Source organism: Pagrus pagrus (genome assembly GCF_965226575.1).
Source record: "Pagrus pagrus genome assembly, chromosome: 15".
Lineage (NCBI taxonomy): Eukaryota > Metazoa > Chordata > Actinopteri > Spariformes > Sparidae > Pagrus > Pagrus pagrus.
In genome coordinates, this window is record NC_140199.1 from 4,644,269 (window position 1) to 4,788,447 (window position 144,179).

Genomic DNA, 144,179 nt, shown 5'->3' on the forward strand with positions numbered 1-144,179 from the left:
TCATTTTCTTTATCTCTCTCTCTCTCTCTCTCCCACACACACACACACACACACACACACACACACATGCAAAAGCACCCTCCACTCAGTCATCAGTGAGCGATAAGATAATGACAGGAGATGGACGAAGGGAGGCATCCTGCTGAGAGAAGAGATGAAGAAAAAACACAGGAGTGTGTGTGTGTGTGTGTGTATCAGCGGGGGGTTGTGGGCTAAAGAAAACAGAAGTGGTTTTCACACATTAGCCAGCAGCATGCAACGCACACACAAGGAAAACACAGGAGGTTTTCACACGTTAAGCAGTCGAGTGGAAAACCCGACCAAAAAAGCTAGTTTAAAGGGATATTCTGCCACATAAAAGAGAAGTCTTAGTAGATAATAATGCTAGTTTTTTTTCCTAAACAGACCCCAATAAGCGGAAAAAATTGTGATGGACTTTTGCCCTAGTTCATCTACACAACAATAACAGAGTGCAACTATGATTAAACCCCCCGACAAATAATTGCATAGGCCCGTGTCTGTGTTTACAGGCGGAAAATGGGTTCAATCTTTAATTACCTGTGCTGTTTTTAAAAGGGATCTGAAATCTCAACAAAAACAAAATGCTTCACCCCCCACTGGAAAACCAAAACACACCTTTCACCTTTAAATTGATTGACGGAGAGCTTGAGATCAGACCTGTGGGTGTGTGTGACAGCTGAGGGGCAGCTCGGCAGGATTTCAAAGCCGTCTCACCACCGCTGTTAAGATTGAATTTAGCTGCTTGTTATTTATTGATGAAGGCAAAATATCTTCCTAGAGGTAAAGAGTGTCCAGGTCTTCACATGAACCTCTTTGTCTCCGGGCTATTTGGAATGGTGGGATTCATAAATACTGACTTGCACTTATCCGCAGTGATCTTCAGTGTCAGCTGAATGCCTGAAAAGCAAATGTGCTTACCATCAGCTGCAGTAGAGCGCACTCTCAGTAAGCATGGCATTGTTTTTGGCTTGAACAGTGTACTGCACCGATGCCCTAAAAGCATGTTTACCACTGGAGAGTGACAAAGCACCGTGCAAAATCAGAAGTTATGATTCTAATAAAATATTAGACATTTTTTGGGAACATTTCTAAAGAAGTCAGCGCCCCCGTCAACTCCCTTATGTAATTAATGGAGCACCGGTAACTCTGATACATCATGGCATTTCATTGTTGCTTCCCACCTAAGATGGCATTTGTGCTTTCTTTGATTAATTAATGAACCACATGTACCCTGTGGTGTTTGTGTCCCCTGCTAAGGAGATAGAGCGGGGTGTGACAGGCAGTAAAAGACCCCGTGTGGAATCGAATCAGGCTTTCTGATGTCGTGGAGGCCTGTAACGATTAGTGGCAGCATGACATGAATGATTTTTCTGCACTAGAAGACAAAGAAGCAGGTATCATAAAAAATGTATTTGCCAGCTTTTATCACATCTTCTCTTTTTGATATGCCAACAAAAATCTTCTTTTAATGCAAGACATTTCTGTGCGTTTCCACGTTGCTGTTTTCATACACTAACTGGAAAAATAAAATGCTTCACCAAATTTGTTCAGTACATCATGTTCCATTATGTTATTGATTAAAATGTTGTGTTAGCGGTGTAATGGTCAGCTTTCGAAGGTAGCTCTAAAGGTTACCAAGGGAGCTCCTCACCATCCTCATTGCTGTAGTTATCTTTGGTTGTAGCAACTTTAGCTGTCTAAAGTTAGCTCAGTTAGCCTTGCCGCTAAGTGGCAACTATTAGCTGAAAAGTTGCCTGAATACCTGGACCTCAACATCAGCTTACAGGGGTAGTAACCATGGCCAACGCAGCTCAACTCTACTGGGCGCAGCAGCCTCCCAGTGAACGAGGCTGGACAAGGATTTATTTTGAAACCAGACCAAGACCAAGACTGTTTTGCTGAGTTTTACTTTGTTAACGTCAAGTTGCATGAAGTGTGTATGACCGTGAGTAAACAGGGTTGTTTATTTATTAGAGCTTATGAAAAAAAAGAGAGAACTAGCTGCTAGCAGGCTGGGGCTAGCTGGTTAGCATGCTAACTGAAGTAGATATCACTGCAACACAGTACAAAAACGTCTTTCACACAACGTCAAGGCTTTTGTTTCTTCAGTCTGTTGACAAAGTTCATTTTTATATGTCCTGTGGTGATATTCTGGCCATATCTCACACATGAATATACAAAATAGATTGGCAGTTTCCAAGGAGATGTGAAGTATCAGCAGGAATAAGCACTTCAGGAAGAATTAGGAGCTGGTTACTGTGAGGCGCTCAATTTGGAAAGAATTTCCATCTAGTTAAGTGAAATGTTTTTGGTTCCCCATTGACGCACACTAGAAAAATCCCCTGCAGAATGCCTGTATCTTTTTTAACTAAGTGAAGCTTTGTTAGAGTGGTGGAACAGTTGAAGAAAAACTGAGGAGTTTAAACTAAACAGCTTGCATGTTGTTTAAAGAGTGAAATACTTTGGTTCCCCATTGACTGTGACTACCCAAATGCAAATAGGGCACAGCTGCCAATTTCTCGGGCACAACAGCATGAAAACATTCAAGATGTCTTGAAGGAAAGTGTGGTTGTAGCGTGAGTGTGGGGGTGTGTGGGGGGGTGTCATCATGGTTAGGGATCGTTTGCAGGGACTTCTAAAAATGCCTCCAACCCATTCTTTAGCTGTAGTGTGTACCAGCAAGCCCCTGTCAATATTTTCTAATTGGAATGAATTGAGGTAGAAAGTGGTAAAGGGCATGCTGTGTTTGTGTGCGTGAGAGGAGGCGAAAAAAAGCCAAAGACAGTTAAAACTGAGAGAAGGCTGGAAGATGACAAGGAGCGAGATAGAGAAAAAGAGAAAGTTGCACGGAACGATACTTATACTGTGAAATCCAATCGTCAATATTTTGTCAGAAGCTAAATCTGCAGTGTCTGGTGAGTGTGGGTGAATGACATTTTGTATGATGTGGTGTGCTTTTGCTCACACTGTGTGCCGCCGGGTGTGTGTTGGGAGGGTGTTTATTATGTATGCCTCCTCTCTTCTACTTTAGATGTAAGAAAGCCAACGCGGATCAGGAAGTATTTTCATTCCTGTAAGAGATTTATGTCTTCACACATAACATTGTGTCATTTTGAACTATGAGATGTGTGGTTAAATGTTTAAAGTGCTGCCATTGTAAAATACTTTGATCTGTGTATGTGTGGCCTGCTCAGATACATATGTAAATTATAGGGCTACTCCCCGCTGTTTGGATCAGAAACTATTGGCCTGGTTACCATCATTGTCTAACTGGCCATGACACGCTGTCAGAGATAAGAAGAGGATAGGAAAACAGTTAGAAAAGAGATTGAAATGTAAAGGGTGGAGCAACAAAAACGATGCAGAGCCAGAGACAAGTGGATCCAAAGTACTGTGTAGGGATTTGTGCAGAACCTACTCCCTGAAAACCACTGGACCTGGCGTGACTTGACTCTCTTCACTTTCTACTCCCCTCTGCTTTCTAGTTCTGCTTCTTTACAGGTTCTGGTGCAAGATTTTGTCTAGCAGACTGGACCTCAGATCAGTGGAAGTCAGTTTGAAGTCAAATGTTCCACACAACCTTCTATCATTATGTTTACAACCCATTTGTCACAATACGCAGTCCTTATAAACGTTTGATGTGCATTCAGCCGGCATACAACAACCCTGAGCTCGGCATCGCTGTTGCTACACTTCTGCCTGCTTTCAGAAAAGTAACTCCCTCCACCTCCCTAGCCTCCTCCTGCATTAGCATTTATTATTCATTTATTAGCATGTTTCTTTAATATGTATTCATGTTCACCATTGCTGTGTACCTCAGGGTCTGCTGGCCGGGGGGTTGTGAATGAATCGGACAGTCTGTGTCAAGCATTGCTCTGATTTGGTTGCATCACATGAGAAGACCCATGCATGTTGTTGTTGCAATAAATGGTTAAAATCTTTATGAGCGTCCTGACTGATAAAACATAGAAACGTGCAGGTCATGCAGAACGAATGTCAGAAATGGAACACAGCTTCATTAAATGTGGGATATTTGTTATTATAAGGGTGTTGCACTTTGGCGGACAGGCAGCTGTCCTCATTAGTGAGTTTTTCTCGGTTTGTCAGGACCAGGGAATTTTATGAAGCTGCCTGTTGAGGGAACGATGTTGGACATAATGGTGCAGTAAGCAATGGAAGTTCTGCTTTTCCCAATTAAGGCCCAATTTATTCAGATATTAACTTTGGTTAACTGCTAACTGTACGCTGGTTAAGAACAGCCTCTCTGTCAGCTTAAAATGATATTGAGGCAGCGGTGATCACCAGTCAATGTCTGGTCAAAATCTAACAAGAAGTTAGCCGTGTTAGATTAGATTATGTGTTAATTAAAAGGGGACTTTGTAAGGTTTGACCAGAATTGTACTTTAATGATCAAAAACTGAACTAACATTCTCAACAGACAGTGAAAAATAAGAGAGATGGGTGATGAGAATCAAGGTTGGCTGTGTTTCACAAGCTGTTAGTGTAGTGAATGAACAAAATAAGTTTACAAAATGTCAAGAAAGGAAATACAAAATAAATCTTCAGTTCACAGTAAGATGGCAAAATATTCTGGCTCTACAAGCCATTTGTGTCAGCTGCTGATGCCAGACTCCCTCTCGCCTCTCCCGTCCCCGCCTGCCTATTTTCTTGTCGATTAATTTATAGTCGTGGTCAGAGCCGCTGTAAATCACCTCCATACTGTATCCCCCGTCCTCCATCAGTCCAGGAGGCAGTGGTCGGTCCCAATTGAGCCGAGTCCCGCTGTGAATCAAAGTCTCGTTCGAGGCAAACTTTAGAGCCACGAGCCAATTACCAAACAGTAGCTAGCTATAGCCAAGGATAGCTAGCACCGAGCAGCACTTATCGTTACTCTGTTGATACGCTGCCCTCTATGTTTTTGGAGCTGCCTTTGAATTCTGCCCATATTTTACAAATTACACCTTTAAAGTCTGTCCATTATGAAGTCACAAGTTCACAAGTTTCTGTCCCCTAATGTCTTTATGTCTGGCTTTATTTCTGTAGACTGTGTTTTTATTCCATTTTTCTTTTTAGTTGCTGTCTTTTTGTACCAAACCTTTCAACTGTTTTCATTTGCATTATAATAAAAATTATTTATTTCATGTCTTAACCAGCGTTTCATTAGCAGTGGTGTGTATTGGGTCCGGCCGCCACTGTGACATCCTCCTTCTTTTCATTTTTTTTTTTTTTTTCCCCTTTCTCTTGGCTTGAAAGTCCACCTCCCCTCCCCTCCCCTCCCCTCCCCGGCCTCCCCGTGTTTACTGCATCTCCAGTGCACCAAAACAAGTTGCCTGTCCTTTCTTTTAACTTCTTACTCCCTCTTTTTCTATTGGAGGGTAAAAGTCTCTCCTCTTTCCGACTCCATCCGTTGCATTCTCTCTCAAATGTATCCATTGAAAGCCTTCATCCCACTTGCTCTCGCAACTGCTGCTGCAGACACCGATACATAAAGAGGAGGCTAATGCACAGACTTAGGGCTCTGATTAAATGAGTCTAGAGTGTAGGAGGCGAGCTAATGTTTAGCATTATCTGGCCGATTAAAGCATAGCAAACAAGTGATTGCTATGCAGCTCTGCTCCTCACTGCTAACTCATACACAAGGCTGCTCTCTGTTCTCTCTCTCTCTCCACATCTCTCCATCTCTAGATCTCTCTTTAATTCTCCATCTCTGCTCCTTCGGCCTTACTAATTCTCTCAATCCTCTCTCCCTGTGTCACTCTGACTCGCTTTCCCTCACGCTACCCTAGAAGAAGAAAGTCATCCCTCCGTACTTCTTTGAATTTGCTCAGGCCGTTAACCCGAATAGGAATAATAAAGTATAAAAATATGGACGGATCTCTTATTTTATTTACCCTCCTGTGTCTCTGTCTACCTCCAAATAAAAAAAACTCCATCCCTCTGTCATTCTCTGTAACTCTTAAGTCGGTCCCAGCTCTCTCAATTTCCACAGCTCAGTTACCGTGCCGACAGCCCAAATTCAATTATTGCAGACTGTGTGATAATCCCAGGCCACTGATTGGTCACTACAGCCCTCCTTTAAGTGAACACAGCAGGGTGGGGTGGGGGCACAAGGAGGCAGAAAGGGTTAATACACAGAAAATGTAAGTGTGGCAGAATGTAAAATATGACATAGAAGGAGGGAACTTAAGAGGTTAAAGGAATAAAAAGAAACATGTGCCCCACTCTTTTTATCCCCTTAAAGCCCCTGCTATCCTTCAGACCCAAGCTAAAACAAACAACCGTGCCCTTAAAAGCCCACTCCATAATCCCTGTGTAATCACTCAGGCAGCCTCACCACACATAACCAAAACATGAGCATGAAGACAGAGATCTATGTCTGTGTTTTTGTTTAAAATGAATTTGCCGTAATCCACATCAAAGACCCAAAAGCTCGAACACAGTATATCACGCTGAACATTACTTGAAAAATGTCATTTGGAAGATTGTTTCTATCTGCAATGTTAAATCAAAGGAGATCTGGATCAGAGCGTTTAAACTATGATGACAAATTTATAAAAACGTTTTTTCCGAATGGGGTTTAAAGATTATTCGACATCAGTCTGCAGACTGGGGCTGCGTCATGAGTATCCTCCAGGAGCTGGGCACTTTTTACATGAGAGAAAACACCAAACTCTCAGGATTTTATCGGCAACACAAAATGTGAAAGTGACAGCTGTTACGGTGTCTGGAGAATAGACTGTTTTCTCACCCTATATCCTGTGGGCTTTATATAGAGCACGTGTAGGCGAGTGAGAGGTGAGCAAGGAAGAAATAGCATCATGGCAATAAACCACAATGATGCTGCTATAATACAGAGAGGAAGAAGTCTTTTGCCAGTTTCTTTTGAAAGAAAGTCAAATAAGATGCTTCTAATTTCTAGTATTCTCCAGAGGAAAAGCCTCAAATGACAATAACAACATCGAGCGTTTTGCGTGGAACAGTTTTCTCACTTGAATGTTGAAATGACATTTTTTTCAGTGACAGGATCTTGATATTCAGCCCAGTCAGCAGGATACAATGTTGGCAGTAAACGTTTCTGCAAACCATCGACACATTTATATTTGTTGGTGTCCATGTGCCATATCAACATCTCTACATACATGGTTGTTTGTTTTATAAGCAGCTCATCTGAATATTGCCTTGCATATTGATCTTGTTTCCTAGTAGCCAATCGCTTTTATGCAAATAAAGCGCACCAATTACTGACGAAGCCATTTCTGCAGGTGGATACCTCCACTCTCAGGCCATGATGAGGAACAGCTCTGTTCAGGATCAGGAGGCCAAGAGGCTTTTCAACTAGCACATTAACTGACGATACAAATCCTCAGCTTGGTGACAATATTGCACATGTAACCAATCCATTTATTGAATTCCAATCAGTGTTCAGCGTTGATAGGTTACAAAGATCAACGTTAACACTGAAGCTGTTCTGAAAACCAAATAACACGCTTACAGCATCAGATTGTAAATAACACTCAGGTCTCTGTCGTACAGTCAGTGGAGCATATTCATGTACGTACGCTTTGTGTGTTTGTTCCCCTCATGTCCAATCGCCCAGTCGATGGCTTAAATACCTTTAGTCATGAGCTGAATCAGCCTCACGCGCGAACACACAAACAAACACACACACGCGAGCATCAACTGTAATTATGTGAACACACAAATGCACCCTTGCTAACACACAAAATTAAAAAAGCACAACAAAATATTGCAAACAAATCTGCTTCCAGACAAACACACACAAGCAGGCACGCATTCGTTGCTCTACTGATCTGCCTCACGTACACACACACACACACACACGGATGTCTAAAATAGTGCAGTATGCAGCCCGGCCCGTGTGTCTGCAGTCAGAGGTGTTAATACTTTATAACCGAGCGGTGACATCATCAAGGCGAAGAGGGAAAGCTCTCTCTCATTCTGTTCTCTGCAGGCTCTCGCAGTCTATTTGTTTAAATTGATTTTTAGCTGGTGTTCCTGTTGTTTTCAATAAACCCTGGTGTCTGTGTGTGTACGTATGTATACGGTTGTGTGTGTGCGCATCCTGTGTGTGGCCCGGCTCACGGTGAATATTCCCTTATCGCTCGGGGGGTTTGTGGGTCAGTGTGCTCGACGACAGAATCGTCTTCCCACTCCAGACCTCTGAGAAGTGCAGCCTCAGCTGAACGTTTATAACATGAGACTGCAGGCTCTCTCTCTGTGTGTGTAGCCACCGCACACAGTATTACTGCACCGCTCACCAATCTGCACTGCTTCAGTTTCAAATGCTCTTCCTGACATACATAAATGTAAACACCATAACAGCTGAGAGACAGAGATCGCTTAAAGGTTTAAAGAGGTCAAAAGGTCACAATTCTCCCCTTTAAGAATTTACTCTGCTTTCTCTTCTTTACCAGCAAGGACGGCGTAAGGTTGGTAGTGTTTTCACCTTGTTGGTCTGTGTGTTTGTGTCATCACGGTAAAATGCGGCCCTGGAGTTACCTATTGTAGTGGGAACTGCCAGAGTTTATATTTCTGTCTGTTGGTGGCGAGATATTGTCGACACAATATCATGACAACAAGATGAAGTCAAGAAACTATACACGTGTAGAGTCGAGATCAAAGTTAATGCCAAATTTGAAAATGGGTGTGGTCCGACCTATAAGTACTAACTACTCGTGAAATAATTTGACTATCAGAATAAATGTTTATATTTTCATGTTGTGACAATGCTGTGTTTATGGTATAGTTAGGTTTAGGCACAAAAACCACTCCGTCTTGTTAAAAACACCGGGTTTAGTCACCACAAACACAGCTGGAAATCATCCTGAGATCTTTTTTAAATTATCCGGCGGTGTCCAAATGTTAAAACGTCGTTCTCTCATCAAATAATTCTGTTGTTCCACACCGACAAACGTTGAAACGCAGACAAACGTTGAAACGCAGTCTCGAATGTACTGTATCAGTGGTCTGCAGAAATGCTAACTGCCAACATTTTATTCTGGTGACTGGGCCGGTGCTGTAGACTTAAAGAAGTCAGAACATGACCATGTTGACAACCATCGACGCTGGTGTAATCCCATGGCAAGATGGTCTTCTCCGCTAAAAAAGCATCTTGCCATTGAGTTATTCAGCACAGTGCTCGCCGCTCTGTGGACACCAAAGATATTCAGGCCCAAAGGCATCCAAAGCATGTCGTTTTCAACATAATGATCCTCTAAACAAGTCATGTCTGTATCTAATTTTTCGTTTACCCATGACCCGACAACCCTCAATTCATATTTTACATTACTTCATGTTGACAGCTCGGCAGTTAGCAAAGAGTAAACAAGCCCATGTTGAAGCAACAGCGAAGGCAGCAGTAAAACTGTATGAGAAAGGCACAATTCACATCTTTTTACAACTGTGTGTTATGATCAGGTGAACATGCGTCTTGGAAAATGAATGCTGATGAAATTATTTTGTTGTTTGATGGATAGGGATCAGAGAATAAGGTCCATGATTAAGACCGCCAGAGGTATGTTTTAAAGTCACATGAGATGAGTCTGAATGAAATCATCCATCAGACCATACACATGATTTGTCGTATAAATCATGACTCATGGAGGACAACTTAACTCAGCTTACTGCATGCTTGTGTCTTGATTATAGTAACAAACTACTTGTTTATTTATAACAAGATGTACCAACCTCTCACCGGTGGTGAACTGGTGTGGTCCAGTCAAATTGATATCTCCATCTCATCTTTCCATCACCCCAATTATTTAACCCCAATCTGCTCCAACTGAAAGGGAGCTCTTGGCACTGCAGTGATGCACCGTAAGCAGCCAAAATAAAGCAATCGTCTTGAATGTTATTACTTGGATTTAATGCCGAATTTCTTAGGGGAAAAATAAACTTGGAGTGTTTTGATTTTTCTTTTAACTGAAAAAAAAAACCCACACAAAAAAAACACCGGCACAAACCTTACCAGAGAAAATAAGTCTATAACTAAACTGAAGAGGTAATGCTTCTGACCCAGTCATTTTCAGGGGTGAAAAAATGAGTGCAACGGTTTTATCCTCGCTCAGCACCAGAGAGAGAAAGGTGTGTGCGCATATAAGCTTTATAAAATCATAAAAAGTCCTCTGTCTTTGAAGAGGAGAAACAAATCAATTCCTCTTTTAGTTCTTAGCATCGCCCTGCTGTCCCTTCCACCTGCAGACTTAGACAGAGAATTAAAAAACACAAAGTAAACAAAGATATGAGGGAAAAGTTAGTGTGCATTAAGAATATTAAATACATGCAAAGTCATTTAATGAAACTAATTTTAATCTGTCTGCATACCAGACACCCTGAAATAAAGAGACCGTGCGCAAAAAAAGGGGCAGCGGTTGTTTACATGTTCATTCATTATGGCCAAAAATACCCTCTAATTACATTTGACAACCTGCCCTTTATCTTAATCTAATTATGTCATTTTGCATCCAAAGTAATAAAGGCCTGCTGAATGCCATAATGAAAATGTGTATTATCATCTAGCGTTCTCCACCGAATGAAAGCCCCCGCTGTCCTTCTTGCAAATGAGCGCTATATCAAGAGCTTTTCAAACCTGCCATTACTGCTCAAAATACACACTGAAATGTACAGAAATTATTGCTTTGAGCTTTCAGTCATTAAATAAATTAACGTCAGACATCAGGAAAAAAAAGAAAAGGCTTCCTGAAATTTCAATGCGGCACAATAGTGAGCTGCAGTTGGGACCACATGATGAGTTCTGTAGGGGGTACCGGCTCCCAAGCATCTCTGCTTCTTTGTACTCCAACTGCTGCACAACAGTTTCCTTCAAGATCAAAAAGAAAAGTTCTGTCTCATCTTCAAAATTGTGTCATTCCTAAACTGTTTACTAGTCAAGCAGTCATCTGCATATCCATGAGTGGGTTTTGTTCACACTTTAAAAAGCCAGACCTCTAGACAGGACCTCTGAGGGGCTGCTGGCAACCACTTGAGTCCAGCTGTTGGTTTTAAGGAAATGTCTCCACAAGTCCTTCAAATTAAATGACAAAACAACACAATCTCATCAATCTGAGAACAAATACGATTTTTCACTTTCAAACTACCTGTGGTGCACTGGCGACTGGTGATATGCCAATCCTTCCACATCAATTTTGTGGAGGGCAGATTCAGAGCGAGGAGTTCTCTGTCAAAGTGACAAAAATTAAGACGTGAAGCCGCTGTAGTTTGATGAGGCAACACTACTTGGTTAGGATCAGGAAAGATCATGGTTTGGATTAAAATAAGTGTGTTAAATGCTGTTGTGGTGTCAAATAAGTTAAAATGTTACATCTGTGAACTCAATTGAAACAATTCAACGTTGAGTTTGGGTTTCACACAGGACATAAAAAGCGGTCTCCTGGGTAAAAGTCCCTGAACATCTCCACCTCGACCCTCCCACAGAGTTTCTAGCCATTTAGACTACATCACCTGACACATCCTGCCCCTATTGTTAATGATGTGACAACACTGTGGTTTGGGTTTGGTTAAATTCGGCTCATCCCACTGAGGCAGGACCTTCCTGTGCGGAGTTTGCATGTTCTCCCCGTGCTTGCGTGGGTTTTCTCCGGGTACTCCGACCATCAAAACACACACACTAGGTCGATTCTCCAGTCAGACCAGTTGACCAAAGGCAAGGCTAAGATCTGTAATTGGTCCCTGGGTGTGCATTCTTCTTCCATTAAGTTTTAGGTTTGGGGAGGGACCATGGTTTGGGTTATGAGTTTTTTCATTACGGTTAGTCCTCTATCCTCGTGGCTGCACTGATAATGATGTGGTTAGGGTTATGGAAAAACGTTTGAATGTCGTATTGAAACAGGAAATGAACGGCAGTTTACTGTGTTAAAGTTCAACCACCCATCAACCCTGGCCTTCTACCAATTATTAACATCATCATCGTGTTTTAGCTTATAAGGGAATAAGTTTTCCAACAAATACAATTCTGGATGGAGGATTTTTAAAACATGAATAATACACAACTCCGGGGGGAAACTGCATTTTAAAACTCCCACATACGAAGGAGTGGGAGGACTTTCACAAATGTGGGTATTGTTGTGTGAAAATCTGCAAAAAAAAAACAAACTTAAAAGTTTGGTGTTTGGTAATTTTTTTATTTTTTTTTAAATATGAAATGTGAGTAAAATCTGTGTCAGCCTTCAGGTTGGCTTGATCCAAATAGATTGATAAGCTTCTTTCGATAAAGAAGCCTTGTAATCTTCTTGGAGTGTTGTCATATGGCAGCAGGCATTAAAGGAACATTAACACAATAATCCATCACATGACAGCTTTACATGTCTCCTCAAAGATGCATTTATTCAGCGGATGAGTCACTCTGACTCAAAAAAAAAAATAAATCTATAAAACCAACACATCAATAAATAAAAAAGTGTTGCTTTACTTTACAGCTGTTTCACCTGACTGAAATGATGATGCGATTTTCTTTTCCCAACAGTTTTTTTTTTTCCTCCTCTTCCATCATTGGCTGGGAGATATTTTTAAATGGGACTTGTATTCAGCCAATCGCCTCTCAGAAAGACGGGGTCTTCCACGGCTGCCCCTCCCTCCTCTCCTCTCATTGGCTGCCTGTGGGATTCTGAATCCGCTCAGGCAGCGGTTGGACTCTGCCTCTCAGCCAATGAGGAGAGAGCAACTGTTGCATCCTTTTTACCTCCCTCCTGCGGGGCTCCTTCTGCTGCAGCCTCCCTCAGTCTGGGCTCTGATCTGAGACGGTGCACAGTGGAGAAAATCATGGGGACGCAAAGTGACCCCAACACCTCCTCATCTTACACCAACACCAGCGTATGTTACAAAGAACATCAGGAACATCTGCATGCATTTAAATAAATATATTTTTCACTCTTTGCTATAATATTCAGTCAGATCTGTGGATGTCAGAGCGGGTGTTAGGAGATCTCATTGCATCAGATGGTTGTATTCTTCCTCTGTGGTGCCACAGCTCATCCCCACAGTCCCATGACAGGCTATTCAAATAGTATCCGATTAAAAAATATATGATCAGTATGGCGAGAATGAATATATATAGAGAGAGGAGAGAAAGTGAGAGGAGTTACTCTAGTTTCCAACGCCCTCCATCGGCAGCGACATCTCTCTCTCCCTCCCTCCCCCCTCTCTCTCTCCCTCCCCCCCCTCCCTCTCTCGCTGCTGCTGCCGCGCTCCCGTTCAGCTCCCTCCTCACTCCGCTTCCGAGGCTCTTGGAGGGAGGACGGATAAACGCCGCTGACTGTACCGGATTTTCATACCCGAAGGAGGGAGAGGGATGCTACGGTGATTTCCCCTCTTTTTCTCTCCTGACACCCACCTCCTCACCACTCCTCCTCTTCCATCACTTCGATCTCGGAACCTTTAACCAAGACGCACCACTGCTCTGTCTATCTTTTGTTTTTTTTTATTTTTTGTAATCTTTGGTTTGGTTATCTTTCGCCTCTGCGCTCCAGCGGATAAAACATTAAGCAGAGAGAACATTTTGGGTTCGAGGAGAACCGGCTCGGCTCTGCCTTGGGTTTTTTTTTTTTTCTTCTCCCTCTCCTCTCTCTCTCTCTTCTCCAAGCGCACAAACAGCAAGAACTGGGTTTTCAATCAGTGGATGTGTGTGTTGGACATCTGATACAAGAAGCAAATACTAGTTGAGAGAAGTGATCGTTTCTCTGCTGGCTTGTATGTATTGGGGGGACATTTCCTTGGAGAGACGGGCTGCGCACGGAGTCTCTCACTTCCAAGGTAAGGACCGCTTAAGTTAAAGGACTGACTGGGATTTTTTTCCCCCCCGACACAGTCCCATTCATCTCTTTCCCCCCCTCCAGTCTGTCTCTCGCTGCCTCTGCAGAGGCTTTAATGAGCGTAAAACAGGCGAGAGAGAAGTGAAATGCTTTCTGCTCTCGGGATGCTGCGGGGGGGGAGATTCTGGATGAATTCGGGGGGTTTGCCGCACGAACACTGCACATACATGTTAGAAAAGGTCACAGTGAGAGGATGTCGGACTTCGTTGTGTTTGAGCACATCGGGTGTGAGATGAGGAAACCCCACAGAGCCGTTGCGCATTAGCGATGGGAAGACTTGGGTGTATGAGATGAGCTGGAACAGAGCGGACTTTCTTCGCTCCTCGGAACCGCTGGATGACGGTTGGACTTGTGCGGTTTCCACTGTGCGTTTTTTTTTCTATCACATTTCCAGCGCAGTGTGTGTGTGTGTGTGTCAGTGTGTGTCTGCATATTTGCGCTCGTTTGGTCTGTGCGTGTGTGCGCGTATGTGTGCGTGTGTGTATATCTGTGTGTGTCTGGCCACGTATAGTTGGGGGCTAATCTCGGCGAAGGCTCGCTCCTTCGCTGTGCCTCCCGGCGCCTCCGCGTAACGGCGACGCACAACTTTTCTTTGGATCACCGTAACACAGGCTTCGTGTGTGTGTGTGTGTGTGTGTGTGTGTGTGTGTGTGTGTGTGTGTGTGTGTGCGTATGTGTGTGTGTTTCACAGTCAAATGACATCATTGACAACAATTAATTCCCCTACTAAAAGAGGAACAGTCGTCACTTTCTGGAGGCCTATTACTTTCCCCCCCCCTATCAGCTGATCAGTCAGTAAAGTGTGTTTCTGAAGCCGCAAGCTCTTTATTTTCCCTTTCTCATTCCCACTTATGCTTCTCTTCGCAGGCTTCATTATCCTCTTTGTAGAATTAAGATCTCGTAATGTGAAACCCTCCAGAGTCCGAGCGGTTTCTTAGTATTCAGACCATTTGAATACTTCAGCCGGCGCTGCGTCCTTGCCCTTTCCGTGTGCGCCAGCGCCGGTGAAACTGCATAAAAATTGCATACAGATCACCCGCCCGTAGGCTCACTCAGGCTCATTCTGCACTCAATTAGGTCCGTGCGTTTGGCTTATCGCCCCTGTAGGGCCACATTAGATCATTTATTTAATTGTTGCGCAGACATCTATTGAAAATCTGCTCAAAACGCGTTCCAGGCTGGTTGGGTCTCTGGAGTGTGCTGGTCTTGGGGTGAATAATTACGGATGGATGGAGTGCTGAGCTGCTGCTGCTGCTGCTGCTGCCGAGTCGTTTTCAACGGAGAGTAAAGTGAGTTATCGGTGTATAATTTGGGCAGCTGCAATTCCGCTGCGTTTTCAATGGGGGAGCACAGAGAGAGAGAGAGAGAGAGGGAGAGAGCTGAAGGGCTGTGCAGTCTTTGGTATTCATGGCACAGCTCGAGATTGCTGCTCTCAAGCAAGCAATAATCTCTCTCCCTCTTCCCTTCTTCTGTCTCCCACACTGTTGCGCTATGAAATGTCTCCCCTCTCTCTCCTCTACCTCTCCCTCTTCATCTTCCTCCTCTTTCTCTCTCTCTTTCCAGCTCCTCTTCCTCTCCTTCATCTCTCCTGGCCCTACACTCCCTGACTCTCTCTCTCTCTCTCTCTCTCTCTCTGTACTCTTCAGTCTTGTGGGAGCCATTGAGAAAAATCATTTGCTGTTGTTGGGTTTTTATTCGACAGGGGGTTCTTACCAGCCCCGGCTAGGCTGTGGTTTGCAGGGCTGTTTCTTGCAGTGCCTTTATAAAAAAAGAAAAAAAAAAGGTCTGCAGTCAACAATGGAGAGAAATATGCACACAGAGGTCCTTGAGAGGCACTGTAGCTCCAGTTTGTTAAATGGGAGAGAAAAAAAAGAGTTTGCAACTTCTTCTGTTTTATCCTCACAGGCGAGAGGCTTTGTTGTCTCCCCTCTAGTTTCCAGTGATGTTGTGGTTTTCCTCCACATTTCCTTATTATGTGGTTGCTTTGCAGACAACGCTTCACTGTTTATTTCTGCCCCTTGCATTTTTGCTAATTAGCCTACCGAGCAGTCAGCAACGCAGAGAAGAAAAGCAGAAATTCCCCCTCCTTTTTTTCGGTTGTGCAAGTTTACATTGTGGTTCAGTGGCCACTTAAAAGACACATCACAGGAAAAGAATGCCCCCCCTTTATTTTCCGAGCGTTGAGTCGCTGCTTCTCGTAGTCGCTCTACGACCGAGCCCAACATCAGAGCCTTCTCATCCTGTGGCTCTGGAAAAGAGGGTTTTTTTTTAAAGAGCACCACAGTGTCCCTTGATTTGTTCTTTTGGTTGATTTAATTTGCTAATTAATTCTTCTCAGCTAAAGCAGTTGAGTCACATAGTAATTCAGTTTGGATAGAGGAGAGGATCAAAAGGCAGGAAAGACGATGAGGGCAGAGACGACAGGACAGGGCGAAGAAGAAGAGCATGACTCCTATCAGAGGATGAGGAGGAGGCGGGGGAGGAGAGGAGGGCAGCGTGACTTCTATCAGCACTGTATTTCGTCTCCTGTCTTTCACGAGAGCCGCTGAAAGGAGACCTGCAGCCAGAAAAACTGCTCGTCTTCACTTGAGCTATCTCAGGAGCGAACACGGCTCCTTTTTCAAGGGGAAAGTGTGGTTTCATGTCTGGGAGAGCGATTGTATACCTTATAGAAGCAGGACAGAAACACAGGATCCCCCCCCCCCCGTACCGGTACATCTTTGTGCTATTTAGGGTGAGCGGTATACAGAAACCAGGCTTGGATGACAGATGAAAGCGGGGTGGGTGAGGTATCAGATATTTTCACTGATGTGCAGCCAAGAAATCGCACAGAAACTGACACAGAAGTGTCGTCTGATTTGTTGGAATCACTCATCGAAGCGGTTTTTGGGGAGCTGGCGTTGGAAATGTTCTGCTTCACGGCAGAATGTGTTTATATAGTTTTGTAGAGACGTAATTAAAAACGTGCCTTCCTTCAGGAATGTTTGAAAAGACACAGCTGGGCCAGTGAAAAAAGTTAAGATCAAGATTACAGTGCTTTATGTTTGTGGGGGGACTTGAAAGTTGATGATGAATCCGGTTATTAGAATCCCATATTGAGTTCAGTTAAAGTGCCTTTTTCTCATTTCCTGTCTGATCTGGGGATGTTTCTCAGTGTTTCATCATTTAGAAAAGGAACTTATTTCTTCACTTTGCAGACAAAACAAACACAGATGCAGACGAGGGTTGTTGTTTAAGAGTTTATCAAACACGGCGTATATGCTTATGTCGTGTGTTTGACCCAGAAGTCGGACTGTGACCGGCCGTGAGCCACTTTCAAAGACGATGTGCTCTCAGTTGTGTTGATTTGCCCCTCATTTTTTTTTTTTTAGAAATGTGCAGCAGGACTGAATTTTGAAGAAAAAAACCTCGCCTACTGGAATGAGTTTAAAGACAACTGACTCCAAACACTGCTGACGTAGCTCAGCGGGGAGGCAGTAAGATAGAGGGATTAATTTATTACACTGTAATCATTATATTTATATTTAATTAGGCGCCAGCTGCTGATTCTCACAACTTGTGGCCCCGTAAACCAGTTCTTTTTGAAACTGTGATAGAGAAGGGACAAGTTGAGGATGAAGAGGAGTCGAAACACACAAAAGGGGGGAGACAGAGGGAGAGGTAAAGAGGGGGGATGAATGACAGAGGTACCAGACCTTTTCTAGGTGACGACAGAGGGAGCTGTTGGGCTTCGCTGCAGCCACGACAGCTCTGCTCTGCTCTGCCTTTTTTTTTTTTCCCTTCTTTCTCTCTAATTCTTTCCAAATCTCTCTCCCTTCTCTCCCCCCCTTCTCTCCCCCCCTTCTCTCCCCTCTTTTCTAAGAGGGCCAGTCAGGGAGATGGAGAGGTAGTTAGGCTCCCCAGGGACGCCGGATTCAATCTGTACGGGGCCAAACACACACACACACACACACACAAGTCGAGTCTGTCTGGATAAGCATGTCCATCGTGACTGGCTTCTGTTACCTTCAGATTCACATTACCTCCCAGAGAGAGGGAGAGGGGGGTCGAGAGGGAGAACGGCAGTAAAGAAAAGGGGGGTGTTGAGGGAAAATTGAGTTGGTTCCTTCCTTTTCGCCTCTGCACTACTTTGTTTTGCTCTCCCTGGGTCCTCAGGTTCGATAGAAGGTAATCAGTTTAACAGGCGACTTTCTTTTCTTTCCAACGTTGATCTTCAGCTCTTCATCTTCATCCCCCCCACCCCCACGCCAATGCTCTTCTCCAAACATAATGGGAAGCCAGGTAGATGTTACACTGATTTATAATTTCCTGTAGCCGTATATACGATAGGATTATAACTCTAATCTCCGGCCTCAACCAGATTAAATGACGGAGTCGGTAATTAGTGTTTCTGACCTCTAATCTCTTTACTTGCCCTCAAGAGGAAAAAAAAAAAAGACAGTGGCTGATTTGTCTGCATTTAACGAGGGGCGAGGGGGAGACAGAGATTGAGACAGCACAGGTGGTTCACTGTTGTTGACACAGTTTCCTCACAGTTTAACGTCCAGGGTTTAGTTTCCTCGGCCTCTAAGTATCCAGTCTGTATGTTTTCTTTTTCCCGTGCTCATGTGGTTTCACTTAGTAGTCCATTGCTTTACATTCTAGTGGCACGCCCGTGAACTGGAGAAGCTAGATCACCCACAGGTCCAAAACAGGAAAAAAAAGGTTTTAATAAGTTGATAAATTCAGCCAATGTCTTGGTCTTTTAGTCCAAATTTTGCCTAGACAGACATTAAAAGTCATTCTTTCATCATTCAGAAGCTCAAAACTGTGTCATCTTCATATTTCAAGCCGAGTTAGAGTTAGAGTATGTCAGACAACATGTTGTCTAATGTGGGTAATCGTATGCAGCTTCAAAGTGAATGATTTCCTATCTGTGTTTTCAGTGTTTTTGACAGTTTTCCACCCTGCATTTAACTAAATGCATGCTGGGATTTTAATCCACTCCTCGTAACCCTGAAAAGGACAAAAACAGAATAAATTACACATCAAACTGAAGTCAGTAAAGCTGAAAAATGCTTTTCATCTTCGGGCGCAGAAACAAACCGGTAACAGTGTTGTTCATGAATATGTCCCGCGCTCGCGTTTGTTTGATGAGGAAAGTCACATCGAAGTCATTTAAGTGAGCGCGACCGTGTGCTGGATGGATGCACAGACGGACTGGGAGACAGAAACAGCACCGCAAACGGGCTAACAGCAAGGACACCACTTAAAGCAATCGACAGAACAACAGAAATTAAAAAAGCACAGAAACACTTCAGCATCAATTCACCACCTCTCATCATGGGAACACAATGCCAGACGCTGCCGCAGTCCAAATGAGTTGGCTTTTTAATATTAAAAACTTTGTCAGGAGTAGCTGCTCTTCAGTTAGCGCGTGACCTTTTCTCCCCATCCATGAGAGAGAGAGGAGATTTACTGCCAGACGATAAGGCCGCGGTGTAATTGTGATAACGGAGGATGCCGGATCAATGTTAATTCAAGATTAATGGGCGATTTCATCGATCTCACTATTGATGATCAGAATGTGGTGTTGACAGGGGTATTGATCGGATTAGAATGAGAATTGATTACTCCAGATAGAGAGCCGAGCACCTGGTGTTTTTGTGTGTATGTGCATGTGTGTGTCCCTTTGCATTTCTCTACTGCAAATGCAACCCCATATGTAGTAGCAAATGCAAAGCCAATGTGATTTTTGCTGGTGTACTCTGTAGATTTGTGTGTGTGTGTGTGTGTGTGTGTGTGTGTGTGTGTGTGTGTGTGTGTGTGTTAGGGAGAGCATATCTGTGTAATCCAGTGTAATTTGTTTTCCCTGACAGTCGTTAGGTGCAGTCAGGTGGTTTGTGGTCTCATGACACCGGTCACATGAGAGAAAAGAAAAGCAAGGTTGTTTTTTTTACAACCAATTTTAACTGCATTCTTTACGTCGGCCGGCAGAACTCAGCAGGGAGAGACGCTGCAAAAACAACGGAGGAGAAACGGGATGAAGGGCGAGAACAAAGTTCATCTCGTGAATGAATTCAGGAGGTTTTCTCAGTCTGCATTCTTTCATCAGTTTGGTATAAAAACTGCTCCAGATTGGGGTCGGTGGATCTTTTTTTTGGGGGGAGTTTTGTCAATGCCGATTAATAATTCACAGCTGAAAGGGTTTTCTGGTTTGACAGATTTCGTATGAAGTACAGTACGAGCCATGCGAGACAGAAAGGAAGGAGGAAAGAGAGGCGAGTTTGAGCGTGCGGGTCAAGGAGAGATTTAATGAGTCGTTTGCTTCTCATTATTCTGAATAATAATTAACGGTGCGTGCGTGTGTGTGTGTGTGTGTGTGTGTTCATTCTCTCGTTGGAGCCACCACTGAAGCGGTCATTCACAGCTGTCTCACCTCTTTCTACTCTCCTCGCTATCCTTTCCCCATTTTCTGCAACCAATGATGACATTTATTATTGATCAAAAAGAACCCAGGCTGATGTCCTCAAAACGACTTCAAAAATATATTGATTATCAATCTTTTTCGATTTATCCTCTTCATCATTCAACTAACTATCAACTAACCTCTTTCACCTACTCCTTCCTTCCCTCTCCGTCACCCCCGTCCTCCTGTCTCTCCCTCCATCATTTTCTCTCCACCGAGCTTGCCAGTAGGTGAATCTCACACTCACACACACACACAGGTTTGAGCGTGTGTTTGCAGGCGGTGTGTTGATGATTACCATAATTAACACGGTTATGTTAATTGTAGCAAGTTAATTTTGCTGATGGAACACATTTGTAAAGGTGAACTCTATGGACAGACGGCTACTGCCTCGGGGTACAATGTGTGTTGTTTGTGTTTATGTTTGCGCGGTGTGTAGACACGCATGCATTTGTGTGTGTGTGTTTTATCCATGTTAGCAGCTGACAGGTCGGCTCCAAAAAAAGGCGTGCATCACCTGGAAACAGGATTTATTTTGCAGGGCACGTGCTGACACAGACACACACAGTGATGTCGAAACCAGAGGCCCCAGCAACCTGTCATGAGGTCGAAAAGAAAGAAACGACCACACACACACACGCGCACACACGCACACACGCACACACACATAAACAGCCTTAGTGGTCAGCCAAAACAGCAAATGCTGCATAGAGCTTATCTGATTATGAGCGGGGTTGGATAGAGGACTCTGCATGAAGAGACAAGCAGATAAACAGACTGATAGATAGTTTAACTAAAAAAAAAAAAAAAAAAAACGGCATCCTGGTGGCTCCACGGTCTGAAAACCATGTAACTGTGACCTCCGTCTGGCCAGGAACATTCATCATAAGTCCCCTCCCTGCACATTCTCCCCTTTTGTTTCTGCCACAGTTCAGACTAACGAGAAAGTGAGAAATTAAATTGACGACGTGGCGCACAGTGGACGGAAATAGCTGCATAATGAACATCCCTAACATATAGCTCGGAGGCAGAATGCTCCACAAATTGCTATGATGTGTGGTGTCCGATGTCATGGTGAGGGGCGGGGAGGGGGGAGTTCTGGGGCCTATTTATTAAAACTATCTCACTGGAAATAAGTGGCCTCATCTCCATTTTTAAAGTCTCTGGTTTGTTTTTTTCTAACTTCATTATTTATGGGGTTGAGTTTCCTCGCTCCCAAATAAAAAAGCCTTCGGTGTTTTCTGTCGTCGCCTCCGAGGAGACAGACGAGTAATGGTGCTAACATTTGAGCTGATTTACCGGTAAAAATCACTTTGTGGGTTGTATTATTTTGAGAAATGTGGCAAAAATTGAGTCATGGCAACCAATTTTTCAAGCAGCACAATGTTTTGTTTGTCCTGTCTGCTGTTGTATGGTTGTGGTTCTTTCAGTCTGCCTGAGAGCAGAAGCAGCTCATTCTTGTCGGTGCATTGTAGTATGCTAGGAGTGGGCGCTAAGGTAATGGGATTTGTACTCATGATTTACCTGTGTTTAAAGCAAATGAAAGTCATCAGGCACAGGTGATCAGAACTAGTCTTTGCCCCTTTGTGGACAGCTATGAGACGATCAGATCCGAACCATGAGTTAAAAAATGGAACGAAATTCAGCCGATCTTACTGTGCATATCAGTTTCACTTGGATAAATATGAGGAGAGGCTTCTTAGTCGCACATATTTTAATGTTTCAAAGTCTGTATGTGCATTTCGAACATTAACCAGTCAGTCTGCTGGCAAGGCCTGCTCTTGATGTCAAAGTAACGCTTTGATCACACTGGGACTTATCTAGTAGTTCTCATCCTCTCCTGTCTCTTCCTCTCTCGTCCTCTCTTTCCATCCCTTCTCTCCTCTTTCCTCCCTCTCCTCTCATCACTCCTCCCTCCTACTATTTTCTCCGCCTGTCCTCTTCAGTATGGCTCACCTCGCGTCGCCGTCTCCCCCTCCTCTCTTCTTCTGTTTATCCCGACTGAGCTGTGGATGAATGGAGCAGTTTCTCACCTGAGAAAGGATCCAAAAATAAACCCGAACACTGCCGATATGTAACATAGTTTACAACAGCTCTCTATATCATCACTTCGTATGATGTTTGCTAAATTAAGCATCAAAGAGGAATGCATGGATGATGTATGTTTTCTAATGTGACCACAAAAAAAAACTGAGCTTTGATTCAGCTCTGTGGATATGAAAGTGTGCTGAAATTGAGAACTGGTTGCAGTTGAAAGCCGGTTCCAATTAGTCCGATCCATCAGAATAATATACCTACAAGCTTATCAGGTCCTTTTTATGTATGTCGGCATGTTTTTCTCCTCATGCTGGAACAATTCAGCATGAAGGAGTCGTGGCAGAGAGGTAGAACGGTGGCTTCATTGCACAAAGAAAAATGACAACAGTGCAAATTGTGATGTCTGTAAAACGATCATTCCAAGAGTTTAATCAGTAGAAAGATGTTGAAACATCTTTCTACACAACGTGGGCTTAAATTCAAGGAATGACGACGTGTAGGCTGGTTATATACGCACATCTCGTGGGCGTGAGGCTATCAGGAAATAATGTGAATGAAGAAAGGGTACCGAGAATTTTAATGAAGACAATGTCAATCCAGTGTTTGAAAAATGTTAAAAAGCATCCATATTTATACATCATGGCTGTGGTTCTCCATATTTCTAACAGTCTGACCCGATGCAGATCCAAGAGGGATTCAAAATGCCGTCTTCATTAAACTTCTTTGGCCTGGAGTAAAGGCTCATTTTATGCTCACTTAACGCTCAAAGAATATACGTCTATTTAAAACGAGATATAACCCTCACTGCTCGCATACTCCCACGCATCCTTCGCTTTGGCATGGATGCAAAGCAGTACAACCACTAGAGGACGCCGCTCAGAGTCAAATCAGCCATCTAACGTTTAATTCCTGTCCAATCTCCTCCTGTTCTGTGCCCATACAGATGTTTAAAACAGATGTTTTAACTCGCATAACCTCCCCTCAAAAAGGTCTGCCATTTCTAAAACTTCCGCCTCGCTTTAACCATTGGCTACACTTCTGAACTGGCCCTCACAATCATCTGAGGTACTGCTTCGTATTTGTAAGCTTTCAGAAAACATGCAGAAATACGGACAAAATGAACGCAGAGTACGGACAGAAGGCTCTCACCATATCTAACCTCAAGTGTGCAGGTGTTACCCTCTTTTCTTTCACACTTAATGCCGATGCTTCCTAACCGAGCAGCACAGCTGACTGAGTGTAAATATCCTACGTTATAATAACATTTGTGCCACGCAGGAAAACTTATCAGGAATAAAGTAAGAGAATTGATGAAGAATATGACCAGTAAGCACCATCAATCATGGCATCGGGTATTGGTAAAATCGTTTCATTCCCATCCCAATCTCTGAAGCTTATTCATGTTTGTCTTCTGTGTACCTCCACATATTCTGTTGTCAAGGAAGAAGCCTTGAGGTTATGTAACTCCAGTCTTAGTCCCACACTAAACACACAAACAAACACGCTTTGCAGAATCCGATGTGATGGCGCGGTGGCAGATGACGGTCCGACTGCGTGCACATACACAGAGAGATATTGAGATAACAGTGCACTGTGAAACACACACAAAAAAAGCCTATTTTCTTTTCTACAAGACAGAGCATTACTGCAAGGTTGACCTCTTTACCATAATAACCTCGTCCATTTCGCTCCCCTCTGTCTCTTTGTGTTCATGTGTGTTTCTTCATTCTCCGCTGTCCCTCCTCTCTCCCTGTTCTCACTCTCACTAACTCCCACACTCCCTTTTCTGCGTCTTTCCTCCTTTTTTTTTTTTTCCTGTCCTTCTAAATCTTTCTCCTTCCTCTCCCTCTGTCTTTCTCTAGTCGTGCTTCATTGACCGTGACACTTATAATGGTGTAATATGATTGAATATGACTGCTTCTTCTTCGCCGGACAGTATTAATTTCACTTTTTTCCACGCGAGCGGCTTGACTCCAGTATATTTCTGTGCTCCGTCTATGCCTTAATCCCTGACCGTGACTCAGGGACTTAAAGAACAGCCCTTAAAGTGACCTCTCTGGCTTGTTCTTCTATTCTATTTTGTCATCCGTCCTCAAAGGTTTTGTTGGTATATCTGCTTGTTTCTCTCTTCTCTATCTTCCATCTGTGTCTCTTCTTCCAGGCCGTCTCCATTTCTCATTCTCTGTCCATCGTGATCTCAGATACAGTTGCAGCTGTGACTGCATTGACCTTTTCAGTGATAGGAGAGGCAGCGACAGATAACGTCTCCTCGAGGGCTGCTAATTGTTATTTCTGCTATCGAAAGCCTTAGTTATATATAGGAAGAGGTGGAAGGACCGAGTCAGATCATGTCTCTGATAATGACACGTCACACTGCCATTCATCCATGTATAAAGCATAAATGGCAGCTAAGTGTGTTTCTGCAAAACCACTGAGTTAAGCTGAAACAATACTTTTCTTTATGTTGCAACTTCATGTTTGTTTAGGTTGACATTTCTTTTACACCGTACTTATGCTCCGGTTTGGTTCAGGCACAAAAGCCGCTTGGTTAGGGTTAGGAAAACATCGCTGTTTGGCTTAAAATACCTGTTTTAGTCGCCACAATCACGGATGGATATGGTCCAACTTTCTGTGAAAAATAGCTGGTTTTGGTAGCCTCAAAAATGGCTGGAAATGTCCCCAAAATATCCAGTGGTGTGACTCAAAGCAGCGTTGTTGGCTTGTAGTAACCGTCCGCCCAAGCCAGTAACCCAGATCAAGAGTATTCTCCAGGAATAATCTCCAGGAAGTTACATTTTGTTGCTTTAAGTCAGTTTCTCTTAACTTCACCCTCAAGATGATATGTTTATGATGATATGTTAGATCATTTTTAGGTTGTAGTGACTCAAAGTGTTAGGATGACTCCATTAGACGTTGGATGTTTACAATAACCGTGTACTATATGTATTTTTGGTGGACTATAAGAAGGCAGTGGTTATCATTGCAATTTATTTGAAATGTATGCAGATAATCCAGCAGGAGTTATTTTTAAACCCACTGAAGTCGCAGTTGCTTTGAGCCACTTTCATACATTGTATGTGTTTTCAATGTTTATGCGGAGTGACATCAGATTTGTCACGGCCATGTGTATTTTTATTGTGATGTTATGAAAGCAAGTGCCATCAACGCTGTTTATATTCTACTGGCAAGGTTGAACAAACGAGGTCACAGTGTGTACATGTTTGTGTGTGTGTGTGTGTGTGTGTGTGTGTGTGTGTGTGTGTGTGTTTGTGTGTTTTCACATACAAGTGCTACAGCTGACCATGCAAGGTCAATGTAAAGTACGTGTTTTTGTGTGCCCGTGCGCGTGAGCGTCTGCACTGCCAGGACAACAAATAAAAGTCGTTTCAGTCCGTCTGTCCGCGTGCGTCCATCTCACCTAAAGGTTAGATATGCATGGTCGCCCTGAGCTCTGTGAGTGTGTGACTTACTGTAAGCATGCATATCGCCTCGTGCTCTTATCTTGACTAGAACCAGGTGTCTCCACGGCCATAGAAAGACCTGGGACTTCTTCCAGACAGCAAACTGGCTTTTAGTTTTGACTTAAACTTTTAGATGCAGCATTTGAAGTAGGCATTTGTGAAGTGAATCTAAACTGTGGAAGTCCTTATAAGTACACTGTTATAATGGTGCAAAGGTGTGTGTGTGTTGTATGTGCGTGTGTTGTGTGTGCACAGGGCCGGGCGTACAAGGCTAAACACATCACCGCTTGTCTAGACAGCTGTTTTGACCTTTTTATATTAGAAAATAGTCCTGATGTTTTATTCACAGAGCATGCTAATATTTTATTCAACAAGGCAATGCACCAATATTTAAGAGCAGTTTAGAGCAATAAGAGCCGCGTGTCACCGGGTTTCACTCTCAAGATGAAAGGAAATATATCAAAGAAAATATCTTGCTGTGACATTTAGAGGCGAGAAAAAGAGTCATTTTCATTTATGAGGATTTCCATTTTCTGTTTATCCTTCAGATACAGTATTTATCTGATGGTTTTATTCCAAGAGATGTATACTGAGTGTAGAGGAGCAGGTTCAGATGCTTGAGGACACTTGAGGACCGCACAGTGTTGCTGAGTACAGGTATAGATGTATTAAACGGCAAGCCATGATGGGTGCTATTCACAAGAAATTACCTTTTTGAGGGGATGTAATGCGAGTTAGTGAGACGTTTTAAACATTCGTATGGGCACAGAGACGAACAGATGGGAGATATTGTGAAGATGTAAATTTTAAAGACATTTCCTTCAGAAAATGGCAAATGCTTTTCTTGATCCGATTTCAAAATACATGTTTTGATACAAACAAACATTTGGACAATCAAATGTTAAAAAAAAGAGGGGGCAAGTATTTTTTTCCATCGGTTTCAGAGGGTGCATTGGTGCAAGGAACTACTTTTTCAGCTTTGTCGAGTTTGTGATTCATTTTGGGGGTCTTCAGTCAGGGGGAAGTTTGAGAACCAACTGTGCAGTCTTATTGAGGTATGTGATCACAGCTCAGGACGACAAAGGCCTCTCTGTGTCAACCTGGAGAAAGAAGGGAGGGGATTTGGCACCAACAATCATGTGGGGGCTCCAAGACGGGGGTTATTATTAAGTATCCTGCGCGTCCGTGCATTGGTTTGGAGAGGGATGAACAGAGAACAAGGAGGGAGATGAGAATGAAGGGTGAGAGCAGAGGGGGATCGTTTTGCAGGGGAGGATGTTTGGCACAATGACCCTTGTGTCCTCCAGTTTGTCATTGAGTCGAGTGTTTGTCGGCGGTTCGCGGGTGAGGGGGCGGGAGAGGGTGATTCAGGGGGGTAATTAGGGTCATTACACATGCATGGTAGGGGTAATGGTCCGTTACATTGCTGATCAATTTCTACCTCTTACCTCCGTGCCCACTGACTGTTCCCGTCAACTCTCCAAAACTCATTCATCCACACAGTTTTTTAAATGAAAAATCATGTATTAGCAATTACAAAAATGAGAATAATGGCTACTTTCACAGGTCAAAGGTTGTCAAAACATTCGCTGAAAAATGTGAATATTGACAAGCTGCACCCACCAATGTCACATACAGATCAATATCATGTTGAAATGAATCTGTTGGAGCATGTGCGGTAAAGTGAGGCGTTTGGTTTATGAGCACCAGGATCAAAGGTTGAATCCATCGAGAATCCAACCACACTGTGATACACAATCTAGCTTCTTGTTTTCAAGTACAACCATAAGAAAAACAAGGCTCTGACTGTTTACTTCCTAGCTCCTAATTTTATATTCTTATCCGTGTTAAGATGTCCAACACTGAACAGCTGACATGAGAGACGAACACGCTATTAAATATGAATGAAGTTATTGGCTACCCCGAGGCCTTCACTTACAAGGAAATGAAGCATTTGATGATGCACATCGTGCTTTGAAATCAAACCCATTATTGCACTTTATCATTATGAATGAAAAAAAAACTGATTCAAAGCTATTTAACCACTAATGACTGTTAGGTGAACGGATCATGACCTGCCATTGAGGCTGCATGTATGGCCACTAAGGTCTCCATGGGCTAATGTCAATGTAAACGGAGTGTCAGCAACTGGATAAATGGGAAAGGGAGGAGGGGGGTGTACATCCCAGGCTGAAGGGTGGTCTTAAAAGGCTTAGTGGCATCCACTAAGACCCTGTGTTCTGCCCCTTGCCTCCTCAATAGAGCAGAGCTAATCTGGGTCTGCTTAGGGCTGCTTCTTTCGTCTCTTGGGCGACTGTCTCCCTCCCTCTTTCCCTCTCTTCCATCCCAACCTAAGCGACTCACTGTCTCGCTCAAGGACACTGTGACTGGACACACGGTTGTTGATGCACATATATTGCAGTGAAAGAAGTGTTGACCTTTGAGCGAGAGACTCGTCTGTCAAACCACTTGATGAAGCGCTGCTCCCGCAGTACAGAGGTCTCCATCAAGCTCTGTTTTTTCTGACTCTGACATATGCCCGGCTCTCTATGCACCCTTCCCCTCACCGTTATTTTAGCAGTTGGTTGTCACGTTTTAGGAATACACAGACTGTGTCACAATCCACTCTATACTATATATAAATTTTAAAGATCCAATTTGTAAAGAAAAGTTGACTTTTGAGTCTCAGTGCCCGTGCTTTGGGATTGTAGATCAGGTTGGCAGCCATTGCAAAGTGTTAGTATTTAACTAGTTGGGTATTTGCTCCAGTGCTTGATGCTACATCATGTCGTAGTGTTACTATACTACTATACTATACGATACTGAAAGTTCTTGTTTAAAACAAAACCTTGAAAAATATCGATATTAGATACCATGTTCAATCAAGGGGGGAAATTGATAAAACATCGAGGGCACATTTAAGATTTTATTAGCAGATAAATATAACAAGGCTTGTGTACTGCATGTTAATAAAAACAGCATCCAAGGTAATTTACTCGTGGAGGAGTTGGGGATATGTGGGCACTACAGCGGTGCATGTGTCAACTCGCTGTTGGAGATGAGAGTGAGAAAATATAGCTATGACTTGATATATGACAACACTTGGATGTTTTTATTTGTGCCGTAAAAGAACTGACCAAGAAGTCTTCCAACAAAATGAAGCTTTTCCTTCAACTTAACCTTTCGAAATGATACTTTTCTACTTAAATGCACCCATAAGGATACGTTAGTCCAACGAAAATAAGAATTTAGTCTTGTAAATATATGCATCCTCGTCTGTCCATCTCGCTACCTCGTCTTTCTCCCTCCCTCACTGGCTTCAGAGGGTCACGGTGTCAGCTGTTGGACAATGGGACAGCTGTATCCAGATCAGCCATAGAGCCACAAGCCCCCAGGGTGGGATTAAACCAATTAGTTGCTGCCAATCACCATGACATATCATCAGAGAAGGTGGGACAGATGAACGGATAGAGGCTGGCAGTGAGGGAGGACTGGGAGCGTGGATAGATTGAGGAGGGAGTGTGGCTGGACAGGGGGATAAAAGGATAGGGAAAGCAAAAAAAAAAAAGGAGCTCTGCAGGATGCAGAATGGACAATGAAGATTGGAGGGATGGTTCGGGCAGGAAAAGGAAGGGAAAGCAGGGATCAGATGAGTTTTTGGATGGAGGGATGACAGGAAATAAAACTACACCAAGCCAGTTCCTGAACTGATGCGCTGCAGTGAATAATAAGATGCGGCGAGACATTTCGGCATATTACTTCTCATGAAGTCACTCGTATAAAGTACTGAAAATGATTAAAATGTGACGTCAAGCGGAGGTATGGCAAGGAAAAAGATGTATGCGGGAAGAGAAATTGCAAAACGGATGGTTAGAGGAGAGCGATAGAGGTAAAGAGGCAGAAAGAAACGGATCCAGAGATATAAATAAAGACTAGTGCCGTAATAAAGCGTTGCCTCAGCTTGCAACCCCAAGAGACGTTAAAAATGAATAGGTGTGCAAATCAGCCCCCCCCTCCCCCCTCTCTTCCTCCATCATGCCTTTCTGATCATCTCTCTCTTCCTCCCATCTGTTTTGCATTTAAGTTTGTGGGTGTGTGTGCTCTGTAGTCCAAAGAGTTTTGTGGGAATTTGTTTATCATGGCTGGGGACATCAGACGATCCCATCTCCTTCTGACAGCTGAGGGAGGAAAAAGGGCCCCAGTAGAGAATCAATAGGCCTCAGAGAGAATGACATGGGAGGAGGAGGAGGAGGATGTGGGGGACTTTTGAGGGAAGGAAAGCAAGAAATGATGCAAAAAAAGAGAGGAAATGAGGGAAGAAAGCAGGGGAATAGGGATGCAGATGGTTAATAAAGAAACATGCCATTAACTCAAGAGAAAGAAAGAATGTGGCAAGTATGTGGAGGCTGCATCAATGGAGCATAAAGTCAGTTAAATCAAGAAAGACCCAAAGAATGAGAATGAATGATAACTTTATAAAAGAGCATGAAGGAAGATAGATGGAGCAGAGTGAAAAAGGAAGGATGGAAATCTTAAAAAACGCTGCCACATCTGCCATATCCAGACTATTAGGGGAATAATGAGAATGAACAAGCCTTCAATAGCAAAAAAAAAAAAAGCTACTGTTCCTTTAAATGTTTTGAGCTGATTGAGCTAAAAGTGAATACAGAATATGGGAACTGCATTTACAGTAGAGGGACGGGGGAGGAAGGGGAAGTGGGGAGAGAGAGAGAAAAAAGGAAGGAAATGGAGACAAGATGGAGCATGAACATCCAAACAAATTAGGGATGGGGTGGGAAAGTGGAGGATGCGAGCGACACAAAGAGTACAATGGTGCAAAAAGGAGGGAGGATACATAAGGAGAAAAAAAAAATAGATGTTGTAAAAGCAATAAAGGAAACTGTGAGATGAGAGAGGAGGAAAAAAAAATGAACAAAAGGCCAGATGAGAGAGGAAAAAGGAGGAAGCAGGACAAAATAGCACAAATAAGGAGACAGCGAAGGAAAATGAGAAGTGAGGGGATGTTGTTGTATGAATATGAGGCTCAGGAACATCTGGCATGACTCTCGAAAAAAAGTTCTCCAGCCTTTTGAATTTGTATGTTTGAGTGTGTGTGAAAGGAGGGTACGGGGTTTGGGCGATGGTGGGGGGGTTTGTTAGTCTAAAGCAGTGATGCACAAAGACACACAAACCAGGCCTGACACACTCACTTACACACGCCTGGATGGATACAGAAAAGGGAAGATCGAAGGTTTGAGGAAGAGAGGGATGGAGAGAGAGAGAGAGAGAGAAAAAAGATGGAGATGGTAGGAGGGAGGAGGGAGGATTAGGACAGATGGGAGGGGAGGAGGGAGAGAGCGAGACAAGGAGGGGAAGGAGGGAAGGAGTCGGAGGAGAGATTTGTTTTTTGATTGATTTACCTCGCTCTCCAAGGCCACTGAGTCATGTAATCATCAGGAGGTTTTCTGATCTGCGCTCTTTATGGAGGGGATGTGTCATTTTCTTCTGCTCATTCATGTGTCTGCTCCGAAGTATATTTTCTGTCTCTGACATGTAAATAGTACCCAGCATGTCTGGCAGATATTCATAGAAGTAGCCATAAATATTATCATCTTTCATCAGTTTTCTTACACGTTTTTTAAATCTCAGTGAGACTTTTGGATGATTCGTTGTATAACATCTCAGAATAATTGCTTTATGTGTTCTTTAAAATCTAAAGAAACTCGTAACAAGTGTGTTTTCCGCCCGTTTTCTCTCGTAAGGACGCTTTGAATAATTCATGGTGTTTCGTCAGGAACATATTGAAAAATATTCTTCTTTTGTTGCTTTCCTCTTTTCAACTTTTGAATGTGCACTCGTGCAGAGCTGTATATTTTACAATTAATAATTTCACTTTGATTGATAGAAGAAATCTCATATTTTCCATTTGTGAAACTTCTAACAAGGATTATTTCCCTTTCTCGTTCTTTCTTCTCTCCGTTGTGTTTTGTCTCTTTTTTCCCCTCTTTAAAAGTGTATTCTGTCTGCGCTTTCAGATCTTAACAAGCATATTTTCCGCCTGTTTTAACCCTTAAGGAGGCGCTGAATAATTCATCAGGTTGTGCTCCCACTAGTTTTGCTAATGGGTCAGTCACAAAGCCATACATTTGTAAATGAGGGTAATCCACCTTTCTGAGCCCCCCGTGCATGTGTGCCGGGCAGTGTGTGTGTGTGTGTTTAGACTGGTCGGGCTCTCAGGTTTTAAGACAAGGAGCGTTTTGTCCAACAAGAATTTTTGTGTTGTGTGTGTGTGTGTGTGTGTGTGTGTGTGTGTGTGTGTGTGTGTGTGTGTGTGCGTACGTGTGTGTTTTAGCTGTTGAGTGCTGCCAGGATTTGTAGCTGCGCCACCACAATGACCCTTTCATCCGAAGAACCATCTGATTGTGTGTGTGTGTGTGTGTGTGTGTGTGTGTGTGTGTGTGCATGGCCGTTCATGCATCCATGTGTGTGCGTGAGTTATTTCGCAGGCCCTCTTTTCAATGCGACCCAATCTCTTTATCTGTCCAGAACAATAAAAGATGGCAGCCTGAAGGCACAGACACAAACAGACAGACGACAGAGACAGACAGACAGACAGACAGCGGGGAAGATAAGCAGACAGACGGAGACTGAATGAGACGGACAAACAGAGCTGTATGATTCAGGTCACTGGCGTAGCCTCCACACGCACACAATCTTCAATCACAATCTGCCAATACAGTCAAAGCCTCTATACCTGCTTCCCTATCTCACCATTAACACAGGTGCCTTGAACTGTAAACACTCCAGTTAATGGCGGATCGGCTATCAAAGCTTTTCTATCCACCAGATGGACTACACGTCTCGCTGAATCCCCCGAAAACGATCTCCTGTCCAAAGTCTGAGTGTGTACCTCTTACACATGCAACTGACACTCTTATAGCAAAAGCAGAATATGGTAAAATTCCTAGATTACAAACATCAGCAGCATGCTGAGCGGTAAGAAGTGCAAGAGTCAGAGCCACCGCGGAGAAATGAGAGCAAAGCAGTGAAGTAGAAAAGCTTTTCAGCTGCAAGATAAGAGCGTATTAGGGTGAGTACAGGTGGGGAAAGACAGGGGGGGACGTGAAACGCTTTATTAGTTCTTGATGAGACACATTTTCAGCCTACGAGAGAAGTGAAGACCGGAACAAACGTCTGCAGTTGGGAGTGGAAAGGTTGTTTCCAGCTTTGGGGAAGTTCAAAGACCGATCAGACTTAGATTCGATGTTTTAAAAATAATGTATAGGAATATCCCAGCTTCAGTCAACGTTTCCTCTGCAGTCAGCATTTTGTAGGCCTCTTAGTTCATATGAAAAAAACAACAGATGTATAAAAATGGAGACAAAATGGAGAAGGAAGGATACAGGAATGGGAGCAAGGAAGGACAAAGAATAGAAAAAAGGAAGCAAGGCAAAAGGAGAACTAGTAATGGAAATTTTAGTGGTGCAGGCCCGGCATGTTCATGGCAGAAGGGACAATCTTTGCATGAGTGCGAGTTGCCAGTTCCCCAGCTGTGAACAGCTCTGTCGAGACAAACCTAGTCTGACAGCAATCACACACACACTAAATCTACCTGCTTTGAGGGGATGCCATTTCGACTTTTTTTCTCTTTCTTTCTCCCCAGATGTATTTTTTGGCCTCCTCAGACTCCTAATTTGATGAGTTTTCCATGGACGTGGCCCCCAGTTCTCCAGTGTGCATGAGCGTGTGTGTGGTTTTGGCAAAACAGACCCGGGCTATTTCTGGCATTCTTGATTGGTTGGACATGCTAAGTAAAGTCTGGGTTTCAGTCCCCACCACTGTTTCTCAGATTTCACATACGCTCTTGCTTTTTTATTCTTTCCTACTTCTTTCCTTCACTCGTTGACCCTCAGACTCCCCCCTCCCGTTCTCTTCTTTTTTTTCTTACGTCTCTATAAACTACTTTTAGAGTCAGGATACCGTGCAGAGGAGAGAGAAGTGGCATTCTTTTGTTAAATGTTACGACAAAATAACATTTTTTTCAGTGAAAAAACACACACAGACAGGCTTTTGAAGCAGAAATTTGAAATTTACTGCAAGTTTGGCTGTAGAAATCATCACAACCTTGATCGGCTCCACAGTGACTGAAAAGGGCACTTTATACTGCGTCATGTCTGTCTACTAGAAGCTCTGGCAGCTCAACATACAGTATGACATTTGCATTCACTTTGCCATCTCAGGTACTAAGCTGTTTATCAAATGCTAAATCCGTATATAAGCCAAGCAACATCCCTCTTCAGCATTGTCCCCATTTTCATAGTATTGTGGAGAGGTCACGCGGATGTGCATTGCTGTGCACAAGGAATCATCTGTAGTGACAGTCAGACCATCACAGATTAAATATATGTCAGCTTTCAGTGTAAGAGACACACACGTCAAACTGACGCAGATAAACAGAGCAAGCTGCACCTGAACACGCCGCAAAACCACAGCTGACGGCCAACTAGCCTGTGTGCTTGTGTGGGTGGAAAGACCTCTCCATACCATCAGCTGGCAGTCGTCTATATTTGTCAATCAAAACGGGAAACTGTAAGACTTCAGATATACAAACCGTTGTTATGTAAAAGCTGCATTGTTTGCATCACTCTCGCTATTAGTAAATGGCACTGGTGAAGAGGCCAAGGCAAAATAATAAGGAGAAACTGCAACTAAATGTGTGAAATTATGAATACTACAGTGACAGGTTCAAGGGGTTTCCTTTCCTTTCCTTTCCTTTTGTTGTTAATCTTCTCGTTAGGTCTTCTCAAGTGATTTCTCTCAACGGGCTCCGCCACCAATTCTTCACGCTCAATTGGGCAAAAAGTCGCCAACAAAGCCACAGATGTTCACCGACAGTCCCGAATTAGGCCAACAGCCACCTACGTTAGAGCACCAACATCATAAGAGTGCCTCCAACAAAAACCTCTTTATTAACTATAGCTGAACACAAGGTTGATCTATAGAGATGTTTCACGATCGTCCACATAGTTCAAAACTATTTTTTCTTTGAGTGTGGCAGACCTTTCTGGAAGCTGAAGGTTCACTCTGACAGGATCGTCTGGGTGGTCCCAGAGGAGGCAGGGCGATCATTAAGGAGGACAGTGGTTGCTAATAACGTTCACTAGTGGAGGGTGGATGTCAGAGACAACGCAGTAAAGTAGTAAAGAGTTTTGTGTTAAAACAGAGAAGGAGAGGAGCTGTGACTCATTTACATAACACTACAGTCAACTGCCGTACACGGGACAAGTATTTTAATGGTGTGTGTGCCGGACCCACAGGGAGCCACAGCAGGAGGTTAGAGAATACACCACACACACACACACACACACACACACACACACACACACACACACAGTCGGCTAACAAATGAGTTGAGTGTGATGTAAATGGTTAGTCTTTTCACTGCCTCTGTTGTTTGTTCCTCACGCTGCTCCCTCTGCCATTCAACCTTTTCACCCTACATTTTAACCTCTCGAATGTCAGGCCGGCCGCTCTCTGGTGCATTACAATCCACGGGAATGTGTGTCAAAACATGAATGGTCTTTTCTGCCTATTTTAATTCTGTGTTTGCTTACTAAAGCCTGTTGTGACACATCAGGAAAGGACACTTCCTGGTGTATCACAACACGCAGAGATGCTGATTTGAATGGAAGTAGACTGTTTGTTCCACTTAGCCTCGGTTTTGACCAAACAAATGCGGAAAAGGACAACCACTGCGATCCAGCGGGGCACAACTCGATGCTGCATTTAACAATGAAGCCTTTTTCTAATAAATACCACTTCCACTAGCTGTAGATTGAAAACCCTCTAACGTCTGTCTTCTGTCTTCAGTAGAGGGTACAACTGGCATCAATTTTCAAGTCAAATGACTCCACAGTAGTCACAGGTTGTTTTCTTGCTCCAGCTCCCATTGGCAGTGACTGAAACATGACACCCGGGTGGACACGCTAATCCACACCCCCTTTCCAAGCACATGTTGACGTTCCGGACGTTGGCATGTAAATTAATCTGTCTCTGTTCATCTCTTGAACATTGTTCAGTCGGTGTCGAGTTTGAAAGAGAGACTCAAGTTAAAGATATAATAACTGCAACATTGTCCTTCGACTGTTCGAAAACAGCATGGACAATCAAAATTGAAAAACAAACTAACCTAGTGGCAAATAGAGAGTGGTTAATCGCCTATTTTTCACTGGTTTGCATGTGTTTAAGAAACCTGCATATACCTCAAGATTTTCTGGGAAAAGTGCTAAATCTATTTGCCGATGATTGCAGATCTGCATCTATGTAAAGACTTTTTCAAATGCATTAGATGATTCAATACCTCACACTTCGGCGTTACGTTTTTCACCCATGTCTGTTTGTGTGTTGGTTTGTCAGCAGGTTTACGCAAAAACTACTTCACAGCTTTCCTCAAAACTTGGATGGACGATGGGTCGCAGCCCAAAATAGACCCCATTAACTTTTGGTGCAGATCCTGATAAAGGGACAGATGCAGGATAATGCATATTGTTAACTTCTCAGAATAATGCATGGACCTTGATGAAAAAAGTCAGGCATATTACGGTGGCTGGTATCTATGAGTGAGTACAAATGGGATTTATTGGGCCTTGGCAGAGGTATGCGCTCTACTGAATGCCATTCTAGTTTCTATCCAAGGACGCTGTATGAACTACGCCTTTGTCTTTCTAAAGAGATTCATAAAAATTATACAAACTAGTGTTGTATGTAGATCTTAAGAGCAGGAGAGAGACAGACACAGATAGGATTATGGGATGGCGAGGTATTGCATATGGATGTCATCATACCCGCCTGTGCTCACAGGTAATGATGCCATCCCTTTATCTCTGTGCGTGTTGAAGTTTCTGTGTGTGTCAGGAAAGTACGACAGAGGCAGACAAAGTAGCCTTGTTCTACACATATAAAACATTTCAAAAGGCCTCTGCACATCCGCCACAGAGGGATCGGAGGAAGCAGGGAGGTGTGTGTCTGAGTGTGTGTGGGTGTATGGGTGGTAGGATGGAAAGTTGGGGGTTTGAGTCACACTGAAAATTCTGCATCGACCGTCCTTGGAGGAGCCACTTCATGTCTCTCTGCCGCTCTTTCCTTTATCTCTGTACATCTATACATGCGTCACACCTGGTGTTGTAAACAAAGCAATGGGTTAACTACGAAGTCCACTTAACCTAAGTCTACCGTTAAGTGCGATGCCATTATTTGTTCCAACCTTGATAGAGTCTTTCCCGAGTCGTTGCATGACATAAGATGAATTTAGGTCAAGACGATTAGAATAACAAGCAGGTTTTTCCTACGGTGGCCCTCGGTGGGTTTGCTTTTTTATTTGACCTGTTTATTTTCCTTCCCCCTCTCTCACACACACACTACACACAGCCAACACAAAAGACCGACACTGGCCATGACCTCCAGTTGTTTGCTATTACAGAGTCCAAGCTGTCCACTTGTCGGATTGATTAAACTGGAGGAGAACTGCCCTCAGCTCTGGACTGCAGTGTAAAAGAAAGAACAGCTTGATGGATTTAAATCACCGCGAGTTGCTACAAAACACTATAATAGTTCAGAAAACAACGGGCAGGTTTCCCAGGAAATTGTGTGGAAATAGGTGAAAGACGGCCGACTCAATTTCTGAAAAGTAAAGTAAAAGCCGACAACACAACAAGTCTCTGTGAATCCAGTCTTCCTCTTCTTGCTCTAACACATTCAGTTCTTGGACTTTTTGCATTTCCTTTATTTCGTTTAACTGCTTTTTTTATAGCATTTGTCTTTTAGTGTGATGATCTTTTGTGCCATCTGTTCGGCTTATTTAGCCACGACCAAACATTATGCTTGGACTTTAAACCAAAAAAATCTCCCTCAGGAACTGTAATGTAACTTTACAATTATGGTTTGAGAATTAAGCCGACGTTTTATTGTGTGGAACCTGCCTGAGATCAGACCATCAAATAAACGATGGACACTTTTGAGTACGAGATTCCTGACTTTTAATGTAATCTTTAAAAATAGTTTGTAATGCTTCCAATGTCTCCTGATTTGTCCTTATCGCCACATCCTAATTAATCTTAATTAGCAAGGCTGACACAAATAACTCAAGCCTCATTTTCACCGTGCACCTCGAAAATGCCTGAACAAGTAGTACTGCCAATGTGCTTTGAACGTCGGCTAGATTGGTTTGACCTCCGGTCATGTCTCTAATCAACCTCCAACACTTTACCTCAATCGATAGCTGGAAGGGCTTCATTTCAAAAGGCCGTATATCCAAACAAGCCATCAGGGATTGTATAGGCCACCGGTAACCTGCTCACAGTGTCACCAGTGTCTCTTAAAGTCTGTTGGCCTTTGCAAATTATCCAGACTGTAGCCAGCTAAAGTCACAACCGGCTACCAAAAGCACAAAAGAGCCTTTGAGCTTCGGTTTAATGACGCACTAAAAATAGGTGGTTTGCCTGAGAATGAGCGAGTGGAGGGGGGGGAACAGGTGTTTACTCTCCTAGTGCGTTCTGTCCTGCTTTCCTTAGCGCAGCCTCTCTGTGCTTATCTACAGCCCGGGACACACCCAGCATCTCTGCTCTCGCTCTCTCTCTCCACCCTCTTTATCTTTCCGCGGATCCCCTGAGGCTGTTTAGAGGGGATCTGTGACAGATTCTGCTGTGTGTGCGTGTAGCACTAGTAGCTCTAGTAGTAATGACAGGCAGATGGGGTTATTCATCACCAGCCAAGTCTCTGCAAGCAAAGCAAACGCCCTCTCTCTTGCTCTCGCTCTCTCTCTCTCGCTCTCCCTCCATCTATTAATCGTTCTATCTCTGTGATGCATCTGAATAATGACAGATCAAAGAAAATCCTCTTTACGTCACTCCTAAGCTCTTTATATTCTTTTTGTTTTCTACCGTCTTACACGACCTTCTGCACTCACAGGCATTTTGTCACAGCACCGCAGCTCTGACCGCTAAATCGTACCATTTGTTACTTAAAACGTTAAAGCTCAATCATTTAAAGATATTTCTGCTGTTTCTCTCATTATAGGTCATTACAGGAGACTTTTATTGGGTGTAAAACTGTAAATTAATTAGTCCATATGTGAAATCCATATTGGAAAAAACATTAAAAACTAATTACAGCCTCTCACTCAAACGCACGCACACATTTAGTACGACCATTCACAGACGCAGCCGTCTTTGCAAATAGGTCAAATCCTTTTGACCGCAGTCATTCAGAAATCTATTTATGCATCCCACCTCGAAGACTACAGCAATGCGCACTTTCTCACACAAACACACACACAAAAACACTCTTAGAAACACCCACACGTTGAAACACACACATACATGCTGCAGGGATGCTTCAGCTCCATTATTTCTCTGAAGTGGCTTTTCAATTCCATGGCGGATGCTTGAGGGACTGTGTGTATGTGTGTGTTCCTCTATACGTGTGTGTGTGTGTGTGTGTGGGGGGGAGGTGCTTCACAAAGACTGTGACATCAACCATTTATAGTGCTGCCATAGTGTTTGACTATAGGCCCGTGTGTGTCTGTGTGTGTGCGTTGCTGTACATTAAAACACTGTCCAGGCTAGTTTGGTGCAGCACACATACGATAATCTCAGAAATAAATAGAGGAAAGAGGAGAGGACGTTTGAGATTGGAAACAATTTCTGATATTTTTGCTCTTATCAGTAAAAAATCAAAAATAGTTCATGTCCCACCTGCGTTCTTGCATTCATGCTATAATCAGCAATCTTTCAGGCTAACCTGACACAAAAAAATTTAAAAACACGCTCACTAATTAACACAAATATGGCCTACCACCTGCTGTGTCACCACATGGGGACACTTTGGGTTTTTCCATTGGCGCTACAGATGGCTAACAGGTAGCGAGGCAGCCAGGCAGGACAGCAAGCAGAGAGAGACTACTTGTAGGGAGAGACGGCGTAACAGGCAGCCAATTAAGAGGGAAATATTTGACACTTGCAGGGTGTTTGGACTCAGCTTGTAGCCTTGTGATGGCAAATCAGAGGAAAACATGGCAAGGCAGGGCGGAATAGAAAGTGGAAGACAGATTGAAGGCAAATGGATTCAAATTTGCAAAGACTCAATTTGTGCACACCTAGGACAGGGCGGAGGAAAACGTAACATTTTGAATCACACTGCTGCGTCAAGGTTTTAGGATACCAGATGCTTCATGTTGGGTAACTAGAAGAAACATAAGTGCACACTGAAATGAGCAAGTTAAAAGCAGGAAAAAAGTCAAATTTATGGAGGCAGAACAGAAGTGGGGAACAACAAAAATGAAAGAAAAATAGCAGCAACTAAAAAAACTACAGTTCATAAAACCAAAGGAGAAGCCAGGAGAAGAGGCAGAGGCAGCTTCAGATTCTCCACTAGTTGTTATTTTCCATTCCAGCAGCAGTTAACAGTCTAATTGATTACGGCGACCCCTATTTTCTAACTGCAGTCTCTTCATTGATCCAGTTACTGCCGCCACCGCTCAGCTCTCTCCAAGTGATTCTCCTCGTCATTATCGCCCTGAGAAGAGGAGCACTTCTCCCCGTGGCCTCAAAAACAACTTTAATGCAAAACCTCAGTCAACTGCTCAAATACCGGCCCAGGCCTTCAAGTCTGGATTCAAAAAGCAAGTGGTAATTTAACCAAAAGTCTTTTTGAAAACTGATACTTAACTTTTCGTGTCATAGGCCTCGTTTCCATCAACATAGTTTAGACTAGTTGTGAAGTATCGCATTAGACAAGGTTGATGGAGACATTTAAATGTTTTTCACTGCTTCAGGTTCACCGACGGTCGTTCAGTTCCATCTTCTTGTTGTACAAATGTTTTTCTGATGGGAGGATTGGTGCCACCTACTGCTCAGTCTTATTAAATCAACTTCTTATAATTACACAACAGCAGCAGAAGAAAAACAAGCAATGATTCACATTTTCTTTGGTCAGTTTTCTCAAAATTTGTATGTATTTGCAACACATTTAGATGGAAACTGGACTACAGTCAACATTATGAAATGAGCTCTGCAAATGAATTGATTGAGGAAGAGAGAAGTTTTCCTCCTCTGGGATTAGGGTAAAATATCAATATGATATCATTATTGTGATATGAGACTAGATTTTTGATTATGACATAAGTGTTGTCTTTTCCTAGTGTTAAAGGCTGCAGTATAGTAAAGTGATGTCATTTTCTTCCCTTGCCTTTACCCACTTAATCAATATATCCACATTATAGCTGATTTTGCCGCCCAGTCAGCATGTATTCAGCGCTTTTGAGGAGATTTAAACTATCCTGATACATGTCCTTTATCACAACATAGCCTCAAACTATCACAATATTATTTTAAGGTCATATTGGCCGGCACTATTTGAGAGACTTTGACATCAAGTGGTCCAAAGTACAGGAAATGACTCACAGTCAGAAATGTAGCACCGCTGACGATATCAATGACTCTTATCGATGGTTTTCTGAGATACCACAATGGAGAATACCCTTTGTTCTTTTGTTCGCTTACAATTTCCAATACAGCAGCTACACACTCCACCAGCAGCAGCCTCATATGTTCTGCTACTTTACCTTGAAATCAATTTCACGTTGGGTTACAGTGTGTGTGACTGTGTGTGTCCTCCAGCAGAGGTCATAACCTCTACCTGCTGACTGTGTGTCCTTTCCTAAATTAAAAGACTGCTGCATCACATTACATACAGGACACACACACACACACACACACACACACGGCAAGCTACACACCCTTAAAGTGCAGATACACACACCCACACAGCACATCGTATTACCTATATAAGGCAAAGCTATCGCAGCTCGCGCAAAGAAACTCAATAGGCTTTTAACATTCATTTAGCCCCGAACAGCAGGGCTGACTTAAGCTATACCAACTAGATCTGATAGCACATACAGAAGCAGGGTGAGGCAACAGAGATGGATCGAGGCTGACTTTACATTACAACCTCCTGATAGCGCAGTGCTGAGAGTGGATGAGAGAGACGTAGAGGTGGGCAGAGAGACAAAGAGAGAGTACAGGACGGCTGAGGAAGGAGAAACGGCTAAATATATAACGAGTAGGTTCAAAAAAAAAAGAGAGAGAGAGAGAGACCTGAAGAGGATAGTTGTGCTGGGGGTGTAGATCAATTCAACACACGATCACAGAGCCAATAAAAGTAACAGTAAACAGTCCGACGAGGTAGATTTTTACTGCATTGTAACGCTGCTTTTCTTAGGCTTCACTGGCTGCAGTGTGGGCAGGTTGGCTAGCTGAATTTTCCCACAGCCTCTCTGTATATCCTCGCCTTCAACAGGTCTACATGATCATTATTGTATCTTGTTGTTTTCAGCCCTGTTTTTTGGCTTACTTTCATTCAATTACACTGATTCCAATATGCTTTTAACTGTCTTTGAGTGTCTCGTTAGCACCCACAACAACTTCCAAGCTGCTTCATGTGGCGTGGACTATTATATGAAAAGATCTGGGAGTCGCGATGAAAATGCTGGCACTTGCTCGCAGCGCTATATTCGACAGCAGTTTGAGAACATGCCAAATTCAATTTAATTTGGAGTTTACTGCCCGCCTCAGGTGTGGAGAGGGGGAGGGAGGGAGGGAGGGAGGCAGCAGGGAAGTGATGATTGGGAAGGAGAGAGGGAGACAGGTAAAAGGTAGAGAGGAGATTGAGAGTAATCGAGGGAGATAAACGGACATCTATAAACGCACCACGGCTGCAGGGAGAGGCTGGATGGTAAAACAAACATCCTCATATTAAAACGGACCCCTCGCTCATTTCTACTCCAGATTAAGACTGAACATAACTCAAAAATGTGGTGTGTGTGTGTGTGTGTGTGTGTGTGTGTGTGTGTGTGTGTGTAGCTTTGGATATCAAATCTATATCAGCTTTTCTTCAAGTAAAAACGAGAGAATTAGACGAGGGGAGATCAAAGTCGGGATGATGGGGAATGTTATATGCTATATATCAGGGCCGATATTGATACTGATTATTAGTAACGTATTAGTTAAACTTCAACTCCACTTATTCAGCTTATTCAGTGTTGATAGGCTATTACTTTTGATATGTGACCAATCAGATGGAGTTGTAGGCGAGAGAACAGGCAGAAAAAAGATAAACAAAATGCTGCATCAGAGTCAAAGTAGGGCATTTTTAAATGATTTTTTGATCAGACACAAAAAGCACAGATATTCGGATATAATATATATTATACAGTGTTGTAAGAAGTACCCAAATCTCATACTTAAGTAAAAGTAAAGGTATCGTGTTAAAATATTACTTTGGGAAAAGTGGAAGTCACCCTATCAATAGTACTTGAGTTAAAGTATTTAAGTATCTGATATTAAATATTCTTAAGTATCAAAAGTAATTTTCTGCTAATAAGTTCATTATACATATATTTACATGTATTTATAAACTATATACTATATAATTATCAGCCAGGTTGATTATCGATTCAGCATTAAACATTGAATATGAGTTACTTTGGGTGTGATGCAGTCTGCAAAGTAAGCAGTAACTGAGGTTTACAAACAAAATGTAGTGGAGTAAAAGTACAATACTAAATACTGTCCTCGATAATCCATCTATCCCTGATATAAATACAGCGCGACTGACAGATACATAAGCCCGGTAGAGGTCAAATGAAGTACGAAGGTTGTGTTTGTTTGCTATGAACCGCAGGATGTAAACACGTTCAGGTTGTGACATTCGGTTGAACGTTCAGAGGCAACATCATCTGTTGGAGGTCAACACTTCACATTTCTCATAATCTCATGATTACTGTAAGTACGGTGACAAGTTAATTTTGCTTCCAGCTGGAACGGGATTGAATCCGGCATCCATCCAGTCACTCACCCACCTCCGTAACCTCTAACTCTCCTTTCATGCTACATATTATTACTATTTATGGAGAATGAAGATCTGAAAGCACCATCCATTTGAGACGGTTTGATTCTCCTTGACATTATGTTGATGGTCAGCTGACATTTTGAGGGATGGCTGACGGGAAGCGTTTTTTTCTCAGTTAGGATCAAAGTACGGAAAACGGCGTGCTGTAATCTATCAGAAACGTCATGAAAATATATTTGCCGTCATCTTCTATGGTGAATTAAACATCTGGATACCCTTTAAATGTTGCCCTTTATCCTTCAGATGGAAACACACCACCGAAACAACACAGTCACAATGTTAAAAATGAAGGACTGTTTTTGTGGCATCAAAATGACAAAGGATACAAATTCCTTCTTGCATTGATAAGAGTTAATACCACTCACTGGCGCCCGGCTTAGCTTCCCATTACTCAGGCATATGGTGGATATTTTTTGCTGATTTATCATTGCCACAGGCTTTCAGCGGATCTTAAAATAAACGGCTAAGACGCTGTGAGCCTCGGAAATCGCCAGATGTACAGTAACTTTCGCATCAAGCTACTTATTAAGTCTCCATGTTTCTCATGGTCACAGCTTAGAAACAGAAATCCATACAGTGTTTTTGTCGCAAGCTCTCCTCCCCTTCCTCTTCCTTTCTCTTCTTTTCTCTCCTCTCCCCAGATGCCTTTTAGAGTTGTCATTGGAGAGTGACCTGCATTATCTATCTCTGAGTCGCCCTCCTCAGCTCTGTCTCTTTCTCCGTCTGAATGGAGATTTAGATAAGAGAGTCTGAGCTGCAAGAGAGCAACCGCTGAATACCAAGAGACAGACCAAAAGGAAAAGAGAGCGTAGGCCAGTGAGGAGCAAGAGAGTCAGGGCCAGATTTACTGAGCCATTTGCACCTTGTTTCAGACTCCTCCTGCGGCAAGAGAGTTTACAGTTATTTATCAAAGCAGAGGACTGGGCTCAAAGTGCAGTTTGAGTGTCATCTCCCTCGCTTCAACTTTCCACTTTTAAACATTTGCATGCGAGGGAGGATCATGCAAATAAGAGGAGGATATCTCGCAACGGTTACTGTGCTTTCAGCTGGATTCAGTGAGGTTAATGCTGCTGTGGTGGTCGGTTCCTTGTGTAAATCTCTCCGCATCCTAAAATGGTGGATGGAGGAGAAAGTACATTCAGTATATTTAGTATGAATTATACATACTAAATATGAATGCCAGTGGCGACAGATCAACGTATCCAAGTGAGCTGCACTGGAAGAGAAAATTGAGAAGCAATAAAACAAAAACCTGATATCTCAAGACTTCATTACACATGAATTTGGGGAATTACTGGAGGTAAACAAGTCACCAGTACTGAGGTGGCGTGTAGTTGGTCTGTAATGATGCAGCCTTTTATTTATTATGCTTAACAAGCTTAATTTCCTTGTTAACTCATCGTAAAACAGTCTTCATTTAAACTTTATGGAAACAAAACGAAACCAGCTTGGTTCGAGCAGCGATCACCAACTTTGATTTGGTCAAAATAAACCCTTAAATCACCGGGTTGGATGTGAAAATATTCTGGCTCGAGACATTTTTCCCCGCTGCCTGTTTTTGTTGCTACTGCTGCTTTCACTCATGCTTCTGCTCAGCAGGTGTGTAATGTGCTACTGGGCTAACTCATTGAGTATCTCAGCCTTTCATCGAGTGGCGACTCGCACTCTACTTTACCAATAAATAGGAAAATAAAATAAACCCAACAACACAGCCATGGTCTCAGCTGGTCGCTGAAAGCAGATATATTCGTCCAATGGCCAAACCAAAATGGGAAGTTGAAAATAAAGAAATTGAGATTTTTTAGCCTGCAGTTTACCCTGTGTGTGTGTGTGTGTGTGTGTGTGTGTGTGTGTGTGTGTGTGTGTGTGTTAAGGAGCTGTTTTCATCTGCCTGATTCTGCATATGACACACACATTCACACAGTCCACCATTTAAAATGTCCCCAAGGTGATCGATGAGGTGGTGATGGAAATGTCATCCGGTGCTAATACATTTATCATCGCTCATCCAGCCTCATGAATTTCTCCCTTTGGTTTTCAATCATTTTTGCTCTTTTACCACGAGACCATTTGAATGTAGTGATTCATAAGACTGCCAGCAGTTTTCTCTGAGGAGGCAGACCGAGCGTGCAGGCATCCAGCACTCTGACTGGACTCGTTAATTAGTGGGCAGGACAATGATAGCCTGTGTTTACATGAACCGCGTGTGATGGGTTGGTAAATAAAGAGCCGGGAGAGGCAGAGATCTTTAATCAGCGATTGTCATAAAGAAAGCGAAATTCCTACATAGTCGATAAATCTTCATCATGATTGATGATTTCTTTGAGAAAGTTTCAAGATAATGGTCAGAGTCTCGCTCTGTAATTTAGATTTAACTGTACAGTTTTTGTTACTGGCTGCAATTTGGTACTCCGAAAACTAAACATAGCCTTTTTCACTGTTGGTTATATACCGTGAAGGTTGGAGAAATAATGTGTCGATTCCTAGAACGTGTCTTCTTCTTGCACCGTTCACCAAAGAGCAAAAAAACGCTCAACACCACAAAAGTGTCTCGCGAATATTTGCGTCAAGACACCACATGTATGACGTATATCAAGAGTGATGCTGCCATACGTATTATCTATAAACCAACATATGATTATTACATACACACAACCTTGTATATATGGAGATATAGGTTAAATTAATATCTACAATGAATTATTCATATTTTTGTACATACAATTCAGTGCACATATGCATAGTTTGTATATTACACATTTATACAAACACCATCAATAATTATATATGTGAGATACAGTATGTGCTGAATTATTTAATTTACATACATAAACATACATACTTGTATGGGCTAGACATATTTCAATACATGAAATTGCTCCAAATTCTGATAGGTTTCATATATGTACATATATTACATTTGTGTAGTAATAGTTACCTGCTACAGTTGCATTTCTAGTATTGATGAATGCTGGAAATAAAAGGTCTGTGCGTAACTTTGGGTGTCCATGCTCTAACGGGGTCCCAGACGGATTTATAAATGAATGTACATGATAATAATGTCACTATAAATAAAGAGTATCGTGGGCTAGAACAGCTTGTGTGCCTCAGTGACTCTTGCTGGAGGACACTGAAGCACAAAGCATGCTTTTCACTTTCCAGGCTTTGAATGTGCATCATGTCCTGCACTTGGAAGTTCTTTCTAGCCATACTCAACCAAGCGGGTGCACACGAATATGAAAATGAAAAAGAGCATCTGTAGGTTTAATATTCCAGAGTTCACGATGACACGTTCTCTCTAAATATGTAAATTAGCTTTTTCACTTCATCTCTCGTCATAAACACGTGATCCGGTGTAAGCAGCGGGCAGCGTTCTGATCTGATTGTAGGATTTTATTTCAAACTCAGACGTGAGGTTGCTCTAAAAAAAAAAAAAAAAAAAAAGACTTCAAAAGTAAAAGATCACACTGCCAAAGTGTCAACATACATTTCTGAGAGATCATTACATATTCGTGTGGGTGTGGATTTGTGTGTGTGTGTAAACTGCTGGCTGGACTGCTATATGAGTAAGAGAGCGTGTCATACAATAACAAACTATCTAAATGAAAATCATGGACAAGTGAGGCGAGTCATAACTGAGCGTGCACGTACATGCATAAGCGAGCAAGCCATGCGGGACTGAATATGTAAAAAGCGTATTTATTTTCTCTCTCTCTCCGCGCTCGCTCTCCTCTCCCTCCTCCTTATCCATCATCTATCTCTTTCCTCGCACCCTATCCCTCCTCCCCACCCTGTCAGTTAAATGACTGCTGCTCGTTTCTCTCTTGTCTCTCTAAGTCAACACGCCAACTAGAATATATCTCTTCCCTCGGTCATGTCGTCAGTGACGCACACCGTCATTATCCGTGTAAGCACTCACCGTCTTTGTGTCTGGGATGCATGGTAAAGTTAGTGTGTGTGGCTTTTGTATACACTCGAGTGTCGTATGTATTTGTTACGCGTTTGCTTGAGAATGCTCCAAAAAACGAGACGTATTTTTGTATGATCCATTACGTGCATTTATGTAAGTATGTAAATGAGTGCTGGCATATGTGTGTATGAGTATACATGTGCATCTTAGTGTGTGTGCTTGTTTGTAGGAGTCAGTCTGAGCCAGCATACAGTGTGTATGTGTTTGTATCTAGAAGGCTGTGCAGGAAAGCGGCTGCCTCCCAGCTTCAGATGTCGCAGTCTTCTTTTCTTTTTCTTTTTTTTTTCCTCTCTGTCCCCTCTCTACGTCTCTCCATCAGCTTTCATCTAAGGCACGAAAAAAAATTTGGTTGCTGGTTCCCTCCGTCTCCTCTTGTTGTTACACAATACACATCGCTGTAGAGGCAAATGGTGACACAGGATGCAGCGATGTCGCTCTGAAGTTGGCATACAGCAGGCAGCAAAAAAACATTTCAGTCATTTTTTTTTAAAAATGTGGCTGATGTTCGTTGTTTTGGGCTGATAACAGAAAGCAAAAAATTTGAGTATCGACATAGCGGCCAATATAGAGATGTTTTTGGCAACTATCCCCTCAAATGTGGGTATCAAACACTTGTGATCAGGACATAACAGAGGCAGGATATTAACAATAAGCTATGTTGTGTAAAATGACATCAGTGCACTGAAACACTAAACTTCATTGGGAATTAAACCACCCACAGGCATCTTTTCTGCATAATATATTCTGTAAAAGGAAAGTTTTTGTATCAGCACATATCTGATACTGGCAAATCTATGATGCCAATATCGGGCCAAGCTATATATTAGTCGGACACTAATTTTTTAATGCAAAAATGTCAAACATTTGCTGTTTTCAGCTTCTTAAATGTGAGGATTTGCTGCTTTCCTTTGTCATTTCTGACAGTGAATAAAGAGTCTTTGGGTTTTGGCCTATTGGTTGGACAAAAGAAGCAATTTGAAGACATCACTTTGGGTTTCTATGAAATTTTGATAATGGATTTTGTCCTTTTGATTCCTAGTCTGTATGATAGTGTGCAGAAATTATGGGTGCGACTTCCAGAGTGTCCTGTCATTTAACCAGAACCAGCGTTTTTCTCCATGGTAACAGGACATCAATCCTTTTCCTTAGAGCGATTGGTACGACATTATCGAGTGAATATGATCAACATTATTATGATTGCGTAGCCCTCTTAGCTAACTGACCAAAACCCTGAAAGTGCCGCCGGTGTTTCTGTTCTTACGGTACATAGGGAATATCACCCATAATCTTTTCCCCAATAACCTCCCAAGTGACCTCCCCAGGGAACTTAGACTGAACAATTCATTGTGAAAATTATCATCATATCATCATAACAAGTCCATCAGAGCTCATCAAATGCTAATCTGCAATTCCACCAGCTTGATGTACCCCCCTTGATATCTAAACCCGCTAGTCCAAATCGTGTTACCACATGCCGCCTCTGACAAGCTCTACCCTGCATGCTGAATGTTTTTTCTTCAAATCCTAAAATGAGAAAGTTTTTAGTTTCTTTATTTTATCTGCACAGTGATGAGGAGGGAAAGCAGAAATTACCACAATCAAATGTGAAGAAAATGAATATACAAGATGCAAATGATGACTAGTTTCTGCAGAGAAGAACCTCGAGGGGCCAATAAAAGCTTCTCATCTTGAAGCAATGAAGACATCTGAGGCGGTGGGAGTGCTGAGGGTGATGTCTTCAGAGTTTTAAATTACTTCGCTGGTTTTTTTAAAACATGGGCAGCGTTTTGTAAATGAGCAACATCGCCTCCTCCGGGGACAGAGCAGAATTAGGAAGAAATCAATGTTGGGAAATATAACCAGCAACAATTTACAAGAACATCAGCAAAAGACAATACAGCTGGCTCACAGACACAGTATGATACTTAAAAATAATTCCCTGTGTGCCATAGACTCAAGACGTGATCACAAAGTCTAGGCAGTAAAATCAGATCACAGGAGCATCACACTGGTTTGTCGCTTTACCATGACACATTATCAACTTGCAGATGAGCTTGTATTACTACTCCAGTGGAGGTGTGTGTAATATTTGAGCTGAATGAATTGTGCCAACTATTCCTGCAGTATGAAGGGTTGTTTCATCAGACACTTTGTAGGAAAAAATCAATTAGTGGCTCTGTAGGAGGGGGCAGTGACAAAAACAATCAAACTCTTCAGATGTTCTCCATCTTGCCTCAGTTGCTCGGCTCAAACTCTGCTTTAAAAGACGTACAGCATCAACATGTCTGCTGGCGACCTTACACCCACGCCTGCTGCTGACACATTCTGCACATTGAGCAGCAGTTGTGCTTTCAAGTGAGTGCAGCTTACTTCAGAAGAGCATTTAAAAATATCTATTACATTTTCTGTGTAGTCACATGTCTTTGTAGTCAATGACGTTGTAATTTAAGTTCTGATGGTAGATTAACTCTCGAGTGTTTTCGTTTTACAACAACTTTATACTTTCATTCTATTACAATGTGGAGGCAAACATTGTACTTTATACTCCACTACATTCATGAAATAACTTTAGTTACTAGTTACTTTGTAGATCACATCAGAACCAAAGAAGAAGAAAAAAAATGATTTTGAAAAAAGGGGAAAATGCTGAATATCGGAGCCGATAATCAGCTGTCCCCAAGTATACAGTATATACATACATGTGCACTTATTGCAAGAAAAGTACTTTGATATTTGTACATTTAACTTCAGGTACTTCAAGTACTATTCATGTGGAAGACTTTCACTTCTTACCAAAGTTATGTTTTAACCCAAAATCTTGAATATTGGGTACTTTTGACACTGATTAATTGATTAGTCGTCTGGTGGTTGATTAGTCAATCATAGTTTACATAATTCATCAAGTAAACACATTAACGTTCAATTCCACTTTGTCCTAGTCACTGAAAATGTAATATTGCTGAGTTTGGACTGTCAGTCGGACAAAACAAGCAATCTGCAGTCCTAATCTATATTTGATCGGGTCAAACAGAAGGAAGTTGAGACATCAGCACTCCTAGCATCTGCCTGGCTTTGACTTTTTATGAATTTCACACTGCCAAGGGGGACAGGGAGCGAATCTGAAAACTTAGGACGATTTAAAGGCTGGGTGACTGTTCACTCACAAGCCGTTGTCGAGCTTAAAAACTGTAGTTATTTGACCTTCGTTGCTATAAGTCGATTTCCTTGTAAAATAATGAAAATTAAGTTTTCAAGGGCAGACAGAAAGTTCTCACTAGCCACTCGAGGTGGAATAAAAAAATCATCTTGACTTCTATCTTTCAGGCTTATCTAACCACACAGAGTTATTTCAGAGAATCTGACAGAGAGGCAGGCTTTTATTTTCAGATGAGGAAGTGGAAAAATACACGAGCTGTCTAGAGCAAATGCTGTAGGAGTAGCGCTATTGTGGGTGCAGGACGTCTGAGCTCGAAGATAAAAAAAATATATATATAGGCCTATAGTTACCAGCCAATCCCCTGTAAAGTAACTGCCCGCCAATTGCACCTGCTTCTCCTGTGTAGCATTTTATTTTAGACTCAGCAATGAGTCAGACGAGGATGTGAGAGTCAGACGAGGATGTGAGAGGAAGAGGAGGAGGAGGAGGAGGAGGTGGTGGGTAGTTAGAGGAGGATGCTCGCCTGCAGATAAAATATATGAAAGGAAATGTGCACCGAAAATAAGTTTAAAGAGTGCAGATGAAGAAGAGGCACATAGTTAAATACAGTAGCTGGTTATTGTACAGACTCTCATAAATTCCTGACCGACTGCTCGGCCCATGCTGACGTTGCCGCTTTTTTTTCCACCACGATTGCTAATGTGACTGTGAACATGGACATCATGCACGGAAATTTAAAGCATACGTTCACCCAAAAATGCAAAAATCCAGTCATTATCTACTCACACCCACGCTGATGGAAAGTCTGGTGAAGTTTTGTTTTCCACAGAACATTTCTGGACCTTCTAAGCAAAACTATGGAGGAACGATAGGGACTCCTTTAAAACAAATGCCCAAGACGATCTGAAAAGACTTTATTTACACCCTTGAAGTGCAGTCAAGCTGGACCTGGATTACATTATACGTCCCCATCGACTTCAGTTGCTGTTTCCATCTGTATGGGAGTGAGTAGATAACGACAACGTTTTCATTTTTGGGTGAACTCATCCTTTAAGCAACTGAAATATGCACCGGTACCTGGTAACGCTAACACTTCACTAGCTTGTATACACTGGTACAACGAAATGTGCTTGTGTGTGTTTGTCTATGTGCCCGTGCACCTGTGAATGCATACTGGCGCATGGATAATACTGACACAGCTGGGATCCACCAGTCCTTGCCAGCCAATATGTGTGTGTGAGAGAGAGAGAGAGAGAGAGAGAGAAAGAGAGAGAGAGAGTGTGTGTGTGTGTGTGTGTGTGTGTGTGTGTGTGTGTGTGTGTGTGTGTGTGTGTGTGTGTGTGTGTGTGTAGCTACCAGCTGCGCCCACTGTGCTGATCCTCAAAGCTGCTATCACATTCTGCTTGCATCATTTCACCGCAGTCATACTGAGAACATCAAACTCGTGAACACATGCTCCCAGTTACAAGCCCATATTCACTCTTACTCTCATGCATATAATCACTTTTGCACATAAACACCCAGTCAGTGACATGAGATATTGTGATTACCTATGGGTGTTTTAAGCCACTTGCTGTCGAACGTATGATTCATAAATGTGATTTTTGTAGCGCGCGGTGTTACAGCGAGCTGCGGTCACCCTTCATCTGTTAAAAGGAGCCACACGAAAAGAAAGATATTCGCATTTTAAAAATAGTTATGTTGGATCAGATGGTGCATATTCAACTGCTGTGGTCAGTTAGTGTTGGAGAGGACAGCCCCTTAATGACAAGTGCCTCTCAGTAACCATCCGTTATTGTCCAAAAGGTCTGCAGAAGCCAAAATGCTTCTTAAACTCTGGGTCAGGAATATCTTCAGGGCAAGTCGGATGTAGCTAAGTTTCCCCGTGTAAAGGTCATCTGTTATACTGCCCTATAAAGCCGGAGAGCAGTAGCTGTGCGAGGGAGTAAAAAATGGCCTCAAACTTTATCTCCAGCCCAGACAAACTAATAGCGCTTGCTGTTTGCCTTTGCAGGGCTGCATAAAACTTGGCTTTCCTCCAGTTTCAGTGGTAATGCTGAGGTTCCAATTGGCCGCTATCATGGGATAAACCCGAGCATCTTGATTTGGAAACTGGATGAAACACCAGATTTTAATCCGAGGGAGTGTAATGTGTTTGGATAGAGCTCAGCTAGAGGACTATAATCAGAATAATTATTCTGGTCTCACTCCAGCTTCGGGGCCTTTTAGCTAATGACAGACACAACACTAATGGCAGCATTTCAATCCGTCTATTTGCATGTGTGCATGAGATGTGTGCGCAACTGTCGTGTGTTTCAGCACGCACGCCACATTTGCACACTAGTCCAAAAAATCTGCCCGCCCCCCAAAAAAAGGAAAAATCTGATTATTTTCTGCAGTGATGGGTAGCTAAGCTGAGAGATGATGACTGTTTGTATCCTGAGATGACCTTGTTCCTGGCAGCTGCGGCAAATATCATATCGTACCTGCTTTTGTTGAACAGAGGAGAACAGAACTCTTACAACAACACATCATGATATAACAGAAATATTCAATTTCTCACATTATGAAATGAAAACTGAGCTGTAAGTGCCGGTGTTCTGCCTCTGGGTGCTTCCTGCACAGTGTGTGAGAGAGAGAGAGAGGAACAGAGCAGCGCTTTCAATGTATAGATCCGCATGACGCACTAAACAGTCCGATTAGGCCGAGCACAGCGCAGCCAAAACAATGATCTGTTCACCCAGGGCCATGTTGGAGCGTAGTCATACATCATAACGTTCTTCAAATGTTTTTTTACCTCGATTGTTATCTATTGCCGAACCCCCCCAAAAAAAGATGGGAATGAAGAAAATCACTCTTCAGATATGAATGTAATTCATCAAAATAAATCAATAAAAAAGTATTATCACTTTCTGGAGGCACGCAGTGAAACATGTACGCAACAGAGCTGTTGGCAGTTGACTACCAATCAATAGGCCTTTATTCATGCATTGCACATTTCACACAAGAACCAATTCAGACGGTGCTTTATAGTATTGACAGTATTGTCTCAGGGTCCCTCGCAATACCACAACACGGTGAAATCCATTTTCCCTCACATAACGAGCTGTCATTTTCTGGTTGGAATGAGCTCAATCGTCTCCGCATACAAAGCAGGCAGATTTAGCCGCAGAATGATAATAACGATAGCACAATAGCGATTGGGATAATTCCACAGTGACGTTGCTCACATCACACACAATGATGATTAGTGCGGAGGCTTCATTTTTTTTTTTGAAGCATCTGCGGTGTAGTCACGGACGGGCGCGACGGATTGTTTGCTTGCGAACGACATGTGCTGTGTCAGCACGTGTTGCTACAGATACTCTGATGAAAATTCAATTTTTCTTCTTTAACAAGGTGAAAGGAGCCGGTGTTTTAGCATACAAAGCAGGCTGATCTGCTACACGACAATGATGACAGCATGATGATGATTGGGGTTACCCTTGAGGGATATTACCAACACTGAATAACAATGATTTGTTATAGTGCTCTGCCGATGATGAAGGTGTCGGTGACAGATTTATGCTGAAAACCATGACGCTGCTGATGGTGCTGTAAATTACGATTGCACTTCTGCTGTCACTTTCTTTCTAATGCACACACGAGTTAACACATTCTTCTTGTTAATTAGACTCATTGTTTCAAAAAAAGCCTTTTGGGTTTTAGATGTGGAGTAAATATTACGTTATTAAAAAGTCTCCTCTGTTTTATTAAACTGTTTGAGTCTGTTGACAACTTGTTCGCACAGAGCTGAATAAAAATGTGTCGGCAAACATCATTTCCCAGGAAACGCTGAACAGGATCTAAAGCAATTAAACGCAGCCGATATTAATCCAACATGTGTGAACTGTCATGTGTAGGAGGTCACGTTCGAAAACGACAGTGCCCCCCCCCCACCACCATCATGTGAAACGTCTCATAATTTTAAGTCGTAAAAATGTCAAAATCTTCAGCCTATTGCTGGTGTGGGAAAAAAAACACATTTAATTTCTAGCAAGAGTCTTTTCAGTTAAAGCTACTGGCTCTGATCTTTAGTTACTGCAAAAAAAAAAAAAAAAAAAGATGGATAGGAGGTTAATTATTGCAGAGTCTCGGTCCTCGGAGCTGTGTGATCTCTCACTGCACATTTATAAAGATGTGGATAAAAGAAATGTGGCACAGAAGATAAAGGCAGTTTTTTGGCCTTTTGATATTTAGCCATTACGTCGTTATAAAATAGCTCCCTCGCAGTATTTTTCCTCATCTCTTCACTCATGTACCATCACACCCACATAATTACTAGATGGAAGGGAACACATTCTGTTAAAAAAAAAAAAATCTTATGTTACTAAGCTGCTTTCTTCTGTTATTTTAGCCTTATTCACCCAGTGAAAGCTGGCACAAATTGCACATTTTCATTGCGGCGACGCCACGCTTCACACTCACACAGGGGAGCTGCTCTGTACAGCCACTCAGCACCACCACAGACCTTGTAACCGCCCCACTGGGACAGGGCCTGGGTTAAGTAGCTTGCTCAAGGGCTTCTCGCTGGTAGTTACTGATGGAGGTGAGCACATGTCCTGTTCATCACGCCGCCCAGACAACACTTCAGGTGATCTGGGAATGGAAACATAAAAGGCAGTGGCTTACAAATGTCTTCAAAACCCATTTGTGACCAATTCTAAAGTTCAGTAATCTTCAGGCCCCTGAACCCAGACTTTGAAAGAAAAACCTCAGCTAGCTCACTTGGTTTCAATCAGAGCTGTGAGCATGTGCTGCTCCAGACACTTGACACAAGTCTTGAGGGATAAGGTCACCCAGGAGAGAAAATTCTGTCATTATCTACTCGCCCCAATGCTGATGGGAAGATAAAGTCCGGTGAAGTTTTGTAGTTTGTGAAAAGTTTCTGGTTCTTCACAGCAAAGCAGTACGGCTTTAAGGTCTGCGACATACCGCTGCACATAGGCTGCCCGTTTTATGACACTTTCTTTGTGTTACAAACGTTATGCTATCATAGCAACAGCGAGGCGACCATTATATAACAGTAACTGGTTATTTAAAGCTGATATTTATCTGGCTGACTCTCCAGTTAGAGACACAGTCCCATAAACAAAGCGTCTCAGTTGCCTGAAGAGTCCTTGTGAGCACACTTTACTGTACCTCTGCCCACATTTGAAGTCCCACTGTGTGCACTGGAAGCAGGAACACATTAACCGTCCTGATGTATGTAAATAATGGACGAGGTGAAAGACAGGACACCTTGGACTGCGATACTGTGGTTATACAACCACTAAAGAATAAGAGAGTGGCTGAGTTCAAATCCTTTTTTTTTTTTGAAAAGTTTGTTTGCAGCCCCTGAGTTTCATTCCACTGTGAGCGAACTGGTAACATCACTCTTGCCACAGAGTACTGAATAAAACTACTTTAAAAACACTGGCTGGCAACCCTTACCATTCATCTCGATGAAATAATATGTCAAGCGATGTTTTCTTCTGCGTTTTTAATAGTTTCTGGGCAATAATGCAGTAGAAGCATAGGTTAAATCATACTTGTTATGATTAAATCTCATCTTGTCATGGTGGTCGCTCATAAAAAATAGATGTAACGACACCATACGTGTTCTGAAAGTGATACCTCATAGCAACATTTAATATTTAAAGCTAAATTTGTTTTTTAAGCGTAGATCTGCAGTGTGCATGTGCAGGGCTGCCACCTCTAGTTGAGATAGACAACATTTCAACTAATCAAAGCTATAATCCTTGTTTTTTTATCTGATTTTCTGCTGTCCGTGTGTGATGTAAACTGTTAGAAATCACAGTGAAAGCTGAAACCAGAGTTATTTTTCCTTTTTAGAATAGAACTTACAACAGTACCGACTAAATCAACAGATGAAAAAAATAACTTATTTATATTTTACTCACTCGACTCCTGTGTTTCTACAGTGCAGGGCAGAAATGCAATACATTTGGAAAGACAGCGAGGGCAGTACGAACACAGTTTGAAAAAAGTCATAAATCTCTGCTGGAGCCCTCGCCCTGCTGCTGCTGTCTTTGTTGATGCAGTTCATGGCTTGAAAACATATTTTAAACTTAAAAATCTGTTATCAGAGGTTGAGAAATTAGGTTTGGAAACACTTTCTGACAGCTTTACATGTATTTAGAGGTTTGTTTGGGAAGTTGCTGATGTTTAAATGTGCATGAGACATTTCTTTCTTGTGTTTTGTGCAGCGCTCTTGATCAAAAAGTCAAACCTATCACTTCTTATGTGTTTGTTTCCAAAGATCTCTCCTCTTACTCCATCTACTGCTAATTACATGCACTACATAATGAGACACACTGTACATTCAATTATGAGACATAACATATCTAATTACGCCGTAATCACATAATGTATAATGTCTTTGAACCCTTTTCTCCTCAATAAACACGACTTCCTACATGTGATTAATCTAAATCGCCCTCTCCTCCTTCTCTCAGGCAGATCTGTGTCGCCGTGCAGAGGAGAAAACCCTCAACGTCTTCGGCCCCAGTAATGAGCTAAAGGTGCGTTGCCATTTTTGTTTCCTGTGTGTGTGTGTGTGTGTGTGTGTGTGTGTTGAATCAAACGAGCTGTGAATTGGCGCTGACACATCAGGCACCACCAGCCTGTTTAGCATTCTGTTAAACCGGTTGCGTCTCTTTCAGAGAGATGGAGAGCAGCTCAGAGTGATTAGTCGAAGTGCACCGTTTTCTTTCTGAGAGTTTTATCTCAAATTCTTTGACTCGTTCTTTCTTTGCTTTGTGCTTTCATGATGTTTTGTTGTGTTTCCTCGCTTTCTTTCTTCCTAATGGCATTCCTCTGTTCCTGCCTCCGTCTCTCTCTGTACTGATCTCCGTCCTTCATGGTTAATAGAAAATTATCCTGACTTGTTTAGCTTGTATTTGCCTACAGCAGCTTGTTAAAGAGGACTTGTAAGAATGCATATTTAACATGATCTCATGCCTGAAAAATGTAGCTTACAACGCATTTGCCCTCTGGGCACGTGTACCCAAAGTCACCGTATCGCACACCTCACATCTCCCATACTAAGCATTTTTTCCGTTCGCCTGGAAAAAAAAAGTTGAATAGATTAAAAGGCAGATCTAATCGATCCTGAGTGTGCTTATCAGTGGCTGGCAGGCTGACGAGCCGATTTCAGAACAGCACATTGTAATCCTTCAACTGCAGGTTGGAAACTGGAAAAAGACAAATAGGTAGAACGACTCACAGAGAGCCGAACAGACGGGGAAAACAAATCACTGTATGTTTTGATTAAAGGCCAGTGTGTGGGATGTAGTGGGATCAATCAGCATTAAAGGAATATGATATTTATTATTATGTTTACATTAGTGTATAATCACCTGAAGATAAGAATCATGTTTCCAGGGATGCTGGAGGTCAGTTACAGTTGTGGTCGCCGAGAGGAATTTGAATGAAGAGGAAAACTTTAATCAAAAAGTTATTAACAACGATTCACAACAATTAGAAAACATGCTGCACGACACCAGACAGCAAACCTGAACACCAACATACTATAGATCAAAGCAGCCAGCAACTACAGTCAACAACAGCAAGGAGATAATGTCAGTCGTGAACTTCTGGTCTTATTCTCTTGCTCCCTCTTCCTCACTGTCTCTCTTTCAATACTTTCAATCTGCATCACACTTCTTTTAACAAGTGATGGTTTCTGCAGCCCTCTCAGCGTCCCTACATCCTGCTTCTATGTTGTTACCTTAGAATGAGGATGGATCTAGAGAGGGGCCTTTCGCATTTCCTGCGCTCTCTCTAGCCACCACAGGGGAAAGTGAGATGAGTTGTACAACCCATGATGCCACTAAATCTTACACACTGGACCCTTTAAGTCACCACGGCACACAACAGACAAATAAATTGTTCAAGCACCACGGACTGAAATTCACATCATGATTACGGATGTTTATATTAACAATTAACAACTCATTTCCACCAAGGACCAACAGAATCGCTGTCTATGTATCGGTCACAATTGACTCGTTATTAACCAAACATCGCATCGGCCAACGAGTGCCGTTCACATCAGACTCCAGATGTATAATGAACTTAAATTAATCAGTATGCTGTGTGTATGAGAGTAATTAGACTCCAGATTAAATGCATGGGCACATTATCTGTCGTTTACCGCCACCTATCAATCCATCCATTCACTAATAGCATGCATCCAATTAATCCTGGGTTTCAGTGTCTGTCTTGAGGTGTAAATAATGTTCTTTCATCCAGCCATCAATAGTTGTTGTGGGAACACCGTCTCCACAAAGGAGGAGAATGACCTCATTTATGGAAACTGAACAGGAGTAGCAGTTATCGCAGGCTTAAGTGTTGTCCTTTTAAAAACTCACATCAGCGAGACATAAACGAAGACTTGAGCTCTTCCTCCATCTGGTTTTCGCCTGGATTAAACTTTGAGGTCGCCTGCGAAACGTCTCCTCATTGACATCTATTGATCCGGCTCGTAACTTATTATGATTCTTGGTTTTCAAAGGGGTTTGGCGAGGCCGTGCGCTGATTGGATGTTTAACCTTCTGACCTCCTAACCAAGATCTGAGCACATATCCCATAATAGGACGCATTCATCCAGATGACCTCTTCTGTCACCGCGACAACTCAGCAGCAGGCGAAACTGACAAAGACATCCTGTGTGTGCGTGCTTTGCAGAAAGAGATAGAAATGGAACAAAAGTGCTTATCTGAACCAGTCTCAGGTCACATCACCCCTCTCTCCTCTCTCTCTCTCTGATTAGCAGCTTCTCCTTTTCGCTGTCAAAAGAAAGCAACAAATTCACCGTCCGTGTGTGTGTGTGTGTGTGTGTGTGTGTGTGTGTGTGTGTGCGTGCGTGCATGCGGCAGCCCTGGGGCTATGTTCCTCAGTTATTTCAGTCAATAGCGAGTTCACACACACACACAGTGACAGCAGGAGGACATTAGGACAAGCATCCATTCTCTCTGGTCGTTTGTTGTGTTTCCATGAGACGAGGAGAAAGTTTCTAAATTACGCTCTATTTCAGCGCACAGGCACCTCCAGCACAGAGCTCTGCCTCAGCCAAAAGGCTTCAGGCTCGGTAGAATTAATCTTGTCTGGCGGCAGCGCCGCAAAACTTTAGCTGCAATCCTCGGCACGCCAACTCCAAGTTCAGTGAGACACACTTGTCATCACAGTAGTTACAGGGAAATGTCAAGAATAAGTCCACATCTCTCTCAGACAGAAGAAGCTCTTCTGCTGCTACATTGCCACTTTGGCTTTGTTTGCATGCAGAACGTGTGTACAGTGTAATTATTTGACTTGCGTGCTGATTTTGCATGTGTTAACTAAAGCAAATGTAAAGCTTACAGCAGCATCATTGCAGATTAAGCGTAGCTGCAGTGCAACGATTTCCAAAATGAGATATTGAAGTGAGAATTCCCCTGAAACGATTGTTGTGCTTCTGCCAAAAGCAAACACCAAACCCACATCAAAAACCCCAGATTTTTGATCTTATAATGATCTGATATTCTCTGTGTAAGACACTTGTGCCTCAAAAAGTGGGTCAATCGGGTCACAATGGCTTCTCTCAGCATATGCGCCTTGTTACTTGTGCATTTGTTTGTACTTGTTCCAAGTCTGGAGCACGACGGACTGTTGTCGGGGATGTTATTCATCAGTTGTGGGGCTTTTATAGTCATGCGTTGATTGTGTAAGCGAGAGGAAAAACATGATTTCAACATGCACAGGGATGCAGCTGTGATGACAGGCACATTGATAGATGTTTAAAAGGAGGCTGATGCTCTTAAAAAAGATGTTGTTTGAATGAAAGTCTTTAAATTACAAATTGTCTTTGAAAGGAAACCAGACAGAGATCAAGCTCTGTTTAATGTCACGCTGGCAGTTGGAAATCATTTCCTCAACCTAAAGAAAAATGTCTGGCATTTGCAAAACATGGCCGTGAATGTTAACACAACAAGCAGAAAATGCGACGTGCGGCAGTTTCCTGTATATGATTAACACATAAAGTCGATGGAGGGTGCAACGCAGGCCCTGATAAGCCTTTTTTCTCGAGAGCGGAACGTAGAGTAGGAAAATGTCGCTAAAACTCGCTAACTATCAGACTCATATATCTTTAAAAATGTGACACTGATGGGTGTCTGGCAGGATAGATAAGGAGCAGGAATTAGAGAGGAGACGATTCCTTCAAGAGGGATTTACACAAACACACATGGTGTGAGTTTTAATGCCCTCTACCAGTATTGATTACCCTGCAGTCTGACTGATTGAGGTCTAGATATAGAAAAGCACACATCAATAAAAAATACTCTGAAAAACCTGAGGAGAGTTTTGAAGACGCTGCCCTTTCCCATCCAGCCTCCCACACACACACACACACACACACACACACACACACACACGCATATGAACAGCTTCCATGTGATTAAATTATTCTTGAAGTCCAGTGAGCCGCTCCAGTGACAGTCAGTAAAAACCCTCCAAAAATTGTCTGAGCTCTCCGACTGATCCAAGGCTGTTTCTCTTTGAAGCTGTTACAAACTAAATTTACATGTCAGGAGTTGAAAAGCGGGCAGATAAAAGCTAAATTAAACCAAATGAAAAAAAAATAAACCTTGACCACTTCTGATCTTTTGGGTACAAACACAAATCCAGCTGACCACCTGCTTGAATACGATTGGTCTGCTCATAACTTAATTAGAGATTTTGGTTGTTTTCCATAGACTGCTCCCATCCCCCATCCATCATCTGACGCCGTCTTACTGGGATATTGGATGTTGGGTGTTTATTACTCATGTACTCGTGGATGTTGCAAGGCCGGAGTGCAATAAAAAACCGACGGCGCCCGTGATTAATTAGCTGCAGAGGCTCATTAGCACCTGTTGATTGTGGGGCCACTTAAGAATGACAAAAAGGGTGGATTTTTTAAGCTGCAGACAGGCTGAGCTGTTGGTGGTGATGATGGGTGGATGAATCATCAGAAAATGGCGAGAGGCTACGTACCAGGCATCTCTGAAAACATCAATCTTTTAATGGAACCTTCTCAGATAAAAACGACTGCCCTCTCTTGCTTGCTCGAGCTGCCATCACTTCTCTGGGATCATTCGAGGGTAACAGAAGCACGTCACTACAAATGCTGTCTGGACGCTGACTGTGGCTTTGATGCTTCTGTGGATGTCTTTTGTAATATTTGCAATGCGGTGGTTTAAAGCTTACACTACTCTTGCACTCAGCCTTTCGCCCATTCTGAATAAGAGCATCAGCTTAATGCTTAAAACTGAGCGTGGAGTACATTACATCAGAAGTTTTGCGAAGACAGACTTGTTCAGCTTTGGATCATTCTCAACCGCACACAAATACCAAAGTGCGGACGGCACAGTAGTCTGTATGTGAGCGATGATGAACCTATTGTGAGGACTGACACTCACAAAATGGCAAAATTGCAGTCTCATTTCATGAAATATCGAGCAATTTGAAATTCCTCCCTGTTAGAGCGCTAACACTGGCATTAAATTAAAAACTACAACTGAATGTCACTGACATTTTTCCGATGTATGCCCTGGGCACCTTCGGAGATTGGCCAATTAAAATGGCAGCTGGAAAGATGAACTCTAATACCCAACAATCGTGAAATGCCATGCCAGAAAACACTTTGTAACCACAAAGAGGAAGGCAAAACACATCACAGACGGCCTTGATTAGCTGCTGTTTAGGACACTGTTTGGATTTCTTTCTGAAACTTTTGTCTTCTGTTAATCGAATATTTTCCATCCTCGTGTCATTTTGACATATGTTAACACTGTAACCAAACACTGTCAATAACCACATGCAAACCACCTGTAGAGACCCTCCTGCTAACTAGGTTCTGACAAAGAGTTGAAGACATACGGACAAGCAGCACATGCTGTGTGATTTCCAACACAATCGCCGGAATAAATGTTAGCTAAGTATGTTTCTGTAAAACCACAGATAAGTTCAAACTTAACGCTTCTTTTATCCGTTTTTTTAATTTTCTATTTCATTTAACGCTGTGCTTATGTTCTGCTTAGGTTAAGGCACAACAACCACTTGGTTAGGGTTAGGAAAATATATTTTTTGATTCAAAATACACGTTATGGTTGCAAAAAACAGCTGGAAATGTCCCCAGGTCTCCTTAAAATAACTCCAAGTTTTGTTGCCACAAAAACAGCTGGAGATGGTCCACCTTCTCATGAAAAAATTGTTGGTTTTGGTTGCCACAAAAACAGCTGAAAATCTCCCCACAGAGTCGAACTAAAAGTATAAAATGGACATGAGAAGTCGTCTGTCTGAGACAAAGATGTAAAACCTCTCCCTTGATGCATTTGATCAAGTAAGCAGAGGGAGGTTTAAGTGCAGCTAGGCTTCAGCATGTCAGCGGAGCTCATTTTAATTTATGGTTTGTTCATATTTAAATTCTAACTGCATATTCTGTAAAATTGCATCATTCATATTTGCCTGTTTATTGCAATTACAATTGCCACATTGTTTTAGCTCCCTCCACTGTCCCTGTGGGGGACAAGAAATCATTCATTTACTTCATCGTGATATAAAAATATTTTCTCTCCAAGCCCTTAAAAGTGCATAATCTGTAAGTTTGTTGTTTAAATGCGATCAAACATGTTAAATCTCATTATCATTCAGAAAAAGAAAGAAAATAAAAATGACTGGTATTAATTGATAATGACGATAGTTTTACGACCCTGTCCATCAAACTCCTAACACGACCTCTGAAGTGAATCTACCTGACATCAGACTTTCATTTGGCATGAACAGAGTGACCCAACTACGCCTCATCTCTCTGTTGCAGTCTGATTTTGTGTCAAAATCTGTCCTAGATGTTTGCTTATAAAACAGCGGCACAGGTAATGACGTGAGCTTTGGGGAACAGTGATGAGATCTGGTGACAATGTTTAATTTGAGAGCTTAAGGGATCTGCTATCAGGAGAAAATGGCATTTTCTGAATGGAGGGAAATTGCTTTTTCGGAGGCACTCAAAGGATGCAAGATGTGGAGTTATCCTCCGATATGAGATTACAGGTTTGGCTTGATCAACCAAGCCACAAAGCCACCTGCACTGGATTTCATAAGAAGTAGAAAAAACAATAATTTGTGACCCAAATGTTTGTTATTGCTTTTCAAACATAGGTGAACCATCACACATGGATTTTCCTTTTCTCACAAATTTGTATTTTTTATTTAATTTTAAAGATCAGATGACAGCTTTCTTCCTTCTTCCAATATGCAGACCTTTCATGGATTTCATTTTAATTCTCCTCTGCTCTGCGTTGGCCTTTATCTGTGCCGTTGTGCTCTGAATTTGTATTCACTGCTCTGCTCCGTCATGTTCGGCTCTTCTTTGCTCTTTTTCCCGTTCTGCATTTCATTGCGCCGTTTTGCTCTGTTCTGCCCTCTTTTGTTCATCCGTCTATACATGCCGCTCTGTTCCGCGTGCAGGAAATCAAATGTAAATATCCTATAAGCATCATCACACAGCTCAGAGCCCTGCTCAGCAACAAGGAAAAAGAGAGAGAGAGGAAGGAAAGGAAGATAAAGAATGAGCAGATAAATGTGTTTGCGCTGAGATTACCACGCATCATAAACCCATAAAACCCTGCAAAGGGAGGGAGAAGATGGTGAATCGGCGACGGAGGGAATTCAACAAGGGACGGACATGAAGGGGAGAACGAAGGGATGCAGACTGAGAGCAGGAAAACAAAGAGAGCTGAGAGGGAGGAAACGTGAAGATCAGGAGGGAGCAGGGAGAAATGTCAGAAGGCAGAGAATCTGAAATACCGACAGATACAGAGAGAGAAAAAACAAATGTAAGCCCCTGGGGATTAACTCTCTCATTTCTCTATGGGGAAGAATGGAAAAAAAGAGGATTTCCACCTCCTATCCTCTCAGCCTCCCTTTTGATATCTCTCTCTCTCTCTTTCTGTCTCATATTCTAATATCTTTAGTCTCTATTCATCGTGTTGCAACAGACTCGCTGAGCTCGCCAAAGCATGAGCACACAACGCTAACCTAGCTGGACACAAATCCCTCGCTGTTGCTCTTTTTTTCTCCCGCGTCAGTGGATCAATTAAAGTTGATCAACATCATCATCCATTATTTGTTCTTCCTCGTAATTCCACTTTGTTTGTTCAGGACTTGAAGGAAGCATAAATTCCTTTTACCTGCCTCTTTTCTCCTCCATCTGCCGTGGTTTTTGGCAGCTGCGTAACTGTTGCACGGGGCCAATAACGCACAACAGCGCTCATCATTGTTGTGGTCGGTTTAACGAGCTTTGCTAATAAGATGAATGAGCTTCCTGCTGATCGGTTAATGGCGCATTCGCTGGACCTCCGCAGTGTAGTAATTCACAGTTTTCTCATAAAAAAGGCTGAAATGAAGGTTGATTTAAGTACGGGTGCCAGATCGGAGGTTTTACAGCAGCAATGTTCTGGCACGGCAACACATTCAACAGATTATAGAGTTTTTCCAGTTAAACTCCCTTGTGCATTTGTTTGTTTTGTCTATTTTGAAAGCAAGTTTTATTGACTGCGTTCATTCTTGAACATCTGACATGTTACTGCTCACTCTAAAGGTCTTGATATATACAGTATAAACAGAAACCCGTTTCAGTTATGGCTAAACACTTTGCATTTTGTGTCATACGTCATTTTCTTTTGCATAGTTTGAATACAAATAACTTTTTTTTTTTTTTTTAATCTGTCCTCTGCCAGTTTAGCTTGCAACATGGATTTTTGAGAATACTTTTAAGGACTTAGTGTTCAAGCAATTCTTAAAAGAAAGTAGGTGATGTTTCAGTGCGACCATATTTCAAGGCCAGCTTTCTGTGACTGTCATTCGTAAGTTTTTTTTTGCAGCGTTCATGGTTCAGCTCAATTTGGATCCTCTTGTCGAGAAACACTTCCGACATGTGTGGGGATCACGGTGCTTTCACACGGCTGTTCAAACGGGATAGAAAATAAACAGTTTCACAGCTGTAGTGTGAAACGGGTTTTAAAGTGAATCTCAAGCCTCTGCAGCAGTGTCTCAAGTTACTCGCCACCCTTCCTCATCTACACTTCACTCCAGTTCTCCATAGAAGAATCTGCTGTGTACTTCCCTGTTCCTCTCCTTCTTCTTCATTATCTATTTTTTTCAACCACCCTTTGCTTTTGTGGTTATCAATACTTGAAGCTCAAATGTTATACAGTTGTGTTCCAGATATGTTCCTATGCTATGTTCCTTTAACTTGAAATAATGCCCGATGTCACTCCAGATGTTCACTATCCATAATCGTTTTAGTTGTTGATCAATCAGGAAGTGGTGAAATGAGGACGATTTCGTCAGATTTCCTGCGTTTATAAGACATAAGGCAGCATAACATTATCCCAGCATTTGAGTTTCCCACCCTGAGCGTAAACATCCGAGGAAAATGGCCGGTGTGATTACAGTCTACTTTTATACTTCACCTGAATTACACTTCAGCACCGTGAAGTTGCTGTAAGTGACTAATTCATATTCCTGCACGTCGCTTCAATCATGGACTGGCACTGCTGCAAAATAGGTGCAGGAGCTGCTATTTCTGGACAATCTCATGCCTTGAATATGAAGTCATCTGGCTGTCCTTCGAATCAGTCTTCAACTGTTGTTTTTCTGTCAACAGTCCACACCAGCTCCGCACACAGAGACACAGATTTGGCCCGAGCAGAAGAATCTCAATGTCATGCAGCCTCTCCAACCCCTTTGTGCATATTTGAAGAGGCACACATGAGATCCGGCCACAGTGCACTTATGGCAAGCTGACAGACTTTATTGCAGTAGAAGTATAAATCCTTCTATATGTTTGCTTTATATCCCAACCGCCATTTTTTATTTTTTTTTTCTTGTGGTTCTGTGGCCTCTCTCTTTTTTCTCCCTCCTACCTTTCTTCATTTCTTTGCGGTCATCTGTCCCTGCTCCCCGAGCCTTTAAGAATCCGAAGTATTTTATTTTTCCTTTAGCCTCAAATCAATTCCAGACGCCACCGTTTCCTGCCCCCCCACCTCTCGCTTTCTCTCCCTCCCTTAGGGGCTATAGACCAAAAACCACACACACAAACACACACACAGACAGAAGCAGAGTGAGAAAGACAGAGTGAGCTAAAGGCACAGAGAGTCTCAGGTTTTTCGCTTGCTTTTCCATAGCATAAATTCCTTTAAACTTTCCACCCTCCCTCGTTTCTTTTCCAGGAATTGTGCGCGTTTTTTAAGTATTATGATTAAGCAGCATCTTCTCCCCATGACTATTCCCTTCCTCTCACCGTGTTTGTCTTGGCGCGTCTCCCGTCGTGCTCATCTGTCTTTTTATCTCTCAGATTAAAAGCTGCGGTGGCGGTGTCATGAATCTCTCGCGATGGAGTGTGTACGTGTCTGTGACCTCTGAACCTGAGATGTCTCCAGAGAGTTGTTTTTGAAGTACTTCAATCATTAACCATGTGTGGATGCGTACACACATGAGGTAGAAGAAGACTGGATGATTGATTCTGGACGGTTTTTTTTTGTTTTTTTTTGTCTGGCTGCTTCTGAGGGTCATGAGCCGTTCTCTCAAAGAGAGAGAGATGAAAAAGTACAAATGGGACACACAAAAACATAAAACCTGTGATGTTGTGCAGCACCGTGTGATTATCCATTTTCGTTTCCCATCCCTAAGTATATTCTCGTAGTGCTCCGCCATAATTACAGAGTCATTCTAACGCTGTAATGCACAGCTATAATTGCTGCGATGGATCCTGCTGGACTGTGACAGAAAAAAAGAAGAAAAAGAGGAGAAAAAAAGATGAGAGATATACAGAGAGGACGAAGAGAGAAAGTGGGAGAAAGCAAACCGACAAAGGGAGAAGGAGAAAGAACAATTAAAGTGCTGGTTAATTAAAGACCTCCCTCCAAGACCTCGCTCACAATCTTTCCGTTTAACCAAAGTCAATTCTAACATGGTTAGTACCATGTTTTTACACAACATCGCCTGTTTTTAATTTTCACATTTCTAATTGTAGCGTTGGGCATTTTGGAGATTACTCGTCATAATTAACTGCGAGAGTCTCTAATGCGGAGTTCGTCCTTCCAATTGTCGGGAGTGAAAGGCCTTATAGTCACAAAGTTGAGGCCAATGAAGGAGGCATCCCCATGCAGGCCACTAGCCAATAAACAGCGGTCAGCAGGCTAATTGGAGCTGCATTGTTTCGCCCTCGAGCTTAACTGTTTCTCATCAGCTCGTCTGTTGTTTTTACTGTCTATTTCGGCTGCTCATTTAGAGGGAACAGAGAGAGCTGATTGGTTCGGTCATCAACTCGCTTTAAGCCCAGAGGATTTCCTCCAGGATTGAAATGCCAAATCAGGAACACAGCAGAGTGACGAGCCCTGCTGAAGTAATTCAGCCCATTAGAGCCATTGTTTGTGTTTTCATTATGTTTCACTGCACTCAAAACTTATTTTTCTTCCCCAAAATTAATTGTCCGAGCTTTTTTATTGAAGGGGGGATGTTAGGAACGGTTGACAGGTTTGTGAACGCTACAATGGCGCAGTCCTTTTTCTTTCGGTTATGGTACAAGTTCCCAAAAACATCCATTTACAATGTTTAAGTCAGGTCATCAAATACGGACACTTCGGGTTGGAGTGCGAGCCGAGCCGTTAACCCAAAGCTTCAGTATTTAATGATCCGGGGATGAGACGGTTGATGGCTGAGTCTCATTCCCAACTTGTCAAATACTGACGCTTTGGGTTGGTGAAAGACTGGAACGACCAACCCAAAGCATCCAAAGCAAACATTTTTATCCTTTTTTTTACATTTTGTTGCTTCAAATTTTAATTAATTTAACCATAATTACAACTCTGTCTGTGTTGGAAATACTGGTTTTGTGTTGCAATCAATTCCTTTGATTAAATGATATGTAAAAAATGATGAGGCAGCTGTCTTTATAGGAGGTGAAGCAAGTTCACAGCGATGTACACAGTAAATAATACCGGTTATTGAATCGATTGAAAGGAACATGTTTGCCAAATGATTGTAAAAAGCCATCTCTGTCTCGTTAGCAGAGAGAATTGCTTTGATTGCACATAATTTACCACCAATTGCATATTATTTCCATACAAATTAGTGTGATTCTCAGTAATTGAGGACGCCACTAAAAAATGAGCAAAACAGAAATACACATGTAAACTGAGTTTATTTTCACGGAATAAAGTACTTTAAACTGAATAAATTAGCTCTGGGTGTGAACTAGACTTCCCCAAACACAACAATGGCGGCGTTAATTAGGTGCTAGTTAGCTGCACGCAAACAAATGGAAGTTTGCTGTCAACACATTGTTTGTCTTCAATAACAGCTTTGTGTACTTAGCATTTCTCAAATTTGCATAACTCGTCACAACACTTTTTTTGTTCAGCCAACAACACTGAATTTCCAATGAGGGGGATTAATTAAGTGATCCCTCCTCTTCCTAATTCTTCTGATACCAGTGTTGGAAAAGTTACTCCTAGTTTCTGTCTCTAAAATTGTCGTAGTTCGGGCTGCAAAATTCTTGATAATTGTTTCTAGCAAAGCAGAGACTACTACTCGCCTACGAAATCACCCGAATCATTTCAGAATGAGTCATTATTTCCAAAGACTAAACTCGAGCTATTCCAGTTATCTGTTTTTTTTCATATTGAAATTTAATATAGAGGAAAAAACAAAATACCACAATGTCAGTTTATTAAAATACAGCACATTCCTGGTTGTAATGGTGCTAATACGACATTTCTTTGATAGAAGTAACAAGAGGTGATTTATGAACGAGGCAGTAAGTAGAGGTCTGTCTTCAGTGCGCAACTGTTCTTCTGTGGATGACAAAGACTTGGAAAGATTATTTTTTCCTGTTGCTGATCTGTTCTTGTGGTCAACTGGGAATCACCGAACTGCTTCCAAACTATTCTCCGAGGACCACAACGTTAAAACTAATTGGCTTTCAAGCAAAGTGAGTCCATATTCACTTAGGATGATGTTGCCCCTCTTCCCCACAGGGGAATCGGTTGATGCTTTTGTGTCTCCCAAGAGGAAAGAGATCTGCTTCGCTGAGGAAACTGATCCTCTTCAGACTCTTCTCTCCATCACAAATCTATCTAAGTGCCACGACACAAAGTGCATTACCTTTAGAGAGAGATGGCTAACAAGCCACCTTTTTCACTGCACCACCTCAAAAGCACGGTCTTATCAAAGTCAGCGATCAGGGTAAGTGAAGTCTTGCCGAGTACCTTTGACTGGGCTTTGTTCTGTGTTCGGTGTGTGGTTGAGGGAAAAAGGCAAATCATTAAGTTGTCTTCCACAAGGTCAACTGTCTGACAAAGTAAAAATGCTGACGAAGCATAACAAATCGCCTAATAACAAACTGCACATTGATCAGATTACATAATTATTGAATTTCTGAATAACTCTCATTTTTGACTTCCACGTTCTGGACGATAAACAGCACAAGATCGTTCAGTAACTCATTCCCTTTCATGTAAAAAAGATACTAATGACGTTAAAATGCGGTTGATTAAAGAAATTAGTACAGTAACAAACTGTGTGTGTGTGTGTGTGTGTTGGGTGGGTGGGTGTGTGTGCGTTTGTGTGTAAACAGCAGACGTGGGGTCTTGTGGGTGGTAATTAGCACTTGAATTTCACTAATGGCTTAACAGGAATCAGCACACTCTACACACGTACAGGCACACCAACAAATTTCATAACACACATAAGAGACACACACACACACCTACTGCGAGGACTAACACTGCAGTAACCATGGGTCTGTTCAGTTGCTAGGCTCTCATTAATACCTATTTTTGCGAATGCTGAGAAAGCTTTGCAGCTTTTTCTTTGTAATCGCTATACACCCCCCCCCCCCCACACACACACACACACACGCACACACACGCACACACAGGCCTATTAGTTCCTCTAATTGAAAGGCAATTAAGCCTCAGGTTTCGTGGTGTGAGCTAAACGCCGGGTGTCTGTTTTCGGCGCCGCTCTGTTTTTTAAGCTTTTAACAGACCACAAAGAGCCGGCCACCGAAACGAGACACCCAAAGTGAAGTTTAATACATCGGCTGTCTTGCTCTCTGGCTGTCTGTCGGTCACTCTGTAAGTTTTCTGTATCTCTCTCTGTCCTCTCAGCCTCTTTGTCTGTAGTCCTTGGTTTTCATGCGATCATCTCCCCCCTAGAAAGAATTATAATGATGAGAAATGCTTATCAAGCCAGTATGTTCTACTGGAAATCTTGTTTTCTTGCATTTTTACCTAATTTTCCAAAAACTAATGCCCTTGATTCAACCCAGCAGACAGGAAACAATGATGACGTGTGGTCTTTGCAGCATCTCAAAAGTGTGTGTAAAATTCACTTGACAGTCGCTGGACAGGAACATGACCTCTACTTTGTGTTTATTTCTGTTGAGTTTTGCCGTTCTTCTGTTCACCCTCCCTCCTCTTCGTCCTCTGGTTGGGTTCATTTCATCCCATCCCTTTATCTTGTTAAATCTCTCTTTCCAGAACATGTCACAGACATTTAAAGGAAAAAAAAAAAAGAAGAAAAAACTTACGGTCTGCAGCTTTGCATCCACAGCAGAGAAGCTCTGGGATTTGTTTTGGAGAGTAGGGGTGGATTTATACAGTAAGAAAAATCTCATTTTAAACCTCATATGACCCCCTTCTCTCATCCCAGCATAAGCATGGAACAAAACACCACATCTGGTTCAAATAGTGTTCAGGGTTATCGAGGGGTCCGGTGGCTGGAGGGGGCTTCGGTTTGAGTGAATGCTTACAGGTTTGGTCATGGAAATAGCCAATCCTGTGTTCTGGTGTCCTTGGGTGCATCTTATCAGGCAAGATCTTCCTTGTCAATTTACCATAAATACGGTAATTAGGGTAATTTTCCTTTGTCATGATTTTAAAATATACAGATTTGTTCAACCCGATCACCAGAATAAAAGTTTCTGCAAACCACATATATGTTGAAACTTTACATTCCTTTACATTGGAAGTTTATTTTTTAAGTTTCTTTATGTTCAACTTTAAATTTTATGTTGCCATTTTTATGCTCTGGTTAGGTTTAGGCAAAGGATCATATCATATTTTGGCTTAAAATACCTGCTTTGGTCGCCACGAACTCAGTTTGCCAAAAATACTGGTATTTGTCCCAAAGTTTGCTTGAAAATTCTTGTGGTTTTATGCTTACAAATGTTGAAATGCAGCCTTGAACTGTGGTCACTGGCTTGGTAGCCATCTTGCCTGCAGCTCCACCGCCATCCCCTCCACCGCCTGACATGAAAGTCGGTTCATACACATGTAATGTGAACATGATATGACAATTAATGTTGCAATGTCAATACGTATCAGTGGTGTGCAGAAACGTTACCTTCCTCTGGTGACGGTGGGGATTTCGTTGCCTCAACAAAACTCAAGTTCGAATGAGGCTGTTTCCCACAATTCCCTGCTGTACCACCATCTTGGTTCATGTCAGAACAGACTCGCCATCCTGCCAAATGACGCCAATGTGGCAGGAACAAACGATGATACAGTGGCTGTGAGAACACAGAGGGGACAAATGTCGCCTCCAGGCTGCGCCGTGGGAACAAACAACACATTTTACATCCATTCTGTGTTCATGTCGGCCGGCTAGTTAACTCCAGACATAATCCTTTAGTTTCGAGGCTCGGGGACACTTCATGTTCACTGTGGTCAGTTCAGACTCGCAAAAATGTGAGTCAGCAACAGAGTTGTGTAAAGTCATGGCAGCCATGCTTTGTTAAAACTCAACTTTGCCAGTGTTTACAGGAGCCAAACATCACCTGAGAAAGCTAAATAATAAAAAATGGGTTTGGAGATTTATACGGGGGATGATCTGGGACCATCTTTGATTTTCAAGATCAAACTAAGTCCATGTTTGAAAGGCCTTGTCCAATTTGAGAAGGAACAAGGCTGCACAAGGAAAAATCCCAACAAATATACCCGTAGCTCTCCTTCTTTCTCCTGTAATTCTCATATGTATGTATTATTCCCTTTGTACACAATGTGCAGACAAGGTACAGCAAGTCCACTGTTTGCCTTCATATCCCTGACACAGGCAATATGTGGAGACAGGAGGAAAGAGAATGAAAAGACACACAAAGTCAGCCACGGACGGGGATATATATCTCATTCGTACATGAATGAATCACCTTTATTACTATTGAACCCTTGAGAGAAAGAAGGAGATAGAGAAAGTTGGAGCAAAAGGTATGGGGGGGGGGGGAAAGCAGAGTTAAGTCTGTATTTTTCTTTTCTTCAAAAGATTTTCCAGTGTTATTTCAGTGCTGCTGTTGGAGGTTTGGCTCAGCAAAGAGAGAGAGAGAGAGAGAGAGCAGTCGAGACAGAGACGCCGACAGAGGGAGTGCTGAGAGCTGAGAGGACGGCGGGATTGAGAGAGGCGGAGACAAAGTGGGAGTTGAGGAAGGAGAAAGAGCCAAAGAGACTTCGTTGTTGCTCAACGGTCGAGTCTTAGAGACACAACTCTCCCACATGTCTACAAATAGAGACAGAGAATGAGTAAAAGGCATCGTAGTGGTGGAAATAAACACGGTTTAATGATATTTATTGAACACTAGGTTTGATATATTGTGAACAGAGATAAAACCATAACATTTGATTGTGCAGAAACAGGAGAGCAGACTGAAAACAGGTATAGGATAAAATACCATAAAGACCTTTGAGAAATTGCCTCCATTCATTCACAGATGGCAAAATCCTCCTATTTGTTTTTGTTGGGTTTTTTTTTTCGGTTCCGGAGGTAATCACCGACTGAAGCAGCACAGCGTGAGACAACCAGAGAGAGAGGAAGAAAGAGAGCATGACAAACAGAGACACACATTTACCTACTTAAAGAAACCTTTCACTGCCTTTCAGACCCCGACTCTCTGTTAAACACTTTTTAATCATGGTGTTACGAAGATTAAAAGACTGATTTCTATGCTAAACTATCAGTCAATATCAGACAACAAAATATTCTTACGAGTTTTTCCAACTTGTCACTTCCCTCTAACACCACCTGATTATTTAATCACAGCTGCACGCAGAGATTCATGTTCACAGATAATCTCAGTCACACAAAAAACGGTCGTTAAGTGTCTCTCAATTAAAACAAAAGACCCTGAGTAGCGTGAGAGCTGTCTTCATTGTCGAACAGCCACCATTTTTGCTCAGGCAGAAAATGTTCACAGACGAGATAAAGTTTGACTCACATTTATGTTTAGTCACGTACGCTGACTTCCCTCCTCTCTCTCCAGGAAGTCGTACCGACAGCTGACCAGATAAAAAGGACGGCTACTTGAATAAAATTACGCATTTCTCCGAGTTTGAACATAGTTGGAAACATTTGGGATAATTTAAAAACAAACAGTTCTGTTGCTTTTAGAGATTTAAGGGCTGAAATGTAGACAGTCAGTCTTATTCATGCACAAATGCACCCTCGTGATTGGTCGGTCAGTGAGGATACGTCAGCCTGCATTCTTTTTAAAACTACTGCTCTGACCTCTGTGACACACACACACACACACACACACACACACACAGGGTCTAGCTGCCGTCTAATGTTGGCCAATGAATCACAGCAGTCAAGTCCAACACTTGACTCATGGATTCACAGCATCGCTATGAGCCCAAGGGAGCAGTGCACACACACACGCACACACACATATGCTGTTCAGTATTCTAATGCGACTCTTGAGTCATGTATTCAGACAGAGGAAGTGGTCTGGCCAAAAGGCATGCTCGCCCTGGGGAGCCATTATCACTGTCTGTTTCTGTGTTGCATTTTCTTTTCTCCGTCTCTCTCTTTTTTCTTTGCAGCTCTCGGGGCCATTAGGGAGGTCAGTGAAGGGAAAGAAAACTAAGAAAGAATACGCGACATGCAGGAAAATAAAATATTTTTAATCAATAAATGCAGATGAAGCTCTAGACTAACGTCTGAACTCAGCACATCTGTCTCCTTTTGAACATACAGGAATTAAACTGAGCAAAAAGGACATTTAAATTGTGTTGTTAAGTCAGTTTCCAGCATTTGCTTCATTTGAATTCAACAGCGAGGTCATTTCATTTGTCATCAAACAAGTCACACGTTATCATGTTCACAGCCACGCTGAGTATTTCTGAGCCGTCACTCTGTTCGCTGCTATCAATCTGTTTTATTATTTTGTTTTTTCACGTCGCTTGACTTGACAGTCTTTTCAGACGAATAACAGATGACCGGTAGCGGGGTATCAGGGATATCGGTGAAAGCAATTTATTTTGGAGTTGCTGTTTTTTTTTTTTACTTGTTAAATAAAGCAGACACTTAATTTGACACATAAATGACAGTCTGAGAGCTCGTTAATAGATTCAGCATAGCAGGTGTCAGCTCGTTGCACAACAAGTGAGCGCCGGGGTTTATAATTGTTTCGGTGTTGTTGTTTTTCAGACTCCTTTCAAGTTTTGCCTCGTTCTCTGATCAACTTCACAAATGATTTCACCTGTGACAAGTGACGATTTCCAGGAATAGATTTTCCCTAAATGTTTTGCTTTTGTGTTTGTGTTGTAAATTTGTTAGCCAGTCTTAAGTTTCTCAACTGAGATCCAACACAGAAAAACCAGCCAGATTATTTGCAAACAATGGTTTTAAAAGGGGCACTATGTAGTTTTGGAGGTCAGTTTGTTCAGTCAAAGAGATTTTGTTTATACAGTTTGTTTAGGCAATTCCCTAAACCACATAGTGCACCTTTACATTATTCAATATTTAAGCCTACAAAATGGAAAAATTATGCAAGAAAGTCCTGACAGAGTTACTTTTTTCTTCACTGTTCCAGTTCATCCCTGATTCCTCTTCGGTCCTTATGTTTTCTTTTCTTGAGGCACTTTCAGTTCAGTCCCAGTTATGTCTCGTCAAGCAGCCACCTTGCTGAAGCGGTGGCAACAGACGAAACAGCTTCGGGGGCTTATAGAGATGAATAATAGACGGGGAACTAACACACATACACGTATACGCTTGCACATCAATCAAAAGACTCAAGGATAATTAGCCAGATGATGAGCCAGTATGGAATTAACTGTCAACATTTCCTGGTTGACTGGTCATGTGGTCAACAGGAGCCAATGAGCCCTGAGGGAATTTTCTCATCTAATGAGCTGTTGAATATTAAATACATACTCACATTTGCATACGCAGCCTTTATTCATATGGCACAGGCAGAGCAAAACAGCAAAGTACAGGTTAAGACCAAAAGAAAACGAGAAAGAAGGAAAAGAATAAGGCAATTCCCTGAGAGTCACACCTTAAGAGATTGTATTCGCAGCTATTTGTAGCAGTTGTAAAGGGATTTGTGCTCATAATCACTTCCAGCGTTTGCTTCTTGCATGTGTTAAATGACTTTGGAATACTAAGAGATTTGGTGCAATCATTTTCAAGTCTAATTTGGCATTGTTCGGATGTCAGGCTCTTCAGTGAGAGACACTGCAGGTCTATGTGGAATATAAAGTGGGGGGATCTGCAGTTGTGTCCCAAATCTCCTGTCAGCCATGTCAGGTGCCATAATGGAAGTTCATTGATGAGATGCAGCCGTGTGCAAATGATGCATCAATATCCTATAACCACTGGTCTGGGAAAAGACATATCTGACATATAGGTGTGGGTCAATTAAGTGACTTTATTGCCTTAAGTGAAGCGTGATCAGGTGGTTCAAGCGACCAAGACCACACACTTTTCACTAATCGTCACCATAGTGACGATTAAATTGGTCTTGGTCTCAAGGCCTATTTTTTAATGTGCCAGCCTCGCCTCAGAACCAACCAAATATTTTACTCGGCCTTGTCTCGGTCTCAGACAAAGAGGACTCTGGATTTTACTCTAAGACCAATCCAAATTTTATTGTAAACGTGTCATGCAGCGTGGGACACTGGTCTTGGTCTTGCCTCAGTCTTGACGTACTCCGGTTTTGGTCATGACTTGGTCTCGATTTAAGGTTGTCTTGACTACAGCACTGACGCAGCATGGCTGCGAGAGGCTGAATCACTGTTAGTCCTCTGTTCAGTGGATCTTTGCATTACTTGATTAATTTCTCTATTGCTCTCATCAATTTTATGATGCTCATATGCCAAGACTTTTTATTAAAATGACAATTAAGGTTCAATTTGTAGGAATTCGAACCTCGTCAAATACTGATGCTTTGGGGTGGCAGCCAATCCGACCCACAATCCCAAAGCGTCAGTCCTGGGAATGAGACTCAAACTTTCCTACAAACTGAACTTTTAAGAGACATTTCACTGACATTCATCTGCAGTTTCCAATAATGGACAAGCAAAGTTTCTCTTCCAAGGTCAGGACTGTTGGATGGTTAAAATTGGATCTTGTACTGATCAAATTACGTCTTCCTTCTCCTGATCAATGTACCGCAGAGGCAAATACGCCTGAATCATCACCTGTACAGATCAAACTGAAACCCACGTAATGGCGTTTGAGGGAGAGGCACTCTACAACATTTGAATGAATGACTTTCACAAATTATCATTCTGCTTTACATTACTTTAATTGCATTTGAAAGGGCTGTAAATGGAGCAATACAACGACCTGGTGTTGTACATGAGCTGTACCTCCCACGTTGAATCAGTCTGTGTCTAATTGAATTTTAGCTAATGACTTTACAGACAGCATTGTCGAGATAATTAGTGCCATGTCCTAATCAACTAAACAACTATTCTCCAAATGTAGTCGCTTAACATCACCCTTTATAACAGACAGGAGTGAGTGATGATAAGTGAACTGTTTGTGTTGTTCTCGCTCTCGGTTTTAAATTCGTTATCTAATCCGTCTGGAAAAGTTTAATTAAACTAAAAGCAGTGATTTCATTGTTATGACTGTCAAGCACCAATCGGCTTTCTCCTCTGCTCTCTTTCAGGCTTTGTGACTCGAGGAGAGAGGAGTGAACAAAGAAGAAGAACGTGGAAGTCGGTGATGAATATCTGCACCAACGGGCCCCATCTCAGCTAATGAACTAGGAAGTTCATCAACAACATTACATTAACAAACACAGGATATCACCTCAGTGGGAGCTGAGCTCCACTGAGAGGAACCAGAAAGTAGGGGACAGAGTGAACGGTTGGGCAAGATGGTGATGCTGAAGCGGCACGGCCTCGGGCTGATGAGGGCCTTCCTGGTGTTGGTCGGAGTTTCTGCGCTCTGTAGCGTCGCATTAGGAACCCGGAGAGCAAATGTTTCTTTGGATCAAAGGGGCAACAAACACAGACATCAAGGTACGACAAAAACAATAAGGTTTCCTCATTATTTGGATTTAATGTGTCACGTTCTCAGCACGATATATTCATAAACTTTAACTGTAACGATGACGCAATGATCTCTTCAAGGGATGGAAGTCTGAAGCAATTTTAATTCATTTGACATTTGGCTGCCTTGACGATCAATTGTTGGTTAATCATTTGAAATATTTGGGATTAGCAAACTGTTTTAAACCACTGACATGACCTACGTGTGATGCAAACCCAAAGTAGGGTATATTGGGAGTTAAAAGAACAGACAGTAAAATACCAAGTGACTTGAATGATAAAGCAAATAACACAAAATAGTGAAATCAACTCATATTGAAACTAGTTAATGGCTCAAATGTTTACCACGATTAATCAGTTATATCTCTAATCTCTTTTCCTCAATTACTTTGTCCAGTTTTTGACAATTACAGTCCACCGATGTTACCATCCCAGCTGTGAGCACTAATTCACATTTGTTGTCAACAATGTGAACTCTTACTCAAAATATCACCCATGTGGGTTTTGGATAATTAGGTCCTCAGTGCATCTCAAGTGTATTTGCGCCCAGATTTTATACATTTACGTTCTCTCAATTTACAGTTATTTATATTTTCCATTGAGGCACCCTTCGGTTACAGATGTTCAGACATGGTGGCTGATCAGCACGACCCACAGCCTGCTCCTGCAGCTGCACTGCAACAAACACGGGTGAAGTGCCTCGCTAAGAGCCACCTAAAACGCTGCTTGCTGAAGCGTGTGTCGTTCACATCGCCCACCCACATCTTCTCAGCTGTGATTTGAACCGGCGACCCATAATTCAAAAGTGGGCCTCTCTGCTCATGAGGTTACCGCTTTCCACCCACTTTTGAATTCACACTATTGAAAATATTCTCAGAGAGCAAACCGCAGTCGCGATGATAATTCATCCATTTGACACAGAGTGACTTAAATGAGCCCTTTTTTTTATTTTGCTTCTATTTAAAATATTGAATGAAAGCCGACAGTTAAATGTGCTGTGGACTTATATTAGTTGATCGAATAATATAGTATTGGTTTAAAGAAATGTTTCCGTTTGTTTTTGTGCTTGTAGGTCACATGTCGCTGCACAGACACAGACAGAGGGGAGGGAAGGAGGGGCAGGTGCTCCACAGGTCCAAACGAGGATGGGTCTGGAATCAATTCTTTGTCATTGAGGAGTACACTGGACCTGACCCGGTGCTGGTGGGCAGGGTGAGTACAATCAAGCCAGAGTTATAAAGCATTTTTCCATCAACTTCTGAAACATGATTAGCACCTAAATAACAATTTAAAATTTTCTGTATAATTAATTGCCACTGCTCGTCTTGACAGTCACGGCGGGGGCATGCAGGGTGACAGCAAACGACCGACTCCGAAAAGGATTTAAAAGAGCTTTTGCCCATTTATAATAAAAGAGAGAGGGAGAGGTCATGTTCACATCCAAGGGTGAAGATGATTGGTGGTACTCCTCCACAACAACAACATCACTCAAACCCGAGCCGTGGCTTTTCATAACAAACAACAAATGATGTTTACAAAGCCTCATATTTCACAGTCCAGGAGTTGTAAAGGAAGAACAAGAGTTTAATTGAATGTTGAACATTCCTCATTTTTTTCGAGGGATGACAACGTATTAAATCTCTTACTTATTAGTGTTTGCCTGTCTCACACGGCACATCCACCAGCCCGTCTATCTCTGCCTTTCAGCACCTTTAATTTGTAGACTTGAGGAATAGAAGCCTCGCCTCACGTCTTCCAAGCACTCGAGCTAGAGGATGTTTTCCAGTTTTTGCCTGTCGAACAGACTACCTATCTCACTCTGCTGCGATCAGCAGTCTGTCTCTTCTTCTGTAAAAGTTCCACACCATCTGAAATCCAGATGTTGTCCGCGCCAATCATGTACCGTCTTTGCATATGTCTCTGTTTCCCTTCTGGTTTATCTCACTCCCATCTCGTCTCTCACCCTCCTCCTCCTCTTCCCTCCCAACTTCAGCTCCACTCAGACGTAGACTCAGGCACCGGCTACATCAAGTATATCCTGTCTGGGGAAGGTGCGGGAACAATCTTTGTTATCGATGACAAGACGGGCAACATCCACGCCACGAAAACCTTGGACCGAGAGGAGCAGGCCCAGTACACTTTAACAGCCCAGGCCGTGGACAGAGACACTAACAAGCCTCTGGAGCCTCCTTCAGAGTTCATAGTGAAAGTTCAGGACATCAACGATAATCCTCCTGAGTTTCTACACGGGCCGTACTATGCCAGGGTGCCTGAGATGTCCAATGTTGGTGAGTAGTCAGTTTGCAGCTAGGGAAAAGGTAAAGGTTTGGTTGAAGACTCAGTCGTTATGGCTTCCCAGTCCTCAAGGTTCATTTATTTGTCATTCAACAACAAAATGCAAGTTGTAGTCCCTACACAAGGAAATCTATTTTTTAAGGTGGAGTGTTGAGGACGAGTTAAGGATTCTCACAACTTGAGGAAAGAAGCTGCTCTGTACTCTCGTGGTATGGCAGTGGATACTATATCTTTTACCAGATGGCAGCAGGATGAACAGACTGTGGCTGGGGTGGGTGCTGTCTTTTAGTATTCGATGGGCTCTGTGCAGAGACTTCACCGACGCTCTGCAGACGGGTAACCAGTGATGTTCTGGGCTGTTTTAATCACCGGCTGGAGAGCCTTCCTGTCCTTGGCCGGGCACGAACCATGCCAGTTTGTGATGTTTCCAGTCAGGATGCTTTCCATTGCACTCCTGTCAAAGCTGACAAGATCTGGGCACAGGGATGTGAACTTCTTAAGTTTCTGTAACAAGAATGCTACTTAAACGCTCTATTTTGGTAAAGCCGGTCCCGTCTGAGGATATCAAACATAATTTGATAACATCAGTGAAAAAAGGAAAATCAAATTACATCTTTTTAGTACAGAAAAGCTCTCAACTGTAGTTTGAGTGACATTCGTTAATGAAGTCACTGATGGAGTTCATCGACAGTGTTGTTTGTCTGCGAAACAGCCTTTTTCATACATTATTAATTATCACTGAAATCTGACCACAGGAAGTGTGACAGCGAGGTGGATAACAGACTGCTCCATTAGCTGAGACAATCAGCTTCTAAAAAGCCTTGTCATGTTTTTCTTTCTTTGTACCTAAGAGGGAAAAAAAAAAGGGCTCAAAAAGAAGCAGAAGCAAGAAGATATTAAGCACCAGATTGGCGTTGGCAAGAGCTTCTACCATCTCCTCAGAGTCTCCTTACTCAGAGCTTCAGATCTTGATAGATTTTCTTTCCGAATATTATGTGGTCTTGGATAGTCTTAAAACCCCTCGAGGCTGACCTGAAATGAACCACACTGGCAGTGGTGCTGCCTCTGAAAGCCAGAGAAATCCCTTCTCTCAATGAACTGGACTTCCAAAGAAAGAACTTTTGAAAGGACTTCTGTTCAGCCTTTTTTTTCACCCATCCGTTTCTTAAAGCCGAAACCCGAATAAAGGAGTCTGGCAGGGAGGGGCCGCCGGTTGGCGTCATCCTCGATCACAGAAGTGGAACATAGAGAAAGGCAGCACTTTGCCTAACTATGTCCGTGTTCCCCTTATGGAAGTCAGAATCAGAACAGATAGAGAAGCCGACCTCTTTCAAGTTGTAATTTACCTTGTAGACTTAAGGTAGCTGCCACATGGAGACCAGGATTGAATGAAACTTGATTACAGTTATATACCTGATGGATTTTGTATGGAGTAGGATAGTGGTCCTCGTGCAGCCGCATACGGAAAGTTAAACAGCATGCGAAAGGACCATTAGTAAGAGTCTCACTGTCGGCCCTCCATCGAGACTGTCCTTCAGGTTACCAGATATGTTCTGTCCAAAGGAAAAAAATGACATTTTGGCTGACTAAGATCTATCTTGACTTATCTGCAAAAGACTGTTAAGCCTTCGTCGTGTATTTTTAGGATAAATTCATTCACAAAGTGTTCAAAAGTGATGGTATTTTACAGCCACACGCTGAAATGCGTTTTGGTTTGAGTAATTAATACCGTGGTGTAACAATTCACTTTTCAAGGAAGCAAACTGCATCTGTGAAACTCACCCTGCAGTTGCATGCTGCTTGTACTTTCACTGCCTCCAAGAGTGACAAAGTGAAAGCTGCAGCTCTAAACTGATCTTTCAAATAGGTAATGCAGGCTGGCAGTTGTAAATGATTTCTGTGATTTTATGACTTTTTGAGTGAGTTAGTGTTATGAGTTGTGTCCCATCTGAAAAAAAGGACATTCAAACAATTATGCAAAGTTAATAGAATGTATTTCCGACCTCTGCAAACGTAATTATTTGGCCTGTTTGCTCGGCCTTACTGTGTCAAGTTTCGTTAACAGAGATATAGGGAAGTAAATTGCTGTTGTCGGCTGGAAGCAAGACATTTTCAAACTGACTTGTTTTTGTGACAGCCATAATTTTTATTCAGATTATGTGATGGATTTTGAAAGGGTTTCATAAATCAAGGGGGAGTAGAAAACTCTGTCAACTCATGGAGGAAATCTAATGTTTTATTTAAAACGTGAAAATCACCAAAGTGGAGAGTGGATGTTTCCACCCGACAATGATGAAATGTAGGGAAATCATAGTGGGGACTGGCCTCGCAGGTGCAGCACAGCTGCAGCGTCTGAGAAAGAGGCAGAGTGTTTTTCATTTTATATCCAAATTCAGGCAGTGCAGGCAGGCGAATCAGCATATTCTCTGTGACATGCTTGTTTGTCAAACTATTCCTGAACCGAATCACTGAGGCGGAGCAGTCTCCTGACTTGACCGTCTATGTGCTTCTGTCCTGTAGGTACGTCAGTGATGCAGGTGACGGCTACAGATGCTGATGACCCCACCTATGGCAACAGCGCCAGACTGGTGTACAGCATACTGCAGGGACAACCATACTTCTCTGTTGAGCCTCAGACAGGTGAGTGCCGTGGGTCTACATACATCTACACTTCAACCAAAGAAAGGCCTCGGTGTAGTGTCACACAAAGACAGGTGTGGCTTTTTCCGTGCTGGCTTGGCTTCACTTGGCAGGGATTTGCATTTCCATTACAACAGGGCTACCCATTTAAAGGTGTGTATTTAACTGATAACCTGGTTGCGAGTCGTGGTTAAAGGAACGGCTGTAAAAACTATTCTTCTCTGCAGTATTATTGAAGAATCGCTCAAGGCTCAGATAATTCAGCTATAAACACCTTTCATTTCCAATACATTCCTGTATTTAGTCATTTAAAAGCTGTTATTATGAAGCAAGAAAATCAAATAAAATGTTGGGTTTTCACTATCAGTAACTTAACACAAGTCCTGAAATAGCTGAGAAAGCAAACAGTAGTAATACAGCAGATATCTGAAAGTACAAACAGGAACACAGGAGAGACAGGCTTTAAAAAAACGTTTCTTCTCAGCACTCCTACACAGACATGAGCTGAGTATCGCAACTTGTTTGAGGGGATAACAGGAACATGTCACAAGTTGTGGCTGCGGTCGCAAGACATCGCTGTAGCACACGTGCAGGGGGGCCAGCAAGCTTTGGCACCACTCAAGAGAAGGTCCATCTCAGGCTTGGCTCACTTGGTAAAACCTGGTGATGGCAATGCAAATCTGCGTGGTACAGTTTGACTCGGTCTTAAAGCTTGAAACATACCGCTTAACAGCCACACTTTGGAGAACATGTTCTCATTTTAACCAGATAAATATGTTATACAGGGCCTTCAACAATTATCTGTCATGTTCAGCGCAACCAAGCACTTTGATTGTGTTTCTATCCGTGCGTATTCACTTTCCTAAAACCTGTCTCTGTGTATTAACTCTCACAGCTGATGATATGTGATGATATTAGGCGTCTTTTCCCATCTAACAAATTCAGCTATGAATAATTTCTCAGCTCAATCTCATCTGGGCAACCTGCCTTTTCCAAAGTCCTGGCTATCCTTCGAGTCTTACAGTCATTATTAAATATACTGAAAAGAAAATCAATTATATGATTTAGGCATTCCAACATTGTACACACCAAGCATTAACGGCTGTATCCATGTGGCACCTTGTGGAAACTGCTTGTCCCTGAGACCAAATTGAAAAAACTGTTTCTTTCTGCAACATTTTCAACCACTCTTCGTGTAAAAAAAGCTGAGAACTCACTGCTGCAGGGATCATGTCACTACACGTCCTTTCCACTGAAATTGGTGAAGAGAAGACGGCACTGCTGAAAAAAAAGAGGTCCCCAGAGGACATTTTAGCCTGGTCTCTGCAGAGCCAAGGCCTAATATTTGGGTTTGCATTAAAAGAAGAAATTGGATGTAAGGAGCGAGGTTAGGGCAGACATGGAGCTATGTTGGGTCAGGGTGGGTGAAGAAGGACAGAGAAGAGTGAGGTTAGGAGAGAGAAATTGGTTTAGAGAGAGTGAGTCCATGGAAAGAGAGTGGTTAGGGCACAGAGAGGGAGAGAGATTTGGGCAGAGTAAATCTGGCTAATCAAACCAGTGTTGGGTATTTGACTGGCTCAAATCCATAGCTCACATTTCTAATTGGTTTGGAGATTATCAGCTTTTCATGCTGTCACACACACACACGCACACACACGCACGCACACATACACAAACTTGGCATAATATGACAGTAGAAAAGCCCCAACTCCCAAACACTGCAGTCAGACATGTGGAGAAAAGAAAGAGAGAGAGAGATGGAAAGAGAGCAGGCGCTGATGAATTAAACAGATAGAAAAGCTTACCAGGGCTTGAAATGGAGAAAAATAAGACTTCACACATGTTTAACTGGAGTTCTTATTAATGTGAGCGATGAGTGATGATGCGTTTTCTTGCAAAAAATGAAATATCTTGAAATAAATTACACCCACTCTGAGGAAAGAAAATTACACTCCAACGTTTTCCTTCAGCAAATGGTTCTATTTTTCAAGTGAGACTTTTTTGAAAGATTAACTTATGACTCTTTAATTACCATGAAATTCTCAAAATAACATGTCGGCATTGCAACATTTAGATGTAGATGCACAGTGTAGACCATTTGCATACACCACTTGCATCCGTCTATCTAATCCGTGCACGAATTTGATGTTACGATCTGTCCATTCAGGAATAATTCGTACTGCCTTGCCCAACATGGACCGCGAGGCACGCCAGGAGTATGATGTCGTCATCCAGGCCAAAGACATGGGCGGTCACATGGGTGGGCTGTCGGGGACCACTGAGGTTAAAATCACCCTCACAGACGTCAACGACAACCCTCCGAAGTTCCCTCAGAGTGAGTACGAATGCCTTCTCCATCCATCCATCCATCTCTATCCAACATTTCCTTTAGAGGAGTCAAAAGTCAGACATTGCACCAACTCAGCCACACTACAGTGTCTGCGTTAACTTTCATCCTGCAGCTTCAGAGGCCTTTTCTGTGCTACACATATGTGCACGTGGATTATGCAAATCCACATACACGTAGATATTTATGCATGTACCGTATGCATGTGTGTGCGCGTACAACCCAGAAACATGTTGCTAGCGAGCGGTATAGAGACTGGGGGAGTCGCAGCAGAAGGCACAAAAGATAACTTAAGAAATCAATTATTAAAGGCTCTTTATGGGCCCCCTGCAATGTCCTCAGGCATATGCGTGTGTGTGTGTGTGTGTGTGCATGCGTGTGTGTTTATATTTAAGCCTCTCCCTGGGAAATTTGTGGAATCGCTGATTTGCTGAGCCATAAAAACTAGTGAAATATTTCGCCCTTTATCAAGAGCTGTAGCTGTAGGAACATATATATATTTTTTGGCAAATGTTACTCTAAAGTATTCTTACATTTCTCACCTCGGCAACAATGAAATGAAGTAAACAAATGGTGGTTTTCTGATTGGACTGTCAGACTTGAAGAAACAACCAACAAGAGCGAAGATTTGCCCTTTCTGTGATTTTTTCTTTCTTTCTTCTCTCTGGTCAGTTAGTTGGCGGTCATATGGGTACTTACTTCACTTTGCTCATGCTGTATGTCAGTGTTTACTAAAAAAATATGGTGTCACTTATTTTAGGAGGAGGTAGGAGGCAGCCGATGTTGTTTGCTGAAAAAAAAAAATCCTGTAGATGGTAAATAAGCCTGTGTGGCTTCTGCTCAACCAAAGATTCAATCCTTCTGGTTCACCTGACAGAAAAACAGAGCTTTATAATATAAACACAAACCTCAGTCTCAAATCTACCGGTGTGTCCAACACCCCCTTTCTCTGTGTCCATCTTCTCTTTCACCCTGTCTCTGAGTTTCTCTCGGCCTCTCTCTTTTTTTTTTCCCCCTCTTCGTTTTCTTCTTCCACAGCCTCCTCTCCCTCCCCTCCTGCAGCTCTGAGCAGAGCGACTCCTGGCAGAGATTCAGCAGAGTAGCTGCGGGAATGGATGGAGAGAAGAAGAGACGAGGGCTCAGGATTTAGCCCGTGGAGAAGCTGAATAGGCGAGAAAAAGGAGAGACACGAGCAGAAGCAGTGAGGGAGGGAATGTAAAGGACTGAGAGAGAGAAAGAGGCTGTCAGAACCATCACTCCGGTTCTTGTTTTTCCAACAAGCCGACTGTGTTTCGGTGTCTTGCCATGCCAAGCTGAAATCTGATTCTGCAGGTCGCAGCCGATGACAAAGGAACATTTCAAAAGGAATTTAAAGGGAGCCTTTACAAAGATGATAACCTTCAGCTGATTGACACCATCAGAGATTAATATATTTTACTGTATGTTTAATGCTGAGGTTTAAGTTGTACTGTCAACTCAATCGCCAGACTACATGTTAGCCAAGTACATTTCTGCAAAACTTATGTTGGATTTTCTATTTCTCTCTTGTCACAATGCGTCACTTATGGTCCTGTTAGATTTAGGAACAAAAACTAGCCGGTTTTGGTCGCATATAAACGACTGGAAATGTTCCCAGTTTTCTAAAAAACACCCTGTTTTGATGCAACAAAAAGAGATGGTGTCCTTAAACGTATCCACGGGTGTGACTCCAACTGTGGTCGGCTGTTTGGCTGCCTCTGTTTGTCTGTAATAACCGAACATTATAATCTTTTTAAAAGGTAGTATTTATGTCTAAGCTGTTGTATTGGATTGCAAGTGATTTGAGAGGTGTACCTTATAAAGTGGCCACCGAGTGTATCCTAAAGAGGACATCCAGTAGTATTTTCCATTGTCCAATCCAATACTTGTATTCCTTCTTGGGAAGGATCAGGACCAGAGTTAGTGTTAGTGAAGAAGGCTCAAACCACAGACATCCAAGTGTTGTTTGCTCTGTTGCTTTGGGGTAATCTAATTATAATGGGAAGCTTATGCAATGACGTGCGAAACATGGTTGTTGTGAGTAGGCAGTAAGGACAGAGTCTCTAACCGCAGGCCTTCTGTTTGCATATCCAAAGTGGATATAAAACATAATTGTAGTCATAAGTGTAAAAAAGTGCGTCCTTGCGTTACCTCAAAAATATCAGCTGTAACATCAGTGGCAGTTTACATCTGTGATACAAGACAACACATCAAATAGCAATATGTTGTGGTGGTGAGTACTCTTGTTTTCAAAAAAGGAGTGGAAGCAGTACAAACACCTGCATGAAAAGTCTCCCAGATGGTGTGAATGAGGACAGTGATTACTTATTTAGTAGATGGGCAGAGTAAGAGAGAGCCGACAGAGAGGGAGAGAAAAAAAATGGGAAATGAGATAAGCAAGTCAAGAAAGGGAAAAAAAAAACAGAACCGAAGCATGAGGCGGAAAAAAGACAAAAATAAAACAGATACAAAGAGAGAAAACACAAGAGATAAAAGCAGACAGAAAGAGAGAGATGCACAGCATGACTCCCTCTCATGCGTTCGAGCAGCTTTCCAGTTTCCATTCAAGCTGTTATATTTTTTTCTTTCTTCCACTCTTGATCTCGCTGTCTCTTACAGACTTGTTGTCCCTGTAACTCTCTCGTTTCACTTCATTATCAAGCGTCTCTCATTTGCCAACCACGAGAATCCATCACGGCACAGACAGGAGGAGGAGCAAAAAAAAAAGAAAAGGAAGGCAAATGAGAAGTGATTGTTTTTTAATTCTCTCTGACTTCGGTCTTTATTAGACTGGCATGACAGAGAGAGGGTTTATACTGCTAATATATGTCCCGCACAGTCCTTCACAGCTAGCTTCTTTCTCGTTCTTGTTTAAACATGAACAATGCAGAACAAAGCAGTCGAGAAAAGCTGTGAAAGATAATCTTTTGTTGATGTCTGCAGGATTGTATTTGCACATGTCATTTACCCCCCGTTTCTTTTAGGATTGTGAAGACAGAATCGTCTATTTTCATCACCAAAAAAACAAACCAGAATCTATATGAAAAAAATCCCTGACATGACTTGACGAGTTGATTACAATTCGAATGGTATTTCTGAGACTCTGCAGGCTTCTTCAAACTTCTATTTGAAGTTTCTCCCCCAAGTTGAGGCACAAATACTGTGTGGAAGATGTCCCTTTAGTGTAATAAATGGTTATCGTCTCACAAGTGAGAAAATGAAAGCGTGCAAAGCTAAATTGCCTGCAAACTGACTCATGTTTAATGACAAAGAATGCTCTCTGAGAATCTATTCAGTGCTGTTAACCACAAAGCAAAACTCTGAGCTGAAGTCCACAACCCGCCACAGCAAAAATAACACACACCACCGCCACATATTAGCTCTCTGCATGAATAAACAACCCTCCAGTCAACACTTAAAATAACTGTCACTTGAATTTAAAAACATAGCTGCCAAGTTTTTAAGAAAAAAAACTACACTATAAAACTAAACCACATTTTATATTTAATATAAAAATCCGTCTACATTATCGTCTTCGGCAGGGCTGCCAAAATGGGACCTGCCATAAGATTTGATTGGCCCAACAGATGGTTTATTTTTTAGAAGAAATGCTCTTCAAATATGTAGGACACCTAAATATCAGCTATTTTTTCATAATCTAAGCAGGGAAGGCAGAGTGAAGGAAGGAAGTCAATTAAGGAAACTTGGGATCTCTGAGAGGCAAATTTAAAACAACAAACACAAAAACTCAAACAAAACATTATCCCTGAAAAACTCGTTTTTTTCACCCGCTCTAAAGTCATTTAGACAGAAACAGAAAACAGCTGAAGTCCACAGTATGAGTAGCAATGAAATACAAAGTAATATAAGGCATTATTGTTGTAATATCAATAATCACATTAAAATTACTGACCTAAGAGGTTGTGGCCATTACATCAGTTATATTTATGAGGCTCTTTATTGCTTGTTTACGTCTAAACTTTGCTGGTTTTATGAGCTCCTCCTTCCACTAAACTGAAAAAAGCAACTGTGATTTACGAGTGCGTGACCAAAAAAGTAAACACCTCACAGAAACTATATTTCCTGCATGTGCGGTGCCCCATTTTTAGCCACACATCCAGGTATACCGGCCGACCGGCCTGTGTGTTCTGTCATACAATGTTTAACTCAGCTGCCAGAAGCCATTGAAGTTAAGCTACTTAGGAAAAGCAAGAATGGAACGACAGGAGAAGAGAGGGAGGAAGAGGGCAAAAGGAGGGCAGGGATGAAATGAGCTTTTAGCCAGAATAGGCAGACAGACGTGAGGAGGAGACAGAGGAGGAGGAGGAGGAGAGACAGACGTGAGGGAAATAGGGCGGAGAGAAGGGAGGAGAGGTGAGGATGAGTGGAGAGATTTAGAAGGGTGGAGTGGAAAAGGGGAGAAGAAAAAGAAAAAGGTAGATGGAGGGAACGGTGTTATACCAAAAGTGTGTCAAACAGTATGGAGATGAGATGGAGAGGATGGATTTGGTCGAAGGAGAAACGTATGAAGGTTGGAGGGATTTAAGGATGGATGGATCAAGTCCTGTGGATCGCTCTCAGAAGCCACATGGCCGAATGAATTTCCTGCTGCACCTGGACGAGCGGGATAAACATGCTAATAACGTAGAGCCCATAAAATGATGAGTCCACTCTGTGCTCAATGCCTGAACCGTTAAGTGGGAGGAGGCGAGGATGGAGGGACTGGGGAGGTGCAAACAAGAACGGGAAGAAGATGGAGGAAGCAGGGAGGAAATGACAGATATGGGAAAAGAGGAGAAATGGGATGATGGACAGAGGTGAGAGCAGAGAGAAGGGTTTTATGATGAAATGAGCAGAGACTGGAGACAGACGAGAATAAGAGAGAAGAAAAGGTACCCGAGAGAGGGAAAGAAGAGACGAGAGAGGAGACATATGGTCCTACTGCTCTCATTCTGCAAGCCAGGTGTCTACGACACACACACACACACACACACACACCTGACACTATAGGGGGTATTAATATCCTTGAGGCCATATAAGACAGATGGTATAGTTCCACGTTAATCCCTCTGCGCCCTCCAAAACTGACCCTGACTCAGATAGTAAACACGGTGGCAGCCGGCCAGGACTTCTCCTCTCCAAAGAGCCGAACATAAAAGGCCAGCGGTGATCAGAAGTCCACCAACTAGCCAACCACAGGCAAGTAAATTCTCTTGCTTTTGTCTTCCCCCTCCAGGTGTGTACCCAATGTCCGTATCAGAGGATAAAGTGCCAGGAGAGGAGGTGGGCCGCCTCAAGGCCAAAGACCCCGACCTCGGAGACAACGGAATGGTGAACTACCGCTTGATAGACGGCGATGGGATGAGCATGTTTGAGCTGAGCACCGACTCCGAGACCAGAGAGGCTGTCATCAAACTGAAGAAGGTAAAGAAATGAAAGAAAGAGACTCATGGACCTAAAACCTGCTATAACTGTTTTGGCCATTCGGGGGGGAAAGGGGGAAACAAGGTGACCAGCTGACATGACAAGAGTCAATGTCAATGACAAAATATCTGGCTCTTTAGCTGCAAAACACTCCACTTACTGATCATAGTCACTCAGTAGGTCATGAATAATGTTTATGGCTGAAAATGTAGCTATGACAGCAGCCTCTGAATCGAAACAGCTAAGTTGCCGCCGCACACTTAAGGAGCTGAAGGTTACTATAAAGCTTCATGAACAAGGGGAGCTGCAGATTTGGGAGATAACGCTGTAATAAACACCCCTTTAAACACTGCAATTGAGAAATATCAATTATAGCCACTTTCACTTTATAGCCCTCGCGTTTCCCTTTGGTACCGTGTTACTGTTGGTTGGGTAACGGCAGACGTGCTTTCTCTGTGCCATCTGGGAAAAGTCCAGCCCGATGGTGAGCCGCACTGCAGAGTGAAAGTGATTTTATAGGAAATCAATTTATAAGCGGTTGGTCATTTTTCTTCAGTCATCACACTGTGCAAACTATTTATTTCCAAATGTTACGTCGAAGCAGAAAAGTTCACCATCGCCAGTTTAGGGAGGAATTGAGAAAGGAATGACTTTGGGAGGTCAAATGTATTTAAAGCTAGCCAAAGCTGTTGGAAGGCATTAGTACTGTAGACGGGTTACAGTAAGTTTTTCCACATAAAAATCTTTATGCTACAGAGCCGAGAGGAAAAACAGACGATTTAATGATTCATTTATAGAAAGCAGTTCTCAGTGACAACTCAATATTTCCATTTACACTGGGAAGGGAGAAGGTAACATTAGGAGAGATGTTAAGTTGTTGTTCCTCTGGTCATGAAAATCCAGCATACAGAACATTTGATTAGTAAAGATAAGACTTTATTGATCCCCGAGGGGGAAATTCACAATCGTCGTAGCACTTTATGGCCGGGAACGTTGGTCAAAAGCGCTGTTTGCGGATAGCGGCTGCACAAACAGCTAGCACTGATGGAAACGAATGCGTCATCAACCATTATTTTTCAATATAAACAGCACAGAAATGGAGTTGAGCCTGCACTTTTCCTTCAGACACAGCAAGTTAAGTGCAGCCTCAGTCAGCCCACATTTCAGCCGGCGTCTGAGAATTGTGTCTTAATGCCGCGCGCTATAATGGAAGAAAGAAAAGGGTGATTGACAAAAGAAAAAGAAAAATACGGAGCAATAAGGAAGGTGGGTGGAGGTGAAGGGGGAGGCGGCGCCGTGTTCCCTTTTCCCTGACGACCCTCGCAGGTTCTTATTATGTTTGATGCGAACACTGACTGGCCAAGGGAGGCATGAAAGTTAATGCACTCTCGCTCACAAAACCATGGAAGAGAGCTCATCTTCTGCACTGTGACTGTAACCCACACGTGCACACAGACAGGCACACACTCAATAACTATAGCTTTCAGTGATCCAGCTCAGCGCACACAATTACTTTTTCTCACTCTTTTCTGTCGCTCCCTCTCTGTGTCTGTCTAATGCACGCACACACACACACACACAGTCTCTTATTCTCTGAAATACACACATTCAGTCCCTCCATCTCAAAAACACACACAGCGGTCTGTCAAATACACAGACACGCACACACACACACACACATATTATTGTACTGTATGTGTAGCTGCGGGTCAGGATTATGAGCTGAATCTTCCAGTGAGCTGCGGTAGCCTGCTTTTCCCTGCCGGGGCGTCCGACCCCGGAGTCTCTCAGTTACAAAATAATGGCATTTTTTTGTAGTTGAGCTGTCAGTATGTGAGGTAAAATGACACCAAATCAGTCTGCTAAAAGGTTATTTTATTATTCTCTTGTGGAAAGTCATCCTAAGAATTAAAAGAGGACATTTTGGAGAGCATTTCAGGTTCGTCAGACATTCAGTCGCACAAAGGGGCTCCAAACCATATCCTTATTTGGTTAATGTCTTGGCAGTCAAACCTGTAATTATTATGTATGCGCTTTAAAACTATGATGGCATTCATGGCAAGCTGCGTTTTCCTGTCCAGACAGCAGTGACGTTGCTCAAAAGAGCAGCCAGCCTTAACCCACTGCTTGTTTTTACTGATGCGGTGGGAAAATCTCTGTCTGAATCAATCGATACGAGTCTGTTTCATGCTTTTTTCTCAACCAGCTGCATGAGCGATTCCTTTGGAGCTCAGTGCAGGAGCTTGGCATTAAGACTGGCAGGGTTAGGGGGCTCTCTTCCCACTGGTGTCACCAGCAGTGAGCAGGGAAATGAGTGAATAATAACAATGAGTAATGTGCTCTCTCCTCGCTCAAAAAATACAATTTGTGTGTCCTGGAGGGAGGCAGTTAACCCAGAGAGCAGGCATCTGCGTGGTTTTAGTGGGCAGTAATCAGCTGGGAATTTGTAAATTTGCAATTTAGGGAAGCACTGAAACACAGAATGCCCCGACTAGATAAAAGCACATGGGAACAGTTAAAATGTGTAGTTTTCAAATGAGGATCCTTCAAAGAATATGTCACTGACTTAATGTGTTGCAGAGCCAAACAGGGCAGCCCAATCAAAGTAATGAGAGGAACTGATTATACTCAAGAGGAGGGCACTATCTGTGTGTGTGTGCATGTGTGTGTGTTTGGCTTTCAACCCACCTAAAGGCAGGAAAGTTTGCTTGAGAAGTATTAAATGTGTGGGTGAACCTCTTACGCTCACACTCAATAAAACGAAATCTAGACAGGACCATTGATCTCATTGTAAAAACACAGTCTGGCACAATAAAAACACACACACACACACACACACACCAAAGCTGAATGAAGCCACATGTCAACACTTACGTCTTTTTTGGAAAGCAGTGTTAGTAAGAGCTATAAAACCTCAATTAATTTAATGAAAACTGTTGCTCTCTTAGGATTAATTCAATGTAATTAAATTGTTTGAAGTCACGTCGACCCAAAACTTGAACTCATGATGACATGTTTTCAAACCGTTGACTGCGAGTGTTGTTATTCGCCATGAAAGGAGTGGATGTTCTTTATCGTCCCCGAGAGGCACTTTGGTTTGCAAACAGTAGTCAACACAATTAATACAGAATAGAATAGAGAAAATAGATAAATACATATAATTAATGTCATAATAAAGTTGCAATGAGCAATGAAAACACTAAAAGGTCATCAGCATTTTTGTTAAAGTGTGTGTGCAATAGAAACTAGGCCTTCAACTTGTTTCAGAACCAGACAACTGAGGGAACAAATGATCTCATCAAGGAGGTTAATGTTTTCACCCGTGTTTGTTTGTTTGTTTGTTTGTTTGTTGGTTGGTTGGATTGTCAGCAGGATTTCCCACAAAACTTGGATTGACGACGGGTCATTAACCGGAATTATGTCTCACTTTCTTTAACTTTGCAAAGATACAGCGTTTTTCGACATGTTCGCTAATTACTCCATGAATAATGCATGAATCCTGATGAAAAAAAAACAAAAATACATTCTTGGATCTGGTGAGCTTAAAGTATGGTTAAGCAGTTATGGGGCAGTTTAAAATTTGGAGTCATACAGGTTGATATTGGATGAGGCTTGATTAAATTTAGAGGAGACTGTCGGGCGTTGGTGGATGTTTGTGTATGCGTTGGAGGCAAACACACACCAAAAGTGCTAGGCAGTGAAAAAAATTGGACATGGTGGCAAAAGCGTGTAATTACAATGTCACGTGATGTAGACTGGCCCGAAAACTTTTTTCCCATGGGCTAACATTGTGAAAGAAGCGGCTGTCAAAAGATGGATTCATTGTTGAGCATAAAAACCTTCATGAAATCAGATTCTGATCCATCTATTGATTCATGTTATTGGAGGTCTAAACCGGAAGCGGCTCCCAGAAGCAATGCTGATGACCGGGGGAAGTTTTTTTGGCTTCATGCGCCACCGAGCAGCTTTCAGCTTTCCTCTGACGCTATAACCAGATTCCCCCTCAATAGATCCATGGGTGTGAGGGCACTGACTAATGCCAGGAGCTATCAAACAACAATCCCTCTTCATAAACGCCCGTGTCTGTTAGAATAACAGCTTAATAGCCTAAAGCTGATTTGAAGTGTGTGCCTCTGTGTGTGTGTGCAACAGCACTTCTGGCCCTCTCAATCTTGACATGGATGTTTATGTATGTATGTGTGTCTGATTATTGTGTTTTGATGCCTCTCAGGGGAAATCAACATCTTTTGCCCCCCCCTGAGAGCAGTGCCACACAATTAAAAAGGCCAAACGCTCACCACACTCACACACAAACGCCTGCGAAGACTCGCACCTGAAGACACTTTCAAATCAGCTTCGGGAGTGGCCTCCACTAATCTCTATTCTCTCACTCACCTTCTCACAAACACACACTTGCGTACGCACACACACACACGGGGATGAGCTTTAATCAGCTATTCTCTTTCAACTGTGTCCTGACGAAAGCAGTCCACAGAATATTAAGGAGCTGTGTGTGTGTGAGTGTGTTCAGGAGAAAGAGAGGGAAGGCATTATTGTGAATATTATTACCGCACGCTGATTACATAAAGAAGGAGAGGATGAGGAGAGAGGGGATCTATTGACTGAGAGACGGAGGGACAGAAAGAGAGAGAAGACGACAGAGACGGAGCGAGCGTGACAAAACAAAAAAGGGGAAATGAAAGAACTGGGTCACATCAATCCTTTTAGCGCCGTACCCATCATCAACACGTTAAACACCTACACCGACACCGCAGAGTCAGAAGCTGCTGCGAATCAGTGTGTGGAACAATCCATGGAAAGGGGAACATCCCTCCAGCACTGAGTCATTTTGGCAGCAGCGTCACATGAAAACAGTTCATGAATCTGATAGATTAAAAGAGCTTCTGGGAGCTGTTTTCAGAGGGGTTACCTGCAGATGATGGTGACCGGCCACCATGTTTGATCACTCATATCGTTCACATCATGAAGGGTTTAAATCTTCCCCTATGAAACCGGACCAATTTCCAATACGCTATCTTCAGTGTTACTGTGGCAACCCCTGGTGTTATCACAATGCTATTTGCCATTTATCTGATGGAAATGGAAAAGCACGGACGCTCGCTTTCATTCAGAACTTCCTACCATCAATCAAGTCATCAAATAAATGAGAGCAAAGGTTGCACCTGGCAACTAACGGTGCTTTATAGGCTAACATTAGCAACTGCACTGATATTATAGGAGCAGTGCCAAGTGCAGCAACGTCTCTGCCTGACTTTGGTCATGGTACGCCATCAGAAGGGGGTGAAATGCAACACTGAGATACATCAAAATGCTGGACTGTCATTCATGAATCAGCATAACAGTGTAACGTTAGCTAGCCGGCTGTTTGGCTGCTGAAAAGGACCCTAATACATTGAAATGATGAGTTCTCACAACCCTCAGCTTGAAGTGTGCCTCGCAAAAACCTCCATTTCGAAGGTCACGTAGTTCTTACACTTTGCCCGAACATCCTTCTCCAAATAAGGATCAGGACACCCTACCCCGAGGCATAAATTCACCAGACGGAGAGGCAGGGCTGCTATAAGTGGTGTGTAGAAGATTAAACCTTAGTCTTATCAATCAGCAGCAACCCATCCATAATATTTGGTATCAGTAGTTTTGGTAACCATTTCTAATCACTGGTAACCCCCGGTAAACCTTGTGTGTCAAACTCATAAATCCACAGCAGCTTCACTGTGAATGATTTTACAACACTTCACACGAGGCTTATGAGCCCTCGCTCCTCCCGATGGGATTTCATTAAGTGATGATAGCGTGGAGATGAAAAGATCAAGCTCGCTCTTGGGACTTTGCCAGTTCAACATCTCCATACTGGCTGAAAAAATAGTGGTGGGGGGAAAAAAGGGGGTTATTATCAGGGTTTATAATACAGCACTGATACCCAGAAGACATTTTTATTTTTTTTACACTGTGATTATGGCTACGACGGAGCCGCGGATGAGTGCAAGTCGCAGCCAAGTGCTGTTGGCAAAGCACGAGTCCTCATAATCATAGCAGAGAGCATCTCTTGGGTATTATAGCTTTTTATACAATGACTGCCAACACATTTGTTGACTTACAGGTTTTTCCCTGCAGTAGTATACGCTCAGTACATAAGAATAGAAGTCAGGAGAGAGGGGAGGATGAGTTAGATGTACGCACTGTCTAGCTGAGGGTCATCTCTTTGTGACTGCTGTGCCACTTTTTCTTTCTTTTTTCGTGGCTGATAGAAAATGTGAGAGAAATGTGTGATGTTTTCCAGTTTGGGCATTGAATGACTCAATTCAGTCGATTTAATATCAAGGCCATTAAAAGTCAATGGGTTTTCTCCCAATACAGAGTAAGTGAATTGAAAGCTCAGTTCAATATGAGAGAATTGAATCTCGGAGTTGTCCTCTGGCCTCAGGGATTTTAAATGTATTCCTAATTCATCCGTCTCGATTATAAAAGTTGTAGTAAATGAAAAACCATAGAATAAAAAATAAAAAGCCAGTGTTACTCTCAGATTGTCGTTCCTCTCAATTTCATCTCCCACCTTGTGAGCCAAAAACACTTTCTGCTCCCTTTTATCATGTGGTGTCCCAAACTCCCAAACCTAATCCTGGCTCATTAAAAACACAGACCAGTATTGTTTTCATTGGATGATGAAAACGGCCCAACAGAAACAACCGAAATGATTCATTCATGAATCATTGTGATCCCAAAATACTCATATCATATCATGTAATATCGTGCAATACAAATTATCTTGAGGTAAAAAGGCAGCATATGGGCTACTCCTGATTTTGTTGCTGTGTAATAGTGGTGGACTTTCAATACAAGTGATATTACGCCTGTTTTTCATTCGTGTAGCAACAGCTCCCCCTATCAGACGACCAGGATACAACACGGGACACTTCTCAAAGCCAGTGTCTGCAGTGGATAATCTGTATAGTGCCTTCAGATGTCATTACACTGCAACATGATAACACAGCTTTTGAATGTGTGTGTGCAGTTATTTTTAAATAAAATGGGGATGACTGTTGATTTGAAATGAACTCATTAACTGACCTCTCCTCTCTCTCTCTTACAGATGGTGGACTTTGAGACTAAACGGTCGTACACGTTGAAGGTGGAGGGATCCAACCCTCATGTTGACCCTCAGTTCCTCGCTTGGGGGCCTTATAAGGACGAAGCCACGATAAAGGTACACATGAAAAATATGTTTGTCAAACATAACAGTGTGCTTGAGTATGTTAGAGATGATTCAGATGGATTTTGCTGGTGGATCACAAACTAGCTGAGTCAATGAAAGCAGTTTGGCCTCATCTTAACGTCTTAAATTTCACCTACCGATAAATAGCTGAAAATACAAATTTCCCAAAATCAGACCAATGAGTTATCGGTGTAGTATATATTGTGCATCCCTAGTGTATGTGTTTATGATAATGTGAGAAGTTTGAGTGTTAAGAATAAGAAAGAGAACTTTTATGTGTGTGACTTGATAAATGTCACAGGAGCCTTTATAGCAACTCTTTGTGTTTGTGCGTCTGCAGATATCAGTGGAGGATGCAGATGAGCCCCCTGTGTTTGTCGCTCCCAGTTACACCTTTGAGGTAGAGGAGAATGCACCCGAAGGCACCCTGGTGGGTCGCGTCCATGCCAAGGACACTGATGTTGCCAACAATCCTGTCAGGTAACACACACACAAACACACACACACACACACACAAACACATTTACTGAGTCAGACTTGCAGCAGTGGGAGAATGTGAATTTTTCAGAAGTGTAAATTCTCATGGAGCAACGCCAAAAAAGCAAATACTTGTAAATAGTGTTCCTTCGGCTACACTGAACAAAGATAGATGAGCTTGGCTTTACTCTCGTACTTTTATGCAGATTACATATACAGAAGTTTTCAAAAGAACAGGGAAGCGAAACAGGATTACAAAAGCATAACCAGACACAATTTATACAAAAAAACAAGTTGGAAACAATCACTGGGTCTTTCATGTTGTTTAACTCTGCAGTCTAGACTTAGTATATTACGTACGGACATGAATACATGCCCAATTATCTCCATAATATCCTCACTGAAGCTCAATGCATCCCCTCCTGGAGAGACTTCCCCTCAATTCAGTGTTCATTCAGAAAATGAGGGTGTCTAATGTCTTACAATACAAGCCGTAAATGTCTTGTAATGCACATTTAGCAATTTAATTTTCTACAAAGTGCTTAAGCCTAACGTGTAATAGCATAATAACGCCTGTTGTGTTTACTCTCCTCATAGGTACATGATCCCTCGGTACACAGATGTAGAGCAGTTCTTCACCATCAACACAGAAGACGGCATGATAACCACGACGAGACCGCTGGACAGAGAAGCACAGGCCTGGCATAACATATCCGTGTCAGCCACAGAGATCGGTATGTACACGCCCCAATATACAGAGACATGTGAAGAAAATTGGGACTGAATCCGATGTGTGTGGGCCATCGTGGCATGAGCTGAGACAGCACTGTGACTCATTACGGTTGTGCCTCCACACTCACACCTATTACATTTAAATGTGGAGTGACAAAACGACTCTGAGAATGTCAGCGCTAATTGACTGATATTTTCAGACGCTTAAGCAGAATAGTTGTCCGGTATCCTAATGGCACTTTTGGGCCAATTGGGACTGAGGAGGCAGTCAAATCTTAAAAGGATAAGTTCACCCAAAAATGAAAATGAAGTCATTATCTAGTCACCAAACCGCCAATGGAAAGTTTCATAGCCTCCAAAAAACCCCAGCGTTGCAGCATTATCCTAAACAACTGAAGCGGATGGGGACTTGTTTTAAAAGGTTATCCAAGTCTCCTCCTCTGCAACGCTGTTTCGCTGTGAAGCTCCAGAGATGTTTTGTGGACAATGTAACTTCCCCCAACTTTCCATCAGTAATTGGGGTGACTAGATAATAACTGAATTTTCATCTGAAAATACTTTAATCTGCGCTTCCATTACCGGTTTCAATGTGCCAAGTCACAATTGTGGTGCACCATCTCCGGGGCTTAGTCAAAGCGCACCCAACCGCCTTCAAGCCGGTTGTGGTGACGTCAGATGATCATTCAGGGACAAATGGTAGCTTCCTCTCCCACTTATCGTCATCCTGTTTCCACTTTTCGAGCAGTGAGTGGTAGACGCCAAGCAAAAAAAATCACATGTGTGTGGCTCATGTGCAATTTGTTCTACTGAACATACTCAACAGTACGCTGATGTACTTAGGATGGAGAGACAAAGTCAAAGATGAACAAACAGATGGAAAATTCCCAGACAGCCACCAGGCTGTACATTTGCTGGCATCCAGAGCCCAACCTGTCATTCTGCGGTGCTGGATACACTCCATGACATCTTATGTGCAACATTTAAGTGGATTCAAGCTGCTGTCTTTAATTTTTTTTTCCCTCTGGGTGGGACTAAAGTTGGACATTTTTGCTGTGAATGTCAGTGAAGAAGTGCCTAGACCTCAGTTGAACTAATTATATATTCAGCTTCAGCCAGGAGGGATTGGTTTTTATGCAGATCATTGACGATATTATTTTTGTTGAGATAATCCAGCTGTAAGTCTTTATGCCCTGACTGTTGACACTGAACACTGTCTGTCTGTCTGATGTTGTTTTCATGTAGTGTTTCGGTCAGAAATAGAAACAAACAGAAATGCTACGTTTCGTTGGCTATTGATAGAAGTTATCTGAGATTTGTCCAGTACACTCTGGTCAAGTCTGCTTCCTTTATTCTTAAAGTGTTAGTTGAGTTTAATTTGGATACATGAAAGAGAAAGAGACATAAATTAAAGAGGATCTGAAGGCCGAGGACAAACAGCTGCTGAAGCACCACTCAAGTTTAAACTGTTAATAGATTTCAACTGTCCGCTCGAATTGAACCGTGTGTTACTGAGTGAGTGAGGTGGTTACAGCACAGAAGTACAGTCCTGTAGACAGATACTCTGCGACACAAAAACCAAAACCCGATGCAGTGAAAAAGAATTAAAAGCAAAAACTGTTGAGGCACCACTAAAATATTAAACTATCCGTCTCCACCACAAACACTCCTGCTGACTATACAAAGAGAGTGAGGGGAGAAAAGAGGGGAATGCCAGTCGACCCACAGGGCCTCTGGACCTTTTCTCTCCCCAGCTTCATCCCCACAAACCCTCCAGCCAGCGAGCCTCGGCGGCCCCACCCTGGTATTCTGTGGTTGGGGCTCAAACTAGCAGAGCGCCGCGTGGTTTCCCTGTGGCGTGCTAGACGCCAGACGGCCAGATGGAAACGGGCTCGCCGCCCACAAAGCTAGGACCATTGCAGGCTACGCTTACCGCTAACAGGCCCTGGGAAGCTAAATAAATGACTCGTAATGACAGGGTAGTGGAAAAGTCATACTGACTAGAATTGCAAATATGTGAGGCAGCACAATGTAGAAATGGATGGTTTCTCTTTTTTGCATGGACAGAAAACTTCACTCGCCTCTCTCTGTCTCTCTTAGTTAATATTCTGAATGAATCAAGAGTTTGCTGTATGTGTCTATGTTGGCTGTTTAGACATAATTCTGTCAGCATCACACTATTATTATTTTTTTTTTTCCCCCTTCATTTTAATCTCCAGCAGGCACAACTTGACATTTGTCACTTTTGCATATCAAAATGGGCTCTGGCAAAATAAAAGCGTGGGAGCCGGCTAACTGAGTGGCAACGCTGTCGAACGGGATATTTTGATGTCTCACAAACTCATGTCTGTAATTTTTGCAAATCAAAAATAACAAATAACTGGCTGAGTGGCTGACTGATTGACAGCCAATCTCGCTGGGAAATATTCATAGTTAGCTTTGTGTTCAGCCAATGCCAAACATGGATTAGAATACAGACAGACAAGCAATCAATCACACGCAAGCCACAAATGACATTCGGTCTGTAATGAATTTGACACTGCTTTGAATTTTTTGTACGCAGCAGAACACTGATCATTTTGCCCTATTCTGTGTGTGTGTTTGTGTGTGTGTGTGTGTGTCTGTGTGTGCAGGGGGTCACCACCAGGACACCAAAGTGCGTGTTAACATCAAAGTGAAAGACGTGAATGACAACCCTCCAGAGTTTGCGACCAACAACGAAGTCCTCATGTGTGAATCTGTCGCGCCGGGGAAGGTACGTCATACAGTAAATCAACGTATTTGGTGGATTAAACAAACAGTACGTGACATTAATGTTTTTTCCTCCTGACGTGTATGGTTTTAGGTTATTGAGACAGTCAGCGCAGTGGACAAAGATGAGATGGCTCACAGGCAGCACTTCACGTTCAGCCTCGCTCCGGAAGTCGCCCACAACAACAACTTCTCCCTCAAAGACAACAGAGGTAGACGACCTTTAACGTATTATTTTCGTCTTTTACTCTCACCTCTTTTGCTCCAGTTCATTTCTTCATGTTTCCAACCCTACTAGCAGCCAATCTTAGTGTCTCTTCATCTATAGTCTCTCTATCTCTCTCTGTCTGTCTCTCTCTCTCTCCCCTTTCCCTGAGATTAGATCAAAGCATAACCAGATGGAGGCTTACACTACCTTGTAGAAAGCAGCAGGTGCTCTGAATTTCCCTCACACACACAAATGCACACGTGTCCTGCGGGCTGTATTAATTGCAGTGGGGTCTCTGTCCGTCTGTACACATATCTTTGGGGGCCAACTGATTGAATTAAGTTTTGCGAGTGCTGGGAGAGAGAGGAGAGAGCGAGAACAGAGAGGGAGGAAAGAGGAGAAGCCACGCAGATAGATAAAGCTATAGCTGTCGGAGATGGAACATAAAAGTGGAAATGTGAATCAACAGGGAAGGGATGTGTGGGATTTAAGGGACCTATCGGGCACTATAATAAAATCAGGGAGTGTATCTGTAATACACAGGGCCAGCAGTGCCTCCCCGAGAGTCCTGTGTTTCAATATGATAGCAGAGACGCTGCATAGGGAGACTTCCAGAGCAGAACTGCTCAATATGACACCAAAGAACAAAAAAAAAAAAGCATAGTTGATAGCTAGCTAGATAGCTAGATAGTCAATCCATCTGTCCACATATTCTCAGACGGCTCAGATCCACAGACACACTCACACAGCTGTCAGGGAGTACCAGTGTTGGCAGGAGGCTGATAGCAACAGATGACAGTGACATCAGCAGCAGAGGGTTGGGAGTTACCTCCACTCTCTTTTGGGGGGGAAAAGTTTGAGTCCCTTCTGACTTTTTGTGTTTTCTTTATCTTGTTTATTTCTGTACAAGTGACTGTGTTGCATCATTCTTTCATTTTACCTGGGCTTTAGTGCAGCGCATGCTTCGTGCTTGTTTGTCTTCATCAAGCACTATATTTTCTACAGTGTTCAAGCTGGTACCTTTTTTTTTTACACTCTGGGTGGGACTAAAGTGAGACCTTGTTAAATGTTGCTTTTTCGCTGCATAATATTCACTTTCTGTGTGAAAGTTTGGGAAAAAATACTGACATGCAAATTATTGCCACAAAGGCTTTAGGATTTAAGCTAAAGGTTAAAACATTAATGTAGCCATTGGGGGTCCTCACAAGTATAGTGATACCAGTATATGTATAATATAACTTCCTTTCCATCCAACAATTCTGAACAATTGTCCCTCCATTGCTCATGGTCACTGCAGTGCATTAGCTGTCATAATTCTGACTTATATTGCTGTACAATGTATTTTTAATATAAATGTTAGGACTGTATTCTCGGTGATGAAACTCCTGAAATGGCTTCTCATATCTCCTTGTGCCTGCAAAAAAAGCGAATGTGACATTAGAAAGGAATTATTTAGATAGTGAGGAAGAGAGAGGCAGAGCAGAAGCAGAGGCAGAGCCAGCGAGCCCATGTCAGAGCAGCAGTGACAGTAGCTTTTGATTACATTTCCTCCCCAACTGAAGAAGAATGGATCCACTACTTAACCAAAGTCACACCTCATTGGCTCTTGGTATTTGTAAAGTCCAAGCTATGATAGAAGTCTGAACACCTAGTTTGGTATTGTGTGCTCGCTGTCTGTTACACTCTCCCGTTCTTTGATAAATCAAAGACAGGATCTTTCTATCGTTCCACCTGCTTATCTTTCTATACTGACCAACACATTTCTATCTGCCCCCCACAGACAGCACAGCCAGCATCTACGTGCTCCGCAAAGGATTCAGCCGTCTGACCCAGGATGTTTACTACCTTCCCATCGAGATAAATGACAACGGTTTCCCCTCTATGAGCAGCACCAACACCCTGACCATCAGAGTCTGTTCCTGTGACAGTAAAAACACCATCCTCTCCTGTAATGTGGAGCCCTACGTCCTACCAGCCGGTCTCAGCACGGGGGCGCTGATAGCTATACTGGCCTGTATCGTCATTCTGCTGGGTAAGGAAGCTGACATTTTGCTGGTTTTGATATGTTAGCTTTGGTAAGGATTACTGATTCGCATAAAGTTTTCCTTGTTGTGGATTCAAATTCTGACAAGTTGCTGCAGGGATGATGTATTATTGAAGGCCACCCTTGAAGTTAGCATTGCTCTGGTTCCCTCAACAAAAAAGCCAATGGGATTTTTCCAGTTGGGTTTTTGGATTATTGCAGAAAATGAGCTCTGTGGCAAACACATGTTTATGATACTGACATGTTTCTTTCAGCAAGATAATCTTCACAAGTGAACACCACTTTTTTATGATTTTTGAAGCTTAAATGCAATCACCAGGAGTAAAATGCTAACGTTAGGCTATAATCAAAGTATGGTCGCATGACGCACTTTACTTTAAATGGATCAGTCTACCAGTTGGGAAGTAGTAAGGTGATGTGTGTCCATGTTAGGTGTGATGACATTTAATGTCCCCAACAACCTCTGTAGTGTCATTTAGCCACTTGCTAGCAACACATAAAAGCTTTAAAATACACAAGTGGGGTATTAACGACCATTTTTTATGTCTTAGAACAAAACATGAAAATAACCACAGACATCTAACCAAAAACCTATTTGAAAAACCCATTGAAGTGCAAAAATGCTGACTTATTTCTAGGTTTCAGGACTCATTCCTGCAGCACTCTATCGGTTGCCTGATTAAGATTATCTTGCAGTGTGTTTACAGAATGAGTCTTTTAACAAGTCTGTAAATTTGTTGTCCCAAATATATCAAACATGCTTGATATTTACTTAACATGGACATGAAATCTGAAGAGGTGAGTCAGGCTCTGAGTCACTCTGTTAATGTTCTGATTGGAAATGAACTCGCTTGAGCTCCTGTTAAGATGAGAGGTCCAGGAGACAGCCTTAGGTTTCTTCTTTTCTTTCCCACTAACCCACATTGCAGCTGTTACCTGTCGTTTTCCTTTTATAAATACATACTATATTATTAACTTGTTGTTAATACCACATATGACACCCAGAGTACTACAAAACTGAGAACATTTCAGAAGCCTGACACGTTGACAACCACCTGCAATTAAAACGGCTTGTGTGTGCATTGCAAAATCCAATAATGATATTAATTTAACTGTCCAAGGTCTAATTACACTATCTCCTACAGTGTAAACTAATTATCTAATGCTCGCATTCCTCATTTTTGTTCACAGAAACTGTGTGAGGATTGTTATGTAATCACAACATGCAGAACAATTTTTTTGATTCGTGTGTTTTTTTCTTTGGCAGCAATCGTGGTGCTGTTTGTTGCACTGCGGCGTCAGAAGAAGGAGCCATTGATAGTGTTTGAGGAGGAGGACATCAGGGAGAACATTATCACTTATGATGACGAGGGAGGTGGCGAGGAGGACACGGAGGCTTTCGACATCGCTACACTGCAGGTATGAAAAGGAGTGTGAAAGTGAGAAAATCAACCTCCTACTCTTTTTTGTCAGTTTTTGTCCGAGGACACAGTAGGCACAGTAAGGCTTAATACCATCCCAATTTTTACTCCTACCCCTAGTTTTCCATTACACCCAGAACAGAGTCACAATGGGTAGTGTTTGAAAATCTCTCCCTATGAAGTTGGACAACCCTTCAAGACATTCATACGTCATCAGTTGTTGTTAATGCCATATTAAACGAACGCAACCAGACATTTCAAAATACGCCTTCTTTAGCTGTGGTACATTATTTTGCTGGAGAAATGCTGGTATTATTTCAATGGCATTTGCCAACATTAGCATCCTGTGCTATACTCTGCCAGTCTGCACTGATATTTGAGAAGTGGCACCAGGGGCAGCAGCTTCACTCCTGGACTTCAGTAGGCATTACATATTGGCCGTTATACTATGTCATCAAACAGGGGAAAGCAACATTGAAATATGTAAAAATGTGGGACTGTCATGCACAAATCAGCAAAAACAATGTAACTATAGCTTGCTAGCTAGTTAGTTACAGAGAAAAAGCTTACCAGTGGCGATTGTTTTATGATTGTTAAAAAGAAAAGGACCGAAATACATTGAAATTGCCCTCGGTTTGAAGTGTGCCTCTAAAAAATCTGTCTGGAGGGTCATATAGTCCTCCCACTTAGCCCTACCCCTTTATACCAACAAGAACCCTACCCCGAGGTGCACACAAAATGGAAATACAAAAATAGATTAGGGTTTAAGGGGTGTTTTGGGATTGAGCCTTAATAAAGGTAAAGGCATATGAGGATTAGAAGGAAATCGCGGTCAGAGTTATTTGAAACAACAAGGAATTATTTCAATTTTGTATTTTTGTATTTTGTATTTCATATACAGTTTTGTTGAGGATGCACCACATCCTTACAATTCTCTTTCTCAAGTCTCTTTACAGCCTTGTCTGACTGTTAAATTTTAAAACAAGGCGCTTTCTCTCTCTAATTGCTCAGAACCCAGATGGTGCCAACGGTTTCCTGCCAAGAAAGGACATCAAACCTGAGCTCCAGTATCCACTCAGACCCGGCGGCCGTCCAGCAGCCAACAGCGTCGACGTTGATGACTTCATTAAGACTCGAATCGCAGAGGCCGACAGCGACCCGACTGCACCTCCTTACGACTCCATTCAGATCTACGGCTACGAAGGCAGAGGATCGTTGGCTGGGTCGTTGAGTTCCCTCGAGTCTGTCACAACAGAGTCCGACTTGGATTATGACTATCTGCAGAGTTGGGGGCCGAGGTTTAAGAAGCTGGCAGATTTGTACGGGACCAAAGACTGCTCTATTCATGATGGGGATGATGGTGAAGACTCTTAACAGTGGTCTTTCTGAGTGGACGCCCCTGATTTCTGATTAATTGATTCCATGAGGACTTGTTAGCTGAGGGTTAACACTCCTCAATACCCAATTGTTACCACCTGATCAGTTCATGCCAATTCGTCAACGGACGTTAACAGCTCTCCCTCCCGTGGCGCCTCCCTGGTCCTCCAGGATGATTTGTTAATGAACACTTAATGAACGCTTGGACTCGAACCGCTCCCAGCTTCTCCCAAATCTCTCCTTTCCCTCCTATTTCTCTTCCCCACTTTCTTTCTACAGACTGAGCATCGCAGGGCTGGGAGATTTTGTTATGTCACCAGTTTGTTGGTTTGAAAGTAAATTGTTGGGAAAAAAATGTTGCTGTATGATCAAAAAGACTTGCTTATAGCTAAATGTTTAGTTTATTAGAGGTTCTATATACTTTTGTGGACTGGATTCACGTACTTAGCTAATGGTTCCTGAGAGAAATGTTATTCCCTGCACAGGTTCCTGAGTGGGATGTATTTCCCTTAGTTGCTCTCTTGGTGGTGTTTGTAGTGAACACACAGGAAGAGACGAAGACAGAGATACAAGCAGAATCAAAGAAAAAGTTAGAATGGGATTCAGCAACTGCCTGATGTTAGGAAAGAGAAATAAAAGGTAATGACGACGTGTCAGTAGGATCAAACAGTCAAACAAAACTCTTTGCAATGTGTTGTTGTGTGTGCAGAGTTCAGCAGGTACTGTTGTTTAGATAGCGTGACCCAGAGGGTTGTTGATACTTTGAAGACGCTCGCAGCATCTTCACAGTATGGTGGCCTTATAATAAATAAACAACAACTCCAGGGGTAAAACACAACACGTGTCATGAAAGAGACCGCTAGCTTGAGTAGCGACACACAGACGAACACACAAGGACTGAGTATCTGTGAAAATGCTACTCAAATACCTGTTTGTTTGTTTTTTACTCCCAAAAAGAGACGGACTCGACACGGATCCAATTGAAAAAAAACTGTGGATGATTCTTCGTTTTCATTCTTCACTGCAGAGAAGACGTGAAAAAGAAAAGCTGCCCTTCTCCACGCCCGGCCCCCCTGTGTCCCCCCGTTCCTCCCATCAACAATCACTTCCCATACCGAGTCCACCGATGAATGATCACTTCTCCATTCAGAGTCCACCAATGATGATCAATCACAATGAGTAAAAACCTGTGAGCTCTAAAAATCGCCTTAAACTTTATGGACACTCTTGCAACGCAGTGCATTCTCTTTTTTTCTCCTTTTTGTTTCTTTTTTGTAACTTGAAAAGTATATTCAGAAAGCAAAACTATTGTCCATGTTAGGTATGTACAGAGCAATGTGCAGACATGTGATATATCACGTTGAGGATCCAACTTGCGCCTCGTGCATTCTTCAAAACAGGATGTGCCGTTTCTGCCAGCACGGTAAATGTAGACCAGGAAAAACGTGCCTTGTGTTTTTTTTCCCCAACACCAGCTATGTTAGCAGCAACGTCTGTTGTATCAACATGTGTTGCTATTCCAACATAAAATGTGCACATTGGAAAATAAACACAAGGTGTGTTTTCTGAGCCACATATGCGGAGAGGCTGAAACCAGAACATCCTTTTTAAGCGTGCAGATTCTTGTTCAATCTCTTTTTTAATGTTATTATATTATTATGATTATTATTGTTGTTTTTTATTATTATTATTATTATTAATTATTATTATTATTATCATTATTCTGACGATAACTGTTCTTTCTTTGGCTGCAGCTACACAGGACCGAATCCATGTTTAACTCTTTGCAGCTCAGATTTGATCTTCTTACGGGTGTCTAAACATGGAGAGGCTACGTGCTATTTCATTTAAATTTTTGGACGGCTGTAAGAAATGTACTGCCAAAAGTTAAATATCAGCTTTGGTTTCTGCCTGCGTGAACACAACCTCTCTCATTTCTTTTGTTTTCGTTTCTTTTTTTTTTGTTTTTGCATTATTTGGCGTTTCTTCGTTCTTTCTCCCTGTTCAAGAGGAAAAACTAGAAATCTGTGTCTGTTGCAGTGAGAGAACGCCTCGTTTTTATTCTCTGTCAAGTTTTATGGTACCGATTTGTACAATTTTAAAAGTTCTTATTTTAGTATACATGCAGAATATTCCAGTATTACAACAAAAAACATGTTAAGAAGATAAGATTAAAAAAAATGTTACAGCATCACACTTATATTTTCTGAACATTGTACTGTTGCTTTACTATGTGCTTCAATCTCCGAAGCGAAAAAAAACTTTGAAATAAATGCTCTTTTTATAAAATGATATGGCAGTGTGTGTGGGAGAAAACTTTGTGGTAGCTTTATGTACCTTACTACTGATGTGCTTAATGAAAGGGATATCCAGGCCATCAGGTGAACCATGAGTGATGCAGTATTAAATGTGTGAACGCTATCACTGTAAAATATAAATGAGCAGCCTATCACCTGAGGACCCAGGTTCAATCAAATACATGATATTCAGAGTTTTACACTGAAAGAAAAAGCAAAAACTGGGGGAGTCGCTCAACCTGACTTATCAAATATATGCAAGGGCACATTCTAGGTGTAGTGCTTGCAGCGCTGTAGCTCGACTGTTTTCCTCGTGGTTGTCATGATGAAAGATAACTATAAACCACTGTGCACTATTTTGGTAACTGAAAAGCATTTAAACTGGGCCCTCAGGATCCCATTTCATGTTTCATGTTTTTTCAATTAACTGTCTTAAGTCTCAACCCCCACTAGGAGGCTACAGCTAAGCTAGCAGCTCTGTCAGGCAGCAGGAACAACTGTAGGCTGAGACGTACTTGGAGCTCAAAGCCAACAAGCTCATGTTCAGGTATAATATTTATGGGTAATGGGAACGGCTTACTTTTAAATTGCTTGTGCAGGTATTTGGTGATAAACTGAAGTCTTGAATTAGAATTAAAACTTAATCCTGGTGACAGTGCCGTCATGGAGACGCGTCGATAGACCGAATCACTGTGACGTCACGCTAACAGCAGCAGCAATATACAGGTAGAGAACTGGCGGCACATTTGTATTTGGGAAAGTGAAATCGGCAAAGTTATTTCTGCCATATTCAGCCATAACTGTAAAATTTAAAGATGGCAAAATAGAGGGACAGATCCGATTAAACATATAAATATAATACATGATATATACAGCTAATCATGGTGGTCAGGTCTATCGGACATTTCTGCTGTGCTTATTTTAGGAGCCGTGTTGCTTTGCGAGAGTTTTCGATAAACCAAATCTACCCAACAGTGACATCTCACCCTCTACTGGACTATCTGCTTCTTCGGTTTCTGTGAACTCAAGCTGTAATTTTCTTTAGTCTTTAGTGAATGCTAACGTTAGGTTGGTAAACATGCATTTTAGATGAATGAGATGTAATACACTTTGAAATAACCTAATGAAAAAAGAACATTAAATGTGTGCAGGGTTTTCTACCTGGACGCAAACAAACACTGTAATTGCTTCTATAGTGTAGGGGAAAATAAAACCCTTTTTAGAGACGGTACTGTGGCCTGGGGGATTTCTGTTCAACTGTTAAGCTTAGCATACAGAAGGACACGCTGTCTTTCTAATTATCACAACCTTATCTATTGCTAAAGTGGGTGCAAGGAAAAATTATTCAAGAATTGTGTCGCTGATTAAGCCATTGGCTCCACACTAACACTGAAAGACCGGGAGACACTTCAGTTTTCAGTCACGTCCACATGAAGAAATGTCATGTGCAAACGCATGCACACGGATCATCCAAACACACACACACACACACACAAACACACACACACACACTTCATTCACTCACTCCTAGGGGAGCAACACTGAGAAAGGTCAGGCTGCACTTTGGATGAACAACATGAGAGGTTATATTGAAAGGGAGAAACAGTGAGAAGACACAAAGGAAGAAGTGAAAGGAAAGAGGGGAAACAGATCAGAATGAGCAGAGAGCGAGAGAGAGAGGGGCGAGGAAGGAATGAGAGGAACGGTGTCGCAAAATTAAACCATCTTAGACCATGCTGCAGTGCTCGTGGCATGAAAAGCAGAGCCTCCTACGCTCAATTTGCAGTGAATCAGGGATACTGCTGAAGAATACTTTCATTATTAATTAATCTGGTAATTATTTCTAAATCTTCTAGTCTATAAAAACCTTCAACAATAGTTAAAAAATGCATTTTTCTCGACACAATCTGTCAAAATGTACATAATTAGGCTGCATGTTTTGTCTGACAGGCCGTCTATTAGCCAAAGATATTGAGTTTACAATCATAGAAGATTAAAATTAAATATTTTACTTTTTTTTTGCAAAAAAAGAAACTAAATGATTAGATATTTGTATCATTATTATGATTTTAATTATTGACTTTTTTCGCATCACAAAAGGAGCTTCAACTTTCTCACTGCTAACTATACTTGGAAGAAACGGGGGGATGTGAGAAAGGATTCAAAAGAAGTGAATATTTGCACCACCTGCCAACCGTGGTCCCACTGGACAGGAGGGGGGTGGAGGGAGGAGGGCTGAACTTCTGCACCTCACTGAAGATGTTTCGCAGTGTCCCACTGGGGGAGAGAGAGAAGAGACAGAGGGGAAATCGAAGGAGAATCAATCAGAAAAAGACAGAGGACAAGTAAACTATTGTGTGTGCCAGCTGGAGGTGAGAGAGGCGAAGGAAGGAGGACTGAAGAGACATAGAGAAGAGGATACGTTAAAAGAAATAAGTCTGAGAATCGGTGAGGATTAGAAAAGGAGAGGATGCAGAGGAGAGGAGAGGAAGGGAGGTGAACTTTTGCACCTGTTTATGCAAACTTAGCATCTCCACCTGGGATTGAGACAGATGCAAAGACAAGGACGATCAAGTTTGGCTGGTTCATGAAAGTAGAAAAGTTATTCGCTAAATGTGACCTTATCAGTGAGCGTAATAAAATATTTTTGGAGTTTAAAATAGCCATCAGAAGATGAGCTGGTGATTTCCTTCCCCTATCTCCCAACAGGACTCCACCCCCCTCCCTGAAAGCAACGACATCTTTTATTTATGCTACGTCCATCCTCTGAAATCCCTTTGCCTTATATGTTGTTAAAAAACAAACATTTGTATTGCATCGCAGACAGGAAACATCATTTTTAGTGACTGTGGCAATTCAAAATAAATCAGGAAATCAGTATCAGACAGCTTTATCAAGTCACTGATGTGAGAATATTCACAATTATCCCAAAAATGGAAATGTATCGTGAGATATTACTGCAACAGTTCATGTTTACTATAATTTAAAAGGTAGCTTAGTTTGAACGGCCAAGATGGAAGCACTCCAGATCTGTTCTGTCGATGTTGTTTATGGTACACCGTCGGAAAAAGCATTAAAACTCGACAGAATGCAGCAGAAGAGAGCGTAATCAGTAATGACTACATAATGAGGAGGTAGTAAACAAACAAGATTTTACTGTACATCCATTTATTTTTATACTATTTAGGAGTTAGTCTTGGACATAATCATCATGGATTTTTCAATGATTTCAAGATTTTTTATGAATTTTTCAAGACGTATGGTTATTTTGGGTGGAAATACCGGCTATGTACGTCTTAAAAAGTGCCTAGAGACGACATTTTTATTCATATATAAAGCATAAGAAAATGTCTACGACTACAACTGTTACGACCAAACTTTTATATTACTTTTATGTATAAGATTTATAACCTAATATTCTTCCTCCCGGTTTCTTTCTCTCTCCTTCTGTGTGTGCAGTTTGTGTCCTGTCCTTGTTATTTAAATCCTTAAATACCTAAACTCCACGAGTCCCCTCGGAGCCGGACTGCATTCTGCGGCACACAGAATCATCAATGGACACTGAGAGAGAGGGTTTATGTGCACGAGGGGACAGGATGACTGTGTGGGCGCATGTTAGAGAAAGTGTTTCTGGTAAAATATCTTTTCTGTACTCGGGTCTGTTTTCCTTTGTGTGTGTGTGTGTTGTAGAGAAGTGACATTAGTATTCATGTCGAAACTGTACGATGTGGCTGTTCGGAGTAATCTGCAGCCCACACTCAGTTTTTGGTGCCTCATGTGGAGAACAAGCTGCTGCGTTGTCTCTGCATGGTGACTCCAGTGTGGGTGTGTGTTTTGAGCAGGGGTTTGTGTGTTTTTGTCCTCTTTCTGCTTCTGTTTTCATGATGACCGGCTTTTCACCGCAAGAAACGTGGACACTTGAAAATAAAAAAGAAGCTTTCGGTTTGGTTTTGTCTGTTTGTTGGTTGGATCCTCGTCGTGGGGTACGATGCAAATCCAAAAGGCAGACAAACAGATGCGACATGGTAATGAATTGTAATGAATGCCACAATCTCCCCGAATTATGTGCCAGTGTTTAACAGTTTTACTACACTGTGTATCATGGTGAAACATAATGACTAACTACCCTCATTATCAGAGGACACCATTAGCACAGTGCCCCTGTATTTATTAGTAGTTTTAGGGGGCTTACCTACAGAAGGAGATCACCCTCATCAGGGACAGCTAATTAGGCTCCTTACCTGTCTAACCCTACCTGTGGCCTTAGCTTGCTACTATTATTAGCTGTAAATCCCCATTCTCTCCTCTCTGCACAGCTGGACTGAATGAATACCGGTGCTGGTACCTGGAATGCATCACAGGTGCCCAACGGTATCTTTATTTGGTACATTGCTTGAGGTATGAGCCTACTCGTCCTGTCTCTTTTTAAGTGCCCTAATCTGTTAAATAAGCTGACATAGGTGTGACCATTTTCTCCCGAGCGATACACTGGGACGAATGGAAGTCGGGAATATCAACCTAAAAATATAGACCTCAGACTTGCTGTGGATTTCAACATTAGCTTTACGTCTCGGCACACCCTTCAGCTTGAGGATATACAGTATTTTGTGTTTGTAAGACCGGGTGTAACATCAGGTTACATGTGTTGCCCTGGCCAGCTTTGGATTTCACATTACGTATAACAGTCTTCTCTGAGTTGAGTTTTGAAAAGTATGACCACGCTTTTGACTGCTTTCAGCTCGCCATTGTCCTCAATTAGACCTAACATGACTTAAACAAGCTGCAGGGGTGAGACATAGACTCTTTTTTTTCTCAATACTTATTCTGTCACCAACATGCACTCACAGGTAAAATTTGGCACTGATTAATTTAACATAAATCGGCACACTGTAGTACCAGCATCATTTGGACAGTACCCTTAAAAGTACAAGGAACAAAGTTTGGTACCCGACCTGCAGTCAATAAAAGCTGCATCGTACTTTTGAATGTTGAAACTCACCTGTCACCTTGTCTGAGCTGTTCTTGTTCTCTCTTCTGTATCCCTATAAACAATTTCGACATGACACTGTGACAACTTTGATGTCGACACATTTGATTACTCTCACCGCTCCGACAAAAAGTGCAGACAACTATTTTAAGTTTGATGAATGAATTGCAAGACCTTAATTGTCAATTTGCAAGTGTAATGAAAAAGTAATACAGCAGCAATGTGACAAATCACTTCCCCCTGGGAAGAATAATTGCCATTTTGAGTTGAAGCTTCGCATTTTCTGTGTTGTTGTTCAGTTTGCACACAGCAGACCTTGTGCTATAATGCGTTGTGTACTTGAGCATTGTGGGAAGCAAAATCAAAAAAAAGAGGAATGACTCAGCAACTCGAGAGAAGGCACACTGGGATGAATACAAGTTATTTGAAGTGGTACGTTTTAGCCTCACAAATCAGGACTCTTCTTTCTTCCACTTTCAGCGTGTCAAGTTTTTAAGCTGAGCTAGACGCCTACGTGAGTTGTTTAGGAGCTTTAAAACAGAAGAATATCTGAGAGAAACATGTTTGATTCATGCTGAGTAGAGATGAGTATCGTGAGGGCTTTATCAACCCACTACTCTGAGTGACAGACTTTATCAATTGGCTCTTTTTCCTTACAAAAATAAGAACAGGAATATAATTGAATCTTAAATGTTTGAATCCTAAAACGGCGATAAAATCAATAATATTCCTGAAATCAAAATACTATCAGTCAGTAAATCTCTATTTAAGATACCAGTACGTGACAAACTAAGCTGAACAGTTCGACTACATTCAGACATCTTTTGTTTTAGCGTACCGTTAGCCTTTCTGTAACAATTATAGCCAAACTAGCGCGCTGTGCATGTCATCAGGGGATGAGAGACTGCAGAAAGAGCAGATTAAAATAGCGCTTACACGTGTGCCTATTGAACAGCTTTCTGAACCACATGAAGTTGTCCTTGTCTGTAACAGAAGTTGAATAGAGGTCTAAAATTACATTGTAAAAAACTTTCATTTTGAACTCTGTCAGGATATCACTTAATAGCGGATGTTGAAATACTGGCTTTTCAGTGGAAGTCTTTTCAAATTCAACAAAGACGTAGATTTTTTTTGAATATGTTTTTGCTCAGTAGGCTGCTATGCTTACTTCGTTCTGTGTCTGTGGAGGAGCTCAGCACAGGAGAGGCTGCAAAGTGATAATAAATTACACCAAAAATGTAAAAAGTACCGATAGAAAAACCTTTTAAAGTTGGAGCTCATCAATACTACCGTCTTAAAAAATGCAGCTCCAGAGCCAACTGGGTCTGCGTATCCATCCCAGATATTGAGTCACAATTTGTAGCTTAACCAAACAGAAAGCTCCCAACTCACCTGTGCTAATGTTATATTAATACACAATCACCAAGGTTAAACATTGCTACAGGGGGAGAAAAGATGAGTTATCTGAGTTACCAACTTTTAACAGTCACAGCTGCGTAGTTCCTCTTTGTTCACCTCCTTTTCTGATCTTTCTGGATCTGACGGCGCTTCTGCTTTATCTCTGTTTCTTTTCTATTTTCCATCCTCACCTCCTCATCACAGTTGCCTTTTTTTTTACCTCCAACCGTCGTCTTTCACCATCCCTGTCTCTGCTTCTAGCTCTTCCCTCTCCTGTTAAGATAATTACAGTTCATTCTGTGTCAGTGTGTAGGGGGATCCCAGGCTGGCTGAAGCCTGATTAGTTTTTAATCATGAAGTGGCACTTGAGTAAACAGGGAAATATTCTTCCCGTCACTCCAGAGAGGAGAAGATGTGTGCGTGGAATAGTTTGTGTACAAACTGGATGCTGGATGGATGTCCTTGGGTGCACTACAAACAGACAGACAGTAAGTTAATTAACCAGTCAGGCAGCCAGTCAGTAATGTAGTTACTCATCCAGTTTGCCAGTGAGCCTGTAAGTTGGTTAGATGCACGGGGAATGTGTTTTTGTATCAGCTGGATGTCCTTGAGCAAACAGCAAAAGAGAAAACACAGCGAGCACCCGCGCACAAGGTAAATTAACCCATCAGTCAGTCAGTAAGTTAATTAGTGAAACGGAAAGTTAGTCAAGTTATTTAAAGGAGCCAGCCGATCCCTAATAAGCAAGTTTACGTCTTTGTATTTCAGTCAGTCGTTCAGTTTGGCAGTTGAACTGATCTTTCAGCGTGAACCTTAATCCAACAGGCATTTCACAGATGGTTGAATGAGGCACGTAGTCAAGTCTGACACAATCCAAAAACACCACGAGCTCTCACAAGATAATATTACACAGCAAAATAACTTTAAAACTTTTACGATTTGTTACAATTTCAGTCATAACAAAGATACCAAGTCAATATATCAGACACTGTAGGCTTGCTGGTTTCCAGAAATCTGTGAGGAGGCATCAGAACTAGTTCGCTTTCGTCAACGAAAACTATAATGAGGATCAGGGGTGTGATGGTAAACGTCTTCACCATGGTAATGTCAAGGTTTGGTGCATGCAGAAGAAGAATACATCCGACTGTCACTCTGTGGCCGAGAGTATAACCGTTCTGATCCACACTCCAACCCAGTAAGTGTCACAAATGCACCTATAAGCTGTTTTCCAACCACCATTCAACAACAAAAGCAGAAACAAAAGCAGACATAATAAATCAAGAAGAAGAAGAAGTGACTTACGAGTGCGCTATGACGAGTGTAAATGAGACACCAGAGCTGGAGGACCAGTCCACTTCTTTCAAATCAGCTGTGTGAGAACATTTGGAGAGCAGGAAGTAGATCGGACGAGGGCGGTGTGTCAGTGTTGTTTGACAGTTGTATGTGAGTAGAAACACGTCAGACATGCAAATACATATTAGGAAATAAACAAACAACCCTCTATTTTCATTCCTTAAAGGTTCACAGCAACCAACACTAACAATAAGAATCATTTTTTGCAATACCTGTTATATTTTTAAAGATGATTATCGTACCGTTATCGAGCGCTGTGGATGTGGACCTTACCTTAACTGTCAGTTATCTCTCATGGTACTATCTAAAGGAATGAGGATCAATGTTGACGGTCAACTGTCTATATTTTCCACTAGATGTTGGCTAAAGAAATATCATTTTACATTATCTGACAACTTCAAGTCAAACTCATGAAATGAAAACAGTTAGTGAGTGAATCCCGCCCCTGAATGCCCTGCAGAGCCGAGGAAAACACAAAGCTGCGGTAATGCTAGGTGAGAAAGAAACAACAGTCAGGGAGCAGCAGAGGGAATGACAACTGAATTTACTGAGAGGAGTCAGGCTGGTTTATTACTTCAGAGCCGTGACGTGGACATTGTGCGTGTGGACAGGTAAACAGTGCCCTTTCCACTAACCTCGTGATAGAACTGTAACACAACAAAGAAGGCGACAGCTGTTGCCTCAAAATGCACGACAGGGGCTCGACTGTGAAAGCACATACCACATAACCACAACGTCGACGGTTTGATTCCCAGCCAGGGGACCTTTGATGCATGTCATACCCCCCAATCTCTCTCTCTACTGGCTGTCAAATAAAGGCACACTGCCAAAAATTATTGTTTATAATAATTGTTTCTCATTACAAAACTTAGACTCAATGTCTGGAGTCTTTGTTGACAAAACTAAGACTAAAACTAACAGAATATCAAATGACTAACTTCATATCTCCAGTTGAAATGAAAATGAATTGCGGTGCGCTTTATTGGATGACACGACGCAAACTAAGTCAGCCAGACAGTAGGGTTATATTATTTAATTTTGGCAGTGACTAAAATTGAGTGAAAACTATTTTTTATTCTATAATCTGACAGCAACCATTTCCCTAATCATACTGCAGGACATGGCGCCAATAAATGAGTTCCAGTCTTAACCAAATTAATCATAGCCAACTTTCTGCAAAAAAAATAAATCATGAGGAAACAATTTCCACCCTGACAGGCAATTCTGGTTGTTTCATAAAGTTGTTGAAGTTGAAAGGCAAAAACTGTTCATAATGATGTTGACTGCTGACACTGTCAGGCATGTCCTCAGGTGGGAAACTTTTTATGTCCACAAGGATCACCACAGCAGCCAAACTCTCCAACCACTGCAGCGGCTAAATCTCAGCTGTGTGACGCACCTGCCACATGTCCTGGGGACAGATGAGAGAAAAAAGGGTGTTTTCATGCAATTTCAGATAAATTGAAGGTTGTGTTGGCAATTAGTTGAGATAAAAGCTTAGCACCGTTTGAAGCCACCAGCTGGACCATTATGTGTCAAAATCTGGCTTGGTAGTCAAAGCTGTGTCATGGGAAGATTAAAGAGGTCCCCAAATGATTCAGGACAAATTGGTATTCAAGCCTATTGGCAGAATTATTTAGAAAAATGCCTCTGCAAACGACGCCTCATGCAGGAAAATCCCTGTTTGTCGAAAAAAGTGTACTTTCCAGGAAAAGGTCTGTAAAGAGATTTTAAAAAATAACTTTATAAAGAAGCGAATGAAATAATGAGAAACTGTAGTACTACAGACAGGAGCGCTCATTCCCTCGTACATTTAGTGTACATTTAGTGTACATTTAGTGTACATTTAGTGCCTGCCTATGAGGTAGTGTGTCCCCCCAGAGTTGCCATAGGGATGGAGTAGCCTACCAGCTCACCGGTGTCGTCACCGCTGTCTGCTGCTGTCGCTACGACAGCATCCTCCAACAGCCTCACCCAGCTGAACTGTCTCCTGTCACCAGCAGGCAGATCCAAACGTTCACATCCCGACCGGTCTGGCATAGTTGTGTTATACCTCTGTTTGACCTCAAAGTTAGCTTCCTTTGTATAGCTAGCCAGCTAAGAAAATGCAAATAACATTACATTAATAATAACAGCTACCCACAACAAAGAAACACCGCTGCCACCATTGTAATCATGCATCTTGGGTTTGCCTTGCTGAGCAGGTTTAATAAGTAAATAATAAACAGAACATGGAAACATAAGATGCTTTGACAAGCAAAAACAACTTGTTTTTATTTTCTAAACATCTGTTTTCCTTCTACATATCTATCTACTCATCCATCAACCCAACCATCTGTCCATCCATCCATCTGTCTCTCTTCTTGTGCTCCCCCATCCCTCTACATACATCTATCAACTATATATTGTTCTGACTGATTGCTGCATTATGTGAAAAATGACAGCCTTCATCAGGTGCCTGTTTCATGTCATAGCCTCATGTATAGATCCATGTCTGGAGGTCACTGGACTCTTAGATACACAAACACTGGGTGAACTCTTGTAACACAAGGTCACATGCACATATATACGAAAATAAGAAATCTATACACAAGAAAAATCATGCACATGCACACAGAGAAGTGAAAGCAGGCTCTGTTATGGAGAGCTATTGACCCCTGAGGTCTGATGAATCAAACTGCAGCCCTGTAGTTGTGTGAAGTGTGTCTCTGAAGCTGAACATAACAAATGACACAGGCTAAGGAGAGGACACTTGGAGACAACAGAGAAAGCAACAAGACAAGCAGGGAAAAAAAAAAAATCAACAACACTACGTCTGTGCATGTGCCTGTGCCTGTGCCTGTGCGTGTGTGTGTGTGTGTGTGTGTGTGTGTGTGTGTGTGTCATTGAAAGTAAGGCAGAGAGGGACGGAGCAACCCTGTGTGTCAGTGAGTGAAGGTTATGTAAAAGCAATCAGTGGCCTGTTTAATCTTTCAGAAAGAGAGCTCGCTCATTTCCATAATCATCATCTCTCTTTCCCTGATCCCTCACACTGCTGCAGCAGAGCCACCAGTCCGAGACAGTGAAACAAGTCTGTGTGGGATCCACTGAGACCAGGTCCTCCACTCTTCTGGTCTTCTTTCTCTCCTGATCCGTCCTCAAAATCCTCCGCGGGTCTCTTCGCACGGCCGCCCTTGAAGGTCGGGGGAAGAGCCCGCCGTCATAGAGAGGGGTAAGACGCAATAATCTGGGACAGACTCTCCTGGGGGGCATTTTCCCTGACATTATAAGGCTTAAGGGCAGCATCCAAGCCAATGTGGGCACTACCTAAGCCAAATGAATGTAATATTAATGTAGAGAGGATCAAAACAAACTTATGGCTGTAGTTAGTCCTCAGTGGACTTGTTTAGCAAGTTATCATTAAGCTTTTTGTGTGTTGTTTATTCATTATCTGTTCTTGCGTACTAGTAATTTGTACACAGCAACCTAATTGCCAGAATAAATGTTAGCCAAGTGCGTTTCTGCAAAACCACAGATAAGTTAAAGCTTTACATTTCTTTATGTCGCAGCTTTACGTTTAGGTTCAATTTTCTTTTTCTCTCTTCTTACAATGCTGTGCTAATGTTCTGGTTAGGTTTAAGCATAAGAACCACTTAGTCATGTTTTGGATTAAAATACCCGTTTTGGTTGCCATAAACACGGAAGGAAAATGTCTTAAGTTCTGTTTCAAAATGTCCAGGTGGTGTCATACTTACAAATACTGAAATGCCCCAAATATACGTGCATCTAAGATTTCCAAAGACCTGGGGAAAACAGTGTACATGAGTGACAGAAATACAGTAGTTGTGCAAAGAATGAAAAGAAAGCTTGAGAAAGAAGTTTAATCCCTGCTGCCTGACTCTTTCTCCTCTGTACACTTTGGCAAATGCTAAATGAAGTGAAAAATGATTTTCAGATCAATTTATTTTCCCCAAAGTTAAAGAAGCTGTCAGATGCAAAGTCAGAGAGCTGTGCATGTGGGACTCTCCAACAATCAATTACTTGAATTGGAGTATATTGACACCTTTAGTCAGGATGCATCTGAGTTTTACTGATATTTGAGTTAAATCTTTTGCATGAGTCCATTGGCAAGATTTCTATGTGCTTTGTCTCCGTCTCTGCTGACCGGTGTAAGCCCATCTAATGCACTTCTACAATCTGTGTTTACTGGAGAACATCCTGTGCATGCTCCTGTGTAATTTCATACTAAGCTAGAGATTGGACAAAGAGTATTTACACTCACGGTATGCTCATCCTACCCATAGAGCAATCGAGACTACATGGCAGTGATAAAATCTTAATTTTAAATGTAGCTTCTGTAAATATTACTTTCCCCTCTCAGATTAAAGAACGGCAGAGAAGAAAGTACGCTTGTTGAATTTTCTTAATTACATCGTGCTTGTGTGCATTTGTATGTTCCAAAATATACTTTGGATTTGAGGACGATTGGACAAGTTTCTTGTGCCGGCATGAGTCATTCAGATGAAGTCTCTGTTTGTAAATCTTCCTCCAAAGCATAATAGCTTAGCATGCAGGGTTTTTGCTTGAAATGATGACCTCATTGTCTCCCACTGGCACCTGCACAAAGATAACAACAGGTGTGCAGAGAACGTGTCTCGTCTTTCTCGCGTAATCGCACACACCTCGCCGTCTCCTCGGGAAGCAACTATCAGTTCTCTAACCTGCAGTTACTCTTCTCCTTTCATCCCGACTTCTGTCATCCTGTCATACCGGCATGCATTAGGTAGCAGGTCTGTAACCACAAAAAAATCTTTTTTTTGCTTGTATTGTTGGTTTTGTATTTTGATACAAATGTCTTGGTGTGGTAGTCTGGAAGCAGGTCTGCCATTATGGAAGGAAGAGCAGAGAAAAGCTGCACGTACACAGACCAGAGTACATACAGAAAATGATCTCAGCGATTCAGAACAATACACTGAACAGTATCTCTGCTAGATAAGTTAATTTAGTTGTCATTATACAACACAGGGTTGCATAACAAAATGAGAGTTCATAAACTCCTTCATACTACAGAAATTACAGAACATATATATATAGAAAATATACATAATCATAATGTGGTCAGCATTTTCACATCAAAAGTTCGACATCAGGGGAAACACTGTCCATCCACTTCAACTGTGTGTGAGCACCAAGCATCAATGTTATAAACACAGTGTCTCTCCTCGTCCCACTGTTGTCCTGCTCTTTGTCAGCCTGGAACACGTACGTAGTTATGGCGTTACGTTATACCGATACCGACAATAATCTTGAGATTTAAAAGTATAATATTGATATTGTGTTAATAATACACATATTATAATATCATCTGGTGCCTGTGGTGGCACTTCCACAGTGTGTCGGACGAGCTGACAGACGATAGCGAGAAGCTTTACCCACAGTGAGTAGATAACGTGACATTGTGATAGCCCTAGTTTGTAGCCAGTGTCCCCTCGTAAATTAGCAAGTTAAAAAGAAACTGTGAAATCAATGGGGCCAAAGCCAAACTGTCAAAATACCTCAGAAATATTTCACTGATTGAATGCATTATGAAACTATAGCGCGTGACTCGTGTGCACCAACTGGGCCCAAATAAGTGTCTCCAATGGATGGAGAGGCTGAATGGTTACACCTCTGCACCATCGCGGTTAAACGCAACACTGACTCTGATACAAAAGAAGATATTTACAGCTGTTTGAGAAAACGCAGGGGGGAAAAGGGGAGAAAGAGTATAAAAGCGGGGGACAGGGGAGAGAGACAGTCTAGATTAATCCCCCCCACCCCCTCTTCCATTTAGCATCAACTGAACCCGCTCATATTTAATGCATTTTTAATGAACTGATCATTCATTGCAAATCTAAAGCTAATTTGGTGTGTTATGAATCTTCTTTGCTGGTTAACCATCGTGCTAAAGTTGACGGCTGCTGTGAAGTGTGTATGAAGTGTGTATGGGCATGACGGTAGTTTTTTGGTGTGTGTATTGGTAAAGGCTCTGCTGTGGCTGTGTGGCTCACAGATGGGCTGGATATGCAGAGTGGGCACAGAGGGGCTGGCTGAGCTACAAGCCATATCAGCCAATGGCGTCATAACTCACAATTAGACCCTAAACAGATTAAAGAATAGGGTGACAACGAGCCAGCCGGGCAGTCGCATAGAAAGAAAGAAATTGTATCATTATTGGCTCTTTTTATTAACATTTTTGTTTATTTCCTGCTTCATTCTGAATCCAACACCATCAAGTGTTTGTATCTCCTTTTTTTCATTATGATGCGCTTTGAAGTTCTCTGGAAAAGCCGTAAAAGTCTGACTTCACCTCTAACCCATTAAGTTGCTTTACTTCTAATGGTTACACAAATATGCAGGCTGATGCCCTATCTGGTTTTTTACCAGGGGAGACTGTTAATTTGGTTTGCCTATGCACACCGGTAATTCCAATCAGTCATCCAGATGGTAAAATAATTTACTGGAGGTTTTATGGCAAACCAGGGACACAGCACACCACAACACCAACGGTGCAAGCAAAAAACAGACAAAACTCGCACGGCTGTCGCAGCTCCATCCTGCCACTGGTTTTTACCGTATGGTCGTAAAATGGAGATGCCTGCTGCAGAGGTCAGTAAGAGTGCAAAATACAAAACAACAATCTAGGTGTGATGCTCAGAGCTCACATTAAAGGTCCAATTCATAAAGATAGTTGATTGTTGAGTCTCATTCCCAACTCGTCAAATACTGACCCTTGTGTGTTGTTGGCAGGCCCGTCCTACCAACCCCGAAGCGTCAGAAATTGGACCATCAACCAAATATTTTCCATCACTGACCCAATTTCTTCAACACCGATGGAAAAATATGAAGACTGCCTGTCAGAACATTCATTCTACCGTCACATTAGTAATTCACATGCAACACTGTCAGTAAAAACATGTAAACCACCTGAAGTAGATCACCCCTCGCTCTCTGGGTGCTGACAGCGCGTTGATGAGCAAAAGACTGGAGGCATTGTAGCACCTTTGGGAGCTCTACGGGTCACAGTGGGAGGCATAAAGAGTGCACGCTGTGAGATTTTCTCCCGGTGAAGTGAGTCCTTGCAGGATTGACTTCAAAACTGTGGTAGCGCTGGTAATTCCAGGTTCAGAACAAATTAAAATGACCATGAGACACACAAGCTAATGACCTCACATACCAATTCAAGTTGATGTGTTTAATTACACTAAAGCGAGGATCCAGTTCGAGTCCGTGCAGATCAGGAGGAAGGTTTGAGTTTAGGCTCGGCTTCAGCAGGACAGTTTGTTTATATTTTCATAGTAACTGTCTAATTCTTTGAAACTGTATGACTAATATTTGCTTGTTAAGGCACAATGGCCACAGTGTTTCAGTGTCTTCCCGCTAAAAAACTAATTAAACTGCTTCATGTGGTGTCGACATGAAAAGTGACTGCACGTCGTTGAGTTTACTCTAATTACAATATGCTGGGGAGTAGTAAATATACAGTGTTACCTATAACATAAGCTGGAATTAAGTGGTATGAATCAAATATTATTCACTATTCAGATATAAGTGAGAATGATAATCAGTCAAATGTATTTTCTCTTTCAGTAGCTCAAGTTTTGAAGCCTGGAGTACAACATAAAGACAAACAAAACATTTGAGAACATACAGTATCGCTCAGCAGCGCTACATCAATGAATGAGCATAATTACCCGGACAGCGATCTGGGACTTGTGTGAAGGGTTTCCAGCCAAACAAAGCCTGAGTTACTCTACATTCATAACTCATTAGTCAGATCCAAAATAATTATTTTGTAGTCTTAAAATATTTAAGTTACTGTCGGGCTCACAGTTCATCATTTAATAAGCACAATCATTTTTGGAAAAGCAGGTGCCGGTTTAATAGGATTGAGTTCAGCCTCACGGCCTGCTCTGCACTCATGACACCGTGCTCCTTTGAACCGAGTCATATTTTGATGCGGCTCCCTCCGTGCAGGATACAACAATCTTAATAATGTCTAACACCGACTGAAATCTCACGAAAACATATACCGTTTCTCCTCATTGTACACCTCATGTTCAAGCAATTAAAGGGAAGAAAAATGTTCCCTCAGTCATGGAGATTAATTGAGCACATGACGATGTCTCTAGAGGGTTTGATGTGACAGGTTATACTGAGGTGCATAATTGGAGCTTCAGGCACACAGTAACTGCAGTTAAGACACTGCTAATTGATTTGTCAGAGAAAACTTCCGAATGAATAAAAAAAAAGACCATGTCCAGAATGATGTAACAATATACGGGACTGCCCTCTGTATGACACTGCATTAATACATCATTAGGTTTTGATTTCAGTATCACTCACTTTGGATTATCCATGAAACCAGAATCTCACCTGCTTCAGTTTCCAGTCAGTCAATGTTTTTCTAAGCCAAAGATGCTGGAGACACGTTAGAAGTCAGTAGCCTGGGTTTAACGTTGGTTAACTGTGAGTATGAACCTTGCCTTCACACCTTCGCCTTTCTAGTGCTTATAGTGACTGAGTAATTATGTCATTCAGGACTCTTAAGACACAAATAAACAGTTTGGTAAGGCTTTTGAGATCCAGATTAGTGACTGTTAAGCTTACATTGTTTGCTGACAGATTTTTCCGTAACACCTCGAGACCACCCTGATTCATTCATCATCATACAACAGTGTCTGGCTCAAGTCTCTTGAAAAGAGGAGTTAATTCAGAGTTGTCACAACAAGATATTGATAAAGATGGCTTAAATGTTGCTGAAAATATTTGTAGTGAAACACTGCAGTGTGAGGATTACTCTGCTACACCCGTCACACCTGCTTCTCAGGTCCATATTCTACCAGGGCTCATCTGATGAGGTTTCTAGACCATTACAGATACTGATTGTTAGTAATCGAGAAAGATTTGGCTGATAGTTGGCACCGATATAGATTTGCAGTAAAAGTAAAAAATGTAATCAAGTACTGTACTTGCTGTAAGTACAATTTTATGGTACTTTACTTGAGAATTTCCATTTTCTGCTCCTTTATACTTCCACTTCACTGCATTTATTTATTAACTCTAGTTACTTTGCAGATTTAGACTATTTGTTGTTGACAGGCTATTTTTTTTTCTTTTGCTGGCAACCCGACAGAAAAAACAATGGCAATAATCATAAAAATGCTGCCCAGATAATCAGCGTATCCCTATTTTATATCTCTAGTTTAGTTGCTGCCATGTCGAGGCTCAGTCTGAAGTCTGAGGTGGATTTAACGTGGGCGGGTTAAAAGCGTATGTTTAACACGTCCAGTTAATGTACACCTGGCAGAGAGTCAGCGTCATTTCCAGAGCAAGATTAGGTTTCATGCTGATGATGATGATGATAATATAATGATAATGATTTTTACAAGCTCCAACTGGTGATATTTTGAATGAAACCCTCGTCGTCTGGATCTTCACAATCTAATTCACAGGTAAACACTCAGTTACTGATACAAGCTAACTGTCCTAACTGTCAGCTTGTGTATGGCTTAGAGAGAAACAATTATAATACACTGTATGTGGAAAAGAAGTGCATCTCCTTTCTTGTCTTGATCCTTTTTCTCCACATTTTCCTCCTCCTCACCATCTGAGACCGTCCATTTTCATTTCTCCTCTTCTCATTTTCTCCTCTATTTCATCTCTTCTGTCCGCCCATCTGCCCTCCTTTCCGCTCCTCTCTGTCCCCATCTCCTTCCCTCTCCTCCATCGTCTGTCCTCGACATTCTCCCCTCTCCTCCTCTCACTCTCTTCTCCCTCTCTCCTCCTCCTCCTCCTCCTCCTCCTCCACCTCTTCTCCTGACAGAGCTATGAATAACAATTAGAGGATATACAAGTCACAGAGAAACCGTTTAAAAGTTTGAAATCACTTCTCTGTAAAGTATCAGCCTGTTTCAGCCCGAGAGAGGGAGGAGGGAGCTCTGGCTAAAACCAAGTCCGTTGCTGAGGATACTGAGAGAAAAAGGGGGGAAATTATTATTTCTCCTCCACCCTGCTGTCTGCCAGTCCTCAGTAAAGAGGAGATTATTTATCAGCCGTTCCTGTCTGGTGCCCAGAGAGTTCTAGTTATCATGTGAGAGGCGCTTGAACAGCAACACAAAGAAACTCCTCTGATTGTTGTCGTCATGCCGCTGCAGCTTTAATAACAAGCTGGTAACAAAGAAACGTCTTTGGGTTGCTGCTTATTAAACAAGCTGCTTTGACAACGAGCGTGAAGCCGAGGTGAAGACAGTTTTATTTTATTTTTGGGATAGGATCTGGGGTGCGGTGGCAAATCTTTCAACGTGTGAGCTGAATATGTTATCGGGTTGGAAGGCAGTGCGTCTGTTTTACCGCACATCTCAGGTAATAATCTCAAGATTACAGTTTTGTTACCTTTGTTTTTAACAAGGTTAATTCATCATATGCAAAGAGTCAATTATGAAAAAATAAATATATAAGCAAACAATAAAAATGTGTTACTTCAGGCCCTTAGGTAAACATTCTCTTATTCTCAGAATCTGAGATGACACTTTTTCCAACAATAACTTAATGAGCCGACGATATCCAACTTGCATTTTTCCAAGCATTGTGATTTGGCATGCTTGTCTTTCATCTCCTCCATGTGTAAGACATGAATCTGTTTGGCTTCAAGGCTCCTTTCTGCAGCGGAAAACTTTTAGGGTCTTTTAGTTTGTGTGACTGCATGTTTGAGCTCCATATGTCAGCCTTTAAATTCACCACAGCAACATTTTCCGAGCATTTCGAGAAGAATTCACAAGATGTGGGACAGCTATTTAATTTTGGTTTGGCAGCACGTAGCGAGGCTTGAGATGTTCAATTAAGCGTAGAAAACCTCACGGAAAGGGACTGGTCATCCACCACAATAAATCCCATAATTGTTTCCCCCTCGTCAGCTTTGCTTTGGTGTTGTTTGAGGTTACTCACGCTTCTTCTCTCCTTCCAACAAGTTTTTTTGCCCTCGCGCTTTGTTCTTTATATATCTGTCGTAGATTTTCGTCACTTTCCTTTGCATGATGCTTCGGCAAGTGTTTTTAAGTTTGTGGTACTGAAGAATCTTCCCTTTGAAAACACTGTCACACTGTATTTTGCTATTTAGACCTTCATGCAAGTAATGTGAGGACAGCAGGCAGCTGCTCTCACTTGCATGCCGTAACGAAATGGCGGGTGTTGTTATCATCTGAAGTGTTCCTGCTTCTCTTTACAGCAGGACACACTCAAGGCCATACAGGTATTCAACGTTTATTTGACTGTTATTCAACAACATCGAGTTGTACAACGAAATGCAAGCTGTAGTCCCTAATAACTATTTTTATGGTGCAGGGTTGAGCATGAGTTCAGGAGTCTCAGTCTGAGAAAGGAGGGGGTGTTGTCTTTTAGTATGCAGATATCTCACCTCATCGATGTCACTGACGCTCTGTTGATGGGTACCAATGATGTGCTGGGCGGTTTTAATCACCGGCTGTAGGGCTTTCCCATCCTGGGCCGTGCACAAACCATGCCAGTTTGTCAGGATGCTTTCTATTGCTCCGAGAGTTGATGAGAACTTGACACCAGAATGTAACCTTCACAAATTTCTTTAAGAAGTACCAAATGTATTCTTGTCAATAGGCTGAATGAAATGACAATTCATGTTTTATGCAGTGTGTTTAGTAAGCATACGGTCCTATGTTGCAAAAATAGTACATTGGGTAGCGTATATCTGACGTGACATCATTATCCATCTCACAATGGAAAGTGTCACACTTCTGGAATAAAACAGCATCAGATTACACTTTTTTACTTGATGAAACAAGTTGTGAAGCTGCATTAAAACCACAGACGTATTGTTTCCCAAACAGCTGGAGAAAAAAACTATTAACAGTCAACAGAGAAGGATAGTTTTCAGAGCGGCTCACCACCCCCACCGACACTGCCACCCCTATTTTTGAATCCCCTTTCACTAACCAATTTCCACCACAGTCACCTCTGTCCCCTGCACTGCCTCACGCCGGCTAATTGAAATTGGCACATTTAATTTAGCCCCACAGCCAGCTTCATTCCAGTGATGGATGGCAGTGGATGAGTGTAATTGAACTTTGGAGAAAAGAGGAAGGAAGCAAAGGAGGAGACATCAATTAGCATAACCTGACTGGCCACTTCATTTATCAGCAGGGACTGAGGGCTTTGGGATGGACTAGAATACAATAGAATAGAATAGAAATCACTGAGCCTAATGTAACTGTCCTATTTATTTAGCAGCCTTATTGGGGGTTTTTTGTGCAGTAAACACATAAATGCAGAAGAAGACAATTCAAAAAAGGGGAACGCTGCTGTAGACTGCAGTCTGACTGACAATTAAGATCTGCGGGTACCATTTCATCTCTCAGTAATGCAGAGGGAGGCTTTGTCGTTAGTTTGTTTAATACAAAGTTTTATTTCTGGAGCGTAGATTCCTGTCAAGCCCGTCCTTGCACGATACCTTATGTGTGTGGATTTTAATAATGTTCTTTCTTTCCATCCCTTTCTTTTTATTTTACAAGCAGTCACTGCATGTTATCAGCCCACACTGACACCACTTTATATATTTATCTGCTTTCATAGCATCTCATTTCCCCTTATTTTTATAATTTATGCTGTATTTCAGGACTTGATTCATGCTTGTGTCTCTTTGTTATTTTCAAGAGTCAGGCTGATATAGTTTCATAACTGGCAGCAGGTTGTATTCCCAATCTGTCAGCTTTGGTTAAGTTGCAACAGATATCCTGCATGTCCTGGTTGTCAGCTCTGTTTCCCCCTGCACTTACAAGTAAGGCGTTTGCACTTTTAGCAGAATAGTTCAGTCGAACGTGAACGGACTATGTGTCTGTGTTGGGGTTTCATCTTCAGTTATGCCATTATGCTTTATTGATTGACTGAATGTGTGAAAATGCATCTGGGGCAGGTTAACAAGCTACTAAATGTCATAAAAAAGTGATGAAAAAGGCCAAGACAGTGGATGCATTGCTTGGTATCCTCTGGTTTAAGTAAAACCTGACTGATATATCAGAGACACATGTTGTCCTTTGTGACTACTACATTACCAATATCAGTTACAGCATCAGCCCCAAGTATCAGCCAAACTCACAGTGTGTAGTTTCTGCCCTGAGGGGTCTCTATCAAAACAAAACACAATGTGTTTGCGGGGGGTCAGAGGTGCTACACCAGCTAAGAGGCAGCCAGCCCTCGAGGAATAAAACACTCGGAGTCACTTCAGATCCTGTTCTGCTCTGGAGCCATTTACCGGCTGGAGGAAAGCTCAGAGATTTCGTTTAAATTTTGGGATTAAAGAGCAGATTTATCTTTACTCCCAAGGTGTAATGGAACAAAGATAAGGGAACGAAGATAGAGAACCAGAGTCTCTGGTGAGTGCTGAGTTCAGTGAGTTGACATGAATTCAAAACACACAGACACACACATCCTTGATGCAAGCTGTCAGTCAAACTTGCTTCACTGGTGGGGAACACAGCATTAAGCAACCACCATCGCTGATTAAAATACTATCTGACGTGATTCAGGCACAAATGTTCACGGACGAGGTCGTGTTTTAAAGTTTTATTCACATTAAGTTCTGTCTTATTCGCCAACTTCCTTCGTCGCCTGACTCTATAGTAAGTTATAGCAACAGGCAACCAAGTGAAACGCAATGAACCATAATTAAAGTTGTTGGTATCTCTGGGTTTAAACTTTGTTGAAAACATTTGGGTGTGTAAGTACACAACTGCATAAAATATACAAAAGGTCAAGTTATATTTAGGCAATTTAATGCAGGATTCTTACATATTATATCTTGAGGGAAAATAAAACCAGACACTTTGGTGGCCTGGGGACAGGTAAAGTATGAATAAAGCCAATGATTAAAATTTAAAAGAAAAAGCTATGTGTTGTCAACTGTCAGTGTTTTAATCACTGGATTGACTGGTAAGACTTCTTGACACGAGCACTGGTAGGAAGAGGCAGGCGAATAACAACATCTGATTTTAACATGATGAAGAAGTCACTTTACAATCCGCCAGAGACGTAGCCTATATATGAATATTGCACAAGCAGATGTACACACAAGCACACACAATCCACATATTATGGGAGTCATGCAGAGAGAGATCCGTAGACTCAGGAAGTGACTCTACAACAAACACTGTTTGAAGAGTGTTTACAAAGCTTCAAGGCAAAACACCACTTCCACACTTCTGTTTATTCACTTTCTGATTTCTTTCTTCTTCCCTTCACTCCTCAACCGCCCTTCTCTCCAAATTTCTCTCTATTTCTTTACTGCTGATCTCCTTTTCATACCTTTCCATCCCTCTATCTCCCTCGTTTTCTCTTCCTCCCGCTCCATCTCTCCTCTAGCTAATTAGATCAAGACATATAGTGGCTGTGTGACAGTATTCTCAATAGAGCACAGGGGTAATATGAATAATTGAGAAGCTATTATCCCCTGCTATTACACCGAGAACAGAGCAACAGGGTTGGCTGACACGGATAATACCACAACTACTGTCATTTGTCATCATTTGTGTCTGCTGCTAATGAATAAAAGGACATCTGTTTTCTTTCTTTTATCCAAATTATTGCTATTAGCAGCGCTAGTACTCTTATCACTATTAGCATATGATTGCAGTGTCGTGTATTGCATTACAATCTGCTATTATTTCACTATTAAATTTTAGTTGTGGTTTTGATTCCTAATTGTAGTTGTAAGGTTCCCAATTTGACCTAGAAACTCCGATCTAAGTGCTATGAAAAGGCAGAGTAAAACACCAAAGAGTCACCAAAGTTATTCCAGTTGTTCCACCATTACCTGGGAATTGTGATCTGGGAAAACAGTCCCTCTTCCTGTTGCCCAATGGCAGAAGCGTTTCTATACCGTAATACTGCTTTCATTTTTGAAGATAACATCCGTCCTGTTGGCAAAGCCTAACAGCACAGTGAAAGAGAGGATTTTAGGGAACCGTTCTATACAAGGTTGCTGTTATTTTTCTCAAAACAAAATATTTCTTTGCTACTGACATTAGTGCCTTATCTCTCAGAGGTGTGCCAAAGTCCTTGCAAATGCTGAAGGTCCTTACCTATCAGCATAGTTTTATTTTGGTCTTTAATCAAGTTTGTTGCGGAATTAAGCAACAGCTGATGCTCCGGTTTTCATTTTCTCCGGCAAAATCAACAATCGAAATGCTTGCAGTGTACAGCCCTGCATGAGGTGCCTTTAAGGGCGACGCAACAAATCCACCCAGTCGCAATGGATGATGGGCTGCTGCAACACCAAGCCCCGATGAATCACCTAGTTTATTCCTCAACAGGACTCATGATGTAAAATTTTGTAGAAGAAACTTTCTAAAAAACAAAACTTTGCTTAAACACAGCGGTGGGACTATTTGTGAATGAAGATCCCCTTTCAGACAACATGGCACACACAACACACAACACACACACACACACACACACACACACACGTACATACCAGTGGTGCTGAAAGAAATCCAATCAGAAAAGGTATTTGCTTTTTGTAATGGGGGCAGAGCAGAATCTGACTCCATTCTTTATCGTCTCTCTCTCTTCTATTTTCCTTAAAACATTTTTTGTCTTTTCTCTTCATTATTTCTCTCTCTCTCTCTCTCTCTCTCTCTCTCTCTCTCTCTCTCTCTCTCTCACACTGCTTCTCTTCATGTCATTATCTCTTCCCCACCTTCCTCTGTCCGTCTTTCCGTCTGCACCTGTTCACCTAGCTCGGACGCTGTTCTTTTTCCATTTTCTCTCCCGTAGCCACACAACACACCGTGGACCGGGCCATATGGCTGAGTGGAGCTGATATCAATTTAAATGGCTGGACAGGAAAGACAGTGTGTGTGTGTGTGTGTGTGTGTGTGTGTGTGTGTGTGTGTGTGTGTGTAAAGGATTGTTTGGTCATACATGGCTGCTCCTTAACAGGGAGTTGTAGGGTTTATGGGTTCCAGGGACCAGTTCGCACGCACACACACACACGCACACACACACACACACTGTAGTATCTGATCTAATGAAACACAAACACACACACATAGAGACGACAAGGAATGAAGAATATACCTGTGTGTCTACACATGTGTGCAAATGTGTGATTGTTTTGTTGCAGTCGACCTGTGAATACAAATATAAACTAGTGCTGTCAGTCTCCCTCTATGAGCCCATTCAAAATTGCATTCCCTACGATTTTGAATATTTTAATATATTCATTTTTTAATTAAAATCCACATTAATACAGATATTTTTCTCAGCTGGTATTTTTCCCCGCCGTATGAAGAAAACCAAAAATCCTGTCCACACAACCTTAGTTTTATTTATATTATGTGCGAATTGGGGTGTGACGTCATCATTTCCCCCAAACGCTTTGTTTTATGTGTACACATGGAAACACAGAGTTTAATAAGGTGTTTTGAAAAATCTGTTTTCAGTGACCTAAAACTCTGTTTGCCTGTTGACGATAGGCCAAAACATACAGGAAAATGTATGTTTTGCGAAATATCTGTTAGTGTGGACAGGGCCTTATACATGCAATATATTGTTTTCTCATGTCTTAGGAAAGTTTGCTTTAACTGTGGACAAGATCAGAGAACTGCAGGAGTTCTTGCAGCAATAGGCATAAGATCATGTCAATTTTTTTACCTTTTGTATTGCAACTTGTTTTGTTAGCGACTCAGGTGAAAGCTGAATAATTAAATATAGCAGTAAAAGAGTATTTGATTTCATTGGCACAACCTTGGTATTCTGGGAAACATGTGCTGTTGTTTCCTCCTCCTGTGAAAATGAGAACAGGATGTTACACTCTCACAGTTATATGTGATGGAGGTGTACGTATGTATGTATGTAAGCCCACGGGTCACTTGGGAGAAGATGAAAGTAGGCCAACCAGTGCGAGTTGTACCTGACTCTGACTACTGAAGCTTTATTTTAAAAAAAAAGAAAAAAAAGAAAAAGATGTGCGATGTGAAAGGATTATTTCTGTCTTGCCACTGGAGAACCACAGTAAGAAAACAATTAGTCTCATTTCGGCAGGTTTGATTAACATTCTACCTAATGTTTAAGCCCGGAGGCCTTAAGGCCACAGGAGACGGTGCTAATTAAAACATATATCCTCCGCCTTTCATTGCTGGCTAATTAAAACATATAGTACCTTCAATCGTCAGAAATAGGCAGTCTAATCATACAATACTTTCTGTGTTGATTGCTGGCTAATTAGAACATATTACCCTCAGTTGTCATTGCTGGCTAATTAAAACATATATACCTCTGCTCCTCACATTTGGGTGTTCTTAAGAAATGCAGATGCTTTTCTCGGCTCTCGTAACCGTTTATTCACCCTCGGCAAACACATCGGTGTAAAGGTAAAGGCAGAGCTGAAATGAGAAGGAAGAGGAGCTTTCAGTCGTTTGCAGGATATCAGAGTGTCGTCTGAAGTGTGGGAGGAACACTTCTATGCAGTGTCACAGACTGGTGTTAATGGAAACGTTCAAAGATGTGCATGAAGATATCACCCTTTAATTGAGAGTCTGTATTTAGATCCAGTCAAATTAAGATTTTCCAGGTAAAGTCACACCAAAGGTGAAAGAATATATAAGAAATAAGGAGTTGCTAAGTGGAGGTGCAGCTGGGACAGAAGTTCCTTGTTCTGTATTCCAGTTTTTTGTTCTTTAAAATGAAATCCTTTATGTCACTAAACACAGAAACACCCATGAGCCTCAACTGCCATTGGAGAAGAAGCTACTCGGAGGCCTGAATCAGAGTGGTGGTGAATTTAAAAACATCTTAGTATAGGTGTCAAATTCATCCAAAAGAACAAAAAAAAGCCGAACATATCCTTTAGCTTCTACCTGCCGCTAGTGCCGCACATTTACTCTTAAACTTGGGAGTCCTGGATTGGCTCTCCCCCAAGTTTTGATGTACAAAAAACAAGATATTTTCCGACCTAACTGTCAATCTTTTGTCCTGAAGATTGAACCAGGAACCATGAATGGTACTTTGACTTCCAAAACCAGGGCTCAACATGAGAAGATTATGTGCAATAGCCACATCTTCACACAGCAAACAGCAGAACTGCCACACAGATGGAAGAAAAAAATAATTTGCTGCCGTCATTGTGTTTATAGTTCTATTAAACTAATTAAGGAAGCTTGTTGTTAATTATGTACTCTATTAAAACTGACGTGGGATTGAATGTCACAACAACCAGGTGCACTTCTATCTCATAATTTCATGTGTGAAACACTGTATAATGTTCAAATATGTTATGTGTGTAGGTTCAGTCACTTTTTGCAATGCATAGATAACAGAGTGAAATGCCTGAACAACTCAGGCGGAAAACTGTGCGGATATATTATGAATTTATCCTCTAAACATAATTATGCTTGTTTATAATTACAACTAACAAAAAAACTACATAAATATAGACACTGAGATTTACTTTACATCCCGACTAAACTTGGGTGGGAGGATTGATTGTAGAGCTAACAGGGCATTTTCCTTTCTTCATGCACATTTATATGACCACTAATTTGCTTCAACATCAGCCGATAATTACCATGGATACACTGCCTAACTTAACTTCAGTGTTAGTAACACTTAAAAGTAAGATAATGTGAACTCTGACATAATTCATTGAAACACTATCAGATAAAAAAAGAAGCTATTTAGTACTTCGCCAACAACCTGGCATTATGAGACGATGAGTGTAAATCCTGTTTGATCTAACACCTCTGCTTCTGTATCAACAGCACTGAATCTTATTTTCTAACCAGCCTGTGTTAAAAAGAAACAGCCTTTTTTTTAATAATTCAGGTGTCCTTGAGAAGACGCTGATATCCTTCCTGCCCATTTTATCATTTTACAGACACAGTTCCTCTCACAGTCAAATGTAGTTTCTGTGACACTGTTAGCTCTCAATGAAAACGTGAGAAAACAACACCACCACTTTTTTTGCTAAGAATGCTTTTAAAAAGGTCGTCGGTATCAACTGGTCATGTAAACTCCCACAGTTACACATTAGCAGGTGTCATGAGAGGTGCTACTAATTATACAAATGTTCCAGTGTTATCTGTGCATACATAATAACACCTGGGAAATGTGTCTAATATTGTTTGACTGCCTCAATCAAAGAGATACCGTGGCTTCCTCCGAGAACAAACACCTTGAATTATTCATTGAATTCTTACATTTAGTGCCTCTAATGGTAATTCTGTCCTCGATTCATCATTTCTGTTTGTTTTTCCGGATGAGGAAATTCATATCCACTGTATTGATATTAAATGGCTAAGCGTATGTGATTATCTTGACTCTTCCAGTTGGCTGGAGGGCTTTTAGTTCTGCGACTCTGCTCCCCCATTCATCAGCTAATCACAGGCTGTAAATCTTAGCCGTGAATATCAACACTAGCCTCATACAGAATAGAGAAGCAATGTTTATGCAGCGGCTTTAATGCCACCAGAAAGTCACGTGACTTTGATTTGAAGATTCATTATATAACCACAGGGCTTACACAAGAACAAAATGTCAGATTTATTAAAACAGGATGAGTATAAGAATCTCACATAACCATCACTGGAATGCAAAAATACTGACACTTTTTTTTTTTCAAAGTTTCTGCAAAACCACAGATAAGTTAAGACTCTACATCTTTATGTTGCAACTTTTTAGGTTCAATTTTCTATCTTCTCTAGTCACAATGCTGTATTTATGCTCTGGTTAGGTTCAGGCACAAAAACCACTTGGTCAAGGTGAGGAAAAGGTCCTCACCATGTCCCGTGGTCTCTTTCGTGCTCACAAATATTGAAAGGCAGTCTCGACCACCATCCCCTCCACCTGCTGACAGTAAAGTCAGGTAATAAACATATAATGTGAAGACAAGACTTTAAATTGCCTCTTTTGTCCAAAACCCCCTAAACTCTATATTTGCAGACACGAATGACAAAGACAAGCAGCAAATCCTTATATTTAAGAACTGGTACCAGCTTTTGTTGTCCAATTTACTTAACACAATGGATGTACTCTAAATGTGACTTGGCTGATGCTGCATTTTCCAAATTTCTTGGTTGAATCCAACTGTATTAATCCAGTGATGGTCTGAACAGTACTGTCATGGTGTGGAGACCTCCTGCACATTTTAAAAACCCAAGAGTCTCTTGGGGAGAGATGTTTCTCTTGGAGAGATGTTTTTTTCTATAAAAAACATCTCCAAGTCTTTCTTTTTGACATGCACCTTGTATATATTCTGTGTCAAGGCATTAAGGGTGCTTAGTAGTTTCCATAAAGAAGGCTTTTTCCTCATCACTTCACATCTCGGAGAGAGAAGACAGAAACGGAGAAAGTACGGGCCAGCAGTGCAGCAGCAATTCTGCAAATTTATGTGCCAGCGCAGGAATTCAAAGTCTGCAGCGAGCACACTGAATATCATGAACGATATCAAGACAGTGACAGAGTGAGCACCAGGACTCATGTACATAAAGAGTCAATAATTTAAAGTTAGCTGCCATGATTGAATCATTAAATCAAATACTCATTTTGTATTCCAGATATACCTCGAGATCTTTTCGACAGATACCTAAGGGAACCGGGCTCATTATAGCAGAACTATTGTTGAGCAGACAGAACGAGGTCTGTGCCTTAATGTATTATGAGTCCCAAGCCAGAGAAATTCACCTCTTAGAAGTCAATCTCTCTCTGTGTGGTGGAAGATGGAAGATTCCCGATAGCAGCGTAAGTCTCTTTTTAATGATAGCTTTGTCTCTAACAAGCCTGGACTTAACCCCGTTAATTAGGGCTGATTAAACAGACCACTGTCCTGCTGTGCACAAAGAAAAGTAACTTCATATGAATATGTAAGTTGCCACAAAAGAAAAAAGATGTCAGCCTCCAACAATACATTTTCATATTGATGACCTGGACAGTTTTGAGATGTTAATGGTTTTTTATGAGCCCTCGGACATGAAACTGACTCAGCACACCATTAAGCAGGTAAACTTTTGATTCAATTAAAAAAGTAATCAAATAAAGGTCAAAATTGCAGTAATGTGGTTTTCATTCGAGGCAACAATATACCGTTTTTTTTAAAGGTCACCTTTGCCAATGAGGCTAATTAGCATAAGCTGGTGTCTCTTCAGAAGCGTATCTTATGTCCCCTTTTAACAGGTAACACTGGTAACGGGGTTAATTAAAAGCCAAGGCCTTATTGTTATAGACAGCGGCAGGTCAAGGACAACCAATCATCATCCTGAGCTGTGCGAGATTATGAGAAAAGCATTGGAGCTTCTCATTTGTTATTGTAACTACTGTGTGTCAGTCAAAAAGTATCAGGACCAGACAGTGCAATCGTTTCTCATCAGTCCTGGACCGTTCACTAGACTTACAAATACTTCGGTACAGATACGAAGAACACAAGTACAAACAGGTAAAGAAATGGCAGAAAACATGCAAAGAGTGTAGCCAAGAGGTCTGTTGAAAATGTAATACTATACAGGTCTAGTTTCATCAAAAGAGAAAATAGATCTGATTAAAACGCCACAGTGACAGGTGGAAAAGAAAATAAGAGGGTGAATCTTCAATAAAAACTGAATTCCTGTATTCTCAGACCCATCAGTGCAGACAGACGCTTGTCCTCCCTGAAGACCACACGCCCAAACATATGTAGAGCAATGTAGTGTATGTAGTAGTCAAAGTGTGTTATTGTGGGAGGCCAAGCACCCACTAAACAAGCACATGACCTCTACACAGGAGGGCCAACTCTAATTTCATCCAGCAGATAACGGGCGCTCTTTGAGGAAAGGCATATCGGACAGAGAGAGGACAGTTTGATTTGGAAGAGGAGAGAAAGAGGCCATCTGTGTCGAACTGAAACTATCACGCACCGTAGGAGTGATCTAACACGGTTATCAGCCGCCTACGGTGCTGTTTTGACATCCCTTACAAGCAATTCATACTTTTCAGTCTCATGTGAGAACCACGTTGTCTAAAGACACACATGTGGACTCTCAAGGCGTCTACATGCATACAGAGGTTATGTGACTCCCCCACCAGTCAGAATTGAAGGAGCTGTCTAGGTTAAAAGCAAAAGGTCTTCTACAATGTAAGCAAAGCTAGTTGCCCTTGACTTACCCCCCTCAAGATATGCCTTGACCTGCATGACCGCATAGAGAATGTATCAGCGATCAATTCCTGATGCTCGAGATGCACAGGAATATGTTGTGCTGCACTTCCTGGACGTCCGTCTGTCATTGCTGCGGGATGATGTGTGCAAAGCTGATGTGCAGTGTTGTGAAAAATAATTTCCCTCCGGGGACAATAAAGTCTAACTCACTAAATAGGCAGCAAAGTGATTTTTAACAGCTGCGAACCATGTACATCTTCAACGCTTCATCTTAAAAGGGAAATGTGTGTAGAAACATATCCAAGATTAATTAAAATCTTCAAGGTCTTTTACATTGAAGAACAGGTGAAAACTAGTGTGCAACAAATTAGCAACAGTCAATCTGGAGCAGTGGACTGTAGTGCGTTAATTTCAAGACATTTTCAAGTTATATAGTTATTGTAACCACTGACACATTGTGAATGGCCTCCATTTCAGTACTAGATCCTTGCCGGCAGCCTCTATCGGTAACTGCACGAGCACCACTCGACAGAAATGAGAATAAAGTGAGACTCCTTCGCTAATTCCATAACTAGATTTAACATTTTCTGGATGAAGTTTGATGAGGTATTTGATTGCTGACTGTTTTCTGGCACATTTGTGATGTTGAACATGACACACAAGGACAAAAATAAAAAAGGCAGAATCATCCGGCCATGGGAGAGAGTCAATTCCCTTTTTTTTGACTGGTTAACATTAATTTAAAAAACCTGCATAGATGCACTAATGTTGGTGTAAAAACAGTATTACACATTTGTTTTGTCTTCCACATACAGAAGAGAATATATATGTGCTCACATGTCAGATCAAAGTTCCCTCATTTTTTCTTCCTGTGTCTGTGTTCAAACACACACACACACACACACACACACACACACACACACACACACACACACACACACACACACACACACACACACACACACACACACACACACACACACACACACACACACAGATGTTCTTCTCATGTCCAACAAATCACTGATTGATGATTATACAGCTGTTTTATTTTCTCCCCCATCATACTTTATTTCGCCCGTTCACAACTACACAGAAAGACATACATGAGCTTTTTTTTCTCTCCATATTCCTCCATATTTTCCCCATCTCTCATCTTGTCTCAGCTCTTGATCATTTCCAGCACTGTCCCATCTGGACGAATCATGAAACATCAAACAGACACATACATCTGGCCTTGTCATGTTGACATCTGTAGCGCGAGTGTGTGTCTGTGCGTGCGTGTGTGTGTGCGTGCATGTGTTCTGCCAGTAGTGATGCAGTGATGATTAATTGCTGCATGTATCAAATCTATCACATTGTCACAGCACACAATAGGGACAGGCGTGCACACGCGCGCACGACGTACACATGAAGTGAACATGTTGGGTTAAAACTGAATTTGGAGTTGAACAAGGAAACAAATCCCAACTTCCAAAAACCGTCCGCTTCTGGGTTTTCAAAGGCTGACTATAATTTTCTATGTTGCCGTTTTTGTTTTTTGTTAGCAGCCGGGCAGCAGAGATGCTCTGTGGTGCGTGAGGAATCTGAATGGACACGCAATGTTTACTTCTTTGACTATTTTTGTATATCTGTTGTTTTCACATAATAGATCGTAAAAATAAAAAAAAAAGCATTCAAACGTGAGTCGTGCAGGTTATACACAGGACTTGTCATGGAGACCATGTGCTGTATTATTCTCATAATCATAGGTTTGGCGTATTGAAGAACTCGAGTTAAAAAAATAAAAAGCTGGTTGTTCTGTGACAAAGAAGATAGAGCCAGGCACAGATGAAGTGGTTTAGCAGAGATGCAGAAGCATGTAATTACTCTGACTGAAGCCATTTTACTTGCTGTGGATACAAATAGGAAAGTGAATGTTGCATCAACTCTGGTTACCCTTGTTTACAGAAGCTAAGTGTCGTTTCTAGGTCAAATATATTTGTAGACGGTACCAGTAATCCCACGGCATGAACTACATAGTGGTTAAGAAGTTAAATTTGCAACCCAATCGCAAGAATAAATGTTAGCTAAGTACGTTTCTGCAAAACCACAGATGAATCAAAACTGGACGTTTCTTTAGGTTTAATTTGCAATTTCGTCAAGGCACAACACTGTGCTTATGTTCTGGTAACGCTTAGGCACAAAAACCACTTGGTTAGAATTCGGAAAACATCAAGGTCTGGATTAAAATACCTGTTCTGGTCACCACAAACACAGGTCTAAATGTCACATGATCTCCATCAAAACACCCAAATCAACCACAGCTGGAACTGTCCCCAGGTCTCTTTAAAATATCCAGAGTTGTCACACTTACAAAAGCCACAACATCTCATCACCATCAGTCTATTGCTCTTCCCGATGTGAAAGTCAGTCAAAGAAACATGTAATGTGAACATGATATTGTCGAAATGTCAATAGAGTAGGTAGCCTGTGCCACGTATAAACTTCTCTGTGATCTGCAGGAACGTTAACAGGTAACATTATATCCTGGCGACTGGGCTGAAATTGGATGGTTTGATGTAACAGGGTTGAAGAAATTTCAGAAAAGCCTTGCATTATTTTTAGAATCGGTTCTCTCCATTAACAGATACCCTGAAGGTGGGTATCTGTATTGTTATTGAGGGAAAAACATCTCTTACAGATACCACCGCAGCTGTGGCAAATTGAATCAAGAACAAAATGTCTGTATGTATTTCTGAGTGTTTGTGTTAAAAGATAAAATGAAACAATCAGGCAAATTGCTTGTATTGCTTATACAACATCACAATCACTCACAGTAATGATTTTGACTCCATGTCAGGCTACCTTATACAGCTGTTTGAGTCCGTGTCGACTGAATTTACCAAGAATGGGCACTAAGGCAGCAAAACCGGCAGTGAGAGAGAAAACATTTATTAAGACAACGACCAGATTGCAATCTATACTGGTCTGTTTAAGATGACAAGCAGAGGTGCCTCAATAAATGAAAACCTTATATACAGTTTATTTTTCCTTTATTTCTCTTTCCTCACTGCCTGCTGCTTCCAGTTCAGCAGATCTGGTTCGTAACTGCACCGCCTATGGTATGAATTAGAAACACATCAATTTCACCCTCTCCTCACGCACAAGAAAGGTTGGCAAAAATAAAGACGTGAACATTTTGTTCTTGTTCCTCCTCCTCCTCAACCTTTTTTCTCTGTCTGCCCCCTCACCTTTCATTTCTTAGCTTTACACAAATACATGCAAATTGGATATTTCTGTCAGTAGTGCCAGTGAATTGAAGCTCTCACCCACAGCCAGCATGTCAGGCTCTCTGTTGTGGCTTTTAAAGTTATTGCCAGCAGTAAAAGCCAAACGGCCCTGTTATTGCTGCGTTCCTCAGAAGAAACAACATTTATGAAGGTGGATTCATGCAGTGGCTGAGCGCAGATGACTCGATTATTGTGTTCTCTTTGTCTTATTTTAGTGCTCACTGTTTGCATTTCGTTGTAATTTGGTAGTATTTCGTAGAGTGCAGTAAGTAAAACAGACACAAAAGCAAACTTGTTTTGTATGTTCTGAAAAATCCACAAATGAACAGATACTCAAGCGTCAATAGTAAAATTGAAACAACTGGATGTCAACCAGTCCTGCTGACAAAAAAAAGTTTTCGTTTACATAAACCGGTGGCGGCGACGTTGGCAGGCAATGTACCTACGTCATGGGAGTGAAAGCTGTAGAAAGACTGCTGACCTCCGTGCACTTCTTCGCCTCTGCTCCTCGATATACTAGAGAAGTTGTGGCCAAAAGTGTTTGCACAGACATAAAAATGAGCACCGCCTTAACAGCATCCATGATCAGTAAGCAAACAAACTGTAAACACAGGACGCTCACATGACATGATGCATTTTAAGTAGATTACTGTGACGTTTGAGTACCTAAAACTCGGTTTGACCCAGTACACACCCAAACACAAAAACAGCGTTCTCAGAAATCTCCACTTTAGCCAGAGTTTTTAGAAATGATCGTTTTCCGTGATAAACCTCCGTTTGCAGTTCAAGACTGTGTTTCAACATTTGTGTGTGGGTCCACTGGATATTTCTGACAAGGAACCGCTGCGATTCAATATTTGTAAATGTGACAGCAGCGGATTGAAGCGATGTTTGTGCGACAACAACCGCATATTTTGATGAGAAGTCTGAGCCGAAAGATCTTTTCTGATTCCTAAACAGGTGTTTTTTTTAGCCTATACCTAACCAGACCAAAAGCACAGCATTGTCACAATGTATAACAGAAGGCTGAACCTAAGACTAATCCTTCTATCACTATTTTTCTCGACTGGAAAAACTTTCTCTCGCTTGCTCTCACCATCGCTAACACACATAATTCACAACTGAATGTAACAAGTATTCATCCATTACCAGGGACTCTTCAAAGTCATTTTGACTTGCAGGAAATGCAGGAAATCACAAAGTGAAATGGGAACAGACAGTGGATGTTAGGGTAAAGTGGAGGCATCAAAAAGTCATTTATACGACTCCATCTCCAACACGGCACCTTGAAAGCATCATATTTGTGAGATATATGAGTGATAGAGGGTGAATTTATCCTTTCACGTATAATTCTTCCTGTCAAAGTATCAGCATGAAAATCCTCTACTGGGTTGATTTTGAACTTGGCCACCTCCTGTTAGCTGCCGTCT

General features: G+C 42.0%; 1 protein-coding gene across 1 annotated transcript; it reads left to right on the top strand.

The window, feature by feature from the left end:
• The first annotated feature begins 13,281 nt into the window (after positions 1-13,281).
• Positions 13,282-109,566, top strand: cdh11 (cadherin 11, type 2, OB-cadherin (osteoblast)). The gene is made up of 16 exons (XM_084376247.1): positions 13,282-13,809; positions 57,406-57,471; positions 77,925-78,279; positions 79,382-79,521; positions 80,303-80,597; positions 83,125-83,244; positions 85,412-85,579; positions 90,846-91,033; positions 98,145-98,258; positions 98,608-98,747; positions 99,342-99,478; positions 102,107-102,228; positions 102,319-102,436; positions 104,213-104,464; positions 105,744-105,895; positions 106,909-109,566. The coding sequence occupies exons 3-16, from the start codon at positions 78,135-78,137 to the stop codon at positions 107,269-107,271; spliced, it is 2,454 nt and encodes an 817-aa protein (XP_084232373.1). The 5' UTR covers positions 13,282-13,809; positions 57,406-57,471; positions 77,925-78,134; the 3' UTR covers positions 107,272-109,566.
• Positions 109,567-144,179: the final 34,613 nt, after the last annotated feature.

Coding starts and splice junctions, on each gene's coding strand:
- cdh11 (XM_084376247.1), top strand. CDS start 78,135: ATGGTGATGCTGAAGCGGCACGGCCTCGGGCTGATGAGGGCCTTCCTG. Junction 91,034..98,144: donor CTGTCATCAAACTGAAGAAG/GTAAAGAAATGA, acceptor TCTCTCTTACAG/ATGGTGGACTTTGAGACTAA. Junction 102,229..102,318: donor AATCTGTCGCGCCGGGGAAG/GTACGTCATACA, acceptor GTATGGTTTTAG/GTTATTGAGACAGTCAGCGC.